The following is a 144,179-nucleotide window of genomic DNA, read 5'->3' on the forward strand; positions in this document are numbered from 1 at the left end:
CTAACCACTACAGTTGCTGAGTGTACTGGTAGATGCCAACCGTGTGGTGCTGTCGGGACATTTACACTACTACAGTGGTGATATCTGACTGATACAGTATTGCAATCTTCTGCCCTCAAGATTGACTGCAGTTGAGACCTCTTCATTAACTTCGGCTCCAGAATTTGAACCGAGGCGTTTGCACAAAGGCTTGATAGAATATTGGCCCCGAAATCTGCTTTCGTCTCAGAGGAATGGCCAAGGTCTAATAGAAGGTCACTTTTGTTCTTTTGTTGTGTTCTGCCGTAATTGTACAATTGTTCACCTCTATGATGTGCCCTCGTTAGAAAGTCGTACTGATTCACCCCATGCATGGCTATACTCCACGCCCTGCCTCCCCCCAAACCCAGGTCACCCCCAGACAAACAGTAGCCTCCAGAACTACTAACATACAGTAGCCTCGGCATTAGCTCTAGTTTTTTTGAGCGTTTTGATGACCCTCACCCCCTCTCTGGGGGTGGGATGACCCCCAGAACTCTTAAGGCTTCGCCTTTTGTCGTGTCTCACCAAGCACGTCAGCGTAGGTTTTTCCGCTTATCGGCTTGATTAGAAGAGCGTCAAGGTGTTTGCTTATAGGCTCTCTTCTTCTTGGGATTCTTTGCCGTCTCGTCCCCAGGCAGGACTGCTGAGGACGGTTCTTCTGCTTCCCCTTCCATTTCACATTTGTCACCCACCCTCCTGGTTTGTTTTCGATGACCTTCTTCTTCTCAGTAAAACAAGCTCAGCTAGGCTTGAGGTGCCTTAATTGGAGCGGGCCACAGTTGAGGACATGACATCTGTTGTCGTGGCGAGGTCTGCGTCGACGAAGAGATGCGGGTCCGTTCACATGACTTCCAAGACTTGCGGAGGTGGAGGATGTAGTTAAGATAGGATTCCAGCTTGGTAATCCCAGTCTTAACGTCCTGGTTCTTGTTCCTCTATCTGCGTGTCACTGATCTTATCTGTCTGAGAGTGTCAAAACACTTCGTCAGGAGCACCTCCTCCAACTGCCTGGCCAGCGTGATCACGGCTTCTTATGGCGAAGCCACAGTGGTGATATCTGGTGGCTAACCCCTAAATTTGCTGAGTGTAATGGTAGATGGCAGCAGTGTGGTGCTGTCGGGACATGTAGTGTACCACAGTGGTGATATCTGGTGGCTAACCACTACATTTGCTGAGTGTTCTGGTAGATGGCAGCAGTGTGGTGCTGTCGGGACATGTACTGTACCACAGTGGTGATATCTGGTGGCTAACCACTACATTTGCTGAGTGTACTGGTAGATGGCAGCAGTGTGGTGCTGTGGCGACATGTACTGGTACTGTACCACAGTGGTGATATCTGGTGGCTAACCACTACAGTTGCTGAGTGTTCTGGTAGATGGCAGCAGTGTGGTGCTGTCGGGACATGTACTGTACCACAGTGGTGATATCTGGTGGCTAACCACTACATTTGCTGAGTGTTCTGGTAGATGGCAGCAGTGTGGTGCTGTGGCGACATGTACTGGTACTGTACCACAGTGGTGATATCTGGTGGCTAACCACTAAAGTTGCTGAGTGTTCTGGTAGATGGCAGCAGTGAAGTGTCACTGTGTTTATGGGTGCCGCAGTTTTTACAGTTTAAATATCACGCAGTGCATCTATATCGGTGAGTGCATTAGTGAATATTAATACAACTTATAAAACTTGTCTGACTTAGTTGATAATAAAAATTATTAATTTAAATAACAATTATATGGATTTTTGTTTATAAAAAATGTGTATATTGCTTTATATGTCAATATCATATATGTCTCAAAGTTCGGGGATATTTGTTTTTACAGATATATACGTTTACAGTATTACACTCTCTTATTTTTATGAATAGTTTCATTGAACATAATCCGTTGAGATTATTGTATAAGATATACGAGTATTTTAATAAACATGACGTTTTTTCTTTAATATTTTTGAAGTGATTTGATAATATTCAGTTTACAGTAGGCCTATAAATTTTATTGTTTGGTTAATAATTCTAATGTTCGTATATTGTAGTAACAAAATCTCTTATATAATGTTATTCTTGTCAAATTCGATATCCCGTATTAACGTTGTCAATATATAGAACACTTCAACAGTAATATGTAACTTTCCTATAGAATAGCTTTGGTAGCTGCTGTTTCATAAAGTTAATTAGGGAAACGATTTAAATGTACTTAAATTATATGTTTTGGCTGGAAAAGCCAAATTTTCAGAGATTTTACTTTTCAAACGGACAGCAAACATTTGTGTTACGAAATTCTCTAAGGGGAAATGGCTGAAGAAAATTTCGTTTACACAACAGAATTTTGAATAATTCTAGGATTTACTTTTAACATTTTGGAGTAATCAGAATTTTAGCAGATAGGTAAAACAATTTACCATAAATTTCTATTTTTCACCATAATTTTATTATTTGTTTATTACTTTCAGCCAGTTAAGTATTTCTCCTGATTCACAAATGTGTTAAATAGTCACTGGTGTTAGTCATATGTAATAATTATTAATCCTTTGCATCACTACAACGTAGGCTATTTCAGATATTTTTGGTAAACTTTAATCCAATGCGATTGTTGTCAATTTAAATTATTGTCCATGCTTTGAACTCGATTAGAACTACGATTAGACTAACCACAATTATTATTTAGTTCATCGATTTCGTTTTATTTAACAAATCTATATAAATATAAAGCAAAATGAGTATAATTAGAACACTAAATTCAGAAATTCCGATAAAAAGTTTGACAGCAGACCATTTTCGAACAGTTTTTGTAGGTTACACGAGCTCCTTTAGGCTATTTATACGTAAATCCTCATAAATTTTCACCCTTTGAAAATACAGTATTAGAATAAGCTTATAAAGCGATAATTAGTAATGCGTATAATGCGCTTTTAAAGGTGGTTTTACTCGACTTGAAAAATCTGAAAAAACATGCTTTTTAACAGATTATTTTATACTCCAGCTAAAACTTCACAGCGTCAATTGTGTTAAGGGTTCTAGTAGTGAAAATACGTCCCAGTTTTGAAAACTACCTCGAGTCCAAATTAATAAGTATAACACATCTAGCAGGATAATTCCATTTTAATTGTTTGACACACAATATTTATTATAAAAATTGTGTGTTTGATTGTAGTAGCGCCAGTCAAGTGTGGTTTATGTTTACAACAACAGGCCAACTCGAGTTGAAACTGACAATTTAAATCTTCTTGAGCGTCAGCAGGAGCTTACAAATGACGGAACCTCGGATCCACAATAAACACAGTTCACAACACGGCTGGCCCAGCTTGGATCCCGTGGATTAAATGATTTAGAACTAACCTATTTATAATCAGAGACCACGTCACACGAGCCCACGCAACAGTCTGACGTTCTACGCAAATGGGCCAATTTGTGCCCCTCCGTCCCTCCTGTATAGTGTATAGTGTATAGTGGTACGGCAACGAGTCTAATTACAGAATACACATCGCGCTGTAAGTAATTGACTAAGCATACATCGATAAATTCCAATATTTGGACAACAAAAACACATTTTATGTAGTTTTGTTTTCATTGCCTAATATTGAAACACAGACAAATGATTTAACCACAAAATGTTTGTTATACTATTTTGTTGATATTAAGAGAGTTCAAATGTGTATGCTTGCTTCGTAACCAATAATTAATCTAAACGGTATTTTAAAGCCCAAAAGTTTCTGTGGTCAAAAGTAATTTTTAATGCGAAACAATGATGAACTTTATTAAATATTTCATAGAGAAAGTAATAAATGTTCGTCTTTACAATGAAAATGAAAAAATGAAAAATGATTTATTTAGTCAGGCAAAGTTAGGGCCACATGGCCCTCTCTTACACTTAACCTGTTTATACAAATCTAAACATACAAATAAACAAAACTATGTACAATACAAATAAAATACTATGATCTATTTACAATATTTAATGTAAAAAGAAACAATACACTTTTAAAACATACCACCTTACATAAACACCCACACACACACACACGTACACGCACACACACAACACACACTCGCAAGAACTAGCACACACACACGCACACCTGTCAGTGATCAACCAAGCGAACGCCTAGGACATCTGAAAATTTTTAGAGAATATTTTTGTAGAAATCCAACCAGGTAAATTGTAAGGCCTGGTCTTCTTTTTCAAGACGTGCCCAATACTGTACTTCAGATATTTCATGAATTTCCATGGTTTTGGAATACGTTTATAAGAGTGTGAATGTACAAACAGATTTTAAATGTGGTTGAATGTGATAAATTTAAGTACCTATTTACAAGCGTTATTAAGCTACACTCAATCAGAGGACCTGGTTAAAAGGTGTTTGACTTTAACTGCCGTAGGTTATTTAAAAACCGCTGATTCCCCATAATCCATATTTCATATGCATTTTCATAACTTAGTGTACCTATATGGTTTCCATGGTTGTAGCCTATATGGTCATTGTTAAAGTCTAGTTTTCAGAGTACATAAATGACCTCTCTTTGCCAGGATATATATCAGCTGACTTTGACGGGAAACTGTCACAACCAGTCATGACTTCCGGTCATGTCGAATGTCACGGCAGTTGCAGTTCTCAGTTGTATGTGTTTTACATAACATTTGCTAAGTATCTTTATGAACATAGGAATCACAACGTACCGGTAATGTGTGAGCAGGGCTTCGGAGACCCTACAAGTGTCGGTCGATTTCTGCACTAGGGCCCAATCTTGTGTTAACCACGCCTGTTTATCAATAGACCGCTGAAACATGTTTACCATAATGTTCATTTACATTACAGATACTTGTGGTGTAGGAATGACTACAAGCTCTATTCATCAAGCTGCTTCAAGCTCAAACTCATATTTTAAAACACATCATAACTTCACAACATTTTAGTTAGAGTGAACTTTTCGAAGGCGGGTTTGTGGCACAGTTTTCCCAATATAGGAGCATATTGAATTATTGTACTACTCGAACTCGACCTATGCCCCGTTCGAGGTTCCCTTCCGACTATTTGTGGACCGTCCCGAGTGCGACTGAAAAATATTTGATTTTTAATAAAGGACATACGTATTTGCAAAGCTTTGTTGCACTATCTGCAATGGCAAAAAAAAAATGTCGCTCGCGGACTTTTTGAAGATCCTTTAGTTTATAGGCTTTTTTGGTTCTGTAAAACATAATTATTAGCAGGAGTGATTTGAGGTAGTTTTGGTTTCTTAATTTCTCTGTGTGCGAGTTTGATTAAAAGCCATAATTTTTACGAGATCTTAACAAAAATTTAAAACATAATCATTTTGCTTATATTCTTGTTGTTCTTGTTTTTAACATCTCAAGAACTGTGCACTTTTGTGTAAATAACAATATGTGGTAACTTAGCACATTGAACATTTCATCCACATGTATCGTAGTTCCATGGTATGTATCTATCAATGTATTCTTAATGGAAGTATCTGGGTCAAAGACCACGAATTTCAGAGTCTCCAGAATCCAAAACATCAAATAATGAGTACATCAAACTGTACATGTATCCTAAAAAAGGAGAATTGTGTCTTTACATTGTACTAGGTATTCATTAAAACATGTATTGAGGTCATTTTATGTTGGTCTGTTTTTTTGTAATGTAATTAATTATATCAATCAATTAATTAACTAATTTAATTGTGTACATTACCAGCCGACCCGTGCGAAACATTCGCACTGAACCCTTCTCAAATCACACTTATTGAGGTACACAACATACAGTTATTTCTGCGTAGTAAGTGTGTTGTTGATTGAACTATGGGTCACTTCAGGAATAGAGTCTACATTTTAGATAATTAACCTTTTAAAAATATGATGTTTTTATTAATTTAATTCACATGTTTCAGCTAATTGAATAACGTTGGCACATCTATCTATCTATATATATAATACGCTAAGCCGATTTTTGTAAACAGAACTCCTCCCACATTTTTGGACCGATTTTGATGATTAAAGTGTCAAAAAAATGGCCCTGATCTGTAGTTTTGCAAAGTGTTTTTGGTTTTTTGAAATCTTTATTAGTTTGGGCAGGATCTTCCATCAAAGTTGGGTTTTCTCCCATAAGATTAACATGGGGAAATCTAAATATTTAATTGGAAACTTTATCTTCACTAATTTGATAGAACGGCTGGATGTAGAAACTTGGTAGAGGTCTCCAATTAAAGAAAGGCCTTGGTCTGTAGATGAGTTATCAAAAGAAACACGAAGTAAATTCCCTTAGGGCTCTGCCCCAGAATCCTTTAAAGATACCTCGACAAATTTGTTTACCTTTTGGCCATGTGGATACTTTTTAGTGAAACAGCTGTTGATTTTTCAATTGTGTTTTAAACAACACACATTTATTGGGAGTTACTAAACTGTCCAAAAAATTATTTGCAATGCTATTTTCTGATTTTAAAATTTATTTTATTCTGTATCATGTCATGTTTTGCAATATAACATTCCATTACGAAATCAGTGGAAATTCCTTTTATCACAGAAATCTAACAATAATTTCTTATTGAACTATCTTATATCTGCTGGACGGGTTGTTGTCTGCCTTTTCCCCCACTTTTGCCTATATTTTATCATATTATTCTACAGATCATCATAGGTTCACGAGATTATTGTTATACAGTACATGTTTTCAATCATTGGAAAAATCTTCGATTGTGTAATACAATACAAAATTATACAAGTGCAGAAGGGCACGTTGCCCATTTGAGCAGTGTCCATATTTTGCTAAATTAATAGTAGTTTACAGCAACTGGATAAAACATTTTACGATATTTATGTAGAAATATGTGCATGATTTAGAAAGTCATTAAGCTGTAAAACTGCAGTTTACTACAGACTTTTCAGAGAGATTACTTTGATGTTGTTAATTCAGCTTAGTGAAAACATAATATAGATAAGTATACAAATATGAATTTGAACTTTTAGAGAGCCTTTAAATGTTATTAGAATAACGAAATGGGTTGTGCATGTTTACTAACGCTACTCAGCAACAAAAACCATTTAATTTAACTCTAAAAATATATTCTTAAAGTGCACTAAGCAGCAGCCTCAAAAATACTATGTAACTTACCCATATTGTTACAAAATGCTCAAACTCACATTGTGACATTTATAATTCGGCTTATATTTCTCCAGCAGATTATTTATCTGCAGAAGAAGTTTATTGTGCTCTTATCGTGTGTAATAACATCCAAACACAGAAACCTGACCTAAAATAGTAGCCTACCTATCTTGACAAATTATTTGAAGTGGTCTATATTATGACCGTGGCTCACTGGGTTGTTAATATGATTTAAAATAACACGATATTTTGGCTGTAAAAAAGGCACAAAGAGTAAATACTATTTAAGCAGTTACTGCCATGACAGAAAGGTCATATTCCTTTTAAACTAGATCACATCATCTTTTATAAGATACGTTGTTTAACAATGCATGTAAACGTCAATATTTACGTAACAGCCAATTTGGAGTATTTATTGCTTTTTGGAAATGCCGCATTGTTATGTAATTCGAATTATTTGTTGCCAATGAAGCCGCACAACCATATAAACGAGGAGCTCCCTAACAGTTCAAGAGTAAAAGTCAACTTCACTTCAAGTATATTCCACTACACCTAACTCTCCGTTCTCCGTAGATGAATAATTAGCGTAAGCCTTGACAGTGACCGTCGATTTCGACGGGTTTCACCTAGTAAACATTAAAAGTCTAAATAACTTACAAAATGATATATTAGATCGATTTAACAGAAAAATACAGAAAAGTGAGTAATTTGTATTTTTTCCTATGTAGATGGTAAAATTTTTTTTAAATAACACCTCAGTTATGAAAATTGATGAAGAAATAATGAAGTTATGGCCTACCGACAAAAATAGCTCTTTAGAAATTATAGTACATAGATATTTAATTTATATTAGTTACCCTACTTAATGTCGTGTATATGATCACAAAAAAATCCTTTTCTTGAGTTAAACTAGTAGTACAAATAGCTTATTTTTTGAATAGTTTAATTTAGTTTTTCTCATCACGCCTGTGTGTTGGTTTGGCCAGTTGTCAGTTGTTGGTACAGCGGCGTTTGACCCTGTCTATCAGACCAACCATCTATCCACCGACCGTGACATTGCTGACCACTACGTGAAATTCCCTCAAAGCAGGCAAGTATAAAGAATTGCATCTGCTAATCATGGATACATGCAGGATTATTTCTGCCTGAATTGCCAAATCTGGCTAAGATTGTAAAAATGCTGATTGTTCGAATTCAACAAGAACTGTTTACTAGTTGACATTACCAATACAAACAAACATAGAAAAAATACTGATACAAAGGATATGTATGTAATGTCCACATCTTATTTATGAAACTTGTTAAAGATGTTGATAATTCTGAAACAAACAGATGAATTAGTTGTATTATATCTATAAACAATGTTTTAATTTATTGCTTTATTTAAAACCATGAAACGTGATCTCTCCGCTCAACTGGTTTTCACTGCTATAAAAGCAATCCTAGCAATACATTCCTACATGTGTTGCCATTTTTATTTGTGTTGGTTGTAGTGATGCCTGGAAATGTCTTGCAGTTGTGTGCTGCTGTTGTGTGTTTATAAGAGATGTTTACATTGTGTTGGTTGTAGTGCTGCAGTGATGCCTGGAGATGCATCACCGTTGTGTGCTAATGCTGTGTTAATAAGAGATGTTTACATTCTGTTGGTTGTAGTGCTGCAGTGATGCCTGGAGATCCATCACCGTTGTGTGCTGCTGTTGTGTGTTTATAAGAGATGTTTACATTCTGTTGGTTGTAGTGAGTGATGCCTGGAGATGCATCACCGTTGTGTGCTAATGCTGTGTTTATAAGAGATGTTTACATTCTGTTGGTTGTAGTGCTGCAGTGATGCCTGGAGATGCATCACCGTTGTGTGCTGCTGCTGTGTTTATAACAGATGTTTACATTGTGTTGGTTGTAGTGCTGCAGTGATGCCTGGAGATGCATCACCGTTGTGTGCTGCTGTTGTGTGTTTATAAGAGATGTTTACATTCTGTTGGTTGTAGTGAGTGATGCCTGGAGATGCATCACCGTTGTGTGCTAATGCTGTGTTTATAAGAGATGTTTACATTCTGTTGGTTGTAGTGCTGCAGTGATGCCTGGAGATCCATCACCTTTGTGTGCTGCTGTTGTGTGTTTATAAGAGATGTTTACATTCTGTTGGTTGTAGTGCTGCAGTGATGCCTGGAGATGCATCACCGTTGTGTGCTGCTGCTGTGTTTATAACAGATGTTTACATTGTGTTGGTTGTAGTGCTGCAGTGATGCCTGGAGATGCATCACCGTTGTGTGCTGCTGTTGTGTGTTTATAAGAGATGTTTACATTCTGTTGGTTGTAGTGAGTGATGCCTGGAGATGCATCACCGTTGTGTGCTGCTGCTGTGTTTATAAGAGATGTTTACATTGTGTTGGTTGTAGTGCTGCAGTGATGCCTGGAGATGCATCACCGTTGTATGCTGCTGTTGTGTGTTTATAAGAGATGTTTACATTGTGTTGGTTGTAGTGCTGCAGTGATGCCTGGAGATGCATCACCGTTGTGTGCTGCTGTTGTGTGTTTATAAGAGATGTTTACATTGTGTTGGTTGTAGTGCTGCAGTGATGCCTGGAGATGCATCACCGTTGTGTGCTGTTGTTGTGTGTTTATAAGAGATGTTTACATTGTGTTGGTTGTAGTGCTGCAGTGATGCCTGGAGATGCATCACCGTTGTGTGCTGCTGCTGTGTTTATAAGAGATGTTTACATTGTGTTGGTTGTAGTGCTGCAGTGATGCCTGGAGATGCATTACCGTTGTGTGCTGCTGTTGTGTGTTTATAAGAGATGTTTACATTGTGTTGGTTGTAGTGCTGCAGTCGTGATGCCTGGAGATGCATCACCGTTGTGTGCTGCTGTTGTGTGTTTATAAGAGATGTTTACATTGTGTTGGTTGTAGTGCTGCAGTGATGCCTGGAGATGCATCACCGTTGTGTGCTGCTGTTGTGTGTTTATAAGAGATGTTTACATTGTGTTGGTTGTAGTGCTGCAGTGATGCCTGGAGATGCATTACCGTTGTGTGCTGCTGTTGTGTGTTTATAAGAGATGTTTACATTGTGTTGGTTGTAGTGCTGCAGTCGTGATGCCTGGAGATGCATCACCGTTGTGTGCTGCTGTTGTGTGTTTATAACAGATGTTTACATTGTGTTGGTTGTAGTGCTGCAGTGATGCCTGGAGATGCATCACCGTTGTGTGCTGCTGTTGTGTGTTTATAAGAGATGTTTACATTGTGTTGGTTGTAGTGCTGCAGTCGTGATGCCTGGAGATGCATCACCGTTGTGTGCTGCTGTTGTGTGTTTATAACAGATGTTTACATTGTGTTGGTTGTAGTGCTGCAGTGATGCCTGGAGATGCATCACCGTTGTGTGCTGCTGTTGTGTGTTTATAAGAGATGTTTACATTGTGTTGGTTGTAGTGCTGCAGTGATGCCTGGAGATGCATCACCGATGTGTGCTGCTGCTGTGTTTATAAGAGATGTTTACATTGTGTTGGTTGTAGTGCTGCAGTGATGCCTGGAGATGTATCACCGTTGTGTGCTGCTGTTGTGTGTTTATAAGAGATGTTTACATTGTGTTGGTTGTAGTGCTGCAGTGATGCCTGGAGATGCATCACCGTTGTGTACTGCTGTTGTGTGTTTATAAGAGATGTTTACATTGTGTTGGTTGTAGTGCTGCAGTTGTGATGCCTGGAGATGCATCACCGTTGTGTGCTGCTGCTGTGTTTATAAGAGATGTTTACATTGTGTTGGTTGTAGTGCTGCAGTCGTGATGCCTGGAGATGCATCACCGTTGTGTGCTGCTGCTGTGTTTATAAGAGATGAACCATCAATCTTAGAGATTTAGTCAATTGTGTTGGTTCTAGTGCTGCAGTGATGCCTGGAGATGCCTCGCCGTCGTGTGCTGCTGCTGTGTTTCCTCTCGCTCATGGTGCTGCTGTCTCTCCCTCTCTTACAAAGAGTACAAGATAATGAACTGTCTAAGAAGTGGCATCCTCCGACCACTCAGTCATCTGCCATCACTGCTGACAAGCCGACCGAGTATGGTAAAGACAAACTAGATAACAATTTGATTTCAAATTAGTTATGACTTTTGGGCCACTTAGCCCCCCCCCCCCCAACCCTTAATATTGTCATTAGAGTAATTTTTCTATGGTTATAATTACTACTTATTACTATACAACTCTTGTTTTTTTAGCGAATTTCCCTATAGGGAAGTAGCTATTACCCGAGAGTGGCCCTGTAAGTCCTGGGCCTGGGACCGATATACTTTTTCATTTTGATGTCCCTACAGGCCAAAAACTCTATTCGTTCAAAATTGTATAAATGTATATATTATTTCATCTCATTAACTATACAGCCCGATGTGTAACTCACTGACTCGCGATGGATACAAATGTTTAAACCACTTCTAGAATTAACAGCTAGAGATCTGAAATTTGGTTAGATTGTAGGTCTTGGTCCCAAACCCCAGGGAAAATGCTAAGAAGTTATAATAGCAGCATAGTTCGACTTTGGTATCAAATTAAAGGTATTTATTAGAAAAAATACATTGCCACAAACCCAAACTCAAACGGACAATGGAGAAAAAATGACAGCTGTTCAAAGATTCCTTGAATTTGCAATACAGTACTTATTGTATTGTGTATACCCGCTAGAGGGCTGAAGAAAATCATCATCTTAAGCATAGGTCGAATTTAAAGGTCTTTATTAGAATACCATGCCGCAAATTTGAACTCAAAATAAAAGCTGGTTAAAAAATGGCAGCCCTTAAATGATAAAAAATTGCAGATTCAAAAAATATTTGGAGGGCTGCCATTTTCGACTCGGTTGTCCGTTTGAATCTGGGTTTGAGGTATGTTCTTTACTAATTAAGATCTTTAATTTGATGCCAAACTTGACCTATGCTGCTATTTGAGAATTTTGTCTTGCTCCTCGTGGGCCACCCTTAAGAGGTAAGCAAGTAATAAAAAGCTTGAAAGAGTAGACATTTATGGTTATCATGGATATACCAATATATATATATGGATATGAACTGTGATAAAATTGAGTATTTTTTCAATTTGTTTTAAGATGTGTCTAACAACCTACTGTCCGACCATTTGCCTACGGTACCCTAAATAAACTAATTTGATTAGTTTGCTTTGATTGATGAAGATAAATTTCATATTAAGCTAATACAGTAATTTACTGGTAGGTTTGGGGAGTGGGTAATCTGTATTGTTGGTTTTGGCAGGCTTAACACACTCGACCCTGAGAGTGGTACACCTGGACCTGAAGGGAGCTCCACCAAAACTGTCATACCTGCGTCAGCTATTACCCCTACTTGCAGCCCAGGGGTGTACAGCACTACTGGTGGAGTATGAGGACATGTTCCCATACCAAGGGACCCTGGCCAACATCTCAGCCAGGAATGCTTATACACAAGAGCAAGTAGGTGTTTTGTTGTTTCAATTGAAAATTTAATTGTCCGGAAGTCCTTAGTTACTCACACAGCCACCATTTAGTTTTTTTCAGTTTCTATTTTTTTTTTTCTAAAGTTTTACGATTTTTCAAACTCATAAAACAAAATGGTAGCCATTTAAAATTTTGTTTCTTAAATAGCTCAAAAACCATTGATTTTACATAGATTTTACAAGAATAACTTTTTTAAGGAAATTTTAATACAAATCGACTGACACCTTATTTTTTTAGAATGGACGAGTATTAACTGAGATATGGCAATTAATTTTAGTGATACGTGACCGCTGGAGGTTAGTTGCAGCGCATGCTGAAAGCAGTCACGTATCACTAAAATTGCCATATCTCAGTTAATACTCGTCCAATCTTAAAAAATATAAGGTGTCAATCGATTTGAATTGAAATTTTCTTAAAAAAGTTATTCTTGTTTTTTTTTTATCAATGGTTTTCGAGCTATTTAAGAAACAAAATTTTTAATGGCCGCCATTTTGTTTTATGAATTAGAAAAATCTTCATAATTTTTTGATATCTTTGTCTAGTTGTCATAAATGTTTGTGCAAATTTTTCATTTCGTATAATTAACCATTATTTAGAAAGAAATTAAAAACTGAAAAAAAAACAAAATGGCGGCTGTGTGAGTAACTAAGGACTTCCAGACAATATAAATATGATATTTAGGTATGTTTCTTACCCAGGAGCAATGCCCTAAAATATTGGTAGAGTAGAGAGTTCCGGGACACCCTGTAGAATAACCTTGACGATATAGCATAAAAGTGATTAGGAACTAATCTGGCTGGGTTTCGAACTTTAAGGCATAAATGTTCTTTACATGTCTGTACCAAATTTCATCCGAATCAGACTATTGTTACGTGAAGTAAAAGCTTTATTTCCTGTAGGATAAACTCGCTACATGCCGTTAGAACATTTCACAAAGATTGTGAAATTCCTGCACACACAATATTGAGGAACTCTACATTTTTTGGCATTAAGATAAAGTAAAACCATTCCTGAAATAAAAAACCAGACTTTAATTTTTTCCTAGTCAAATCCTACATTTCCTGGACAAATGGTTTTGATTGTTGATTGTAGTTGTTAACATCTATCTTCTATATATATAAAATCCAATGTATGTTTGTATATTTGTATGTTTGTATATTTGTATGTTTGTCCTTTATGGACTCCAAAACCGCTCAACAGATTGTAATGAAACTTTCAGGCATTATTAAGTATTATTCAAGGATGGTTTGTGTGAAGTTTGGTGCAGATCCGTCAATAGGGCTCCGCCCCAGTGGCTCTGGAGTTTCCCATGTTAACCTTATGAGTACTCATATTTAAATGGAATTAAAGAATCTTAACAGCTGGTGCAACTAAACAATTTGATTCTGTGATGTTCAATAGCATTAAAAAGTTAATAGGTTTACCAACAGGGTGCAGCACTATATTTATTTTTAATTTATGAGAACAGCTAATTTGCAACCAAAAGGTGAGTGAGCGTAGTGAACGAACTTCAACCTGGAGGCGAGTTAGCGTAGCGAACGAGCTAACCTGAAGGCAAGTGAGCGCAGCGAACGAGCTCCAACCTAAAGGTGAGTGAGCGTAGCGAACGAACTTCAACCAGGACGTGATTGAGCCATGCGAACGAGCTCATCTTGAAAATGAACGAGCGTGTGACATAAAACCACAATAGGACAGGACGACGTCTGTCGGGCCAGCTATTTTTAATATAATTTAGAAGGTAGATGGGGTAGCAAAGAAAATTCTGATCATATTTAGTAGACCAATTGTCTTTTCAGTTTGGCTTTGTTCTAAAAGTTGGCGTTTTCAACAGAAATCTCGAAATCTGTGATTTACATCAGCGCAATGTATCAGTGTGGCTCAACTAAGTCAACCTTCATTCTATAACTGGCAACAGTTTTAACATGAGAAAGGAATAACACATTCACTACCTCGTGTGAAGTCTGGTAGACAACGTTTTATTGCTATAGATATAGTCAAAGACTTGACTTTTTGCAGGTGCTTGAACTCATGTCCTGGGCTGGCCACCTAGGTATGGAGGTCATTCCCCTTGTGCAGACATTTGGTCATTTGGAGTTTGTACTCAAATTAGAAGAGTTCCGGCACATTCGAGAGTTAGACACGTTCCCTCAGGAGGTTTGTCCACGAGCTCCAGGAACTCTGGGACTCCTCAAGGAGATGATCCAACAGGTGTGAATAAATTACTGAAGTAAGAATATGAAACCAAAATAATATCTGTGATAAGTAAAGGAGACAGTTTATAGAGACCCATGTGAAATTATGTTTTACTATAGTAGTACCGTACTAGACATAAGACGTTTATACGTAAAAATAAAACGTTTAACTGGTGTTTAGCAACCTCGCAATTAAACCAGTTTTGCAAACATAACAAACCTCAGCAGAGCAATGCTATCATACTTTGTTATTACGGAATGTTTTTTTTTATTATCATTTTAAATCAATATCAACTACATATAGGCCTATACTTGTTTTGCAAGTAAAATGATTAGCTTAGTAAGTTACTACAAAAACTGCTTTGGATTTTGTATAATTTTAGTGGAATACACATTGGTGCTACTATTCTAATTCTTATATAACATCCATTCTTTTCAAAACAAACACATTGAAAATCCCCACCCCCAAATCCTTTCCAGTATTATTTTTCCACACAAATTCCTTGATTTAAAGGCAAAACAGGACCTTAGAGTAACATTATACATTGATATCGGGTGATGAGCCTACCACCCTAGTTCCTACACATTGGTTGTGACGAGGTGTACCACTTAGCAGCATGTCCTAGGTGCACTCACAGTGCGAAAGGGCAAAACAGGGCCTTTAAGTAACTAAAATATACTTTGATGTTAACAGGTGATGAGCCTACATCCCTCAGCCAAGTTCCTACACATTGGTTGTGATGAGGTGTACCACTTAGCAGCATGCCCTAGGTGTACTCACAGTGGGAAAGCGCAAAACAGGGCCTTTGAGTAACTATACATTGATGTTAACAGGTGATGAGCCTACATCCCTCAACCAAGTTCCTACACATTGGTTGTGATGAGGTGTACCACTTAGCAGCATGCCCTAGGTGTACTCACAGTGGGAAAGCGCAAAACAGGGCCTTTGAGTAACATATACATTGATGTTAACAGGTGATGAGCCTACAACCCTCAGCCAAGTTCCTACACATTGGTTGTGATGAGGTGTACCACTTAGCAGCATGCCCTAGGTGTACTCACAGTGGGAAAGCGCAAAACAGGGCCTTTGAGTAACTATACATTGATGTTAACAGGTGATGAGCCTACATCCCTCAGCCAAGTTCCTACACATTGGTTGTGATGAGGTGTACCACTTAGCAGCATGCCCTAGGTGTACTCACAGTGGGAAAGGCAGCAGGTATAACTATTTAGCTATCTAAGACAATTAAGTCAGAATTTTCTTTTAACTGCGGGCAAAAACATTACTTCACACTTACAGTATAGCCTACATAAAGGCAAATTATGTTCAGTTTTAAACAACAAACACCTAGCAAACAAAATTTGCATGGCAACTTATTTTTTAACTAACTACTGTACAGTATATAAATTTTAAAATCCAATGAGAGTTTACTATAAAACAACATTTTCGTCAATCTGTAGGAAAGTTTTTAAACACACTAGTTATTAGTAGCTACACACATTACATCCCATTGGATATTATTACTTACCTGTTAACGTTACCTCACTTTTCCTTCCGTCTTTTCACAGAAGGTTTTTGGTCTTGTAAAAAATTTACCTTCATTCTCTTCAAACACCTACCTTTTATACAGACCCCATGTCTGGATGCTTACTTATAGTCTTTCCACCTCATTCTTTTTTTTCCAAGTTATCGTCTACCTTGTGTTAATCATTAGGATACAATTTTAAGGATTGAAGTATCCTCTCTCTTTCAGACTTGGTCTGTCAACATGAGCCTTTACTTTTGGTCAGCGCTACTATACCTGGGTGTCTTTTATATTTTTTCTTAGCTCTTTGCCGTTCCTCTTTCGTATTCTGTAACCTTAGATATCTTGAACTGATTCATATATTTCCTCATCACATTATTCTAAGACAAAATAAGCTTTTTTCTGATTGACTGGTCAGCGCCCACCTATGTTTCTGAACCGTACGGTAGTACTGGGTTAATTATGTTGTGGTAAAAATTGATTTTGGCTTCTCTTGACTGCCGTTTGGACCTCAACAGTTCTTTGAGATATATAAAATGTAATGACGATCAACATTTTTGTAAACAACTTGTAACATACAGGGTGGGGCAGCATAACTTCCTTTTTTTAAAGCTTAATAAAACGCACTGTATGAGTCAGACAAACTTTATTTGGTTTTAGCGAATTTCCCATATAGGGAATAAGCTATTACCGTAGTACTCACGGTAAGACCTGGACCCGGGACCGATTTTTTTTTTCGTTTTGAGGTCCCTAGAGGTCAAAAACACCATCCGTTCAAATTCATATATATATATATATATATTTATATATATATATATATGTGTCCGTTAGCGCGATAACTCGAGCAAAAATGATCCAATTTTGATGAAATTTGGTACAAACGTGTAAACCTAGGTTTATTCGAACGAGTTCGCGAACCAGCATGATCGGACCATGGGAACGGGGGTTTATGGGGGCTTTTATGGGGTAAAAATGGGTTTTTCCCATTTTTGACCCAAAAAACATAAAATTTTGCAATTTCTTTCGAAACTATTTTGTAGAGCTCAAAAAAACAAATAATTTAGTATATTGAAGCGTTATAATGCGCCTAATGGTTACGGAGAAAATTCCAAAAAATTGTAAATTTAAAATTCCCATGTTATTCTTATGGAGAATAAGTAAACTGTTGTGGTTTGCTTGTTTATAAACATATTTTGCCCAAATTTGGAAAATGTTTTTATTTCTTACTCACTATTAACATTTTACATAAAAAACTCTTTTACCCTCCCTGTTGCAGCAAACCTAAGTATGTTTTAAACTGATTCTATTTAAATAGGGAATAAACGTGATATTTTTAAGGAGACATTTTAGTGTAAATCCATTCAGGGAAATGGAAATTCGCTTAGTCTGCAGGTTTGCTGCGGCGGGGGTATTTGCAATGTAAGAACATTCTTAAAGTTTTGTTTTACGTACCGGTAGTTTTTTGAAGAGTAAATCATGCAGGTGACATCCCCCATTCTAGATACATTGAGTATACCGATTTCTGGTGTTTGTCATTACCCTTCCAAGCATAGGAGGCGTTATGTTAGCAATTTCTTCCGGGATATTGTTTTTTTTATCTTGAAGGGTCATTGGGAGGTCAACATAAACGCGAGACTCCAAAAATCCCATGGAAAAAAAATTGCATTCTAGATACATTGAGTATACCGATTTATGGTGTTTGTCATTACCCTTCCAAGCATAGCAGGCGTTATGTTAGCAATTTCTTCCGGGATATTGTTTTTTTTATCTTGAAGGGTCATTGGGAGGTAAACATAAACGCGGGACTCCAAAAATCCCATGGAAAAAAAATCGCAAGGGGACAAATCGGGAGATTGAGCCGGTCATTGCAAATCGCCCCTGATTGAAATAAGGCGTTTTGACAGTTCCTGCACGATCGCCATCTTGTATGGATGGTAATGTATGATGGTAATGGTAATGTAACATCATGGAAAACTCTCGTTACAGAACGATTGGAAAGTCCAAAAAAAGTCCCAAGGGCAGACGTTTGTTTGAGCGCTGGACGCCTTGGTGATCGATCGATCGCAACATTGAAGCTCTCACTGCATAAATGTTCACAGGTGATCTAATGGGCCATGGGACTCCAGTTTTTCGTTTTGTTGCACTTTGATGCAGTCCGTCTAAACATATTGAACCACAAAACAATTGATTTCCGTTCCGGATAAGGGGCTAACAGGGCTAAATTAAACCCATTCCGTTAGGCACGCTGGGCTGCAATCACTGAACATCCACTGGAAAAGTAGGCCTCAATGGCAAACGTATGCTTTTTGCTGTTCCAACGCATAATGGCGCCTAAACTGTGCAAGGACAAAACTTTATAGCCTCACCTCTCGAACGAGACTGCTAGCTCTTCGCTATGACATGAACAAACAAAATGGCGCACATTTAAAAAAAGGAAGTTATGCTGCCCCACCCTGTATTACTGACAGTTTGAAACAAACTGTTAGGTAAACAAAATTACATTAAAACAAACTTAAAATGATAGCATCAGCTGCTATGCTTTAAAAAATTAAACTAGATAAATAATAAAAAAAAACTGAAACACAAAACTAAAATATGGCTTCGACATTCGTTTCCTTGCAAAGATTGTCCTTCTTTCAACAGAAGAATCAGTGGCGATCCTAGGACCTTGTCAAGGGTGGGACTACCGGGGGTCCTCCCACCAGAAAATTTACCTTTTTAAAGCTGCTTGGTAAATTTTAAAGCCATTTTTAAAGTCTATAGCTTTCCAAAACACCATGACGTAGTGTATGTTTAATTTATATTTACAATGAGGGGGGCTTTATCACCTATACTCTCCCCTTGGAACCCCCACTGAGAAGAATCATGAAAATCTGTCAAGTGGTTATTTCAGAATCTGTGGATGTATAAGATTAAGGGCTAAAAAACTGAGTAAAAAGTATTGCAGATCATTTTTATTTTGATGTGAATCAAAGAGAATTGATATCTTGAAGTTGTTTGAATAAAGCAATCTTACATTTTCAAGATGATTAATTTTTCAATCACTTTGATATAAATTAACCAATTTTTTACTGCCTTAAACTATAACCTTTGGTGTCTGTATAGGTAACTTATTTTTAGTAGTTCTTACAATATAGTCATCGAAATACTTTGCATAGTTTCTAAAGGGGATCCGCCACCTCTAAACCTAATTTTCTTATTTAAGCTAATATTTTCATTTTTTCTCTCATTTTTAGTTATTTAGCGTTTATATATTAGGAATATGACAAAATTTTTTTTATATATACCTACATATATATTATATATACATATATAAATATCGGAGTGGGGGGAAGAAAAGCTTAAATAACTTTTTTGTTTATTAATATATTTCAAAAAAGTAAGTATTTTCATGTTCCTTACAACCTACTGTAACTTTAATGGTATAATAACCATAGTAACGCAATTGTTACAAAAATTATAGCAATTTTCATAGTGTAAATAATTTGACCGTAGTTTTTACCAAAAATGTTTCAAAATATATTTATTTTTGATTGTATAAGGCTTATTATACCATTAAATATAGTTCATAGTATGGGGATGATGTGGTAAAAATTTGAATTGGCTAGCTCAAATACTTTTTATTTTATTTAACAAAATGTTAAAAAAAACACGACTTTTGGGAAATTGCGTCCAAAGTCCGCGAACACCTGGTTTGCCCAAACCAGCTGTTTTCTCAAACAGCTAGTTACATATTATATTCATATAGCTCAGGTGCATTATAGCATTCAAACTGTTAAGTGTTTATATGGATGTGATAAATATGCCATTTTTATAAATACAAATTATTCTTTACTATATTATAGGGAATATATAGATGATTAAAAAAATAAAACTAAAAATCCGAAAATTCTCACTTTTGTTTTGTGGTCAAGGTACCAATAGTAAATATGGTTAGATATGCATGAAACTTTACATGGATATTGTCAAAAGCATACCCAATAAGAAAATGACATTTTTGGAAAATTGTAAAAAATCAAAAAACACCCATTTTAGTGGTGTCGGATCCCCTGGTGAAAATGAGTGATTTCAGTTAAAATTAATTTGCAACAGTATTAATTACATACAATTGTATCTTTTTTTAAATGCAGAGACATATTCACAGAACATGTGGCACAAGTGGCTGAGTTTGTCAGATCCATGTATCCTGGGGTGATTCCTCTGGTCTGGGACGACATGCTGCGCCGCTGGGACCCCGTGTATCTATCCAAGAGTCCCCTGGCATCGCTGGTAGAGCCGGTGGTCTGGGCCTATACAGACAACATCACTAGACTGGTGCCGCACTATGTCTGGTACTGGTACTCAAAGACATTCCCCAGAATCTGGGTGGCTGGTGCCTTCAAGGGGGCCTCCTTGCCCACCTCTGTACTGCCCGATGTCAAGATGCACTTTCACAATCAGAAGTCTTGGCTGAAACTTCTCTCACATTCCAACACCAAGATTGGTGGATACGTCCTCACAGGTTGGTCCAGATTCGATCACTTCGCCGTCCTCTGCGAGATACTCCCTCCGTCGATTCCTTCTCTGTTACTAAACCTAATATTGATCTCAACCAAAGAAGATGACAAAGTAGTTATTGACATATGGAGAAAAGCCTTGAAATGCTCATCAAAGTCTACACTTTCCATTGACTTCTCGTCTAGAAATCACAGACCGTTGACTTTATGTTCCTTTCCTGGTCTTAAAACGTTCCTTATAATTTCAAAGTATTTGACTTTGAAATCCAGAGTTGACAGCTATTATGAGTCTGTAACAGAAAAAACCGCGTGGATGACGCCTTACAACGTTAAACATAATTTTACAAGTCCATATCGAGTTTTAGAAGAATTTAGACTGAAAGAAGGTTATACACTGATCAAAGAGGTTAAAAACTTTGTAAATGAAACTATTATTGCTTTATCGGAACATTTCGATGAGTTTACTGTGAATGAATGGATAGAGCAAAGAATTCAACCTATGGATGAACAGCTGACATACTTAGAAACTGTAAGTAATCAACTCATCACAAGAAGATCGTGGCCTAGGCGGCCAATTGGTTCTGTGTGGACTTAAAATTAGTTACTTTTAGTTAGAGTAATTATTGGGACCATTGTATGCGAGTTTTAATTATTATAAATAGTTTTACAGATATATTTCCTTCATAAGGAACGTTTTGAATATTGTATACTGAAATAGCAAACCATAGATTTATTTCAATGAGGTTTTTTTACCCTTAGATCACAAATACACTTAACATCAACCCTTTTTGTGCAGTGCAATAAAAAAAATAGCCTAACCTCAACATCCAAAGTTAAGGGTAACTGTATTGACTCGAAATTGTTCAATATAGTCCCCTTTATTGTATGGTTAAAAGTTACTTCATTTTGAGCATCGGGTTTGGGATGGAGGAGGGGTAAAAGTTTAACAAATTGATTGTAGGTTTTTTGTTGTTATTAAATATCTTGAAAACCATGTAGCTTAGTACAAAATACATTATTTACAAACATGCTCTATGATTAATTTCAAACCAGAATGGTTCTCTTCATAATCTTGTTAAAGTGAATGGTTGAAGAGTTACAAAAGCTTTAACATGGGAATTTGACAATTTTTAACGCATGAAAAATTATGGGGGTAGCTAAATATATTTAAAATAGTATATTTCATCACTATGGTGAGGGTGAAAAAGTCACTTTTTGCCCGTGTGGTGTGGTAAACTATATTTTTTGTCATATTGCATCATTAATAATCAACAAACAAAGCTAGAAAACGAAATAACTTTTATGTAAAAATAAACTCTCAAAACCACTTCCAGCTTGTTTTCAATCCTGCTATCCAAATAATAAGCAGCTATTTAGTAAGTGATTCAATAATTTTGTCTATTACGATTGTGGTACAGTACATTATACCATCGATATGTGTCAAGCAATATACAAAAATATGCTAAAACCTTACCTAATAAATCATTTGATAAATAATTTAGGTCAATACAATTGACACAATTTAAAATTACAAATGTTTACAATAGCTGATTTGTACTCCCTAGAGACCAAAAATGATTTTTACTCCCTAGAGTAAAAATGCTACTTTAGACCCGCAACTCATGTATTAAAAACGGCTGTTTTTGCTGCAGTATGACGAAAAAGTAATAGAGATAGAGCTACAAAACATGGAACATAGTCACTGGACATAAACATTTAAAACATTATTTAATGATACGCTACCTTCTCAATGGGACAGTCCGCTAGGAGCCAGAAGAAAATCTTTTAAGGTAAGCATTGGTTGATATTTACATCATATTAAAGGCTATGTTAACAGTGCCGCAAACACAAACTCCAACGAATGATTGTGTCAAAAATGGCAGCCGTTAAACGATTTCATTCTCTTCATCAAGATTATGAAGAGGATCATGATCATTCTTGGACGAAATTAATTTATCTTAGATCATTTTTGTAAATAACGTATTTTACGCTAAATTACATGGTTTTTGGAATACTTAATAAAAACTACAATTTGTTCAAATTTAACTTCCCCTCCCCTCCAAACAAGACCCTTAAAACTTGTTACTATACAATAAGGAGACTTTATTGAACAGTTTTGAGTAAAAAATAACCTTCTTTGGATGTTGAGGTTTAGGTCTAATTGCACCGTACTATTTCTGCACTTGCTATACGCAGCCATTGACTATGCAAGTATTAGAGTAGACACTCAATGGGGGCTACCGTTACCTGAACAGCGTTGTTGCAGAGTAGCGTCAGCTGCCTGAACTACACAATCTCGGGCAAGTCGGTATTACAGTTTAGTTGTTTTCTAAGATTGTGTTTGTTGTAGGTAGTAAAATGTTGTTTTGTTGATGAAATTTGTTTGATTGTTCGTGATCTCGTTGTTTTATAATGCTAAATAATTTAAAGGTGCTCAGAGGCACTTTGCACTGAGTGCACTACTACCGTCTACCGCGACCAAAGCGTCAGCAGCCCAATCTATGTCGCCAAAATCAGTAAAAGAGTGAACATTTTGAAACGTACGTTTTAATGTCCTTGGCCTTTTACTTCTTAGATACTGTATTTGTAGTATATGTGTTCTAATATTTTTTGGGACGGGGGCAACATGTTACAAGGATTTATTTGGTTTTAAGTGTTTTAACTTTTAAGTAGGTTCTAGGTATTTTTCTTCGTATTTTTAAAGTCTCGAAATTCACAACCATCACGTGTCCCTAGGGTACATTTTTCAACTTTCACTCTGTTTTTAGACTAACTATTCATGCCGAAACATATAAAGCCACATTTATGTCATCAATAGTTATTAAACTTACAAAAAAGCAAAAAAGGAGCATATAATAATTTTGATTTCATTGCAAACTGACTACCATGACAAAATAGGTCTGTCCTTCAATTTGACGTCCCGACCATAATGGCAAAATTTTCAACTTTGGAACACGGCAGTGGCAATCCTGGCAGCGATAATGTCAGTTGGTTTTAGAGACTGGTTCGGAATATGCGTTAGTTTTGTTGTGCCGGTAGTTTTGCATTAAAAAAATGAAGTACAAGGTTAATATAGGTAACTTTGTGCTTTTTATAATTTTGGTGTGTCCACGACCGTACGTAGTCATGTAATAAAGTAGACATGGTGTTAATTTTTGTTGATATGATATTTTAATTGTTTTTTTAACCTAGAAATCCACTTTGCCTCCTCAAACATGAGGTGTACGGCTGCCACAAGAACAGAGCGAAATAATACGTGATTTCACGACCAGGGCATCATGACCATCACGGGTTTTTTCATGACCAAAATAGCTTTATCAATTGTACTGTGTTACGGTCGTGAAAATAAATTTTAATATCATTGTAAATTGCACAGTTTAGTTTAATTGCAACACAAATCTTTCTTATAACGGTACAGTTAATTGAAGGATGTAAAAAAATTATATTTTTAACTATTTTTACATAGACAAGTATCTTTATTGCCTCATATAAGTTAATATGTGTAAAACTATTACATTTTAAAAATTAATTATGGTTTATCAAGTCTTGTGGATATTATAATAATAAGAATAGTGGAAGGAAAACCTAAATAAACAATATAGTGATTCTCGTTAATCACTAATTCCAGACCGTAACACTTGTCCCTGACCACAACGTTGATGATTTGGGTCATAAAAAATTCAAAAATTGATATATCATCATATTCCAATATTTTATACTCACAAGAAGGACGCCTCTTTAAAGAGATAAAGGTTTTTCATATATTGGGAAGGTTTGTTCGGACCTATACAATTAAAGAGATTTTTTCAGCTTTCTTCATCTCCTACCCACCTTTTTTTTAGTCCTATCCACCTCCAAAGAGAAAAAGGTTTTTCATATATTGGGAAGGTTTGTTCGGACCTATACAATTAAAGAGATTTTTTTCAGCTTTTTTCATCTCCTACCCACCTTTTTTTTAGTCCTACCCACCTCCTTGTCTTCCAAAATCAACAGCTTATCCAGCGATTATCCAACAGTCCTAAATTGAATTTGAAATCTTCAGGCGGCTGTTGGAGAGCTCACTTAAATCCAAAACGGAAGGGTGCTTGCTGTATTCGGCTATCAACGACAATAGTATTATTTGTATTGCGTTTGCATCTACCAGTTAAAGTTCGTCGCCCTCCTTCTTTTTGGCTGTCCTGGTTGACGTCTTATAGTCTCCATTATGTCGAACGTTCCTTTGGTTATGTTTTTATTTTGTGCAAATAAAAACTGGTTTAAAACAGTGAAACATCAATCTTTTCAACTAATCTAATAAATCCTTATAGCACATGTCTCTAATTTTAGTATAACCAGTTGTTTCAAATATTAGTGTCAAATTCAAAGTATTCATCTGTTCAAATAAACAAACATTTTCTCCCTTTTCATTTTACATAATTAACACCGTTTTTTTTTTTTTTTTTAGGTAGTAAAGTAGTGAACAATAAAAGTAAATTGTAATTATTTTTTTATTTGAGACCATATATTCAAAGTGCAAGCATTTTTAATATTGTTGAGAATAGATTATCCACTTTCTTGTGTTTCGAACGCTATTTTTCGCTACACTACAAAGGCTAATAAATTATATATAAAAAAAACATACATTAAAATATGTCTTTAATCCAGTTACAAACGTTTCTAAACTAATGGCAGTTTTTTGATTGACCATCTATTAAAAGTTCAAATTTATATTGGTTGTACAGTTTTGGTTGTTGCAAATTGAAACACTTGATAAAAAAAAACAAATGTTTGTTTGTTCACATTGACAATACCGTACAAAAAAAATATAGGAAACATTAAATTTGCACCATCAATTTTCTTTTGCATGGTCATCAATCATGAATTTTTGCTGGTTATAAACATTATGAAAACATCGATTACATAGTAGTGAAGCGAAAATACAAAACAACATACCTTACATCAACAAACAAAAGAAACGTGTTAAATTTAATTTTAAGCTATATTACTTTTAATCTTTAAAATGGCTTAGCCATTCGAGATGCACCTTTGCCCATGCGCTAGACAAAACTACCTCCTCGGTAGTATCAAAAAATCACTCAGCAAGCAGTCATGGCGGTCACTACTGTACGCCCGCGGGAGCGAGGTAGTGCTGTGTGACTTGGCCCATTTGATAACATGGTGAGTGATTTTTTAAAGTTTGTTCCTGCCGCGGTAGCGAGTTCGGTGTGGCCAGGCCTTAAGACTTCATTAAGCAATAAATGGAGTAAAACCGGTAGAGTATGTGTAGATAAACTAAAACTATGGTTTAAAGGTGTAAATGAGTAAGGATTTATATGAAACAATGTTAATATATTTAAATTGATAATAATAATAATTCAGTTATATAAGAAATATGTAGCCTAGGCCAAAAAGGTTAGTATATTGAAATTAATAATATTTACATTTAAATGCCATTAAATTAGAAATATTCAACAAGCTTTGGCAGTTGAAATCAATCAAACTATTATAAACAAACACTGGAGTAATTAGCCGGTGACTTGTTTTATTAAGTGCTAAGGTGAAAGGCAAAACAAGTTAACGGTTAACCCTACTGTAGTAAGAATCATAGTAATATGCTATTGTCACAGCCTTAAATCATCTTCTTTTGTAATATTAATTAATTGATTTTAAACAACATCTTGAGATCATCAAGTGTCAGTTTGGATGATGCTTTCTTGGCTCCGGTGAGTACAGAGTCTGAGATTGACAGCTTCTTGTTTTGCAAACCCAACACATTTTCTTCAACCGTATCACTTGTAACAAACCTAAAAAGCAGTTGTTATCATTAGTATTTATTTGTTTTAAATGTAGAAAAAGAAGAATCTTAATAGCCTATTACTACATTCTAACAAAAATAAAATGCTTCAAGGAATTTAAGAATGGATTTAATTTGTATTCATCTATGGTTAATTTATGGCGTCATTCTTATATGATGTCCAGGTACAACTATTAACGATATCTGAAAATGTTAATAGCAGAAAAATAAATTGTGCATAGTAATAAATTTGTATAATAATAAATTTGTGGGGTAGCGAATTGGTTTATTGAAACAAATTTTGACTTAAATCTTCTGAAGGACAAATAGATGTTCTAAAACAGTAGAAAAAAACTCTGCCCCATCCGATAATGTCAACTTTGTCTTAATGAAAGTGACGACTGAACATAGGCGTAATATGCTAGTTTGATTTCCTGAGTACCTAAATATATCTCACAGATCCCCAAATACAAAAATGTATTTTCTTAATTTAGAGGTTAATCAATTTATATGATCAGACCATTTCATGCAGTAAATTGTTAAAATCACACAAAAATATTTATAAGAACTTACTCCTTCAATGGGCTCACAAGAAAAATTAGTATTTGAAAAGTTGCCACAAGAGTGAATTAACCCTCCGAGTGTCCATAGTTTAGCCTATTTTTGGCGCATTTGCAAGGTTTTATTAAAACGGATCTGAAAAGCTTAAAACAATGTTAATTCTACTGTTCTATATACCATTTTGTTTGGAAAATCATGGGCTTCAATATCATACATAAAACCTAAGGAATAATTGTTTAAAAAAAATTGTCTAGGTAAAAATACAAATTATTTTGGAAAAATTGAAGAAAAAAATAAGTTCGCGCTCAATAAAATTGTATAAATTATAGGCCTATAAATATTTGAAAATAGCCACTTTGTTCTAAATTTTATGAGGATTACAAATATATAATAATATAAGGAAGTAGATCTGCAAATAAATAAGTTATGGGCAAAAAACAGATTTCAGTACATAGCGTTTAGCTAAGAATGCATAGCCTAACCATAGCTAGGAATCTGGCTGATAATTTACATCAATATCACTACCTACTTCTTCAGGATCATCAACCAGCCCTTCAAAATCACTTAAATCTTCTTATAATGCACCACGTATATCACTACTTTTGATTTTTAACACTAAAACAATGATAAACATAATAAAACACATCAGTCATCGGTCCGAGGTTAACTAACCTGTTTACAAATACGCACGTCAGCTGTCTGCTACAATTACGATCGGCTCGGAGAACATAAAGCGCTTAGAGACAGACCTCTGGAGAAAGCTTAGAATATAACGAAAAGAACGATACCTAACTCGATCCAGTTCAATCCGATTTTGTCAGTCATAGAGCCTTCGCCGTAAACAGTGTTCGTGAGTCGCTGCAGCGACGCATGACACTCGGAGGGTTAAAATATTTGTAAGCCATAGTCAGTGCTATCTTTTGAAATGGCAAGAGTATGCCTATGGTTTTTCAAACATTAAAGAAAGAACATTTTGTTTGAGTGATGTCTGAGTATGGCCAACAAGACCAAAAAATGTATTTTAATCATTGGCAATTGGCTTTAAGCTTTCATCATTAATAATATGTGATTGAGGTAAAAACTTCTGTACATGACATGCATCAATGACTTTTAATCTTAACTCTGGGACTATTTCGGCTACCTATTAAGAATATAAGTACCAGGGGACTGAGCCACGGCTCGGTATAGTTTATTTTTATTGTAAAAGCAATATAAAATAAAGGAAACTCACGTTTTATTTACAATTAATTTTGGTTATTATTATTTAAGTTTCAGTGGAATTTAGTTTTATTATGATGGAAATATTAACATTGATAGAGAGAGCCAAGTAAAATAATCAGTATTTGATCGGAACTATTTTCCCCTATATCGAGTAATCTTCAATAATCATTGCTCAATCAATAGTGTACTGTAAATTGTAATTTGCTACTATTCTGTGGATGGCTTATTATAAACACATGTTACAAGTCTTTTGTTTAATAATTTGTCCTCGTTTTGTTTCAACCTCGTTATTTGGCAACCCATAAGGCCATAGTTAAATTTTTTAATTTTCAAATGAGTTGTATAGCGAAATATGAATTTTCCTGAGGTAGTAGCTGTTGTCAGTCATGTTTTAGACCAGAAATAAATTATTTACTACAACATTTTAAGGAAATCGTCAAAGCCGTTTTTAAGATCTTTGTGCAAGCAAACATACAAGCAAACATTGCTCATATAAGAGTATAGGATAGATGTAAACATGTATTATAACTGTAAATTATTACTTACACTACAAAACTCCTACAAAAAAATAACAAAGGGAAATAGATCCCTAACATATACCTACACCATTCATGACATTAAAACACATAATTATGACTGTCTGGACGTTATGAAGACAGCAGAAAATCCTATTCAGAATCTACGAGAGCCATGATTGCGTATAAAGACCAAAGGCTACTGACTTGACAATATTGGGAATTTTTAGTATAGACTGGTTAAAAAATCAACAAAATCGATTCGATGAATTGAGACTAGAATCTTTAAACCAGAATATAAAATTTTAATATTTGTATGTGTATGTTTTACAATACAAAGATAATAGCTTACTTGTAGATCTGTACATCTTTCTCTTGGCCAACTCTGTAGATACGATCAAACGCTTGACTCTCAAGCTGGGGGTTCCAATGAAGGTCTAGAAGCAACAGATGATTTGCTCCAATCAGATTCAAACCAACCCCTCCAGCAGTGAGTGACAATAGAAGAACCTAATCACAAGCAAATTAATAAACTGGTCTAGCTGTATATATTCAAATTCATTAAAGAATCAGCATGATTTTGTAAGATTGGCAGCAACCATCAGGAATGTTTACACCTTGTAAGAACAGTATAGGCTCAATTATAAAAAAAATAAACTACTAGGACTATATCTAAAATTTTTATCCCACAAAATGCAAATTAAGTCTACAAAATTATAACTCAAAGCTAATCATTAAAGTAGATTTGCAATAGGATTTAAACTTTGAATTTAAAGCAACACCTATACTTACTCTTGGCCCATGATCTTTTCTGTTGAACTTATCTACAACCTCAGCCCGATCTTTGACAGGAATCTGCCCGGTGAGTCTTAAGCATTTGACACTTTTCTCTTTCAACACTGAATGAATTAAATCAAGGTGTGTAACCCACTGAGATACGATCAATAGTTTGTCATTGCTGGTCAAAATGGCTTCTATTGTCTCAACCACTTTCCTCATCTGTAATCAAATAATCAATAAAGAAAATATCATCATTCTAAATTTGTATAAAACATAATTTAGAGTGATAGATTTCTTATTAAATACAAGTAATGGCAGAGATGCATTATTAGAAATTAAACATGAGGAAAAAAGTAGAAAACTCAGTTAATTGATCTATGTTGGAAAAATAAAAGCATAACTTATTAGCATCGCCCAATGTAGTCACCATTGTTGTCAGTTGTCATGTTAGTTTTTCTCTTATTTCACATAAAAATCAATCCACAATAATATATTGGACTAGCTGCTGTACCCGTGCTCCACAATGGGAAGAAAATTTGACAATTTCGACAAACAGGTGTCCCCTTAACATCATAGCATAGGTATTTTGATAGTGTAAACTATCTCTTGGTTGATGCAGCAACAGTTATAGAATCTTTTTTTATTCCCATAACCAACAAGATGGCTTTAAAATAAATAATCAATGACCAAGTATGATAAATAGAGGTGTGCGGATATCCGAAAAATCGGGTCGGATTCGGTTCGGTTCGGATATCCGTATCCGAACCGGGCCCAAATTCGATATCTGACACTATCCGTTATATATCCGACTTTTTCGGATAGACAATATATTTTGACGTTTTGGACAGAAAACTAAATCTCCATAGCCACCATTAGTTTCCCAGGACAAAATTACAGCAATACGTTTCCAACAACCTAACAGCAAAGAAGCCGAATGATGCAATACTGATAACTAGTTTAGTCGTTATCGGCTGTTTTGCTTTACGATTAGATTCGTCTGGAACGAACAGACATAAAGCAGAAAAGAACTACCATGGTCAAATGAAAGTCAACTCGTGCTTGTCTCGCTCCTGATACTAGGGGCGCTGCGTAATAGTTTTTTTTACAGTACTGTTTCAAAGTAGAAAAATCTAGCCTACTACTGTGATGTTACGTAAACAATAGATTTAATGTTTCCCGAAAAAAAGTCAGAATAGAAACAATAGAAAGGCAACACAATAGAAGGGTGGGAGGGGTTGGGCAATGACCTCGAAAGGAGTGCGGGTGAATGAAGTCAAGTAGGACCGGAGGGGGAAGGGGTGGGTAAGACCTTGAAGCTATATATAGACTTGCATTTCCTAAACCTAAAGGACTGGCCGGCGAGTGGTATTTCAATCACAGGACAAGATACGTTGTTTTTTGGGTATTCATTGCCCGGTTTGACTTTGGATTGTCTTACTGTGTAGAAACTTTGAATAATAAAAAATAAAGTTAGAACTAACCACAATTATTTAGCATTGATTGTGTTCATATTAAATTATTAAACTATAGGGACCATGGATATATACAAACTTGTGTCGTGATTTTAATTTCAACATCAAAATACAATATTGCACAATCGTGATATTTTAGGTCATTGACCTTTATTATGCATCCGGTATTGCTGTTTCAGAAGAGAAGCACGTTGATAAATTATAAATTGATATTCCCGTAGTCAAACAGAATTATTTTATAAACCTATTAAACAAAATCATAAAATCTTACATAAAGATAACAATAACGGAAATTGTAAAAAGGGTATAAAGATAACAACGTTGTTATTCTTTCTCTTTGTTCTTCTATTTCTTGGGTTTCCCTTCATCACGCATTCAACAAGTTGCCATGGTTACTAATCACCCATGTCGTTATCAGCTTTGGTGACATAGCAGCTTTGGTGACATAGCAGCTTTGGTGACATAGCGCACAGCAGGGGGGTAAAGCTTGACGAAAATCGGTTAATTTTTACCTATTATTTAATTACCAATGAATGTACTACTTTATTGGTATTTGGTACTGTATTAATAATCGGTCAAAATGGCAGATTTTTGTCAAATTTTACACCAAATTTATTGAAATTTTAAGGTGAATATTAATAAAACAATTATTACCAAATATTTGTATTAATTTAAAAGATTGATTTGTGGTATTGGGTTCCCCACTGAGTGCAGCCGAGCGGCACTAATGAGGGTCGGACCTTCTTGGGGGTGAACAATAGACGGCTTATCAGACCCTCCCCTCCCCCGTGGTCTGGAGAAAGCTTGTAAACAAACTATTGCACAAGCGTGACATTGGGCTGCTTCCACTATAATTTTGTCAAATGAACTGTGATGTTTCAAAATCAAAAACAATAATTTGGGACCATACTGCATAACAATAATGGACTGCAATTATTGTTGAACATACAATCCATTTTTAACAAACTAAGATTGTACGATTAAAATACAATTATAAAAATTATCTTGGTATTTTACTTGGGGTAATGAAGTTATGTAGGCTAGTGTAATTCTCGGTTCATCAAGGTTCTACTGAATTATGTTTGGCAGTGAATAAGTGTAGAATGCAATTTATAAATTCAGGGATACAGACCTTTTACACAGTTATAAAGTCTAATTTAATTGCCCAACATCAAATCGTGAGCTAGAGCCCATCTTAGTGCATTAGTGATGTTTTCTAAACTTGGCAAACCCGCAAAATGCCACTTAAGGCCAATAATCCGTTCCAAAAACGTAAGGAAATACAATGTGAAAATAAACTTGAGATCGAACTCCTTTGCTTGTGAGAACCAGGAAACAAGATAAAACATAACCTCAAGTAAACAAGCCCAAACGTTTGACATCAGTCCTGCTGAGCTAAGGTGTTGTGTGAAGATTTCGGCTGCTAGTGTACTTAATTCATGCAACCAACTTTTGAAAATAAATGTTGTGAATTGTGATTTTCAAGAGAGAGAAAACTGTGGACTAGGCTAATTTGAAATTCTATAGTTCAAAATCGTCATTTAAGTTTATTTACACAGCTTGACATTGTTTTATAGGTTAAAAATACATATGAAGCTTATTATCAACCGCGCCGAACTATCCGAATCCGAACCTCCCAATATCCGATCCGATCCGAACCGAGCCTCAACTATCCGATCCAAATCCGATCCGAAATGAAATTTCACTATCCGCACACCTCTAAGATAAACAAACCTACCACATAGTTGTGTAAAATATTATATTTAATTTGTTTGGATCATCCGTCTGAAATTGTGAAATTGGCATTTGGCAGTTCTCATTGTTTACATTGAAATACCAACACAAAGGTTAACTTTGTGAATTTTCTCATGTTTCCACAAAGACCAATTATTTATATTTACTTTTGAAAACCTCACCTCAAACCTTTGGACATCAAGACCCTAGCCCGAGAGGAACTCAGGGAAGTGAAAAGGCCTAAGACATTCCAAGATATGTGGATTATCTTTGTGCTTAATTTTGGCTGTATCGGTTTAGTATTATAGTTGTGACAGCCGCACAGACAGACATACACCACCTCAAAGTTAATAGTATATAGTAGTTATGGTCGGATCCGGATATCGGACTACCGGATCCGAGCTAGAACCGGCACCCGATCGGATCCAAAAAATTCCGGATCTTGGGCTGGATCCGGTTTTTGATGGATCCGATTTTTTCCGATTTTTTTACTAACACAAAGCTGTCTGTATCCATGTAAAAGACCGTTTTTTCCCGATTTTTTAATCAATGTCACAGTGCTGTATATTACGACGCCAAGAACCTCTATGGTTGTGCAATGTCACAGTAGTGTATATTACGACATCAATAACCGGTATGGCTGGGCAATGTCACAGTATTGTATATTACAACGTCAATAACCTCTATGGTTGGGCAATGTCACAGTACTGTATATTACGACATCAATAACCACTATGGTTGTGCAATGTCACAGTACTGTATATTACAACATCAATAACCTGTATGGCTGGGCAATGTCAAAGTACTGTATATTACGACGTCAATAACCTGTATGGTTGGGCGATGTCACAGTACTGTATATTACGACGTCAATAACCTGTATGGTTAGGCAATATTACGACTAGGGATGTGTCAAATCCGGATCTCGAATCCACCGAATCTTAAGAAAAGATTGGGATTGAGAATATATTTCTTTAGAATAGAATTATGAGGCATATACTGTGACATTGACTAACCATAGAGGTTATTGACGTCGTAATATACAGTACTGTGACATTGCCCAACCATAGAAGTTATTGACGTCGTAATATACAATACTGTGACATTGCCCAGCCAAACCGGTTATAATAACCGGTAACAATAACCTGTATGGTTGGGCAATGTCACAGTACTGTATATTACGTCGTCAATAACCTGTATGGTTAGGCAATATTACGACTAGGGATGTGTCGAATCCGGATCTCGAATCCACCGAATCTTAAGAAAAGATCGGGATTGAGAATATATTTCTTTAGAATAGAATTATGAGGCATATACTGTGACATTGACTAACCATAGAGGTTATTGACGTCGTAATATACAGTACTGTGACATTGCCCAACCATAGAAGTTATTGACGTCGTAATATACAGCACTGTGACATTGCCCAGCCATACAGGTTATTGATGTCGTAATATACAGTACTGTGACATAGCCCAACCATAGAAGTTATTGACGTCCTAATATACAGTACTGTGACATTGACTAACCATAGAAGTTATTGACGTCGTAATATACAGTACTGTGACATAGCCCAACCATAGAAGTTATTGACGTCGTAATATACAGTACTGTGACATTGACTAACCATAGAAGTTATTGACATCGTAATATACAGTACTGTGACATTGACTAACCATAGAGGTTATTGACGTCGTAATATACAGTACTGTGACATTGCCCAGCCATACAGGTTATTGATGTCGTAATATACAGTTTACTGTGACATTGCCCAACCATAGAAGTTATTGATGTTGTAATATACAGTACTGTGACATTGACTAACCATAGAAGTTATTGACGTCGTAATATACAGTACTGTGACATAGCCCAACCATAGAAGTTATTGACGTCGTAATATACAGTACTGTGACATTGCCCAACCATAGAAGTTATTGACGTCGTAATATACAGTACTGTGACATTGCCCAACCATAGAGGTTATTGACATCGTAATATACAGTACTGTGACATTGCCTAACCATACAGGTTATTGACGTGGTAATATACAGTACTGTGACATTGCCTAACCATACAGGTTATTGACGTCGTAATATACAGTACTGTGACATTGCCCAACTAATATCATCAACTAATAGTTTCATTTTAAGATTTGGAAAAGTTAAGTGTCCCCAAAAAATGAGGGATTATGGGCTCAACTGGAGATTACTCTATATATAAGATATATTAACCTTTAAACATTACCAATTTAATTTTAAACAGTATGATTTAAATTGGCATTCTGTTAATAACGTTTTTTTAACAAGTCCTTATGACAATGTGTATCTGGATCCAGATCCGAATTTTTCAAGATCCGGATCTGGATCCGGTACCGACATTTTCTTGGATCCGCCCATCACTAGTATATAGATATAGTATAGATAAAAATAAATAAGAATATTCTAGGCTATAAATAGCACTAACCTTAGAACTCAAGCGATCCTTGGCAAACAATGGATTATCTTTGTCCATGGCTGTTAGATCTGTGTCATTATCATCCACATGATGCTGGTTATGATTAGTAATAGACATCCGTGTCATCTGTTCCACCAGATCAATATCAAGACCATCTGAATCTTCTATTCCACCATTAGAAATGTCTTCATTATCCAACATCTAAACAAAATTACAACATTTTCAACCAGGTAACATATGGACAGCTAGAACCAAACATGTAACAACTTGTTTAGCTTTATATATATTTTTAAGATGGATTCCTAGTAAACAAATATTAAATTTGTAAACCTGAACTACTATGTTTAGTGACACTGCTAGGCACATTTTATGCAGAAATATGAAAGATCAATGGGGAATGTGATATGTCCAATGTAGTTTTGCAACTAATATTTCAAACAGAACTTTGTAGGTACAGTATAGCCATAGATAAAACATACTCCTTTAGTAGATTTCTCATCCTTATGGAACAGCTGAAGACAATTTTATTATTAGTTCTTTACTGTGTACTGTAGAGGTTTGTTTGGTTTACAATTTGTTTCTGGTTATTTCAGTCATTTAAAATCTCGATTAACCAAATAAATAATAACTCGTCCCTAAGTTATGTAACCAAACAGTAAAGCACAAATCAAGAAATTAACCCTAAAATAATAGAAACAAAATTTTGTCGGCACTAGTGCCCAGTGTCACCATTCATGAACTACACACGAAAAACAAGCTTCAAAATTTACAATGGGATGAGAAGTCTACTTGGTGTTGGTTAGTCTATGGTATAGCTTTTTTAGAATTTCCCAATAGATAAACAGGTGTCCTCGCTTAAGAGACATTGACATGATTTGACCTTTACCAATTGTCTTAAACTTGCTAGAAGAACTTGCAGCTTAAGGTTACTCAGAAACTATTAAGTCACAGTGGCCTATTACACAGAGATCATACTCATCTCATTGGTTTCATGGTGATTGCCGAGTTTGATTACAGGCCTTCAGGACAAAATGTCAGAGCCTTAGTCACCAGATCCCATATAGAAGGCTGTCTTTACAGCAGTAACAGTATGTAGAGTATGCACAGGAGTATAACACAAAGAGTAACTGACAGATAGGTGTCTTATCACTATCAGCTTACAGTCTGGACGAGTGATGGATGACAGCAAAACTGCCGCAGCCTCAGCAGTAGCACTAGGATGTGGTGAGATTTTACATCAGAGATTTGGTTCATCTTTTTCTGTAGCCGTGCCAGCTCCGGGTGGTCTTTGAATGCGTCCTGAGCGTGCTCTGAACACCGTCAACAATCGAATCAGGAGTATAGCAGATTTGAGGGAACTTATCAGTGTACAAGAGGTAGCACTGAGCAATGACAGTACTCATGATTAGCCTACTCTTATGTATATGTTACGCACTAGGCCCTACATAAAGCTCACAGCTCACATTAAATATCATTAGTTATAGTTTATGACAATCTCCTGTTTTTTTTTTTAGTTTTTTTACCAAATGACACAACACAGTTTGTTGGAGCAGAAGCTTGAATTATTTTATAACTTTTTGTATATTTTTTTTATAAAATATCAAAAATTCCACAAGAGTTAGGAGCTTTGATGTATTATAACTACACTGTACAAATTATTGAGGATAAAGGAAGGATACACAACTAACTCACCTGAAGAGTCCCAGTACACATAAAACTGATATTTTGCCCCTTTCAGGGGCTTCTTCAGAGGTAAAAGTTTCACTCAGTTCTGCTAATCATGAGTGCCAGAACTGTAACTGCCATTCTACCTAAGCCCCTGAAAGGGACGAAATATCTGTTTAATGTGTACTTTTTTGTGTTCTATTGACCTCCTGGGACTCTTTATTCAGGTGAATTAGTTGTGTATCCTTCCTTTCTCCTCAATAATTATTCCAAAGCCAAGTTGCTTTTGTCCCTTAAAATAACTAAACTGTACAATGAATTTTATTTTATTTTAGATAACTACAGTGATAAATTTTACAAACATAATCTTTACTACAGTAGAACTGTAATAATATTATCTTTTATATGTAAGGTTTCTTTTATGTTATTTTTATGCAAATATTTTCATTAAACAATCTTTAGAAAACTTGCAATAAATATAACAAATAAGGTGATTTAAAAATTTAAAATTATGCTTATCATTTCACAAACCTCGACCTGCAATCCATATAACAAGAACCCCTCATATCCAACCTTGACGAGACCAGACCATGGTCGGAACGGCCAAAAGGTGGGATATTGAAGGAGGCAGTCGAATATCGGATATCTACTTGCAGTCTCGGCAATATCGTTCATCGTCTCCCGCGATCAGGGCAAAACCCATAAGCTTTTAAGTTTTAATTGCCGTTTAATTAAAATTAGGGGTGTGCGAGTACTCGAATCTTCGAGCTTTTTGGTCGAGCTTTTCATTATTCGGCTCGGCTCGAGGCATTTTGAAAAAGGCTTGAAGTTCGAGCCGAGCTTTTAATACTAAGTCAAAACTAAAAAAACACTTAATTTAGGTCGTAATTGAAAACAATGTTATCACAATTCTACGTTGTTCATGCATTCGAGGTTTGATAAGCACGAACCTCAGCTCAGTCAAGACGCAATGATTATCGATCGTAATTTTGAGGAGATACGAAAGAGACAAACTATTACTTAGAGATCGATGACTACCACCTATCGCGTTGTCTTTCTAACACAGCTATTCGTATCGTAATATACAACGCAGTGCGAGTGCGTGATTGGCTCGTCGCTATGACGACACATGGTTGCCGTGACAACCTACAGTGCGCACTGCGCCTTGTGTGGGAGGGGAGATTATACCAACAAACTATTTCAGGAATTCTATTTTGGGACCGATGAAAGATAAGGAAGAAACAAAAAGTGGTCACGTGTGCAAATGTAGTGGGCGACACAATAAGGCTGTAAACGAGTATCGTCATGCCGTTGTTCCTTGTTTGTTTACTTTTTCAGATTCCTTATCAAACGCCCCTATCTGCTATCTCTCTTTCTCTCTCTCTCTCTCTCTAACAATGTACTGATTAAACAGATTGTGGTTGACGACTTTTCTACTTATAAGATTCCCTGCGGTTATTTTAGTTCAATCAAACCCATAACCTTTCTAATGTTTATCAAAATAATTATTTAATCTGTTTTGTATTTTATTCCCTTTAAACCAACCCCTATTTACCATCTAGATTTTATAGAATAAAATGTTTGTTTATAAAGTTTGACTGGTCACACAATTTTGTACCTATTTTATTTTGTTTAAAAGTAGGGGTGTGCGGATATCTGAAAAATCGGGTAACCGGGCCCAAATTCGATATCCGACACTATCCGTTATATATCCGGCTTTTTCGGATAGACAATATATTTTGACGTTTTGGACAGAAAACTAAATCTCCATAGCCACCATTAGTTTCCCAGGACAAAATTACAGCAATACGTTTCCAACAACCTAACAGCAAACGGCAAAGAAGCCGAATGATGCAATACTGATAACTAGTTTAGTCGTTATCGGCTGTTTTGCTTTACGATTAGATTCGTCCGGAACGAACAGACATAAAGCAGAAAAGAACTACCATGGTCAAATGAAAGTCAACTCGTGCTTGTCTCGCTCCTGATACTAGGGGCGCTGCGTAATAGTTTTTTTTACAGTACTGTTTCAAAGTAGAAAAATCTAGCCTACTACTGTGATGTTACGTAAACAATAGATTTAATGTTTCCCGAAAAAAAGTCAGAATAGAAACAATAGAAAGGCAACACAATAGAAGGGTGGGAGGGGTTGGGCAATGACCTCGAAAGGAGTGCGGGTGAATGAAGTCAAGTAGGACCGGAGGGGGAAGGGGTGGGTAAGACCTTGAAGCTGAAGCTATATATAGACTTGCACTACTTCCCTAAACCTAAAGGACCGGCCGGCGAGTGGTATTCCAATCACAGGACAAGATACGTTGTGTTTTAGGTATTCATTGCCCGGTTTGACTTTGGATTGTCTTACTCTGTAGAAACTTTGAATAATAAAAAATAAAGTTAGAACTAACCACGATTATTTAGCATTGATTGTGTACATATTAAATGATTAAACTATAGGGACCATGGATATATACAAACTTTTGTCGTGATTTTAATTTCAACATCGAAATACAATATTGCACAATCGTGATATTTTAGGTCATCGACCTTTATTATGCATCCGGTATTGCTGTTTCGGAAGAGAAGCACGTTGATAAATTATAAATTGATATTCCCGTAGTTAAAAAGAATTATTTTATAAACCTATAAAACAAAATCATAAAATCTTACATAAAGATAACAATAACGGAAATTGTAAAAAAGGTATAAAGATAACACGTTATTCTTTCTCTTTGTTCTTCTATTTCTTGGGTTTCCCTTCATCACGCATTCAACAAGTTGCCATGGTTACTAATCACCCATGTCGTTATCAGCTTTGGTGACATAGCGAACAGCAGGGGGGTAAAACTTGACGAAAATCGGTTAATTTTTACCTATTATTTAATTACCAATGAATGTACTACTTTATTGGTATTTGGTACTGTATTAATAATCGGTCAAAATGGCCGATTTTTGTCAAATTTTACACCAAATTTATTGAAATTTCAAGGTGAATATTAATAAAACAATTATTACCAAATATTTGTATTCATTTAAAAGATTGATTTGTGGTATTGGGTTCCCCACTGAGTGCAGCCGAGAGGCACTAATGAGGGTCGGACCTTCTTGGGGGTGAACAATAGACGGCTTATCAGACCCTCCCCTCCCCAGTGGTCTGGAGAAAGCTTGTAAACAAACTATTGCACAAGCGACTTGACATTGGGCTGCTCCAACTATAATTTTGTCAAATGAACTGTGATGTTTCAAAATCAAAAACAATAATTTGGGACCATACTGCTTAACAATAATGGACTGCAATAATTGTTGAACATACATTATACGATTCAAATACAATTATAAAAATTATCTTGGTATTATACTTGGGGTAATGAAGTTATGTAGGCTAGTGTAATTCTCAGTTCATCAAGGTTCTACTGAATTATGTTTGGCAGTGAATAAGTGTAGAATGTAATTTATAAATTCAGGGATACACACCTTTTATTTTACACAGTTATAAAGTCGTTAATTAATAGAAATAGTCAATTCTGGAAAATTAAAAATAGTGATCGCATTCATAAACCTGTTGTCAAAACAGCAACACGGGTGTAAGGGTTTATTGTTTTAGATGCAAGGGTGTTTCAAGGACAAAGTACAGTGTTGGGCCTCCCGGCTTAGGGGGGGAGGGGGGCGGTGAGACTGTGTGAAGGGGAGGAAACTGGTTTTGGCTATTTATTGATTAGTTCCCTGACCCTTCTAGATAACAAAATTGAGTGACAGTATTAAATCATCGTGTACTTTATTTCATTTCTTGTTTACTTTGTGTGTTATTCTATTAATTTTAGTGTTTTGGTCTATTTCCTCTATGTCAATTATATCTTTTTTAATATATAAGTTTACTTTTTACTTGTCTCTCCACCTTTTTGGATCCAAACCAACCATGTTCTTTTTTTGATTAATAAGATTCATAAAACAAAAATATTTTGTGCATGGAAAACAAAAAGAATAATCACGTGTTTTAAAATTTATTTTGTATTTATTTATACAAAATAGAATTAAATATTCATAGTAGTTACAATATACATTATGTAATCGAGTTGCTAGTTGTTTTGTCGTCATTCAATGTCGCGTTGCTGTTCTGTTCAAGAATCAAGAAGAATCAAGAATATTTATTTGCCATTAAATAACAGAACGTTACTGTTATAAAAGACAATCTGATTGTCTCAGTCTGCACTGCATATCTCGTCAGGCCTTCAATCGATATCCTTTTATTTCTTGCATCTTAATTTAGTTCAGCTCAGTTCTTATCGTGATTATCTACTATTTGATGTCTTGACAATTATCAATGTTTTTAAACATATTAAAATAACATTGTGTTTATTTAAAAATTGACAGAACATCTATCTATATATATAATACGCTAAGCCGATTTTTGTAAACAGAACTCCTCCCTCATTTTTGGACCGATTTTGATGATTAAAGTGTCAAATGAATGGCCCTGATATGTAGTTTTGCAAAGTCTTTTTCGTTTTTTGAAATCTTTATTAGTTTGGGCAGGATCTTCCACCAAAGTTGGATTTTCTCCCATAAGATTAACATGGGGGAATCTAAATATTTAATTGGAAACTTTGTCTCCATTAATTTGAGAGAACGACTGGGCGTAGAAACTTGGTAGAGGTGTCCAAAGAAAGGTCCTGGTCCCTAGATGAGTTACCAAAAGAAAAAACTAAGTGAATCCCGTTAGGGCTTTGCCCCAGAAGCCCTTAAAGATCCCTCCACAGATTTGTTTACATTTTGTCCATGTGGATAATACTTTTTATTGAAACAGCTGTTAATTTAAAATTGTATTTTAAACAACACACATTTATTGGGAGTTACTGAATTGTCCAAAAGAAGTATTTGCAATGTTATTTTCTAAATTTAAAATTGATTTTCTTCTGTATCATGTCATATTTTGCAATATAACGTTCCATTACGAAATCAGTAGAAAATCCTTTTATATCAGTAACTGTTATTTAACAATTATTTCTTATTGAACTATCTTATATTTATTGTACGGGTTGGTGTCTGCCTTTTTCATCACTTTTGGCTATATTTTATCATACTATGAGATTATTGCCATACATGTTTTAAATCATTGGAAAAATCTTCGATTGTGTAATACAATGCAAAATAATACAAGTGCAGAAGTGTCTTATTAGCTTCAACATCCCCACAACCAATTTCCCAAAACTATGCTAGAGGGTTATTTATTGGCACAGAAGTACGATATGAACTGAAGCGATGTGACGAAGGAAAAATCAAACTTACACTGTAACGGATGGACCTCCATTTTAAGTTAGAACGTGTCTTTTCAATAAACAGATATTTTTTTTAATAAAATCATAGATTAATCTTTATTAGACGGACGAAATCGCGGAAGTTTTAACTACAAAAGATCCTCCAATATGATTTTAATACTATCTAAAGGTTCTTCTAAAAGAAGAGGTACCAGTTAACATACTAATAATAACTCTGATGACGTACGGTATGGGAAATATTTTATTCATTGAATGATCAACCATATTTTGTAACTAACGCAATTAATATCATTATTGTTTTTACACTTATTACTCTTTAAGCAATGCTAAATGCTCAAAATATGTATAATTTCACTCAATTTGTCGCAGTTAGATAATTTAGCGCAAGCCTTGAAAGTAACCGTCGATTTCGACGGGTTTCACCTAGTTATTATTATTATGCACTTTTTTAAGAAAAAAAGTTTAATAACTTAGATAAGGTGACGCTAGGAAAAGCTCGGCTCGAAAAAGCTCGAGCTCGAAAATTTATTAAAAAGCTCGGCTCGGCTCGGCTCGAGGTTGAAAATCACTATTCGCACACCCCTAATTAAAATCCATATAAAAGTGAAAATTAATTTACTAAATGTCAAACAGTTGTTTATTACCAAGTCACATAAGATTAAAGTGCCATGAGATACTTACGTAGGTTTTTAGGCTTCAATGGAATTCCTTGCAAAGCATTCTCTTTTTCAGCCTTTTGATGAAGATATGTTGCAAACAAAGTCCTAAAATAATTATAGACAATAAAAACATTAAATAAATCCCAACAAATTTCACTTGACAAAAAGTAAACAGAAAACATTAGGCTATATAATAAAAAAAAACGGTCAAAAGAAAGACACCTTTCAGAGGTACAGGTTGTAATAGCTTGTATTATATTTTGAAGTACCTTATCATTAAAAAAAAAAAATTATCATAAAAAAATTATCTATACAGTTTTCAGCTAGAGGTCACTAAAATTGATTAAAAGTTTTTCTTAATGGGCCTATTGATTGATTCAACTAAATGTATCAATGGATATCTTGCAAATATTTTCATTAAACAATCTTAAGAAAACTTGCAATATATAACAAATAAGGTGATTTAAAAATTAGCTGGAGATTTCAGCTTTAGTATTTTATATTAAAATAAAAATCAAAGTTCACAATACGTTTGGTGATGAAATAAAACCAAACCTTTATGTTCTTTCTTAATATTTTTGGATAAATTTCTAATGAGAACGTCTTTATGTACAGCCAACATAAAGAGACAGGCTATAATAAAATAGGGTCTCAATAAATTTAAGTTTAGGAAAAAACTAGTTTACAAATAGTGTTCCACAATCTGATCATATTATTTTAATCAACTTCATTAAAACCTCAACATAATTGTTACAGAGTCCTTGTATTAAGTAGTAACCTTACTTGGAAAAGTATAGGAGTTTCTCGTATATTATCTTTTCCTCTTTGTCCATAACAATCATGACTGTATTGAGCTTTTTCTCAGGCAGACTTTTTAGTTCGCCCACTTCCTGAAGGCCCTTCTTGGTCCTCCGCAGCATGATGGACTTGATGATGGTGTTGAGACGCTGCCCTCCAGCCGCATCTCTATTGTCTACCCATGTTTTCCACACCTAAACACACCGTATGTCACTTCCACTGTATTGGTAGTGGTAACAACTAGGGGTGTGCGATGCAGCATATTTTTTTCGATTCGATGCATCGATGCGATTCAAAGAATTTCGATTCGATTCGATGCAGCACGGCATAATTTTCTTCAAAAATTAAATACAACATGTGTTTCTGTAATGGATCCCTTACCTTAAAAAAGTTAAAGTAAAAAATGTACTAAATAAAATTATGAACAATAGGATAGTTGCTGACCTAACCTCATTAATGGACACTGCTAATTTCATTTTATTTTGTTGCCTAAGGAAATTCACCCTTCACTAACAATTAGAATAAGCCTATATCAATAAAGCAATCGTTAAGTTTATTATTATTGACCTGTATTAAATAAAATAGAGTTTATTTTATGATGTAAAGGTAGTATTGTTACTTAGTTTTCACATTTATATTTGTTGGCTTTCAATACTTTTGGTTCATTCTTAAATCAGCATGAACCAAAAAAGTTGATAATCAGTGTTTACTACTACAATCGGATCTTAGGCTGGATCCGGTTTTAATGGATCCGATTTTATTTATACTAGGGATGGACGAGATTGGATTTTTAGTTCGAGACGAGACGAGACGAGATTTTTTATTTCTCATAAAATTTCGAGACGGGATTTCCCTTCTCATACACAACGGGAAACGCACGTTCAAAATTTTTACCTGATTTTGTAACATTGTTAGATGACTGTTTAAATAAAAAAAATAATGATAATAGGCAAGAATATTTACAATCTTTTATTAAAAAACATCAGAATAACATTTTTTTATTAATCACGCCTAAGTTATTAAAAATGCCTACGATTAGGAAACATAGTGATATCAGTTAGGATAGAGTTAACCTTATCCTAAAATAAAATAAATCACAAAATAAAAGCAATATTAATTTTTATAAAATAGTTGGTACTTGTTTTGACTTTTTATAGTAATAAAACATTCCTCACACTGCTTACACTTAACAAAACTTCTCAAATGTTATTAAAGTAATATTATTAAAATAATTAAAGCAATATTTACATTTAAAGAATTAATTCAATAAGAACGCCTTCGCAAAGGAAACGCAACTACAACACGCTCCTGTATTGCGGGTATTGCATTGACTTTCTGCAGGCGTTTTTAATTTTTTTTTTCTCGTCTTGATAAAAATCTCGGCCGAAAAGAAATCTCATCTCGTGTAACGAGATTTAAAATTTCCCGAAATTTCGAGACTTGACCATCCCTAATTTATACTATTAACACTAAATGGGCGAGGATTCGAGATTTTGAGTTTGAGTAGAGTACGGCCTTGAAACTCGAGCTTATCTTTGAACTCGCTAGTTTGGTATAAAATTGTAAGATCAATATTTGTTGAAATGTAACTTGTGTTTACATAAAATTATGGATAATTTGTATTACTGTAGATTCTACAGTCATACAAATATAGAAATAAGCAAGAGGTAGTTGTCCTAACCTATTTTTATAGCTGTCACGACAGAATAGGTCAACTCAAAGCAGTCGCCGGCGACTGACTGGCAATGGTATACTGACTTGACACAGAATAGAATGACATGATCGGTAGTGATTTTGTTTTAAAGTAGGCCTAGTGTTTCACAATAGAAAATTTCACTACTGAACTGTTACGTAAGCAATAAATTTATGTTTATAAAAGTCAGAATAGAAACACTATAAAGGCAAAAACAATAGAAGGGAGGCAGGCGTTGTGCAATGACCTCGAAATGAGCGGAATAGTAACATTGAGTAGGGGGTTGGAAGGGGGGGAAGGGAATGGTGAGACCTTTGAGCTATATTTAGACTAGACTTTCACCACTTCCCAAATGGCTGGGTATGGGGATTACAATAGCAGGTTTTTTCCTTGCCTGGTTTGACTTTTGTCTTTTTGTGTAGGAGATTTGAATAATCAAAAATATAATTGAATTGACCACAATTATTTAGCATTGATAATACAATTTGCAAGGGACCAGGAGGAAATAGATACAAAACACTTAAATTAATAGAATAACACACAAAGTAAACAAGAAATTAAATACAGAACATGGTGATTTAACACTGTCACTGTCACTCAATTTTGTTGTCTAGAAGGGACGGTGAACTAATCAATAAATAGCCAAAACCAGTTTCCTCCCCCTCTTCTCTCTCAGTCTCACCACCACCCCTCCCCCCCTGAGCCGGGAGGCCCAACACTTTGTCCATGAAACACCCTAGCCTCTGAAACAATAAACCCTTACACCTGCGTTGCTGTTTTGACAACAGGGTTATGAATGCGTTCACTATTTTTCATTTTCCAGAATTAACTATCAATTATTATTATTTGCAAGTTACAAATAGGAAACTACATGACATTATGGTATTCAATTACCCATGTATTATCAAAAATGTATAATTCATTACTTATTTTGATAATAAAAAGCATTCATTACAGCACGCAGCACTTATTGATATATATATATAGTCATCAAAGTATCTGTTACTTTATACAAAATAAAATAGGTACAAAATTGTGTGGCCAGTCAAACTTTATAAACAAACATTTTATTCTATAAAATACAGATGGTAAATAGGGGTTGGTTTAAAGGAAATAAAATACAAAACAGATTAATTAATTATTTTGATAAACGATAGAAAGGTTATGGGATTGATTTAACTAAAATAACCACAGGGAATCTTAATTAGAAAAGTCGTCAACCACAATCTGTTTAATCAGTACATCGCTAGAGAGAGAGAGGGGGAGAGAGAGATAGCAGATAACGGCGTTTGATAGGGAATATGAAAAAGTAAACAAACAAGGAACAACGACGCGACAATACTCGTTTATAGCCTTATTGTCTCGACCACTACATTTGCACACGTGACCATTTTTGTTTCTTCCTTATCTTTCATCCGTCCCAAAATGGAATTCCTGAAATAGTTTGTTGGTATAATCTTCCCTCACACACAAGGCGCAGAGCTCAGTGCGCACTGTAGGTTGCCACGGCAACCGTGTGTCGTCATAGCGACTTAGCCAATCACGCATGCGCACTGCGTTGTAGATTACGATACGAATAACCCTCTGACTTCGATGTTGTAATTGAATCGAATTTTTCTAATGATGCGTAATGCAGGGATGAAACTGAACATTTAGACAAGTTTAGGTTATTTATTTTGTTCTAAAAATAAAAATAATACATTTAAAGGTCTGACTTATTGATACAGACATTTTTTAGTATAATTTTGTGTTGAGGACACTCGCACGCCGGTTGTCTGAGACTGAAATCTGACTGTCTGACATCTTGAAAATGTAGATTGTATTGTGTTGTGCAATATCATCTGCCTGCAGAGAGAACAGCTGAAAATAACCTTTAGCTGTTTTGAACTAAATAGTGTACTAAGTTGGTTACTAAAGTTGTTAGCGTGATTACTAAACCAATAGATATCAAATAAATAAATGTTAAATAAAATATCTATCCATCCCTGTCGGCTGTCGGTATCGGCGGAATCGGGCGAAATCGATGTTTGGCAATCGATTCTTGATACCGATATTCCTAGTATCGGCAATGTCCGAGTATCGGTGGTAGCGATAATTGACACTTCCCTATCTAAAACTCATCCTAAATTAGTTTTAAATATGCATCGGGACGTAATCGTTGCATCGGGAGTTAACCGCTGCATCGGTCTTTTTCGATGCATCGAGGCATGCTGAATCGAATCGCGATTCGATGCATCGAATCGAATCGAAATTTCGATGCATTTTCGATGCATCGCATACCCCTAGTAACAACCAATCCTCATCAGACAGTTTCAATGTATATCTTAAACAACCTTATCGTCATCCTAAATGTTTCTATTTTATCACATATATTTTTCTTAGCTTCTTTAAAAATTAAAATAATTTAACCAAATAACACAATTTAAAAACAAGTTTTGTATTATATCCAAAAAGAATCCACACACACCAAACAAAATTTACCAACAAATTTGAGAAACCCCATTTACTCAACACACTCTAAAACTTAACAGCAATACAAATTATAAAATTATACTTGCAGCCCCAAAGTCCAGGAATCTATTAGGCCTAATTTGTTTGGTCTTAACCCTGAATGCTATGTGATTTATAAGAATATTTAGAGAATACAGTGGACTCTCGCTTGTCAGGCCCTATTTCATAACTAGGTAGGCCTAGTACCAAATTAATGACAGTACCAAACTAACAGATGATCAATGAGGGAGTGGGAAATACTGCGGCCGCAGAAACAGAAAACCTGCAAACCAAGCCAATTTGGCAATTTCCTTCTCTGATTGGAGTTCATCCAGTCCTATACCTTCATGCCAGATTTAATCAAAATTGGACCTAAATTGCTCAAGTTTTCTTTTCTGTGGCGTATACACTGTATCCCAAAAAGAATGGATCACATCTTCAGCTTCAAACAGCTCAAAGATCAAATTAATTATATATTGTTAGTTGTTACCAAGGGTAATAGAAAGGTTTACTATGGCTCATTTTAAATTAAGTTTTGTTTAGTGTCATTAAACAGTAATCAGCTGTTCCATTGTTGCTTGCACATTTGAATTTTTAAAAACATACAGTTACCCTAAAATGGAGTTTTAGTTGAAAGCACAGTGTATTTAGACGAAATTTATTGAGCACAGTTTATCAAGACCAAATCTGTGGAGTGATTTTTTTTGGTCTGGGGTTTTGTGAAAGATAAAGTGTATCGCTGTTTGATCTCAAATATAGATGAACTTACAGCAATGTTAAGGGAAGCCTTTGTAAAACTGTACAGTATGATGAAATACACCATAATGTATGGTCAGAGCTGGAACACAGACTTTACATTCCAGACTTGAGAACATGTAGATGTTGGGCGGTGAAACCATGGTAGGAAAAACTAAATAAAAAAAATTAAGGAAAAAATTTGTATAATGTTAATTTTTTTCATCAATAATAAAGTTTGTAGATATTAGCCTAGACACCTATTTATTATGAGTATTTTTACCTTTTTGGTAAAAGGGCCTAATGGGTCTTTTTTTTAGGCCTACAACCTTGTGCGGTATCGCGTGTCTTCTCCCGCTCGCTTGATGTACAGTACGTGTGTGACCATGGTTGTAAAACTGTATATACATATGTGTTTCGTGAACTGTGTTATATGTTTTGTAAATTGTGACAACCACTTCTGTGGACAATGTTGAGACCTGACAATGACAGCGACTGAAGATGCATTGTAATTAATGCGAAACGCGTCTTGCAGGAGATAAGAATTTTGGACACCTTAGGCTACCAAAAAGGTAAAAATACTCAAAATAATAAAGTGTTTATTCCAGTTTACTTTTAATCCATTCTTTTTGTGACACTCTATATATTTTTTTAAATATTTATAAATGTCAAAAAGAAATTTTGCTTTTGCCCTACAGGCAAATCAAGAATAAACCCCCAAACAATAAAGGTTTTGAGTGCTGGTGGTTGAGCAGGGGTATATTTTTAATGATGTAGTTTTCTAGCTTCAATCTATAGTCCAGGACCTGACTAGGGTTCTGTGTGCATGTCGTGTATAGAGAATTTTGCTTTTGCATTTCAATATAGGTGTCTTAGGAAGTGTTTTCCACTCGGGTGTCAAGTTCGCACCTGGTACGTTTTCGAGCTATGACGTCATCAAAATGGCGGCCATTGATTTTTTTAAATCGTATATTTCGCAAACTATTTGTCGGATCGGAATGAACTTTTTTTTGTTTGAAAGATAATTTTAAATGCTACCTGTTTTACATTTACATATTTGTTGTATGTTTAGTACATTCTTCGTAATTTTGCAAAAACCTGTATTTTTAAATATTTTTGAGTTATTTTTGTTTGTAACGTTTTATTGATACAATTTATTAGGGATGGACGAGATTGGATTGTTTGAGTTAATACAATGTTAATTTAATAGATTAATTGAAAATCAATCCAGGCAAGTGGAAATTCGCTTAGTCAACAGGATTGCTGCACCGGGGGTATTTATATAGTGGAAACATTCCTATGGACTAATTACATTGATTTGTTGTGCTTTTATTTGCATAAAAGAGGGTAATGGTCTTATTTTAAGTAAAATAGCTGGTGAAATCGTAACATGTAGCAATTTTAAAGACATCATAACCGGAAACTTCAGTGGGTCCAGACGTGACACCTGAGTTAAAAACACTTCTTTAGACACATACATTAACATTGAATGGTAAAACTGTCTATATATGACTCGTACACAGCCATCGATGTCGGATTTATATGCGTTTTTGCGCAAAATTAGGTTGTTTTGTACGATTTTCTAGTTTCTTGACGTGATCTTTTGAGTAAAGCATATCGAATTTGGTACTTTTGTAAAGCTCTTTTAACGTGCTACAACTTTGTCCTTGAGTTATTTCTGATATATTGTATCAATAAAACGTTATCGAAAAAAATTACACAAAAATGTTTAAAAATATAGGTTTTTGCAAAATTACGAAATATGTACTAAACATAAAACAAATGTGTAAATGTAAGAAATATAGCATGTAAACTTATCTTTCAAACAAAAAAAGTTCATTCCGATCCGATACATGGTATTTAAAATATCGTTATTTTTAATATAGCCCTTTCCGCCATTTTAATGATGTCATAACCGGAAACTGCAATGGGTGCAGACGTGACACCCGAGTTGAAAACACTTATTTAGACACATACATCAACATTGAATGGCGAAACTGTCTTTATAAGACTTGCGAACTGCCCTAGATGCCGGACTAATAGGCGTTTTTGCGCCAAAATAGGTGTTTTTATGAGATTTATCTAGTTTCTTGGCGTAATCTTTTGAGTAAAACATATCGAATTTGGTATTTTTGTAAAGCTTTTTAAATGTTCTACAACTTTTTTCATTGGTGGTTTTTGATAAATTGTATCAATAAAACGTTACAAACAAAAATAACTCAAAAATATTTAAAAATACAGGTTTTTGCAAAATTACGAAGAATGTACTAAACATACAACAAATGTGTAAATGTAAAACAGGTAGCATTTAAAATTATCTTTCAAACAAAAAAAAAATTCATTCCGATCCGACAAATAGTTTGCGAAATATACGATTTAAAAAAATCAATGGCCGCCATTTTGATGACGTCATATCTCGAAAACGTACCAGGTGCGAACTTGACACCCGAGTGGAAAACACTTCCTAAGACACCTATATTGAAATGCAAAAGCAAAATTCTCTATACACGACATGCACACAGAACCCTAGTCAGGTCCTGGACTACTAGTTTTATTTTAGTTTTTAGCCGCTGTGTTTATTACCCATTAGATGAACATGCTAATAAAAAGAAACATTAAGCACATACTCCTAAATCATCGAATGGAGAGCAGCGTAGGAACTTCAGCAAGGCATACAAATCAAGTTCCTTGTTCTGCACAGGAGTGCCGGTAAGTACCCATCGAGCTCGTGCTTTTAGCCTGAATACTGCCTGAGCAGTCTTGGTCTTGTGATTCCTAATCTGATGGGCCTCGTCCAAAATTATACGATCCCATTTAATTTGGAACAGCGGGCTCTGAAACATATGCAAACAACAAATAAAAATCGTGACACCCACCTAATTACCACTTACCTGGTTTACAGTTGCTGTCCCTTGCAAAACTATTTGTACTAACAATGCACTGTGACTTTTAAGATATGCTTTTGTATTAGAGAGATACACTGCAATGCCATCCTGGACATTTGACAGATTACAAATACATTTTTAGTACTAGGTAACATTGACATCTCTATTACATGGATACTGTGACCATGGAGAAGTTTCTCTCTAATTCCTCTTTTACTTCTTTATCTATGTTGTAGGTGTCAAAAAATTATCCTAACTTGGATAATTCATAGAAATTGGACTTTTCTATACAGTTTTACATTTTATATCTAGGAGGGGGTTAAAAAGACACTAAAAATCTGTTTTGAATTTAACTAAAATTTTAATTTCAAAGCACAAACACCTGATACAAATGTCCAATTAACTACTTTCTGAATGATTTTCTTATTTTTGAAAGTCTAATACATTGTAAGTTGTATACCTAGGCTTGATTTAGGTATGTCATAAAGATTGTATGTATAAAATAAAATGGGTAAAGGTGAAGCAATTACTTCCTGCTTATTTTACTACATACTATTAAGGTAAAAATTGATTACTTACTTCTACTTGATCAGCATCCCGGCTAATTATGTTGTATGTAGTTATCACAAAATCTGTTTTGGCTAGACTGAAAAATAAAGTTGTTATGTATTAAACCCATGAAAATAAGAATTTATCACAATAGAATAGTTTAAGTAAAAATCTTTCATTAGTACAAACAAGAAGTAAACAATAACAATAAAAACATGATAATATAAAACTAGAATGATAATAGTTGGTCGAGCCAACCATTACAAGTTAGCACTGTACAAGATTACCTCCTGGCTCTCTTCTCCCTGTTCTGGCCATGATGGACCACCGTGTCCAGGACTCCACGCTTAACTCTGCGTTGAACCTCCCCCTCCCACTGGCCTAGGAGAGAGGCAGGACACACTACCAGGGTCTTGCCACGTATTGCTGCCAACATTACACCAGTAAAAAAATAAATATTTCTGTTTAAAGAATAATTTGTTTATTTTGGAAATTTATTTATTTACTTTAAGTCAAGGTTAAGTAAAACAATTGAATTAGGTTTGTTCATAGTAGGTTTAACTAATTTTTTTCCGTGTGGTACTTATAACTAGGGTGTAGTTTGTCAAATAACACCTTATTGGTACAAATAAATGGTACAAAAGTTGAATAGATACAATACTGATGGATTGATTAATCATATAATTAGTACTGCAAATTGTTGAACTGACATACAATCAATTGTGTCATCAATGATGTCTCACTAAGGTTCTTTAGCATTAAAAATATATTTTTATGGATTTCTTTTAGTGATGGGTTGATTCCAGAAATGTTCAGTTCCGATTTTGATTCTTTGAAGAATCGATCCATCAATTCCTTATTATGTTGACAAAATTTTCCAAGGTCGTGTAATCAGCGTCATTGTTTCCCTTGATCACGGAAAAACCCTGAATAACCCCTCCGGTAACAAAACATTAAAATCGTCTTACTATACACTATCGCGGCAAGATTTTGTTCATTTCCCGCGGTTGTGTAGACATCGTCATTGCCTCCCGCGGTCATGGCAAAAGTCCGAATAACCCCCATAGTAACGGATAATCAACATTGTTGTCTTCCGCAATTGCAGCTGAATTCTGACCGTCTCCCGCAGCCATGTGGACATCATCATCGTCTCCCACTGTCACAGAAACGTCATCGCGGTAATTTTCAGATCGCGTGGATCTTCCGCAATCTTCCATATTGCTGGGACTCAAGAATTGCCTGTGCATAATTATACAAGGGTAAAACATAATTTTTTTGAACTTTTCATTTATTTTATTGAACTTTCATATATACACCATTTTATATTGGAAACTATTTTTTAGAAAACTTCCTAACTTTTAAAAAACGAAAAAGACGAATCTAAATATATTAAAAAACTTAAGGCATTCTTACTTGAACTTGCACCTTACAGTATAGAAGATTTTAGTAATTTCAATTTTGAATAGTAGGCTATTGTTTTGTAATGTAGTAACTGTTTCTTATTGCTAATGTAGGTAGTAAGTAAGAATGGACCTGACCTGACACTATTCATGTACATCAATTGTGTACTGTAGGATGAATAAAGACTTTTTGAATCTTCGCATACGAGTCGGGTATCGGAATCGGAATCGTCTTTGAGCGGTCGATTTTCGCTTTCGATTCCAAAGCTGAGAATCGGTGGAATCGAGAATCGAGTTTTGCAATCGACCCATCCCTAATTACATTATCTTTAAAAGATTGTACAACAATGATCAAGTTCACCTGATTTTGTGCATGATTTATAGGCTATTTCATAGTAGGAATGGATAGGATTGTATTTTTAATTTGTGACAAGGACGGGATTTTTCTCCCCAGGCAAAAAAGGTTTTGTTTAAAAATCTTCAGTAAACATTCATGCAGATGGCAATACTGTACTAAGTCCTTATACATTTAGTAATTCTTTAACTTTATGAACAAATAAACTTAAGGCTTGATCTTAACAAGTATAGTTATGAATGAGTTTAATGAAGCCTGCCTCTGATTGGGCACGGAAAGGTAGGTGTTTTTATAACGGAAAGGTAGGTGTTTTTATAATAGTATGAATTTGTAAAATATTAATTATTCTAGCCTGTTATGTTTGTTTAATGTATGTTTGCCTAACCCATCTAGTGTATTACAACACCCAACAGATACTTACACTTAGCTCGATGTGTAGACAACCAGTTGGAGCTTGAACTTTCCTCATTTTCTGATTCATCAGATTTGCCCTCTTCATGTTTGACTTCATTTGATTTTAATATAAGTGATATCATTGTAAGAGTTTTGCCTAAACCCATGTCGTCAGCTAAAACAAAAATCACAAGAAATGTCAAAGCGAGAAAAATGATATAACACATAAGCTCAGTTATAATGTATATTTGATGTAATTATAAAATGTAGAAAATAAGAAATTCCATATTAGGTATCGGTCAAGATTTTGAACCTAATTAAGTTATTGTGATGATAACGTTTGTGGAGTTTACTATGAAATTCATAAAGTTCACATTCTAATTACTTTTCATTAACTGAGGTCGTTGGGACAAAATTAATTGTTTGTTAAATAAATAGTTTAAAATAAGAAATTAAATTAAATTAAATAAAGGAAAGGAAATATAAAGACATAGAATGAAGGGAAGGAATAGAAAGGATATTTATACGGAATAATTTACAAAAGTAGGTTTCTTGTTCTTGTAATTGACTTTTGCCAAATAGAATGGAACCGTTTCAGTTGGTGGGTATAGTGGTTAGTCATAGCGTACACTTGCACACTTATCTAATCCATCACTTCCAACCAAAAGGATTTAACCTAAAACTCACTGGCAAATCTAAAACCAAAATAATGCATGTGTCTATTGAGTACTTACCAAGAATACCCCCTGATGGTTTTTCACTCTCTCTCCACATTAGCCAAGACAATGCGTACTGCTGATGAGGCATCAGTTCAACTTTCAGGCCTTGTGGATCTGAGGTAAGCATATCTTCTGAAGGACAGTTCTTCAATGAATTGTGAAGTGCTCTGAGTGCATCTACTGTCAGAGCTTGCTGGGTTCTATGAGTCTCCAATGCTAAATTACAACATTTATACTATATAAAGTTATATCTTAATGAAACTTGGTGAGCAGAAAGCTTGGAATGTTTTGTATGTTGTCATATTTTTTTATTCAAAATTATAAAACTTTTTATTATAAATTATATTATAAACTGATGTCCACTTGCCCCTGAAATTGGGGTAAGTGCACGCACCCCTCCCCCCCCCCTCAATATATTCATTTAAACTCACATTAACTCACATCTGGGGCAAGTGGAGTAGGCCTACAGCTAAGAATTTGCCGATTAAAATGGTTTTTTATTTATTAAAAATATAAATTAATTAAATGCCGTAAAAACTTATTTAACATCACACAAGTAATGGTAGGCTAGTTATAATAAAATAAAATAAAAACACTTTTTTAAATATGCGTATTCAAATCTTACCTGGAGGTAAACTGTTCAATATTACTTAAGTAATATTTATAATTAAACAAGATTAACTTGGATAATATTAATACACCATGCTTAAGCATTGAAGTACATTTATTACATCATCATAAGTTAGTTCTTCTTACATTGAGTTACAAAAATAGTACACCCGACACCACAGCCTAATGTATCATAGAGTCCTTTAATAACATAGGTAGGCTACTATATATAAAGTTATTATAGGCTATACTATTATGTAACATCCTCCTTTTTTAATCAAAATGATTTAAATCCATAAAGACAAATGTTGATTAAACAAATGAACAGACAGACTTAAACATATTCCTTCAAATGGTTAGGCTTTCTGATGGTTCGACCGAATCTAGTGGTTTGGTTTGTTACTGGCCTATTAGGTAAAACATTAGGTACTGGTACGTTAACATTATCCTCAAACTCATTCTGATTAGGCCTTTCAATATTTTCTAACCCAAAATTAGTTTGTGCGATTAGATCAGAATAATCAGACTGAATAACCTTAGAATAACACTTTCTTAACATAATTCTATTTCTACGATACACTTGACCATATCTATCCTGAACAACATAACTTCTGGGGGGGAAGTTTAACTTTTCAATGACTTTACCACTTATCCACTCTTTACCTTTTTGAATCAAAACATTATCACCTTTATCAAAATGACATAGTGACTTTGATGTCCTATCGTAATACAACTTAGATTTTTCATCTAACCTATCTCTGTTGACATGAACTATTTTTGGATTTAATGCCTTTGTATTTATAGGCATTTTTGACTTCAATACTCTATTTAAAAATAACTGTGCTGGACTAACATTAACATTGTTAAGGGGAGTGTTTCTATAATCCAATAGCAACAATTCGATATCTTTACCACTGTCCTTTGCCCTTCTCAACAGATTTTTGCATATCGCCACTGCTTTCTCAGATCTACCATTACTTCTTGGATAAAAAGGACTACTGGTCACACTTTCAAAATTATATTCATTTGCAAACGATTTAAACATGTGAGAACTAAAAGGAACATTATCTGAAACAAAACGATCTGGTACGCCAAACTGCGAAAAAATATGTTTTAGAACTCTTATGACACTGTTAGCTGATTTGTCAAATAGCTCTCTTAATTCTACCCAGTTAGAATAAGCATCATTTACAACCAAATAATTTTTTCCACCATACTCTAGTATGTCACTATATACAAACTGCCAAGGCCTAGTAGCCTTTTCATGATTTAACAATGGTTCTTTGCCATTTGCAAACCTATATTTTTCACATATTTGACAACTTAAAACTAGGTTTTCAATGTCCCTGTTTATGTTAGGCCAAAACAAAATTTGTCTTGCTCTAGCTTTGCATTTAACTACACCAAGATGTGATTCATGAATTAGGTTTAGCATACTTTGTCGCAATACAGAAGGAACAATGATCTTGTTACCAAAAAATAGCAAACCATTTTCATGGGAAATTTCATCCTTAATCTTATGATAGGGTTTCAATGCATTATCCAATACTTTATAACCAGGCCACCCTTCATTAACGTATTTGATAACCTTGTTCAAAACTTCATCATTTTCAGTAGCAATTTTAAACTGTAGCTTTTTACTCTCAGACATACTTAACTGATTACTTAGACTATGTACCATTACAGATTTTTCAAGTTCACTGTTTAAATAACTATCATTCTTATCATTCATGTTCTTATCAACTTTCCTTGACAATAAGTCTGCTAGTACATTAGATTTACCAGGTAAGTATTTTACTTCAATGTTATACTTGAGTAGTTCTAGTTTAAACTTCTGTAACCTATTGGAAACTTTATGCATGTTCTTGGAAACAATCGAAACTAGAGGCTTATGGTCAGTATACACAGTAACCTTTTGACCATAAATGAATTTATGATACTTAGACAACGCAAAACACATAGCTGCCATTTCTTTATCTATTATTGGATACCTTAACTCTGTATCGGTTAGTGCTTTAGACGCAAACGCTATCGGACAGCCTTGCTGTAAAAGACATGCTCCATACCCATAATTGGATGAATCAACAAAAATTTCACAATCTATTTTAGGATCAAATATTTTAAGCGATGTCGCTTCAGCAATCTTAGACTTAAGTGTCTCAAATGCTTTTGTATGATCTTTTGTCCAAACAAAATCAACATTTTTCTTTAAAAGTTGTCTTAAAGGTTCAGTTAACTGACTCATGTTATGAACAAACTTAGATAAATAGTTAGTTACACCTAAAACACTTTGTAGCTCTTTTTTACTTTTAGGCTCTTCTAATGCAATAATGCTTTTTACACGTTCTGGTTCTGGAGTTACACCTTCTTTTGAAAATATCATGCCTAGATACTTAACACTACTTACTTTAAACTGTAACTTTTTAGCATTGAACTTAACATTGTTTTTTAACGCTCTTTCCATTACATGATTTAAGACTGTGTTATGTTCTGTTTCTGTTTCCGTAGCAATTATAAAATCATCAAAATAGATTCCTACATTAGGAATGTCACCAAACATTTGAACATTATATCTTTGAAAAATTTCTGGACTTACTCGTAACCCGAATGGTAGTTTATTGTACTTAAACTTTCCAAAAGGAGTTATGAATGTAGTTAGCAAGCTACTTTCATTATCTAATTCTATTTGATGAAAACCATCTTTCATGTCTAGTACTGTAAAATAAGACTTTCCTCGCAACAATAGTTCTAACTCATCTGACGATGGAATTGGATATGGATCTAACTTTACACATTCATTAAGCTGAATTGGATCCAAACATATTCGTAAGGACTTGTCTGGTTTTTCTACTATTACAATATTATTTACCCAATCAGTTGGATAATCAACTGGTTCAATTACATTATATTCTGTTAGCCTATCAAGGGCCTCTTTAAGCTTAGGCTTGACTGATTCAGGAATTCTTCGGACTGAATTTACAACAGGTTTAGCACCATCTTTGAGCTCGAGATGTAATTTCTTAGGAAATTTACCTATACCAGTAAAAACTTCTTTATGCTTGTCTACAAACTTCATTTTAGACGCTAAACTCTCTGAATCTAACTCTAAATTATTAATTCTTTGAAGTAAATTTAACTTTATGCAAGCATTTAACCCTAGTATTGGAACACTTTTAGTTTTGACCACTACATATTTAATTTTGTATTTGACTCCATTGACCTCCGAATCAAGAATTACATTTCCTAAACATTTTAACTCCTGATTATCATAGCTTAGGATTTTGCTATAATTAGGCTCTAAACTGACCTTGGATAGCTGCAACTGATCCATTACATGTTCAGGTAACACATTGCACTCAGCACCACTATCTAGTTTAAAACTAACACTTTGATTATTAATTTTAACTTGTTGCATCCACGATGACACTTTCACTTTATTGTTCTCCATGCTGTTGATCTTCTCGACGACCTCTCTGGACACATCTTTGAACTGGACTCCTCCTTGGGCTGTATGCTGCGGACTGGACTGTGAACTTGTGTCTTCTTGGAATAGGGCACTTATAAAAATATCTTCCATGTCCTCTAACCCTAGCTTAGCTTCATGAACAGTTTTATTATGATTTGGCTTACTTTTATTGGCACTTCTTTGACAACCAATGGCATAATGATTCTTAAGTCCACATTTTTTACACGTTCTTCCGTACGCTGGACAGTTAGCCTTTGAATGTTCAGTTCCACACTTATAACACTTGTATGTTTGAGCTGTCTTTTTATCTTCACGTACTGTAGAAGACTGGTAGCTTTGTTTTTGATTAGGCCTAGTATTACTAGCTTTATTCTGAGAACTAAAACTTCTTCCATTATTGTACGACTTAGGTCTTGTATTATTAATGGCATGTAAGCCTATGCTATTATATGAACTTAGGCCTACCTTACCTTGCATTATTTGCGCTTGCTGTCTACTTAGTTCAGCGGCTCGACACTGATTTAAAGCTTTAGTCAAGGTTAGGTCACTTTCTCGAAGAAGTAAAGGGTGTCCCAGTAAGAACGCCGGATTTGAGGAGCGTCTGATCCTTATCTGTATTTCGATAGAAATTCCCAAATTATCAGCAATGTTATCAGTATTAGGTCCCATTTGTAGTCATGAATCGCTACACGACGGAACAACGCGTGGTCATAGATAAAGTGCACTACAAGTACGGAAGCTGCGCGCTATTTACGGCCGGGACAGTGCACCAAATGATCCATCTGTCCGAAGATTGATTTCTAAGTTCGAATAAATTGGCTCGGTTCCATTCTGGGGATATTTAAAGTCGCTTGTTTTCGCCAATAATCCTCAACCAATCCAAGACTTGAAGGAGGAAATGATTCGTGCCATTAATGGAATTCAACAGGAAGTGTGTGAAAAAGTGATGGAAAACTTTGTCAAGAGATGTCGGGCCTGTCAGTATTCAGCAGGTTGGCACTTACAAGACATAATACTCAATTACTAATCGGAGATACTATGCTTTAAGATTCATGTTTCATATTGTAAATTTAGCATGAAAATATATGGTTTGTTAACATTTCAAATCCGGCGTTCTTATTGGGACACCCTTTACTTCTTGAAGCTGTTTATCCACTATACCAATCACTACACGATCACGAATTAGACTCTCCTCGTCTTCTTTAAACTCACACGGCTTTGCTAGACTCTTCAGAGCAGTTACAAAATGTTCAATTGATTCATTTTCTTGCTGAATTCTTGTAAAAAATTTATACCTGTTATATACAACATTCTTCTTGGGCATGAAATAATTATCAAACTGTTCATTTACCTTCTGCAGTGTATCAGCTTCTTCGGGTTTAAATGTGTTGTAGATTTCTATCCCTTCATCACCTATGCAATTTAGCAGCATAGCTATTTTCACCTTGTCTTCTTTGCTTTCATTCCCTGAGGCGAGCAGAAAGTTTTTGAACTTTTGTTTAAATAATGTCCAATTGTTAGCAACATTATCGTCAATTACTAACCCACGCGGCGGCTTGAAATCCATGTTAGGTTAGTTTCCAATTCATTTACTTCTATTTCTATAACAAAAGTCTTTCACATCGATGTTATGTAGATAAAAAAATAACACCTACGCCACACCTACACCATGTTCAATATTACTTAAGTAATATTTATAATTAAACAAGATTAACTTGGATAATATTAATACACCATGCTTAAGCATTGAAGTACATTTATTACATCATCATAAGTTAGTTCTTCTTACATTGAGTTACAAAAATAGTACACCCGACACCACAGCCTTATGTATCATAGAGTCCTTTAATAACATAGGTAGGCTACTATATATAAAGTTATTATAGGCTATACTATTATGTAACATAAACTCTGCACTCTAAATGACTTTTTCCCTAATTCCACCAAATAATTATTAAATAGTTCATATCTTCATTATTTAAGTGTTGCCTTCCGGATTATTTAACAATATTATTCTAGAGGTTAAATACCTTATTGTTGCCACTGTAATCCTCTGTCGTCTGGATGGCGACAGAGGATTGCAGTGGCAACAATAAGGTATTTATTTAACCTCTAGAATAAGTTCGTATCTGGCTAACATAACTATTTCACTAATTCTATAAACATTTAGGTACTGTTCACTTGCTTTGAAAATAGATGGTAAACTATTTACATATTTACAGCTCGTTTCTCTGTTTTTTATTGAACAATAACAGAAAAGAAAGAAGCGTCAACTCCCCCTTCTGCCTAGTGTAGGTTAGGTATAAGGTCCAAAGGTTTAAAATCAAGTAGAGATATTAACTTAGGAAATGGAGTAAAACTTGTCTAAACCTGATAAGCTAATTTACATTGCATGTACATAGCTGGCTGGTTCTCCATACCATTTGTCCCATTTTAGGGCCATATACACTTACCCCGTAGCTGAAAGTACACTTACCCCAAACACTGTTTGGCCCGGGGAAAGTGTATGCCCCCTTTTTTTACAATACATTTTAGAAATAAATAATCCACATTTTTGGATTTCTACAAAATGCATGAGTGTATCAATTTTCTAATTTCTTTTTCCATCGGTTGATTTCAGACGATTTTTCAACATTTGAAAGCAGTACTTTCAAAGTAAGTAAAAATGCAAAAGTTTAAAACTTAATTTTCATGTATAAATGTTTTTGTGTTATAAATGCTGGTTTCTAACTTCAGATTCGCTAGATGGCCACTAATCTCTTAGTGCTTGATCGTCTGAACACTATACTGTAGTATCTACTGAATTTGAGAATAGCGCAAACTAAAAAAAAAATACTCAAAAAATATTAGGAAAATGTAGTCAACATCAGCACATTCTAATGTAGTCTAATGAAACATAAAACAGGCTACACATTTTACAATAGTATGGAACACATTCCAAATTATTGGGCACTTTAATAATTATTCATAATTATTGGCTACTTATTCCAAAGTTCATATATTAATTACGTTTAACCAACCTTTTTTCCCCATTTCATTGATGTTTGTGGTACTTGTAGGCAACTTGAATATCTTCGGCTGAGGGTATGGTTGTTGGATGGGTTTAGGAACAGCTCCTTTATTTGGCATTACTGAAAATAACAGTAATTTGTATATAAACAGGTGGCCTCCAGAATTATATACTATGTGTGATACATCCATAGACAAACCAACACAAGTATACTTCTCATCCCATTGTAAATTTTGAAGCATGTTTTTCGTGTCTATTTTTTTTTTTAAGTATGGTAGTTCACTATCAACACCAACAACATTTTGCTATTCGTAATTAAGATTACTTCTAAGAATGGTAAAAACGCACCTTGTTAGACAATCCTTAACATGTACGGTAGGGTCAAATTTGACTTGCTAAATATGTTTTGGCGGTTCTTTAACCCCACGATCGTTCTGCTTTAAAAAATATCCACTTCTGGAGGTGTCGCCAGAGTACGTTACAAACATTTAACGCAAAACGATTATAGATAGGCCCATCAATTCACGCGTGCAAATTGCTGTCGGCAAGACTGGAAGTAAATTGAATCAGGTTAAGGTTATGATGGACCGACATGGTCTCTGGATTGTCGTCTGCGTTTTCAACAGCTGATATTGGACTATTGTATTGACTGAGAAGAGTGTTGAAAATATATTTGGATTCGTAATTAATCGAGTGTTTTCATTCAAAATTTGTGTGCTGTCCCTAGTATTATGTATTTAAATATTTCAAACTCTTCCAAAGTATTTAATAAATTTCCTTTCCTGCAGTAATGTAGAATTTCGAGACCATCATTTATATCCAGCATATAAATTGGTTATTATTGTCAATAATCTTGAATGGAAAACCTAATTATGAATATTTTCAACACTCTCCTCCATCACTACACTACAATTAGTCCAATATAAGCTGTAGATAACACAGACGACAATCCAGAGACTACGTCAGTCCGCCATAACCTAATTCAGTTTACTTCCAGTTCTGCCCGCGGCAATGTACAAGCGTGAATTGATAGGTGAGTGAAAATTTAAAAACATACGTTTTCATGTCCCTGGCCTTTTACTTCGTAGATACTGGATTTGTAGTTTATTATTATGTGTTTTAATATTTTTTGGGACGGGGGCAACATGTTACACACATTTATTTGGTTTTAAATAGGTTCTAGGTATTTTTTTCGTATTTTTTAAGTCTCTAAATTCACGACCATGACGTGTCCCTAGGGTACATTTTCCAACTTTCACGCTGTTTTTAGACTAATTATTCATGCCAAAATATATAAAGCCATATTTTTATGTCATCAATGGTTATTAAACTTACAAAAAAGGAGCATATTATAATTTTATTGTCATTACAAACTGACTACCATGACAAAATAAGTCTGTCCCTCGATTTGGCGTCACTACCATTTGGGGAAATTTTTCAACTTTGGAGCACGACAGTGGCAAGCCTGGCATCGATGGAGTCAGTTGGTTTTAGAGACTAGTTCGGGGGGTACGTCAGGATTGTAGTGCCGGTCGTTTCGAGTTGAAAGGAGGAATTACAAGATTAATAAAGGAAAGATTGTGTTTTTTGTAATTTTGGTGTGTCCATGACCGTACGTATTCATTCGATGAAGTACACATGGTGTTAATTTTTGTTTATAAGATATTTCAATTGCTAGATTAACCTAGAAGTCCACTTTGTATCCTCGAACATGAGGTGCAGGGCTACCGCCAGAACAGAGCCAAATAACTCGTAATTTCACGACCAAAGTTTCACGACCATCGCGGGTTTTTTCACGACCAATCTAGCCTTTTGGATTATAGAATAGAATAGAATAGATTTATTGGCCATTCATTAATTACACTATAATTACAATAGACTTCGTCAAGTTTAAACAATAAGTAGTCATAATACACAAGAGTCATAAATAATAATCTCTACCTAATTTAAAAATCACAGCCTCTTATATCTAAATCAAAAAATTCATTGATGTGGTATAATGGCCTACTTTGAAGCCAAACATATACTTTACTGTTAAATGCATTGTCAGAAATACTTTGATGTTCCAAGGGCAGTTTGTTGAACAATTTGATTCCCAATGAGTCATGATAGTTATTAGTTAGACTTAACCTATTTTTTGGAATTTCCAGTTTGCATTTATTTCTAGTGTTGTGTTTATGAATTTCATTTCTTTTGACCAATAAATTAACATTCTTTTTTATCAAAATCAGAACCTCATAGATGTATAAATTTATTACTGTCAGAATCCCAGTTTGTAAAAATAATGGTCTACAGTGATCTAGGCTATCTGCACCTGATAAAATTCGGATAGCTTTTTCCTGTACTAAAAGAACATGTTCGATTCCAACACCATTACCCCACACTATAAGACCATACCTAAGCAAACTTTAAAAAAAAGGCATAATATGACATTATTAAGTACTTATCTGATACAAGTTTTTTTTTAGGTTTATCAGAAGGTAAATTACTCTGGACAATTGTTTACATACATTTTCAATAAGAACTTTCCAAGAGAGCCTACTATCAATAGTAATACCTAGTAACTTAACAGGTGAACAGTTTTCTAAATCTACATCCCTAAAAGAAATTTGCAAATTACATGTTTTACTTTCATTTAAATACAAGCTATTTGAATTAAACCAATTGACAGTATCAGTAATTGAGGTAGTTACCACATGTTTACGTTCTAAATTGGCATCATTAACATTTAGTAATGTAGTGTCATCTGCATAAATAATAGTCTTACAAGTTAATTTATCAGGCAAGTCATTCATTGAAACTAAAAAAAATAGAATAGGCCCTAATACTGAGCCTTGGGGCACACCTTGGTTCACACAAGCAACATCAGAACGTATGCCATCCACTTCTACTATCTGTTTGCGGTCCAGCAAATATGACTTTAATATTGCAAGCTCTCTGTTATATAAACCATAAAATCTAAGTTTATCTAGTAAAATGTCATGTTTAACACGATCAAATGCTTTGCTCAGATCCCATAAGGTGATCTGAGCTAAAGATCCCATTTCCAGAGCAGAAATTACCTCACTAACTAGAGTATCTATGGCTTTTACCGTTGATTGACCAGATCGATAACCAAACTGACTGTTACTGAATAGGTTTGATGATTCAAAATGAGCATTTATTTGGACTTTCAAAACCTTTTCCAAAATCTTTGAGAAAATAGGTACACAAGAAATCGGCCTATAGCTACTTGGACATGCCACTGGACCTTTCTTATAAATTGGAACAACTCTTGATAATTTTAGTGGGCTCGGAAAAATACCTTCATTTAGACAACAATTTATACAAAAAGTTAATGGTTCCAAAATACAATCTATTATAGACTTAACTAAGCTACTACTTAAACCATAAACGTCTTTGCTATTGGTGCTTTTTAAAGACATTACAATTTTACGAACTTCAGTGCAAGTTACCTTAGAAAATTCACACTTTTTTGCTGGTGGGATTAGCACATTTAACAACTGATTGGCATCACTCACTGAACCTTTCACTTTAGAACTTATTTCCTTTACTGATGACAAGAAGTAATTATTGTGCTCATCTGGAGAGATGCTACTTGAAACTGTGAGTGATGATTGACCCGTTGCCCTCTTGATCACGGACCAGGCTGCTCGACATCTGTTGGTTGACCCGTCGATGAATTCTTCGTTCTTGGCCTTTTTGCATCACTCAAGGCCCGTTTGTACTGTTTTTTGAGGTACTTTACTTTATTTAATAGCTGTTCACTTCGTGATTTTGCATACACACTTTTGCAGAATAAAATCTGATTTTTCATTTTCTCAAGTCTCGGGTGTGTACCAATTAGCACATATACGGGGCTTGCTTTTGATTTTAATTTCTTGTGAGGGAAAGCATAATTCAAAAATTGACATAAAATTATTAAAAAACTGACAAAACAAATCTTTGGCCGATATATTATTAGGCTCTTTCAATATGTAATCCCAATCCAGACTGCATAGATGATGTTGGAATTTGATAATATTGTCCAAGGAAAATTTCCTATCTAATTTCATTTTGGGTCTATCAATATTTTCAGCTAGGCCTATTTTAAATTCCAATTGGAGTGCTTTATGGTCAGATAAATTTGGTTGTAGTACCCTGGTGTCACAGTCACTTTGTTGCAAGTCCGTCATGATGTTGTCTAAACAGGCTGAGCCTCGTGTGGGTTGAAAATTGGTACAGTATAAATTATATTGTCTTAAGAGATTCATTAGCTTAAGGGTGTTTGGTCAAAAATTTGATGTCTTATTTTTTGTTATTGTTCAATTGTACTAAAAATTAGAGATACAAATATATAAGAAAAAATTTTTTATTTTGAATATTAAGCGAGATATGGAGCTTGAAAGTAGTAAATTTTTAATCTTTGGTACCAGTTCACAGGGAGAATGGGTAATGCGATTCTCACCAAAATTTGCATTCAGGTGTGGAAAAATAAGATAATAATCACTAGCTATTTAAAATTAAAAAATTTAAAAAAAAATTATTTTTTATTTTTTATAAATTTTTTAAAAAATTAAAAAAAATTTTTAAAAAAATTTAAAAATAGCTCTTTGTTTTTGGGAAAAATGTATCTGTATGTTGGAATAAAAAGAAATGTGATATGTTAACTCGTTTGGGCTGTGAATTCGTACCTTTGATGCCTTGCGCTGTCGGAGCACTACTCGTTGAGAGTGTGTACACTAACACCGGGGCTTTAGAATACAACGATAAACGTATTCTTTCAATGTTAAAGGATGTTAATAATTACGTGATGTTAAAGTATTCTAAAGCCCCGGTGTTAGTGTACAAACTCTCAACGAGTAGTGCTCCGACAGCGCAAGGCATCAAAGGTACGAATTCACAGCCCAAACGAGTTAACATATCACATTTTTTTTTATTCCAACATACAGATACATTTTTCCCAAAAACAAAGAGCTATTTTTAAATTTTTTAAAAATTTTTTTTTAATTTTTTAAAAAATTTATAAAAAATAAAAAATAATTTTTTTTTTAAATTTTTAAATTTTAAATAGCTAGTGATTATTATCTTATTTTTCCACACCTGAATGCAAATTTTGGTGAGAATCGCATTACCCATTCTCCCTGTGAACTGGTACCAAAGATTAAAAATTTACTACTTTCAAGCTCCATATCTCGCTTAATATTCAAAATAAAAAATTTTTTCTTATATATTTGTATCTCTAATTTTTAGTACAATTAAACAATAACAAAAAATCAGACATGAAAATTTGCGACCAAACACCCTTAATAACACTAGTCTTTTTTGTGGTTACATCAAAATCTGCGTTTACATCTCCACATATAATTATTCTGCATTTAAAAATAGTTAGAAATCTCAATAAGTCATCTAACATTTTCAAGAATAAATTCACTTTACCATTGGGAGATCTGTATAATGCCAAAATTATGACATTATACTTCAACAACTTAACAGCCGACACCTCAAAGTTTATCTCGTCGCAATACTTCTTGACATCAATCTCTTCAGTCAATAATGTTTTGGCTACAAACACACAAACTCCCCCTCTGATATGTTCCCTTCTACAAAAATTAGTTGCTAAGTAGTAGCCTTCTGGAGCATGAAAGCTTATTTCATCAGCACCACACCAATGTTCACTAAAACATAAAACTGAGAAAGATTTGTCTTTCAATAAAACTTCTATTTCCATTACCTTTTCTCTTAAGCCTTGTATATTCATATAAAAAATACTTCTAGTGTCTAGGCCTACAGGTGGTTTAGTATTATTTACAAAACTTAGCCTATTTAAGTCCTCCTGTACTAACCCTGATGATCTGATTTTGCTTTCCAACTCCAAGTTTCCAAGTTTTTTGACCCGGTAGCTTCTGATGATTTAGCTTTGTCTATTTCAGGCGTAGAAAATCCCTTAAAATCAGTGACACTTGTATTCACGTCCAGGCTAGTGTTTCTTTCTTCTTCATTTACCAATGTGGGACATTCATTTTGCTCCTCAATAGGCCTATTTACAGTATTTACAGTTGCCTTGAGTTGGTTGAGGTGGTGAAATATTGACTGAGCAAACATTCTGGACAATTTTTTCTTGCCCGTATGGTTAAAGTGTAGTCCATGATTGGTATGGTCCATCTTATTGAAAAGAGTTTTCTTAGCAGTCACGATATTTGTGCACCCAGATTTTTTTAGGCTTTCTAACTTTACATTTAGGCTGTGGTTCATTTCTTTTATTTCTTTGTTCATGTTCATGCTACCTTTGTCAAATCTTAGGGGTATTCCACTAATGAGAATGTTAGTAGTCTTGGCAGTTTGAACAAGCTCGTCGATTCCAAATTGTGTTATATCAGGTTTAATTGACTTTACTGTATGGTTAATAGGGTTACTACAGAAATCATTTGACCCAGCCTGAATTATTAAGACATCTCTGTCAGATAATTGTTGGCAATGGTTACTGACCTCTTTGACGACTTCATTGAATCCTGCATTTGGTTTGAAGATGGTTGTTACATTAAACTGAACGCCCAGTTCCTCTTGAAGTTGACTACTACACCCCCTTCCATGACTATCTGCCAGTAACAGAACTTTTCTTTTTTCACTTTTCGAAACACTTTAATTGAGCATTTGTTTAAAAGTCCTGTGATTTCCCCTCACCGTTTGTTGGTTGGTTAGGTTAGGTCCCTGTCTCGAGACTGTTGTACCCGTTACTACAGAATTAGTTTCTTCCAAGTTTGTTAGGGCATTAAAGTGGTTAGTTAGAGGCAGGTTCCACTCTGCGGCGGTCCAATTTCTACTGTTTTTAGTAGTAGCCTTAGACTTCTTCCGATCCGAGGACAACATGGGAAAACAGTTAAAACAAGAGATCTTGTTTGAGGTTGATTCTGCGTTCTGAAGTTTAATTAGTTCTTCTTTGTCCCCTTGTAGAGTATCAATCACAACTTTCAAACTACTGATTTCTTCTTTGGCCGCCTTGAGTTCACTGTTTAAAATTTGAGTTTGAAAGTCCGGGTTTTTCTGATTTTTTAAGAGACTTTCTTGAATCGCTACTTGTTTTACCAGACTCTCATTTAACACGAGGATATCTTCCAGTTGTGTTTTCAGCCTTTGATTCTCTTCAATGACAATATTTACAGTAGATATTGTGTGATTTAGATATAGTGTGTTTGGTCGTGACAATAACTTTAATATAATTGTAAATTGAACAGTTTAGTGCAATTGAAACACATATTTTTATTATAACTAACAGGATAATTGAAGGATTGTTTAGAAAGATTTAGATTATTCCAGACAATTCACGACCGTACCGCTTGTCCCTGACCATCACGTTTATGATTTCTATCATACAAATTTCAAAAATTAAAATATCGTCATATTTCAATTTTTAGGTGTTTAGATCTCTTATGTTTTGAAAAATAAATGCTATTAATGATCTTTCAAGTAACATTAAAAAAAAACCTAGGCTACTTTGTGATTGGAGCGAACTATTTAGTAGTATTTAAACAAATAACCTTATTTCTAAAATGATTACGACATAACCGATTAATAAACTTTTTAACTAAGAATACTTCATCATAATGAATTAGAATTTAATTTATTGTAAACCTGCCGCTACAAGCAACCTTCTTGCATCATTCTATACTGCCCATTTGCTGTTCATGATAAAATGCTTGTAAATCTTCCAATCAAAAATTGGATAGTCCTTATTTTTGGCAACACTACGCAAGTCAGGCCAAGAGAAAAAATATTTTTTCCCAGGTCCACCATAGCCTGATCTAAAGTGCATACTTAGAAATCTGTACATATATTTATATCTCCTCTACCACTTCCTCTAGACTAAAAAATACACCCAAAGCAAATACATAACAGTTAGCGGTAAAAATTACATTGCAGTAAGTTATATTGTCAGATAATTATCTACTTACACTGTAATCTAATGATTTCATTGGCAAGTGTGCCTTGTTGGTAGCGCAGGTCTCTTAGGTTGGTTTCACATTTTTTCAGGTTCATTTGCAGTCGCACACCCTTGTCAGGTAGGGCTGCTAAGTTTGCAGTTTTCAATGTGGTCTAAGAACGAACATAGGCAAATCAAAGTTAAAATTTATTTTAATCTGCACTAAATATCAGTATAACTTCAACAATGCTTTTACTGTATGTTGAACATGTTGCTTCTTTGATAGTAAAAAGGTTGTGGAGACAAAGTTGAACTATTCATAGATTACCACTAATAATAGAAACTACAAAGGTAAGGAATGATGAACAAACTAATGAAACACGAACATAAACTGTAATATAGTATGAGAAAAGTGAAAGTACTTAGATGGATCAGAAAATAGTGTATTTAACCAAACTTAGCCTGATTTACTAATTGCCTAACTTGGCCAAATGGTTTTGTAGTCCAATACCTCATGTTCATTGTAAAATGTTCTGGGGAAGATGCGGTGGCTTTGTCTTAGGTTTATGTAAAGGACAAAAGAATGTTAAATCTTAGATTTAGAATTGGTAAGAAGACTATTTCTCTCATAATTTTGAAAAATTTAAACAATTCTTATGTTTCATACAATGTAATAGGAAGTCTGTTGTTGCTTTTGTTGATGACAGAGAAAGACAAACTTATAGAAAACATTTTATTAGCTTTAGTTTTTTTTATTCAGAGAGAATATAATGGGGGCCTGGACCCTCTCCCCAAAGTGATGAATATGAAGAAAAAATAAGTATGGTACCTAATAGATAGTTAATATTTATAATGATTTATTGTCAACAATAAAGAAGCATGATCTCTGTAAACTAAAAGTGGTATTTAGCACAAATTAACCTCAGAATATGAGCAGCTAAATTTAGATAAAGTATTGGTGTCTATTACTTAACATAATCTCCCCCCAAATATATATTCCATATTCGTCACTGTTTTGATTGGTTGATTATTTAGGCTGTTAGTTACACTTTGTCCAAAGACTAACAGAAAAAACAAAAACAACACCAAGGGACTAAACAAGAGCAGGCGGAGTTCTGACAGCATGTAATAATTCTAAGGATTCTAAACTAATTCAAACTTGGCCTTGGTAGATAATGAATTTCCAAGGGCTTGAATGTTCCTCTGGGTTTATTCAAAATAGCCTATGAAAACTTAAACTCTGCTTGAAAGTGAATTGCAAGACTTGGGAATGTAATTTTATAATACATACCTTAATGGTTTCGATGTTCCTAACTACTTCTTTAACTTGAACTTCTAATTTTGTTTGCTCTGCCTTCAAACTTTCCAATCTGGATGAGTAATCATTTTCTGAAGAATTCTTGGGGACAGTAGGTAGGTCTATATTTATATTTTTATTCTCTTGAGGTTGTTTTTTATCATTGTTGTAAGATAAGTTTAGTTTTGTTAAATGGAAATTGAGCTCTTTTTCTAATGATAGTTTACCATCAGAGTTGGGGATTTTATCATCTTCTGAGTCTGAACTAATAGTTATAACTCCTTTACGGTTGGAGATGTTCTCAACATCACTCTTTACTCGACCAGAAAGGTCAATAGCATTGTTTTTATTGGACTTCCTTTGGTCCCCATCATCAATTGGAAGAGTAAGATCTATCATAGGTAGTTTTGACCTTGATGTTGCTGAAACATCTTTTATTTTTGGCAGAGACAAGTCATTATCACGAGGTGCAAAACTGTCGTTGCTGCTGTGGTCATCGATCAGACTTTTGTTGTTCATTGTAGAAGTTGAGGAGTTCACATCCTCATCACTAAGTACATCGGAAATATTGAAATTTGAATCTTGTAATGAGCTATTATCTTCATCACTTGAAATGACAAATTTTTTGTTTTTACGTTTTGCTGATTTAGTTATTTCTGGACTTGATTCTTCGTCGTCTGATATTTCTGGTGTTCTATCTGCCAACAGATTATTGGCAGAAAATAATGAACTTTTCTTCCTTCGCCCATTTGTCTGTTTCAAGCCAGACCCAGACAGGGAAGAGAAATTATTGCTGTTGTCTTCATCAGAAGAATCTTGCTCATCTGAATCTGGTACAATAACTGACTGTTTTTTTCTCTCGTTAAGAGATCTTCCTAGTTCATTAACATTAAATGATTCATCAGAATCAGGAACATAATCGTTACTTGGTGAAGAAGCTACTACTTCAGTTTCACTATCACTAGCCGACTCTTCAACTAAAACATTTTGTTTTGGCTCACAGTTTGAATTTTCACTGTTGTCTAAATCCTTATCAATATCGAGCAAGCTTTTGGGCTCTCTCCATGATGAAAATGATTTTTCCATTGTGGACTAACTGAAATCAAAATTACATGTTAGTACATTGTACTAGAGTTTAGTAAGTACAGTTAAGTTAGTGTTTTTAAATAAGAACAGTATTTTATATAACACAGTGGCAGCGATAGCGGGAGCTAGGGGGGCCCTCGACCGTTGACCGTGATTTTTCAGGAAATTTTACCGGGCCTGCGACGGTGCTACACGCTCTGTTACACTATAATAACAATATTTATATGAGACTTACCATGAATTTTTTGTTCGAAAATTTGTTAAAACCAGTAAGAGCGCTAGGACAAGTAGTAAACAACAACTAAACTGACGCTACACTTGACCGATCAATAGAAATTCTATACTAACCTAAGTAAAAGAATTGTCATCAGTCATGCAGGTTGCATTAACTGACCTCGTGGACTGCGTTAAGGCGCTATAATAGGGCCGTATTTAGATCCGATGTGGCCCCTGGCGGGTCACACCCACTACATACCCACACTTCTATACTGATTCAACTAAATGAACTTGACCATTTTTACTTTCTCCCCATACATAGTATATAGAGAAAGTATTGTTTTTGTCAAAACTTTTGAGTAAAAACCCATAAAATAAGGGAACAATCGGATTTTTTTGTTTACATACAAGCTTATGGGAGAAAGTATGTGTCAGTTTGCTGATACTGTTTATATACGATCAAATCAGCAAATAAACCTAAGAGGCTAGGGCACTAGCTAATAAATAATTCCATTCTTTCATTGCTCCTACGGTAGAACCTAACTAATTTAAACCTCGATAATTCGAAAACCTCTATAATTAGTAATGTTTGTTACCCTCAGAAAACCTCTAAAATTAAAAAATATATACCAATAATTCAATGTGATTTTTTCGATTATTGCAGCCTCTACGATTTGAATTTGTACATACTTGAGCCTCTACAATTTGAATTAAATTTATTGCCATAATTCAAATTGTTACCCCCAAAATTCAAACTCATCCTCTACAATTCGAACAGCGTCACCGTAAGCCTCTGTAATTTGAATTTAGAACAAAAAATATGCCTGTTGAAACATGAACTGACGCTCTTATTGATGTTCCACGATGTGTTCATTAGTCTCCGTTCTCTCAAACTCTCTACACTTAAAACTGGGACCTCCATAATTCAAATTTTATTCATTCTGACCTCTATAATTCAAACTCTCTATATTTCAAACTTCCTATACCGTAATTCCAAATATATTGTCTTTCCTCTGAAATTTGAATTAGCGAGGAAATTTGAATTAGCGAGGTTCTACTGTATTGGGAGGCTGCACACTAGGTTTCTTTGTTTACTTCGAGTTAGGTAAAATACCCCCGCCGCAGCAAATCTGTAGACTAAGAGAATTTCCATCTACCTAACTGGAATCCACTATTAAATTATTCCCTTAAAATTGTCAGATTTATTTCCTATTTAAATATCATAATTTTTAATGAGTAGGCCTACTTAGGTTTGTTGTGATAGGGAAGACAATGAGGTTTGATTTTTATTGAAATATTGATAGCTTAGTATGAAGTTTAAACAAAATTCCCAACTTCATTAAAATATATCCATAGACAAGCAAGCTACAACAGTTTATATATTCTCCTTAAGAATAACATGGTAATTTTAAATTTAGACCTTTTTGGGATTTTTTCCATAACTGTTAGGCATACAACAACGCTTCAATATACTAAATTATTTGGTTTTTTAGCTCTGCAAAATGGTTTGGAAAGAAATTTCAAAATTTTATGTTTTCAGGGTGAAAAATGGGAAATACCCACAATCCCATAAAACCCTGTTTCTATAGTCCGATCGTGCTGGTTTGCAAACTCGTTAGAATAAATGTAAGTTTAAACGTTTATACCAATATCATTTAAATCGGATAATTTTTGCTTGAGTTATCGTGCTAACGGACACATATACTGTAAATGAATTCGAACGGATGGTGTTTTTGGCCTCTGGGGACCTCAAAACGAAAAAGTAAATCGGTCCCGGGTCCAGGTCTTGAGCAGAGCCTAGCCTACAAGTTTGAAAGATCAAGTACAAAAGCAGATAATCGAGCTCTAGCCGATTTTCTCAATCTTGGGGAATAGGTAGAGCCTTGATGCTAGAGTCCATTACAAAAACATCAATTCTAGGATTTTTTTATTTTAAACTTAATGTGTTGTATTTTTGTGGTATTCCTTCGTTGCTAAAACCACGTGTTAATGAAACTCCACAACTCTCAATAATACAACAACTTCACATCAAATATTTATTTTTTAAACATTTCTTGAACTTTGAAATAAACTGGGAAGTTTAGACATTTAAGATAGGTCAATTTAATTCTGTATGTCTCAAAATAGCTTTAAAATAGCTCATTTAAGCACACCATTTTCAATTTTTTTCCGGGGGATGACCCACGGCCCCTCTCCTTTGGGGGGGGGGGGGTATTCCATACACTGTAAATGAATTAGAACGGATGGTGATTTTGGCCTCTGGGGACCTCAAAATGAAAAAGTAAATCGGTCCCGGGTCCAGGTCTTGAGCAGAGCCTAGCCTACAAGTTTGAAAGATCAAGCACAAAAGCAGAAAATCGAGCTCGAGCCGATTTTCTCAATCTTGGGGAATAGGTAGAGCCTTGATGCTAGAGTCCATTACAAAAACATCAATTCTATGATTTTTTAATTTTAAACTTAATGTGTTGTATTTTTGTGGTGTTCCTTCGTTGCTAAAACCACGTGTTAATGAAACTCCACAACTCTCAATAATACAACAACTTCACATTAAATGTTTATTTTTTAAACATTTCTTGAACTTTGAAATAAACTGGGAAGCTTAGACATTTAAGATAGGTCAATTTAATTTTGTATGTCTCAAAATAGCTTAAAAATAGCTCATTTAAGCACATCATTTTCAAATTTTTCCGGGGGATGACCCACGGCCCCTCTCCTTTGGTGGGGGGTATTGCGTATAGATCTCCAGAAACAATGTAAAGAAGCAATAATCAACTGTTTTCTTTAGTTTGAGACTCTACCTAGCAACAACACCAATCACCTATGATTCTCCATTCATGAAATGTTCACTAATAAATCCTAAGTTACAACCCTGATTAAAGTTCACTGGGGTCTTATGCAGTTTTGTCGGGTCCGCGGAATTGGCTAACTCTGGAACCTGCTAACCCCATGTTAAACGCCCTATCTTCAAATTTGGTCGATGAGAGGAACTCGCTAACTTGTTCGGTTTCGGAATTGGCTAACTCCGGAACCCGCTAACCCGCTCTAGAGCCGGGTTAGCGAATTCCGTCCTCGCACGGAAGTCGCTAACTCGGTCCCTCGGCGGAACTCGCTAACTCCCAATCAGAAGCCACGCGAGCCGTCCAATGGGAGCCAAACACGAATATTTTTGGCCAGTGTTGCCGAAAGTGTAGTACCTATCGTATCGGTACCATAATGTCGTATCCTACGATTATTAGGAGTAAGAGCAACGTAGTCGATAAAATAAATATATTTAGAAGTATGTTTAACATTATTCCTATGATTATTATTGTGGAAAATGCATTATAGTCTTACCATAGACTAACCAACACAACTAAACTTTACATCCCATTGTAAACTTTGAAGCTCGTTTTTCGTGTCTAGTTCATGTCCGGTGACACTGATCGCTAGTGTTGACAAAAGTGTGTTTCTATTATTTTATAGTTAACTTCATGATTTGTTTTTTAATGTTTGGTTATATAACTAGGGGACGTGTTATTAGTTGTGATTAGAACGTTTTATTTGGTTAAACGAGGTTTTAAATTACTGAAAACAAGAAACAATTGTAAACAAAACACGACCTCTAAAGACAGTGCACCGGACAGAACTAACAATAAAACTGTCTTCAGCTGATCCATTAGGATGAGAAATCTACTAAGGGAGTATGTTTTATCTATGATAGTAGCTTATTGGTATGCAAAAAGATAAAAATGCACATTTAATTTGGATCTATTACATGTTATGAAATATCTATTTTCGTAGTCCGCCATTTGTTTCTTTTATTCGAATAAATACCATTTTGTAAATTTCTGCAAATAAAATTATTGAGTTCGTATTTTATATACTGGGCTTGTAACCTTGAATCATAAATCATAATAAAATTTACACGTTAAACGTAATTAAAGAATTACATTGTAGTGGTAATGTATTTTTAAATAGAGCTATTGAATTTAAATAAATATTTATCAATACATTATAAAGTGGTAGGCCTAATGTATTCATGGATTGCATTAAAAGTTAGTCTATGCATAAATACAACTTGTAAATTTCTTTTATCGTAGGCTATTAGTGTAGACCCGGGGTCATCCTCTTAATTTTGTTGAATTAATATTAATTTTACGTCTTTCAGTAGGCCTACTTTTTAAATGTCTGGAGTGTTTCTCTAGGCTGATTCTAAATGGATGCAGGCGTTCTTGTTTGTTACAATTCTATGAATTGGTGGTCATAGCTAAAATTACTTAACTTATCCAAAAACAAAGCTATTGTCTATTGTGAAGCTCAGTACTGGGCAACGGTGAACCGAGCAATGGCTTGGTATAGTTTATATCTATTGTGAAAGCAATATAAAGGAAACCCAACACTCAAATCAGGAAAATCCGTCAATTCGTTTATTAAGAATCGTGAATTAAAATTACCGTGTCACGTTTTATTATATGAATATTATATCTTTTACTATTTTTTACTAGTGGTGTTTAGGCGTACAATCTAAAAACGGTTTTATAACATGTAACATAAATCTGTTTTCCGTGTTTAAGAACTTGCGTGTATTTTAGCTTAGTTTCGTAGAGGTTTAATTATTTAGTACCAATTAAACTGAAATTTCAATATTTTTCATATTCTATTATTTTCTTTTATACTGATGGCATTTATATTTAAGATCGAAATCATAAACATTTATCTGGCCATTGTAGAGTTTAATAAAAAAAACACTTTTTCATGATTTTTTAATTGTCTTTGAATTGCTTTGGGCTAGTTATCTGTTAAAAGTGGAATTGATAACAAAAAACAATAAATTTACTGTATCTTTATTGACACTGACATTTTGAAATACGGCAGTGTACGATTATTTTGTCGTACAAGGTTGGCAACGCTCCGTGCAGTGGGCGCGGCCGGGTTAGCGACTTCCAGAGTTAGCGAATTCCGCCGCGAGACAAAATCGAGTTAGCGGGTTCCGGAGTTAGCCAATTCCTGACTGAGACGGTTAGCCAGTTCCAGAGTTAGCCAGTTCCTACGTCTCGTTTTGTCTACCTACTTGTGCAGTTGGGTCTAATAAGTTATTGGGAAGTCATTCGTACAAAGAAAATAAATAAATAGTGTCTCTGATGAAAATGGCTGCGTTTACATAGGAAGCATGCTTGGGCAAGAAAAATGGTAGAGTCCTACGCTTGCACATGCGTGCCTGAAGGTGTGGTTACACTAAGAGGAACCAAAAGCGCAAGTGGTCGCCGCCATTAGTCTCAGTGGGGTAGTTCAGTCAAAATGGAGATGTCAGATGATGAGGATATTGTGCTTGAGAATGGAGTTATGAAGTTTTTATTATTAGACTCCAAACGAGTTAGGGGGAATGGGTAAATGATTAATTATGGATCGAGAAGGAGGGGAGTACGCTCAGATTTTTGCTGATCTTCTGCAACCAGCCAGATAAGCCAGATAACTGCAGGAAATGTATCTCTCCCGAAGAAAAGCTTATGGTTACGTTAAGGTAATTGATATGAGCATTATGTATTATTGTAGTAGTTATATATAAAGCCCAAAGTACACCCATAAACCATATACTTAATATGTTCGTCATGACGAGAAACCTTGCGCAAAACTATCCATTTTTTCATAAATTGCCCTTTAAGGTCATAATTAATTGCTTTCCAAAGGGAACTTTCCATATACTTAATGTTAAAAATACCACAGCTGTTCTTATTTGTATGTTATTCTTTCAATTTATTACGTTATTAAAATCTGGTGTGATTATTTGTTTGTATGCTGCATTCTGTTTTGTTTATTTCAGCTTAACTTAACCAATCAATAGTTTTATTAATACTTATGAAGTGAAACACGGGTCGAAGCCCCGTGTTTCGAACCCACTGGAAGCCCGTGGGTAACAGCTAGTTGCTAATAATTCAAATAGGCCTACGACTTACATAATTTTATAAAATATATTTACACATGTACTACCATTATTGTTAATGAATTTACCTTTTTGGAAGGGTCTATTGTACGAGAGCAATCCAGAAAGTAGCCTAGATTAAGTTTTTGTCTCTATCTGCTAAGGACGGGGCTAGCACGACCATCTGCGAACTGTGAAGTGTGTGCAGTTATAAGGTTTTTGACTGCAAACAACTAGAAACCGATAGAAATGTATCGGCAACTTTGCGAAGTTTATGGGGAAAATATTATTACTGAAGGTGGAGTTCGTCAGTGAGTCATCAAATTTTAAAATGGCCGAACTAACGTTTACGACAAAGAGCGAAGTGGAAGACCCAGCATTGTAAATGCCGAGCTTGTCGAAAAAGTCGATGCCAATGTCCGTAAAACTCTTAAGTTCACAATAACAGAACTCTCTATGGGTTTTTCACAAATTTCACGTAGTTTGTTGCAGATCATAACCGAAAAGCTTGGTTACCAAACTGTAACCAAAGAGTCCATTCATTTATTTGCACGCACTTCACAGTTTGTGGCATTTTCAATTAACAAAGACATTTTTAACTGTCACAGTAACTCAACAGAGTACAGCAGAAACCTATTACTAGCACGGCTAGATGCCGACTGAGCTGCATAACAAACTAACACCAAGATGGTCACGCTAGCCCCGCCCCTAGCGGATAGTCAAAAACGTAATCTACTTTCTGGATAGCCCTTATCGTAAATAATGAAGGCAATTAATTTTAGTAGAAAAAAATTTTATTTTGATTTGACAGATAATTGCATTGCAAGTCATAAAGTAATTGAAATTCCTTTTCTTTATGATGAAAACAAGGGCGTGTCTATAGGACTATATATTACATTATGTTGTGAATAAAAACCAATTATATCTGGGTTATTTTCCACAGTCCAAGAAATAAAATTAATCACTCAAAACTGTCAACGATTGTTCATTTTGTTCCGTTAAGATAAAAAAATACATGAAATACAATAATTAATTAGGCGATGGGAACTCGTGGCTGTAGCCTGGAACTAATTTTAGAGTATCATCATTATATGGGGTCATCCCTTCAGTAGCCATCTTAACCGAATGCTGACCAGGTGATGATACCACTGTGGAATATGAGTCTGTACTTGTTGGACACTGAGTATTTCCAAGCTGGAATAAGTTCATTTGAGTATTGAAATTCTCTTCATGGAAAAACACGTCTTCTATCTTCCGTCTGATGTAAAGTTTCCTGTGAGCTGGTATGGCTCTGAGTGATGGAAGGAGGCTCATGAGAAAGTGGTAGTCTGCATCCTGTACTTCTGCTTGATTAGCCTGCTGTCGTTGTACATACTCAGCGACCTTTTTTTCCTGAAGCTGTACCATCTTGTGCAACAGTGTTTTTTTTAAAGCGCCAGGACATTGCGGTCGTTTGTCTGTGCTGAAAGCAGGGGATGCGGAACGTTTTTTAGTAGAGTCTGTAAGACCAGCAGTTTGGTTTGAAGAGGAGGCTGACCTCATATCCTGGTTAACTGGCTGATTCTTCTCTGTTCCTGTAATTTCTTCTGCAGCCGGTTCTTCCACTAGCTTAATATTTGTGTTATCGTCAGGCGTTGGAGAATCCACCTGTGACTCAGAAAGTTGAATACCTGGGCCAATGATTCCAGAAATAACACGAGGGACGAACTGCTCTTGAAGGAACGACATGTTATTGTAATATGCCCACTTACTCTTCCACTCACTTCCTGCTGCTTGCCCAGTAGTAATTCGTGTTTTCTTAGCTTCTTTCCTATAATTCTCACGAAGGGTTTTCCATTTTTTCTTAGCAGCTCCACCTATAAAAAAATGTATTTTGTTAAATCGTTTGAATACAGTATAATAAAAAAAGTCTGTCTGAAAAATGTATACTAATCAAAACCAAGAAATATTTAACTTATTTAATCACTCACTCCCAAATACTATATACATATCGATTCCTCCCCGTGTACCGATAACTAACTATCGATATAAAAATGTGCATCAGTGCTTATGTCGTTCTTTTTGCCATTAGCCATCACCCTGACAAAAACATGTTTAGAACAAAATGTAGCATATCTGTAAAAAGGCAGTCTTTCAGGAGATATTCCAGAATTTGTTCATAATTCCCTGAGTGACTTTTCCAGACCAACAAAATTCCCTGACTTTTTCAGTTTTGGCCTCCTTTAAAATATCCCACAGTACCAATTAAAAGATTATTTACGAGCTTTGGGAAGCTATCTAGGAAAACTTGTGAGGATCACATGCCGCCTACCAAAGAATCCTTAGAATCAGCGGCGGATGACTTTCACAGAATGTGGAAGTTTCCCAACTGTGTTGGTTGCGTAGATGGAAAGCATATCAGAATTAAATATCCATCTAATTCAGGATTGATGTTCTATAATTACAAGACATTTTTCTCAATAATTTTGCAATGCGTAGCTGATTCTCACTGCAGATTTATATGCATTGATGTTGGTCCTAAAGTCTATCCTAAAAGCTGGTTTCAAAAAGTGTAAAAGATACCCCTCAGATTTACTATTTCATGAAACTGGAATATTCCCCATTGCAAAATTGTTTATTAAAGATCTTCTAATTTTTATATTTAAAAACTTCAATTCAATTTTTACTTCCATAACCCACACTCATAATACAAGATATGCAAATAGAATTGGAATTTCTACTATTCAGCAGCATAAATCCTTTTCAAAAACAAATTGTTTCTACATAGCACATATTTTGTTCCGGAATTATTCCACTATGTATAAAGCAACTCAGTTATTTCATTCACCTACATTAGGTGTATTCAAAAATCTAGTTAATAGATGGTTATTGGATATCAGCGATGAAGAGGCCGAGGCTCTTATCACTACTGATAACAGGAGACCTGCCACTGTCTGACAGCACTGAACGGACAGGGCCTCTGCAAACTCTTGCAACCAACAAAATTCTTTTCCATTTTTATTTATTGGCTTCTCCTTAAACAATTCTGTTCATAAAAATTTAAACTAATATTTACTCCAATTTTTTATATAATCTTTAAACTTATCTTTATCTTTACACGTTCCCATAGCACATAGTAAATTTTTATTTAATCTTAAACTTTTTCTTCTATTTCAAATTAGCTCAAAAATATATATAATTTTTAACAACTCGAGTCTACGCACAGACCACTGAGGTCCATGTAGACTCATTTCCTTATCTATTACATTAGTTATTATTCAAGCCGGAGCAAACATTCAACTAGTATTTAAGTTTTTACTATTATTCATTATTCATTATTCATTAGCCTTCGTCGTTGACCCTCTGATGAGGGAATAGACTGCGTCGTTGATTAATACGAAAAAAAAAGACACAAAAACAAAGACTACACGCACATATAAAATAAAACTTATTTAACATGGCGGGCAGGCAGTAGGCGGTACAAAAAATTAATTGTCCCGCTCCAAATTGTCCTTAAAGAATTCCTCTACTTTGTAGTATGGTCTATTGATCATCAAGTCTTTCACAGCACTCTTGAACTTCCGGTCGTCCAGACATCGAATGCTGGAAGGGAGTCTGTTGAAGAACTTGATGGCTGACGTAGGGAAGGAATTGAGCGTCCTGCTCAATCTCGCACGGGGAACATCAAGATCCTGCCTAGCTCTGGTATTATGGGCGTGGATGTGGCTTCTGGTGTTGAGAAGAGGAACACTGCATTTCATTTCAACCAGGCAGGCGTAGATGTAGTGGCTGCAGACGGTTAGAATTCCAAGTCTCTTGAATATCGGTTTGCAGTGTTCTCTAAAAGGGCTCCTTGAGATTATACGGACTGCCGCTTTTTGAAGCTTTAAGACTTCCTCCACTTCCGACGCATGACCCCAAAGGTGTAGTCCATACGCAATGTGCGAATGAAACAGGGCATGGTATACCATGAGCAGGTACTGCTCCGTGACACATTTCCGGAGGCGCCTGAGGAGACAGTTGACTCTCGCAAGCCGTGTGGCAACATGGGCAGCATGGTCATTCCAGTCGAGTCGGCTGTCCAGCTGGAAACCGAGAAGTTTTACTACAGCCATGTCGTCCGAGGAGTCTCTTGAGAGGGTACAAAGGAGTCTCTGGGTTTTGTCTCCATTCAGTTGCAGCTTATTCATCTGGAACCATGCTTTTGCTTCTTGGACCTGGATTATGGCTAAATCCCTAGTGTGGTGTAGGTTTGGCCCTTTAGTGAGAAGCGTGGTATCATCCGCAAATAGTATAGAGCTGCTGGTCTCGTCGATGTCGTTGATGAGGACCAGGAATAGAAGAGGGCCCAGCACAGATCCTTGGGGAACCCCCTGGTTCACCTCCAGTTCTAGAGAGCTTGCACCTTCGAGTATTACCCTCTGGGTTCTGTTGGCTAGGTAGTTCTTGAAGGTGGAGAGAACCACACTACCAACGCCATATCTGCTGAGTTTTTTGAGCAGGATATCATGGGATACACAGTCAAAGGCTCTGCTGAGGTCACAGAGTGTTAGCATTACCGACTCCCCAGCTTCAAAGGCCTCGCCAACCTCTCTTGCAATCCTGGCAATCGCAGACGAAGTAGATCTCCCTGCGCGGAAACCGTGCTGTGAGTCTGAAAACAGCTGGTGTGTTTCAAAGTATGTATACAACTGATTCTTCATCACCGTCTCTATCACCTTACTAATCACAGGTAGTATCGAGATAGGTCTGTAACTCGAGATACTGGCATGATCACCTTTTTTGTATATTGGAATGGTCTTGGCTCTCTTTAGCTTGTCCGGAAAAACACCTGTCAACAAGCACCTGTTGATAACTGTAGTCAGGGGGGCAGAGATGTCATCAGCTACATCCTTCAGTAATTGGGATGACCAGCCAAAACAGTCACATGCTCTGGAACTTTTGAGTCCAGAGATTAGAGTCCGTATCTGCTTTTCTGAGATGGGATTCCATCTGTCAAGGGAACAGTGGAGCTCTTCCACATGCCTTCCGACATAAGCCAACGGGTCTTGGGGGCTATCTGGGATGTTGTAGATAATTTCTTCAACAGACGAGACAAAGAAGGTGTTGAAATCATCTGGACTCGCCATGCAGGACATTTTAGGCTTTTGGGGTTTCACACTATTTACCACACTCCAGGCTGCTTTGCATCGGTTTTGCGAGCTTTCAATGAAACGGACATTGGCCAACCGTTTGGCTTCCTCAACTTTTTTATTATAAAATCTTTTCAGGGCCAGGTAATTATGAACATCCCCTCTGTCTCGAAGGGCCATCATCAGGTTTTTCAAGTCGGTTAGGTTAGGTGAGTACCAGTCTCTCACTTTGTGTCTTGTCTTAGATGAATTTGTATCCTTGAGTTTACCTGTAGGTCTACCTTTTTTGGTTGACGCAGGGAAGCATTCGTCAAAGAGATCCTGTAAGGTATCAAAAAACACATCGAACCATGCATCAGGGTTTTGTAAGTCAAAAATGCAATCCCATCTTACTGCCCTGAGACGACCCTTAAAGCTAAGCAGAGCCTCAGGTTTTGAGAGATTTCGTCTATGCGAGAAAACATAATTTGCATGCCAGGGGAAAACAGTGGGTGTACTCACCGATGAAGTGTTGACATTTAATACCACGGCATCATGATCGGAGATGTGTGGGACAAGAACTTTCGAACTGTACCTCTCCTGCGGAAGCGATGTAAGGATGATGTCGAGGCATGAGTTCCCTCTGGTTGGGATTTCGTTGGTAATAAATAAGCCACACTGTCTTGTCAGAAGCTTGAAAGTTTTCTCCTCACTGGAGCTGGACAATATGTCAACATTAAAATCACCACACACAACAAGATTACAAGACAAAGAAGACAAATAAATAATACATTTCTCAAAGATCTCGCAAAAGCTATCAAATAGAGCATTGATAGGAGACCTATAAACAGATGCGACCACAAGGTCGAAGTCCGCAACTCGGATGGCAGCTACTTCACAGACTTTTTCTTCACAGAAATTTTCCAAATTAATCGTAGTGAAAGTCAGTTCTTTATTTATATAAAGTGCAACACCACCGTTTTTTGCAGTAATCCTACAGAAACTTGTGGCCATTGTCATGTTACTAATACTATGGTAGTACATAACCTCATCATGTACCAGCCAATGCTCAGACACACAGAGAATATCCAAGTTTTCGTCATCAGCAAAGATTTCAACACTGTCAAATTTGGTTCTCAAACATTGGACATTCAAGTGACCAATAATTAGGGAGCTTGGATCATTTGGTATGACTACCCCACTGAGGCTAGTGGATGCTTCTGTTTCCCTAAAAAAATCCGGGACTCAATTTGTGCAGGCCTAGGCCTATGGTGTCTGCTAGGTCTGGCTGGTAAAAATTTCCTTACAAATATGTTTGTTGGCCAAAACTCTGAGGTTAGAACCCTGTCAAAATCGTTTTTACACACACCTACTTTAAAGGATTTGTAAGAATTGTACTTACTCTTCAGTTCTGTACATTCAACATTTTGGATACCTTCACTTGTGAGGAAGTTGGAAACATCCATAGTCGTTGTAGATGGTTGGAGTCTAGAGATAAATAGCCACTCCTGTTTTCCAACTGATTTTAGAGTTGTCTTGACGTTGGTACCAATCACACCAGGGATATCACGACCCAATTTGGGCTTCTGAGGATTTTTAAGTGCACTCGCATACGTTATATCACCATTCATCTCAGGTTTCCTAACCTCACCAGCGCTAAATACATCGCAGTTTGCAGTATTTTTGTTTTTACAAGTGTCTTCCACTTCCACTCTCGAACAGACAGGAGTGCCAACGCCAACATGCGCTAAACTGAAGTTGGTCGTCATCGTCAGATCAGATGATGGGGCAGGGCTATATGGTTCCATCACTGCCATACTAACGTCGTTGGCGATGGTAGCAGACGACTGGAGGTCGTTGTCAGAAAATGAGGCCGTGCAGTTGTCATCACTGACTGGGAGTGGGAGATTATTTTCGTTTTTCTTCTCCATGACGTTTGAAGGCGAAGTGTCGTCTGCATCGTCTGCTCGTGACGTTGCTTCCGCTTTTAAACCACATTGTTTGGCAATAAGGTTAATATTTGTACTAAGTTTGACATGATGTGTAACGATATTACTTAGCTTCTTTTTGGTGTTTTCTTGAACCTTACACACAGAATTCACAGCCTCTTTAAGTTCATTGAAGCCTGTTACTAATAAATTCTTTAAGTCACAATCACTTGAAATGACGGTTTGCATACGGGCATCACAGGGACCACAGAACCATCGAATTTTCTCCCCGAGTCGGCTAATCTGGTCGTAATCCTTCTTACTTATCTTGACACATTTATGGTGGAACCACGAAGAGCAAAATCCTTCACACTCAAGAGCGTAGTCCTCTTCAGATACACTATTAGAACACACACCACACGTAAACCGCTGCTGCGTGACCGCCATGTTGACCGGAAATCCCAAATATAATTTTATAAATTTAATTTTACTAGAATTAATTTACGTAATCAATTTACTCTATAATGCTTCAAGACTATATATATTTGTATTTTATTTTTTTGAAAAATTGTAAATTTTTATATATTGTGGAAATAAAATTGATTTGATTTGATTTGATTTGGTGGTTGTGGTCGCCAAAGTGACGGGTGGTGTATAACAATCCATGGTATTGTACCAAAAGTTACAAGAAAAATCACTAATGCCTAATAATAAAACCCTCCCATACTCAGTTAATGCACCAACAGATCCCGTGCCTTATGTCCTCCTAGGGGACCAAGGTTACCTCTTAAAAACGTACCTTTTGAAGCAATACAACCGCCAAAATGCTACTGAAAATTGTTTAACAAGAAACTGTCATCTGTTTGTAGTGTGGCTTCGGGCTTACAGTGGCTCTAAAAACTAAAATACAGTGCACGCCAGAAAAAACAGAGTTAATTGTTAAATGCGCTTGCATCCTACATAGCATCGGGATCAACAGAGAACCGAGTGCAGAGATTAATAGATAAATGTTCGTAGAGTGATGGAGTGTGACTTCGGGCTTACAGTGGTGAAATGGAGAGCTCTAAAAACTGAAATACAGAGCATGCCAGAAAAAACAGAGTTAATTGTTAAATGTGCTTGCATACTACATAACATCGGGATCAACAAAGAAGGGAGTACAGGGATTGATAGATATACATCTAAAGGTTGCACAGACAGGCTACTGAAACTCACTAGGTACATCCCAAAAGTTCCGAAGATACAATAGGGCTACTGAGAGGGTGATGAGAATTTGTGACGCCTTTAAGCACTACTTCTAGACTTTGCTATTTTTTCAGTTTCCTTGTTTTTAGAGACATTTATTTCTACCCCATAAACTTTGTATGTCGTTCTAATAACATGGTCCATTGATTTATGATTTTAATTAAATAAATTGTCGCTTATATCAGTTGATTGATTATTATTATAAAAAACTGTAGGAGTCAATGTTATGTCCATACAGGTTTTTTTTTCTTCAAAAAAACATAACAATGCTTTTAAAACAGTACAATTAATTTAAATGATCCTAGGCAAGCCTAAGATTTGCAACATAACAAAACCTTATTATTATAGGTAGGCCTACCTTATTGTAGGTCTGTTTTGTTTGATAAACACAAATTATTTAATCAAAAAACCTGTTTAACAATAGGGTTACTTTAAAAATGGTATAATAAATTAATTGAACCTTGGAGAGCCTAAGATTTCCAACATAACATAATTAATTATTAGGTTTTGATAAACAAAAATAAAATTCCATATATGCTATATATAATATTGTTTGATAAGTTAAAATCTATATGCAACTAGCCACCCTACAATAATAAAAATCCTTATGAGTAGAAGGCCTACGGTACAAGAAATCTGGATTAATTTTTTGTACTTACATTCAATACCCAGTTCAACAGAGATTTCATCCCAGAGTTTTTTCACACAATCTCTGTTGCTGTGCAACTTCAAGGACGCGTCCCAAATTGGTCTTCTTGCACGAACTGCATCAATCAACTCCTCCGTATCCATGCTGAACAACTAAACTTTATAAAACACTTTACCAACAGTTACACAACCGATGCTACTGTGTAAGTGAACCACAACAAACTGAGGCACGCTTGCTTCTAGAATAAATTTATTTTTGTTTCCTGATTGGAAAAGCGCAAGCTTGTCCCAGCGTGCGCGCTTGCTAGTGGCGAGCACTGTAACCATGACTGGACAAGTTGCCACAGGTTTCCAGAAATCTACAATGTTGTTTCAAATGGCAAGCTTGGCCAAGCTTGCCCCACCATTTAACTTGCCCAAGTGTGCTTCCAATGTAAACGCAGCCTAAGAAGTCAAGGATGTGACATTGAATTACACTACAGTGTCACTTGAAATTTAAGGTTCTTTGTTTTGTGGGAAATAAAGATTTGCAAAGATTGGTGTGTAAAGATTTTATGATCATAAAAAAATACTAGCTAGGCTACATAAAATATAAAAAATTATTAACAATTAAAAATTTTGTTTAGAAATGTACCTAGGCTATGAATTTAATATTATTGAGATTCAGAAAAAATATAGAAAGAAGTCTCCTTCATTCAATAAAAAATATACATAAATTAAATAGCCTACTTTTTATAAGGAAGCACTAAGGTTTGTTTACCTTGGCTGTTACATATATATAGGCCTATATATATGTACCGGTATATACCTTTCCATCTTAGAACGCTAGTCTCTAGTCTGGAACAGTTTAACACGTTCGCTACTGCAATAGTACGAAATTTGTCATTCACATGGACCAGCGACGCACATATGCAACGGCCGGTTTCCACCCATAGACTGCCGTCGCATATTTGCGTCGGGGTTCTAATGTTATTAAAATGCTTATATCTTTGTAACAGTCTATTTGAAGGCACTGAATTCCCTGCAATGGTCTACAGAGATGTCTGACGCACAACTGCGTCGCTTGGTCTGTGGATATATAGGCTAATGATTGGTGACGTCATATGATAGTTGAAAAAAATGGTCTTTACTTTTCTACATCACTGTATGTAGGCTATGTATGCAGTATGTATGCTACATTATCATGTAGCTTTTATATTTGTTCAGTCATAAACTGTTCTTGAATAATCTGTTTTTTTTTTTTTTTTTTACTTACTTTTTCTTAATAACACAAACAAAAATTAACTGTTGCATATATGATATTGTAGCGCATTACAATGTAAATGATCACTGTTTTACAGGTTTTCGCCCGTGGTCTGTGTGTACTGTTAACCAAGTGACAGCCAGTCTATGGGTAGGATTCAAATGTATACCTTGGTCTGTGGCAATACTGAACGTGTTGACACATTACTTCAGGCAAGTCCTTGAGGGTTGTGGCATTCACATTTAGATAAAACCCACATTATTAACTTAAAGGGAGTTTGGAGTTGATTGTACCTAACTTATACATTTGCACAATGTTAATGTTTTGCAAGTGTAGCCTATGCCATCTTCGACCATTGATCATTCTAGTTTAGTGCTAGGCCTAGTGGCCAAATTTTTGATAATTTTGAATGTGGATTGTGGTGTGACTGAATGAAAGATCCCAATTAAACAGTTGTTATGTATCAAGAAATAAGTCCATATGTTTTATTTATAACATCTGTCAGATGACTGTTTATATTATTATGTTTGTTTACTTTTTAGTTTAGTCTGATTTGTGAGTTCAATAAATTTGGTTTTTGTTAATTATGTTTCAATATACTAAAACAGTAAAACCTGGTAGTCTGATAAACGTTGCAGCAAACAAAGTTTCCTCAACTTTAACCACTGTCTCAATAGAAACTGATAAACTCGTTCTGAGCCTTCTACAAACTCCCTTGAAGTCACTTTAACAACACTTTTCTGCATACTGTACACAATTAATGTTGTTACGTAACCGATTTCAATAAGGGTTGACCTATATCCCAAAGAAACCTAATCACATGAATGGTCCAGGGAAAAGTGCCTCCGTCGTTAGCAGAATTACAATGCACACAATCACTTAAGTTAGTAAAAAGCTTGTGACCTGGATCTTGCTCACTGTTGGTTTGGTCACTCATTCTTCACACCTCTTCGCTAGCATTTAAAACTGTTTGATAGGCCTACCCTACAGACAAGTGTCCTTGCCTAGAACCATAACATTTTAAATGTGTAGGTACTTTGCCAGAGCCTTCTTAAGGCCCCTATGTTCCATCATTAGACGAACCACTTGCTTTCTCTAAAATCAGAGTCACATCCTTCAGTTAGGATGAAATTGTATTAACCCTCCAAGTGTCCATAGTTTAGGCCTTAATGTCCACCTATTTTTGGCGCATTTGCAAGGTTTTATTAAAACGGATCTGAGAAGCTTAAAACAATGTTAATTCTAATGTTCTATATACCATTTTGTTTGGAAAATCATGGGCTTCAATATTATATATAAAACATAAGGAACATTTTTTCAAAAAAAAAAATTTTTAGGTAAAAAAAATATAATTTCGAAAATTTTCAAAAAAAAAAAGTTCGCGCTCAATGAAATTGTATAAATTATAGGCCTATAAATATTTGAAAATAGCCACTTTGTTCTAAATTTTATGAGGATTACAAATATATAATAATATAAGGAAGTATATTTGCAAATAAATAAGTTATGGGCAAAAAACTGATTTCAGTACATAGCGTTTAGCTAAGAATGCATAGCCTAACCATAGCTAGGAATCTGACTGATAATTTACATCGATATCACTACCTAACTTACTTCTTCAGGATCATCAACCAGCACTTCAAAACCACTTAAATCTTCTTATAATGCACCACGTAACTTATATCACTACTTTTGATTTTTAACACTAAAACAATGATAAACGTAATAAAACACATCAGTAATCGGTCCGGGGGAACCTAGCTGTTTACAAATACACGCACGTCAGCTGTCTGCTACAATATTTTCGGAACTAAAATGAATAGCGCTTAGAGACAGACCTCTGGAGAAAGCTTAGAATATTACGGAAAGAACGATACCTAACTCGATCCAGTTCAATCCGATTCAGTCAGTCATAGAGCCTTCGCCGTAAACGATGTCTGCGTGTCGAAAAATCGACAAGTAACACTACACAATGTGTGCTGCTTGTCGAATTTTCGTCAAGTAACACTGGGAGGGTTAACTTAACTTATGCTATGTTTATAGTGATTTTGAAAATATATACTTAGCCTAGGCCTACCTCTAACTAAGATAAGTGTAGGGGTACAGTTTCTTAACTTGGCTATGCTAATATCGATTGAAACTATCGAATTGAAAATATTGATTAGCCTAATAATCGATATTTTTAAATATATTTATTATCAAATTAAACTATCCCTAACCTAACCAACCAAACTTGCTGATGGTGAAAAAATCGCATGAAGGTTTAAGTTACTAATCGAATAGGTCTTATAGATCAGGTCTAGGTCAGGTTATAGGTCTTATTGATAGGTTTCAATCAATATTAGCATAACCCAGTTAAGAAACTGTACCCAAGTGTAGTCCTATTAATTACACAATCCATCCAACATTTGTTGGTCAAAGAGACATTACAATTAGCCTAAGTAACTTACTTATTGCATCAAAATAGAGTATGCTAGGCCTAGAGCCTAGCTTATAACAAGTTATGTTGGGGTTACTTTATTTACCTTTTTGAGTTGATCCTCGATTAAGTTAGGCTAATGTAGACCTATTCATATCCACAAATTATTAAACCACTTAGCCCTTAGGAAATTAGTTATGTTTAGTAGGATAAGTTAGGATTTGGAAGGACCCAAGGACGAAGGAACACTTTCAGTTGTTTCAGTTTCAGTTCAGTTTAGCTTCAAAAGCTTCAAGCAAGTTTCAAATTCAAATCAAATCAAAGGTAGTAAAAAAAGTGTAATCAGAACTTACAACACAACAGATCAGAACAACAGACAGTTGTTAGACTAGAGCTAGAGCGGAGCGAGAAAGGAGCCAAGCACTAAGCAGTCATTTCCACTTCCAGCAAAGGCGGCCGTCGAGACCCCAGAGATCAGAACTCCATCCTTTCTCATTAAAAAATATGTATCTATACTACAGTATTATAAAACGTGGTGGTGAGAGTCAGTCTGTCTCCACTATATCACATCCATTTTTTGCAACCGCTAAAAATGTTAAACCGATGTAGTCAATATGAAGACCTATGAACGTTTTAGGTTTACCCTTACTTTTTACTTAGGTTTTTTTACCCTTACTTGGACAAATGTCGTACTTGGAAAGTCTATTAAAACTGTGTAGTGGGGAAAATATCATAATTAATTTGGTTATAAAACATGTTACTATTATTAAAAAAATACTGCAAGCAAAATGTTAATTATTATTACTTTAAACGGTAGGAGTTGATCCAACTCCAGAAACGTTGAGTATCCCAAAACACAAGAAACATTGATGAAGTTCAAATAATAATAATGGTGTAACAATAGTCTTGTGAATATTTGTTTACGAAACCAGTAGGGACCTGTACAAAGTTTCTGTGTTTTGGACGATTTTGATATTGTGATATCAAATTTACACTGCTTAACGTATAATTGAAATAGCGCCTTCAAAATACACAGTCTTTTATAATACTATATGTTTATAAATGTTCACAAATCAATGGGAAAAAATAACCAAAATGGATATTTGAATTTTTTACCAGCGGGAATATATTACAAACAATTAAAAATCCGAAACGACTTTCACCCCAACATGGTGATTTATTATATCACAAGTGTGTTTCATACATAATTGAAGTTCATTACCTAAACAATATCCTTTGTTTGGTGATTTCAGAGATAGAATTATGTTATGTGATATGAATATATGTTATGTGATTGTGGCCAATTAACAATACTTGTGTTGATAATGTTACTTCTTGTAATATTATATTGAAATACAACTTATATCGTACTATATCTCAATGAATGCACTTTGAAAAACTACGCTATTAAGTAAAATTTGTTTACTTTTAAAGTTTTAGTAACACACATCTAAATACATCTAATAATTTGTACTTTACGTTTTCTTACCGCGGCAAGACCTGTATTTGTTTTTTTTTTCGTTTTTTATAAGTCTCAGTTATCTTTCAGAGGTGTTACAGTATAAGTATTAAACTTTATGGGCTTTATTTAAAAAATGATTCACATATTTCATTTTAGGTAACACATTTAATTTCATTAAATAAACACAAATGCATAGTATTTTTAATATAATTATTTAAAAATTATAAGCCAATTCAACTAACCTCCTCAGTGCCTAAAATATAAAAAATCGTCTACAATATAAACTATATTCGCGATTTAAATTATTCAATCGTTGATTCACTATTTTTTTGCTTTTATTAACTGTAGATATGTGCTTTGTTCTTTGTGCATGTTATTATTTATACTTTTTCATTACTATTTACACTAATTATATTCATGGTTATACGTAATAAATATTATTTTTACACAATGTTTTTTTAATTTCATTTACCACTATTTCAATTTAAGTATCACATCACTTTGTAAAAAGTGTAATGCAAAATGCCTGAATTATTTTGCAATGCAGATTTGTCACATTATTTTTCAAACCAGATAACGAGAACCCCAGCGTATGCAGGAGTATATTTTCTTTTAACGCATTAAAAAAACATTTATTTGTATACAGCAGAACCAAATTTTTGACCAGGGTGTTTTATATTGTTATACATTGGGTTGTCTGTAGCTGCCGATGTGGGGTCTTCATTTGCTAAATCATAGGGTCATAAACGAGTGATCGTAAACTTTCACCGTACCCCAGCTTACAAAAGCCGAGATATCCTCGCGGTCACGTCCCTGTGGGCATTGACTAATCAGCGGGGGTGTTTTTACAGTCTGGGAGATCCAAACAACAGTTTGGACTCAACAAGTTTTCTTTGTACTGTACATAAGCAAATAAGAAATCATTTTTCTGTTAATTAAATTTATCTTTCGATTATGTGTTTGGAGTAAAGAAATTACTAACCTTCACTAAGCGTTGTTAATGTTAAAGATTTTTACGATGATAATTTTTAGAATGAATACATTTTGCACTATTTGCTTTAGAATTATAAGGACCATCACAGAAGAATTTCAATCAGAATTGATTTTTTTTTCAAAAATCCATTTCTCGGTTTTGTCATAGTTTTATGGGAAAATAACATAAGTTTCAAGAACTTTTGAACCGTAGTTTTTACCGGAATATGGGGCTGCACTAGATTTTGTTAAGAATAAAAAGAATTATCACATACTTAATTCAATCAAAACAGGGGTTTTCTTTAGAAATTAAAATTTTTTCTTGTATTAAGCTATATTTTGTTGAAATACCATAATTTACAATGGAATTTTAACCGTATTTTTTACAGAAATTGGAGTTATACTATTTTGCTCTGAGTTACAACATACTACAGTAGTATTTTTTTCAAAATCGTTCGGTGATTTCAGACATCAATTTAGTGGATATATCCACTCAAAACTCATACTCGAAAATTTTGGGGTAAACAATACTTTATCCATGTACTAACTAATATGGGGAGAAATTAAAAATAAGTTGTCAAAGATTTGCTATACCCTCCTGAATAAACTCGTACCGTACCAAGCATACGGACGGTACGTGCAAATGAGTAAACAAAACGCGGTATCGCGCGCGCAGCAGTAGCCTCATCAGGAGCAATGACCTACATAGCATTCACACAGCTGCGCCGCCGCCGCCGAGTACTGTACATCGCGAGCGCGGGCAATCGTTCACTCCGCATCGCCGAGTCTAGTCAGTTTAGTCTAGTCTAGTCCGCCGCTAAGCTCAGTCCAGTCCAGTTGGCAGCAACTGCAGCGCGCCAGGCGACGGTTCCATGAACTTCGTGGTGACGGTGCTGCGATCTAAGTAGAGGGGTCAGTACTACGTGCATCCACCGTGCACAACACAGTACATTGTAGAAATTTCCTGTTCACGCGTCCTCCCGCATAGTCTTCAATCTAGTAGTGTTATATAGTCAATGGTAGTAGCAAACTACAAGTAGCAACGCTACTGTAGTTTGCTACATTTTTTGTAGCAGTAAATGTAGCATTGCTACTTTTGTAAAACTGTAGCAAAGGCAGTAGCATGCTATATTTGTAGTAGCAGTAAATGTAGCATTCACTACTTTTTTATGCTACTTTTTACAACAATATGTTTTTCTTTATCAGTACTTAGTAAATCACAGTATGCTTTAATTCATGATTTCAAGTTCGTAACCTGTTTTCTTAATGCTATATTTTCAACATGTGTTTTTAACAACCAGCTCATGTCTCTTGATGGACTACTGAATAAAATGTTTGTCTGTAAAGTTTGGTTTAATATATTTTATATTTTATTTTTAATATTAAGTTACCAGTACGGTAGAGGAGTTGCTTTTTTATAGGAGGTTAAGGATCACAGCTAAGGGGTCGTCCACATATTATGTAACACATTTTTGCCATTTTTAAACCCCTCCCTCCCTCCCTGAGGTTGCACAATGCAAGCCTAAATCCCTCCTCCCACCTCTGTAAGAAATTTTCTTAAACGAGGGTGTGGGGTATGAAATCTAAAATCTATGAAATTTTCTCTTATACAGTAGTAAACATTTTTTAATTGGTTTTAATGTTATCAATAAAAACAAATTAATTACAACAAACTTAACAGTTTATATGAACACGATATCTAAACAGATGAATTTTTGTGAAATTTGGTACTAATCCATTAAATCTCCAGGCGTGTTTTTTTAAATATTTTTTTAAACTTATTGTTAATGATGATTTTCTCATAAAATAACGGAAAAATCAGATTTTCTCAAAAACAGCCAGAACGATTTTGATAAAAATTTAGAAGGCCTATGTTATAGCACAGACAATGGAAACATTAAAGTATTATATTGTCTGTGGTTATAGTCTTTTAAATTCTAAACAAAATGGCACAAATACCATTTCTGTAAAAATTATGGTTCCAAAGTTATTGTAACTTATGTTATTTCCCCATAAAACAAAAAATGGATTTTATAAAAAAGGCCGGTTTGATTAAAATTAATACCATTATTATAGTCCTTAAAATTTTGAACCAAATGGTACAGATCCTATTTCTGTAAAAAGTATGGATCAAAAGTTATGTCTTATTTTTTATTACCGTATGTTATTTCTCATAAAAACTCTAAAAAATTTAAAAAATATCATATTTTAGGAAAAAGCCGGGTTTATTTGAAATTAATGTGTTATGGTCCTTATAATTCTAAACAAAAATATAGTTCAAGCCCCCATTGCTGTAAGAATTACGGTCAAAAGTTATTGCAACTTTTGTGATTCATCCCCATAGAATAATATCATAGTTAGCCCCACTGGCTTACCCGTGATAAAGGTTTTTTTATGAAAATATGAAAGGCTATTTATTATAAATATTACAAGAAAAATAAATCTAAATTACAGATATTACAAAAAATTTTGATTCTTTCAATATGTTGGATGCCTGCTCCATCTTCGAATTCTCGAGCAGATCTCCATTTTTTTCGAGATCTTCTCAGACACATGCTTGTTGCCCTTAAAATTGAGCAAGTCAGTCTCGTTCTTATCCAATTAACTACTAGGCTGTAAGGCTAAACACATTTTTCTGACAATCTTTCAGCGAATGCTCTTATTAGTGTTTGAAAATCATTGCCTAGGATTCCGCAAACTATAATAAAGGAGTCAAAGAGGCATTACGGCTCTCACAGGCTGAAATACAAGCCTACAAGCTTATGGGAGAAAGTATGTGTCAGTTTGCTGATACCGTTTATTTTAATGATTCATTACAAAAAAAGTAGTTTGCTACAATTTGATTGTAGTTGTAGCTATAGCAAGCTACATTTTGTAAAAATGTAGAAGTAACAAAAGCAAGCTACATTTAGAGAATTGTAGTTGTAGCAGTAGCAAGCTACATTTAAAAAGTAGTTTACCCAACACTGCCTATTGGCATGGACATGGTCATTAGAATATTAACTTTTCAAGCAAATTCAAATTAGTTTCTGGTAGCCTTTAGAATAAATTGGGTGTACAGTTTCCTGGGCTTCGCTAATATCGATTAAAACTATCAAATTAAAAATATTGATCAATAATAAATATTTAAAATATATCTATTTTAAAATTAAACTGCACTTTAGGCCTTAGGTCCTACACTATAATTCGAATAAATATATCGATCGATAAATCGATTATTTCATTCAATATACCAAGTTTGGTTAGTAAAGTTAACCTAACCTAACTTAGCTAACCGAATGAATCGATACATCAAATAGGCCTAGTCTATCCATTAGTTGCATACTACGCTTTTAGTTGGGTTTTTTAACTCATAGAAAATTATGACTATTAGTTTTAATATAACTTCCGGTACTAGACTATTGATCGATTTCGAGCAACAAGTGTACTAGTTTTTTATTTTTTTTTATTTTTTATAAGATGCTGACAAAGTAGGCCTATAAAGTTTTTCGTATGACAGTTTTAGTTTGAGTTTTTAGCATTTTATAACATAGCCTATACATATTTGATACTCTCAGCAGCTGGAGTAATGTGATTTTTTCTTTGATTATTGTGGCTTTACGTGACAGGTGGAGGTGGATGGCTATATAACTTACAAGGTTACATGGTACACATTAAATTCATAATGATTTGCCTATTTCGGTAGACTGGTTTTTTTGTAGGCCTACGCTTCATTGCTCTTTACACAGGGTGTCCACATTCTGGAAAGTCATGGAAAAAAATGCTGGTCATTGAAAGTCATGGATAGGCAAAAAGTCATGGAAAGTCATGGGAATCCCCAATGATGGATGGATTTGACGGGACTTAATACTCTAGTCGGCTGTAACGCCGACTATTGTAGCTTCAGAATTTTTCATAAATTCACAACACTTCACAGCAATTTATTACAGTGTTCGTATTAGTTGATGAGAGTTTTGAGTTTGTAATAGTTCAATACAATCTGTACCTACTTTATCTTATAATTTAATTTGATATTTGTAGGATATTGTTGCAACAGTATAGTGTACAGTATATTAAAATGTTACAACTTGATTATTACAACTCAAATTGCAATACAAATATTGTTGTAATGTTTTGATTTGTCTTAAGTTATATCTTTTTTGTTAAGCTAATTTTTGGAAAAACTGGGTAGACTGGAAAAAGTACGTAAGGAAAAAATAAAGTGGAGAGTGAACTTGGCCAGCTATGGGGATGGAGTCACAGAAAACATACTACTATAACCCAGAATGCCAACCGCATGGTAAAAAGCATTAAGTGTTTTTAGAGAGCTTTGCCTGTCAATCGTAGGCAGCGCCACCAGCGTTGCTATGCTGAGTGCATGGCTGAGTGCTATGGTAGTGCCATGCACTCAGCATAGCAACGCTGGTGGCGCTGCCTACGATTGACAGGCAAAGCTCTCTCAAAACACTTAATGCTTTTTACCATGCGGTTGGCATTCTGGGTTATAGTAGTATGTTTTCTGTGATGGAGTAGACTGGGTATTCTTTTTTCCTTCAATATTTTGAATACCATATTTTTACAAAATGTATTACTCCATTGTTATCTGTTAATACATATTTCAGTATTTTCTGTGAAATAACGTGTCTAGGCAGTATTTTGTGTGTGTATGTTACATTATAATTTTCGAGTAAAGTTCGTGAGTCATGGAAATCAACGGTAAATGGTCATGGATAGTCATGGAAAGTCATGGAAATCAATGACAAATTTTCTGTGGACACCCTGTTACAATTTCAAGAGATCTATTGTTCAAGGCGTCAATGGGCAACTAACCTAAGTTTATCGCCATTCTACCGCATTATAACCCACCCTACAGGGCCCGAATTTTGTAGGTAGCAAATGCGCAACCAACCTACTGCCAGGGCAACGGCCATCAAAACATTTTTATGTGTGATAATAAACCTTGTAGGTTAGTCTAAACTTAGTTGATACTAACTAACAAAATAACTTAGCCATCTTAAAGACATCAAGTAAATAAGTAGGCCCATTTTATTAGTTGTTGAATAATCACTGATTACTATAGACTTCGTCTGAGACACATTAGCTCACGGTATATAGGCTACTTGATCAATAGCGATATAGGCCTATTATCACAGTCACATTTTTTTGCATAGCCATTCAAATATATAGGCTCTATCACAGACGTTAAAATAAATAATAAGTATAGTTGTGCAGTTAAATAGATCAGGGGTAATAGTACTTGTTGTAATATGTAGTTCTACTTCATCAAATCCATTTCAATGCATCAATCAAAAGAGCTGTAACCCCATGAATAGCCTAGGCTAGTCTAATAATATCTTAAGACATTTTTATTTTATGATATAAGAAACATTAGGCTAACAACTCGTTTGCAAAAGCCAGTGTATGAAAGATTACGTGTAATTTGTTTTGTAAAGATAATCGGATCAATTTGTTTAGAAACTCTTTTACTGTGTTCATCTCTTCGAATAATACGTATAAGTTTTTATATTCTATATTGTAAATGACACCATGTGTAGTTTTACATCAAGTCATATTGATGACACCTTTTACACACAACACCAATATGCGTCGGCTAGTCACATTCAAATAGACTGCCGTTTTATATTTGCGTCAGGGTTCTAGTGTTATTAAAATGCTTTAATATCTTTGTAACGGCCTATTTGAAGACACTGAATTCCCTGCAGTGGTCTACAGAGATGTATCGCTTGGTCTGTGGATATGATGATTGGTGACGTCAAATGATAGTTGGAAAAACTGGTCTTTACTTTTCTGCATCACTGTATGCATTATTTATGCTGTATTATCCTAAAGTAGCTTTTATATTTGTTCAGTTATAAACTGTTTTTGAATAATCTGTTTTTTTACTTACTTTCACCTCAAAACACAAACAAAAAATGAACTGTTGTATTTATGCGACGTTTGGTCTATTTCTAGAAAATTGTGATTATTTTTACTATAGCCTTCGATGTAGAACGGGCGTCGCAAATATGTGACATTACTAATGGTTATAAAAATAACAATAATAAATTATTTACAAACAGAATTGTAGCATATTACAATGTAAATTATCACTATTTTACAGGGTTTTGCCCGTGGTCTATGTGTACTGTTAACCAAGTGAAAGCCGGTCTATGTGTATATTTAGAATATCGACCCCCTCTAGCCCCCCCCCCCCCACCCTACCGACTAAGATGCCTTAAATATGGAGCATTCAAGCCATTTCCATCAGTTGTCAGTCAGCAGTCAGTTTGATCAGTGCGGGTCAGTCATTTTCATTCCTTTTTAATTTAAAATGTTTAGTTACATTTAATATTATTATCTATTTCTTCATTTAAATAGCGTCTACATCATCAGCTGCAGCTATCTACAAGGATGAGGGTCCTTTTCCCGGCACCGCCACCGCCCCGAAGAAGCTATGTGCTATATGTTGGAGGCCTATTTTTATAAGAAGTATGTTGGCATGCGGCATGCGGGAATGAATTCTGCTTGGGGAGTATCCCCAAATGAGAAAGCGAACGTGGACCTGCTGCCTCATGTGCCAGAGGCCATTATTGGTGTTTTGAACTTCGTCGACAGGTAGTTTGTATTTGTGTGTTAAATTAGAAATTTATCTTTCATTCTATCAGTCTTTCATTACTTGAGGTTATAGTTTAACATTTTGCATTTTCCATTACCGTATTTAGCTTTTATCTATATCTATATCTATACTATTATATAAAAATCTAGTGGTGTCTGTCTGTATGTGTATTACTAATAGGCGCATAAACTACTGAACTGACTGGGCTTACATTTTACAAAAATATAGCTACCATATCAAGGACCATTATAGGACTATTCACACTTCGATACTGACTGTGGGCTTTGCCCCTTTGGCTTTAAAAGTTCTGAGTTGAGGATTTTAAAAGTAAATATTGATTGGTCTCCATGGCTGCCATGAAAACACATACAATGTTTGCAGTTTGCTATGCCACCCAAATGTAAACAAGCTGAACTTTCAAACCACATTAATTCACAATTCCACAGCTGGTTTATAAATAGGCATATAATATTCTCTACAATCATGTGACATGTTTATTTATTCTTATATTTGATGGTTCATTGATTATTGATTTTATGAAATAAGTGAGATTGTATATCTGTTAATGTATCTAACCCTAATTAATTATTTAAAATTTTGCTAATGTGAATGATTGTATTGAAAGATTTTGGTGTAAAAAATAGTGAAATTATAAAGTTCACATTAACTTGAATCATTTTAACATTTTGAACACTTGTGTTTGGAGTAGGGCTGCTGGTTTGAAAAGCTACTGGTATAACTTTTGACACTTTCTGTAGATTTCACATTCTATTCTAATAATAAATAACTTTTTACGAGCGTTCCATGGTCATTACATGTATATATTCAACCAAGTTCCTCTTAACTTAACCGACCCAGGGTATATTGTATATTGCAGGGGATATTGTTCGATTAAACCCAATTAACCACAACCGAGCAAGGCTCGGTCCCCTGGTACTATATTTTACGACCCTTGACATAAACATTGTTTGAATGACGTTACATTTCCTAATTCTAAGCTAGGCTATATACAAATATTTCAATTTAAAAAGAACAATAAAAAACTTAGTTTTATATGCACTTGCCTTTGGTACATGAATGATAGGAGTTATAAAGGGACCGCGCCGAACTTGGACAACGACACACGCGGACAACGTTAAAGTTGGACAGATTAAGTTTTCAGGGTTGTCGTTTGCGTGCAACGTTACCCTTGGACACATTTGAATGTGTCCAGATTCGTCGTGTCGTGCAACGCCACCCCTGGACAACTTAAAAACTTGTCCAGGTTCGTCGTTTGCATGCAACGTTAAACTTGGACACATTTGAATGTGTCCAGTTTCGTCGTGTCGTGCAGCGCCACCCATGGACAACTTAAAAACTTGTCCAGGTTCGTCGTTTGCATGCAACGTTAAACTTGGACACATTTGAATGTGTCCAGATTCGTCGTGTCGTGCAACGCCACCCCTGGACAACTTATAAATGTGTCCAGGTTCGTCGTTTGCGTGCAACGTTAAGCTTGGACACATTTAAAAGTGTCCAGTTTCGTCGTGTCGTGCAACGACGAATGTGGAGATTTGTCTTAATCTTGTTTTGGGACCTGACTGTACATTCTACCTGTCAAAGTCCATTGTTTGGGATTTCGACCAAGGCCCCACTAGAAAAACACGCCATGCTGAAGGTTCATGACGTCACACTAGTGGATAGATTTACTGCAATATCCCATATGTTTTAGGTAATAAAGCTGGCTGTTTTCAGATTTTACGGTTACATTTTCGTACAACTATCCACCACTGTGACGTAGTGTTGCACATAGTCGGTATTTTTGCATACATAAAAGTAAACGAATATTTTCTATTCCCTACGGACGGAAAAACTAACACTTGCTCGGAAAACAACACATGTGTGTAGTATAAGTCTACTTTTTAATCGGTGAATAGCAAGACAACTAAATCGCTGAACGTTAATATTTCGTGCTTGGTGACTGGCGCATGTCTGGAACCGCCTTTAGGATAAAGAAAATGTATCCCTCAGGCTTTTTAGCCCAAAAGCCCATGACTGCCAGACCTTCGTCATTTTATAAAAGCTGAAAGTTTCTCAGCAAATGCTCCCAGTTCAGTTAAGAAAGATCTGCAACTATGACATTTGGATTTTGGTTACTTTGGCAACAAAAAGGTAACAATAAAGGTCTGAAATTTGCAAATAATCATCGTTATACTATAAAGCTTGGTTCTTTCATATTTTCTTTAGAGGAATGTTAGAAATCATTTCCCCCATTGCCAGACACTTTGTGCGGTTTAAACCCTCTGCCAGACACCCTTAAAAACTAGGTATGACGAAGATTAATTTTCGTCATTTTATAAAAGCTGAAATTGATATATGTATTTGGGGAGCCATCAAAAGACGTTTTCTCAAAAGCCAGACACTTTCGTTGGTAACTTCATCTAGCCAGACACTTTTAAAGTCTGCCGTAATAAGCTTAACTGTTACCTGCAAACAGTGAATTCAGTTCCAGTTTGGAACAGGTTTCTGTGCCAAATGTAAACGGTTAAATTACTTACTTTCTTCCTCACAGTCTGTTTTTATAATAAACCATATGTTTGATGTAGGTAATTATAATGTTATATTTGCATTTAATTGTTTGTTTAATCCAGCAGTGTTTTGAAAATATGTAATTATGTTCTAAAACCATTGGGCACAGAAAACTATTCCAAACTGTAACAGAAGTCACTGTTCGTATGTAGCAGTTAAGCCCACAACTACCTATTATATTACAACAGACTTTAAAAGAGTCTGGCCGGATGAAATAACCAACGAAAGTGTCTGGCTCTTGATGAAATGTCTCTTCATAGCTTCCCAAGTAACATATATCAAATTCAGCTTTTATACTATTATGTAAATTAACGCAATTACGATTTGAAATAAAGTGTGATTTCACCCTGTTACATTTGGCGAAGAAACCAGTTAGTTCTATACTGGAACTGAAGTCACTGCTTGTAACTACTGTACCTATTATACTACTACAGTCTTATAAAGTGTCTGGCAAGATAAAATAACCAACGAAAGTGTCTGGCTCTTGAGGAAATGTCTCTTCATAGCTTCCCAAGTAACGTATATCAAATTCAGCTTTTATACTATGATATAAATTAACGCAATTACGATTAGAAATAAGTTGTGATTTCACCGTTTACATTTGGCACAGAAACCTGTTCCAAACTGGAACTGAATTCACTGTTTGCAGGTAACAGTTAAGCTTATTACGGCAGACTTTAAAGTGTCTGGCTAGATGAAGTTACCAACGAAAGTGTCTGGCTTTTGAGAAAACGTCTTTTGATAGCTCCCCAAATAACATATATCAATTTCAGCTTTTATAAAATGACGAAAATTAATCTTCGTCATACCTAGTTTTTAAGGGTGTCTGGCAGAGGGTTTAAACCGCATAAAGTGTCTGTCAATGGGGGAAATGATTTCTAACATTCCTCTGAAGAAAATATGAAAGAACCAAGCTTTATAGTATAACGATGCTTATTTGTAAATTTCAGACCTTTATTGTTACCTTTTTGTTGCCAAAGTAACCAAAATCCAAATGTCATAGTTGCAGATCTTTCTTAACTGAACTGGGAGCATTTGCTGAGAAACTTTCAGCTTTTATAAAATGACGAAGGTCTGGCAGTCATGGGCTCTTGCTCTATTTGTTTTGCGTTGTCCATGTTCGTCGCCAATCTTTCAGATCAGTTGAACTATACTTTTTCTGTTTTCATAGCTAAGTATTATTTTTAATTTTCCGGATATTATGGATTAAATATGAATGAAATAATCATGACAGTATTAATAAGATTACATATACGTCTAACGTTGCCAATCGTAATATAGTTTCGGGCGACTATTTCAAAATGTTTGTTTGGTTTTCAAGCCTCTTCATTTCACATAAAATTATTTTTGATTGGAATGTGTGTATTAAGACCAGACTTTCTATTTATTAGCATGTAAATATTGCATATGTAGTCCATACATAACTAATATGAAACGTAGCTTCTATCTTCAAAGGTGACTAATAAAAAATAAATAGTAGTTCAGGTTTATTTAAAAAGTATCGGTGCTATTTGCACATTTTCACACATTTTGTGTGACTGCACAAAAACGAGTCATTCGTATTTCGTTCATCTCAAGTAATTGAAAACCATTGTAGGCCTAAATAAACTCGCATTATTGACACAGTAAAAATTACCAACATAAAAATTCTGCATTTTAAAATGGTATCATTACATTATTATCATTTTTAAAGCTGCACCATATTATAGGCCTAAGACTTGATGTTATAACGGTTAATCACATATTATATAGTTTATTGGCCTATATTTAACATCGGATTTCCTCTACCAATTAGACGCATCATTCAGTTTTGTGTTAGGCCAAAAAAGGTTACGTTCATTCAAAATTAATGAATTCCACTCACTGATAATAAATCTACTGTTAGAAATAAGTATTTTTGTATACATAAAACTGCAAATAAACACTCCGAAGACTCTAAGATGTGATTTTCTGCTGTATAATGTATTTTCTAATTCTGATTTTAAGGACTTGCAAAAAAAAAATGTCATGGTCTTTACTTTATGCTCTTGAGTCTGGAGCATATTTATACAAGTGTTAAGAGGTTAGTTTTCTTACTGAATCAAATTAAAAATATGTCTAACGAAAATAAAACAATCATGTTTAAGGTAAACTAAACTATTAATCTGGAAACATGTAAATCATGTTTATTTAAAACTAGCTAAGTACCCGTTCTACGCATGGCGATGTGTAGTCCTCACCATTGAACACTTTATCCAATATTTGACATTTTTATTAACAAAAGTGCTCTTGACTTTTACGTGAAATACTGAGTAATAAAGACATTAATGCGTCACAAACAGACATACACACGAAAATGCAGAATTTAATTAGTTAGGGAATTTTCTACGGTTTAACCATAGCAACGTACATATAAAATCAGTAAGCGCCGTCAATGAGTGGAAACCTAATTTGTGTAAGCTAGTGACGACAATGATTTAAAAAAATGTAAGTTTCCCAGCCCTAAACAACACTGATTCAAGGTTTTTCCCGGTTATCAAAAATCAGGAACGTAAACAACATAATGTAAACATATCAGTGACAGCTATATTTACAAAGTAGTGAGGCCATATTTTAGTGGTTAAAGACACTCACGCCAATCCTGTGAATACATTTAAATGATTTGAATCTTGATTTTATGTACTCTCGTTTTTCCGGAGATGGCCGCGTAAAATGCCTTCTGGGCCGTGACAGACAGACAGAAATTGAGATAAGACTTGTTTCGGCTACATTAATGTATAACACGTAAAAGTAACCAAAAATATATATAATTCAGAGAAAACTATAATTTTATTTATATAGATTTGTCAGTATTATTTGATCTGTGATCATCAGACGAATGTCTGTCCTCTCTACTATGTTTATTTAGTATATTGGCTCGATTGTAAAGGTATGGTAGCCTACGATTAATAATTTTATTTACTTTTACGTCATTTTGTAACCATCATGGCTACCCACAAGGTCAATGTTACAATTTAAAAACTTTGAGTTACTTTTACATTATATAGGCATTATTAGAAATTGAGATTGTTTCGTTCAAAACTTTCCAAACATTTGTCGGAAAAGCTTGGTAAGTTTGGCAAAGATATCTTTAGCCGTTATTGAGTGTGGTAGTGTTACAAAGTTTTACATTGAAGCCGATCCCAAAGAGCTTTGCTTCGTCCGCTCAGTTATTAGAATCGAACTAGTAAACCTCTGGTTTACATGAATCCTGTATACAAAATAATAATTTCATCCTAATATTATCGGTTCACTTTATATAGATTATCAGGTTATTGTTTATTGACCAGAATCATCAAAATATATTACATTGTTAAGACTGACTGACTAATAATGCACTCTGATTCGGATTCTTTGACCCTTAACGAGTTATTTTTACCCACGAGTCTGTGACATGAGTTAGATATGTAGGCCTACCGATTGTACTGGTACCTTTAGATGAGACTACTATAGTTCGGCCGCGTAGAAAGCGACCTCCTCCAGCATTGGTTTAGCATTAGCGCGCAGGTCGTTTTCTAAGCGGCCGAACTATAGCATAGATGAAGTACTAGTATGTTTCAGAAATCTGTACTAACTAATATGTAAAATTGGCAACTAAATGAAGAAAAGAAACAACGAATAAATAAACACAATTTCGATAGATCAGCAGCCTGATCATTTTCAAATTACTTTTCGTATAAATTTATACGATATAATGAAATAAATTACATTATACATTTGAAAATTCCAATATTAAGCGTATTTATAAGAATAACGTAGAAACGTTAAAGGCAAGCAGGGCAGAGCCCTAGGAGAGTACTCTTATGGAGAATAAGTGAACTGTTGTTGTTTGCTTGTTTATAAACAAAATTTGATCAAATTTGGAAAATGTATTTATTTATACTATACTGTCAACATTGAACTATAAAAACACCTTGAGCCTTCCCTGTAGCAGCATACATAAAAACTCGTTAAACTAATGTTATAGTAATAGGGAATAAATATTTCATTTTTAAGGAGATATTTTATTGACAACACAGTCAGACTAAAGTAAAGTAGCTTTTAGCATAGATTAAACATGTTGTGGCGGGTGTAGTTATAGTTCCGTAACGGTTTTGCAAAGTATTACCCGTAGTGGATTCACTAACGATCTCAAATACACGCCTGATATGTTTTCATTGTGTATCACCGCTATTTTGCTGCTTTGTTCAAATAATCCTCAAACGAATCAGTTTTATTATTTCAACCTATGTAGGTACGATATGTGATCGTAGGATACGATAGACTGTACATTGTGAAACATGTTTAGTCGAGCAGGATCCATTTACACATACCGTAATTAAATAATCCATAACAATTTGACTGCTCTATTGCAGTTGTTTCGCCACGAAAACGTTAAAATCTAAGGCATCTGTTTGCTTCATTTTGTTAGTTTATCCATGTTAGAGGTTGACGACTGATACGTTCAATCATTGAAAAACCAAGGACAAACCCCCAGACAAAAACACTCCACATATTTCGTTTCTATAAACCATTAACAAATTTTGATTTCAGCCGCAGCTCCATATTGCAAATGTATGTTTTGAAGATTCAAATGTGCCAAAAACAATGGACAGCTAATTACTATTGAAGGGTACTAAAAATCACTTAAATATGGCAGTTTTAAAATGAGCCTAAATTAACTTTTATACGACACTTAGCAATACGTATATTGAACAAAAGCTGTAGATTTGAACCATCCATTTGGGACACGGTGTATCCAGGTCCCATAGGTTTTAATTTTATATTAATACCCAGCAAACATTTACAACGACCAAATAAACATGCAATTAAATTTCCGAATTTATAATGTACAATGTGTTTCGCGGACTATGAGTCACTACAACACAGTGTATTAGTAACAGTGTGTTAGAAAGAAGCCTTGTAACAATAAGGCGTATTCACGGCATTTCTGTTATTAGCCCAGTCAATAAAGGGAAAAAATAGTGCTTTGTCGGAATTAATTAGTGAAAGGCTGATTTTTTCATGGGTGTTAGTAGATTGTACCGTTTTACTTAAAATGTCTTTTAAACCAGTACAATTTTTTTAGTGTTCTTGGATAGTTGTATTCACACAGATATTTAACTATGCAGGTTTCGGTTCTTGTAAATAATCAATAGTCTTTTAGTTTTAATTCCCATTTATTGAATTTTTCCTCTCTATAGTTGAACCCTAAAAACAAAAGATATTTTTAATTGCCTGAAGGGCCAAAGTAAATTCTTACATGAAGCTGAAAATTATTAAATAAAAATACCACTGCCTGCCTGCACCATCCGTACTCACGACAATAAATAGAATAATATTGTAAAAAATTAAAGCTAAAACTTACCCACAAAGGAGACTATGTGCACTAAGCAATTCACATTATACATAACTACTACACTGACCAAATGAGACCGGGCCACGTGGTCCGACCCCTTTTATAAGCTCGGTTGTGACGTAGTAGTCCTGCAGCTAGCTATACTTTAGTGTGCAAACTTGCGTATACTCAATATTCTTGCATAACGTTTTAGTTTGATGTCTAGGGAGTTTTAAAAACCTGGGTGTTTACCTCCTACCCCCCACGTTTTCCGGCTATGACGTAATCAAAATGGCGGCCATTGATTTTTAAAAAGCGTATATTTCGCAAACTATTTGTCGGATCGGAATGAACTTTTTTTATTTGAAAGATAAGTGTAAATGCTATCTGTTTTGCGTTTACACATTTGTTGTATGTTTAGTAAATGTTTCGTAATTCTGCAAAAACCTGTATTTTTTAATATTTTTGTGTTATTTTTGTTTGTAACGTTTTATTGATACAGTATATAAAAAACCACCAATGGAAAAAGTTTTAGAACATTTAAAAAGCTTTACAAAAATACCAAATTCGATATGTTTTACTCAAAATATTACGTCAGGAAACTAGATAAATCTCATAAAAACACCTATTTTGGCGCAAAAACGCCTATTAGTCCGGCATCTAGGGCAGTGCACAAGTCTTATATAGACAGTTTTACCATTCAATGTTGATCTATGTGTCTAAATAAGTGTTTTAAACTCGGGTGTCACTTCTGCACCCACTGCAGTTTCCGGTTATGACGTCATCAAAATGGCGGAAAGGGCTATATTAAAAATAACTATATTTTACATACCATGTATCGGATCGGAATGAACTTTTTTTTGTTTGAAAGATAAGTTTACATGCTATCTTTCATACATTATAACACCCTTATAACACAAAATTTATCAATTTTTCTACGAACCTTTTGAAAGACCTTCAAAAAACAAATAATGTAGTATGTAAAAATGTTTTTGTACGGTTATTGGTTAAGGAGAAAATATAAACATTTTTCATTTAAAATTCCAATGTTATTTTTATGGACTATATTGTAAATGTAGTAGTTGGCTTGTTTATGGATATATTTTGATCAAACTTGGCAGATTTATTTATCTAACACTAAGCCATTAATATTTTAATAAAAAAAACACTTTATTAGTTTCTCTTTAGCATCAAACCTAGGCACTCTTAAACAATGTTAATTTAATAGATTAATTGAAAATCAACCCAGGCAAATGGAAATTCGCTTAGTCAACAGGATTGCTGCACCCGGGGTATTTATATAGTGGGAACATTCCTATGGACTAATTACATTGATTTGTTGTGCTTTTATTTGCATAAAAGGGGGTAATGGTCTTATTTTAAGTAAAATAGTTGGTGAAATCGTAACATGTAGCAATTTTAAAGACATCATAACCGGAAACTGCAGTGGGTCCAGACGTGACACCCGAGTTAAAAACACTTCTATAGACACATACATCAACATTGAATGGTAAAACTGTCTATATATGACTCATACACAGCCATCGGTGTCGGATTTATATGATTTTTTGCGCCAAATTAGGTTGTTTTGTACGATTTTTCTAGTTTCTTGACGTGATCCTTTGAGTAAAGCATATAGAATTTGGTATTTTTGTAAAGCCCTTTTAACGTGCTACAATCTTCTCTTTAAGTTATTTCTGATATATTGTATCAATAAAACGTAATCAACAAAAATAACACAAATATATTTAAAAATATAGGTTTTTGCAAAATTACGAAAAATGCACTAAACATACAACAAAAGTGTAAATGTATGAAAGATAGCATGTAAACTTATCTTTCAAACAAAAAAAAGTTCATTCCGATCCGATACATGGTATGTAAAATATAGTTATTTTTAATATAGCCCTTTCCGCCATTTTGATGACGTCATAACCGGAAACTGCAGTGGGTGCAGAAGTGACACCCGAGTTTAAAACACTTATTTAGACACATAGATCAACATTGAATGGTAAAACTGTCTATATAAGACTTGTGCACTGCCCTAGATGCCGGACTAATAGGCGTTTTTGCGCCAAAATAGGTGTTTTTATGAGATTTATCTAGTTTCCTGACGTAATATTTTGAGTAAAACATATCGAATTTGGTATTTTTGTAAAGCTTTTTAAATGTTCTAAAACTTTTTCCATTGGTGGTTTTTTATATACTGTATCAATAAAACGTTACAAACAAAAATAACACAAAAATATTAAAAAATACAGGTTTTTGCAGAATTACGAAAAATTTACTAAACATACAACAAATGTGTAAACGCAAAACAGATAGCATTTACACTTATCTTTCAAATAAAAAAAAGTTCATTCCGATCCGACAAATAGTTTGTGAAATATACGCTTTTTAAAAATCAATGGCCGCCATTTTGATTACGTCATAGCCGGAAAACGTGGGGGGTAGGAGGTAAACACCCAGGTTTTTTAAACTCCCTAGACATCAAACTAAAACGTTATGCAAGAATATTGAGTATACGCAAGTTTGCACACTAAAGTATAGCTAGCTGCTGGACTATAGGCACTCTGACTATCTTTACATAGGATCGAACTACTGTATGAACAGCCAATCAGAGAGCTCACGGTGGTTGCAGGCTTACAACAAGTTTTGACAAAACTAATAAGTTTACTGCTTTACTAAATGACAAAATTTTAAAATATTAAATTCATAAAATTGTTACAAATTTCCTCCCAAAAAACAAAATTTTGGCATTTCTTTACAAGTTTAACATTTCAAATTCAAACTCACATACCAAGAAATTAAATTACATATCAAAATAAATCAAAAAACTTTTACATCATAAGTAATAAAATGTTAACAATAACAATGTGAACAATTGCTCATTCTTCGCCAGACTTGGTTTAGGACACGGGATCATCCTTCAGTGTGCAGTCTTTACTCTTGGCGATAACAGAGATAAGCGGTCAAGATTAGAGAGAACTGGAACGGTCCTTGCAAACCCTGACCCGGCTGTTATTGAACTGCCACGATTTTTATGGCCGTCCCGAGATACTTGAACCGCCACGATCATTAGAGCGGATTATAAGGGTCAGTTTCGTAGGGCTGTAAAACAATTGAACCGCCACGCGGGTTCTGCCAGTTAGCGAGGGAACTTCTCGAAACATCCCTCCGATTTCCCTCTTTGATATAGGATGGACTAAGAAATAAGATTCAAGGCTACTGCCAGAAAAAAACTATGTAGTTCTTAGTACACCCAATGTAAGTATGGAGGATATTCGTTTTCTCACATTACTTCCTAGATTTTTTAGAAACATACGTATATTATATTTAATTTTTGTATCAAAATTTAAAAAAATACTTCAGATATGTTTGTTTATGACAATATATAGCTTTTGAAGCTCATTATGGTACTGGAGGGTTGACAGATCTACTCCTTCCTAGATTTTTTAAACCCTAACTTATATCCTCTATAGAAAGAAAGCTAACTACGATCAGGAACGTATGAGAAACCAACCGCATACTTGAATGAATTGTTTTGATATGAAACTTTCCCGAAAAATGTCAGTTTTTTAATAAACCCCTTCATAAGGGTAGAAACCTCTAAAGTTATGTATTTAATCGCATTTAAAATATTGAAGATACATAAGCTGTTATATTTGTTTTGGTTTTGGGTTGTTTGTTGATTTTTCCTTGAGTTAACATTTTTATTCTACCATAGATTTCTTAATTGCATCAAGAGAAATTACAGTACAATTGAAAAATTATCAAATTCATTACACATTAAGTTACAAATAAGCTACTGTAATAACTCTTAGAAATAGCAAATTTGATAAAACTACATGGAGACAGGGGAAATTATGCCCAACATGATATTAAATAGTTGGTACCAATATTGTATATTTGCCTGTCTACTCACTCTGAATGCGTACATTTTTCTATAAGAAACAAACATAAAATTAATTTGTTATTGACTTTACTCGTTCAATCGCTTATACTTAACATAATCCACCAAAAGCGTGAGCTGCGATTATACAGCTATACATACTCAACTGCAATGCATGATTGTGACATTTTGATTAGCCTATACTGCAGTATGTAGGAAAGGACGAGATTGTACTGATCAAAAACTCTGAGAAATCATAGATTTCCTCATACCCATAAAGAGAACAATTTAAACAAAAAAAAACCAAACACTCACATAATTCATTCCAATCCTTGGGTTCTTCATCCATGGGTCTCCTTTTCGGGATAGAATTGCTTGACAGCCCTTAAGCGAGAAGACTCTAACCCAACCCCTCTCCCAACTATCCCATCAAGGCCTTAGAATCCTACTAAATCCCATCTATTATCTTGACACAAAAACCAAAATGAAATTAGCCACCAAACTAAAACAATATCCTCAACAATTCCTTGTCAATACTAACAAAAACTTACCAAATTCTAATGAAAACCACAGAATCGTCAAATAAATTAGTGCACAACGAGGCTGCATATAATATAAGCCTGCTTTCGAGCAAATAAAATAGAAAAAATCCATTTCTTTTGGCAGTGGCTATTCGCACGTCAGACGTGCGCCGCTACCACGCACGTCTGCTCCAAATGACGTCACATTACGTTCCTAATCTAGTAACTGTTATAGCTGTTTGGGAACAGGTTGGACACAAATATATCCTAGTATTAGGAACGGTAACAAACGGTAATACCTCATAGCCGAAATCGAAATGGATCGGATGGGATAAACTTCGTAAAGAGAAAGGCAAAAGAGTTGAACAGAGCCAAAGAGGTTATAAGCAGTCGAAAATATAGGTGCTGTCCAATAATAAAATGTGTATTAGAAATACACATTAGAAGATTCAATACCGTATAGGAATCGTAAAAAACTTAAGCCTAGGCCAGGTCTGATGTTAGCCTAAACTTTTTGAGCGCCTAAAGCGCTCAATGTGTCATACAATTTTAGTTCAGATGTACCAAAATCTTTGAAGGTTAGTTATACTTATTGAAGTAAAATACCTCATGACACATGAGATTAACACCTAGATGTGAGTTGGATTATATATTTACATTAATTCATGCCACCAACATCAATATTTTAAACTAAATAGAAGCCTATATTGAGGTAAAAATATGCCTATATTTTAGTCGGGAATGTAAGCTATCATTATGCTAAATTACAGCCAAATCCATCGAGAAGTTAATGCGTGATTGAACTTCAAACAAACTTTCACATTTATAATATTAGTAAGATTTGGCAAATTAGCAGTCCAAATTTGTATACAAAACTTTTACATTATATATCTCGATATTTTAGGTAGACTATGGTCACTCCTTTTTATAGCTCACATTTTTTGCAATAAAGGGACAACATAATGTTGTAACAAACAAAAAAAAACAAACAAAAACTAATCAACAAGGAAAGAAAAATTGAGGCTAAGATAAATCCTACAATTAATTGGAAATATGGTGGGATAAATTGAAAATTTAAGAAATGTTGCTATCTAATCTTCTTCTAATATATAAAATTCTCGTGTCACAGTGTTTGTCTGCAAACTCCTCCAGAACGACTTCACCGATCGTTATGAAATTTGGTGTGTAAATTCTGTAGGTATGCGAATCGGACGTAAACTATTTCCCGTTTCGAAATTCTTAAAAGGGCTCCGCCCCAGTGGCTCTGGAGTTTCCCATGTTAACCTTATGAGAAATGGAATTAATGAATCTTAACAGCTGTTTCAATTAAACAAGTTGGTTCTGTTCTATGATGTTCAATAGCATTAAAGTTACAAGGATTACCAACAGGGTGCAGCACTATTATTTCTTTTACATTTATGACAACAGCTAATTTGCAACCAAAAGGTGAGTGAGCGTAGCGAACGAACTTCAACCTGGAGGCGAGTTAGCGTAGCGAACGAGCTAACCTGAAGGCAAGTGAGCGCAGCGAACGAGCTCCAACCTAAAGGTGAGTGAGCGTAGCGAACGAGCTCCAACCCAAAGGTGAGTGAGCGTAGCGAACGAACTTCAACCTGGAGGCGAGTTAGCGTAGCGAACGAGCTAACCTGAAGGCAAGTGAGCGCAGCGAACGAGCTCCAACCTAAAGGTGAGTGAGCGTAGCGAACGAGCTCCAACCCAAAGGTGAGTGAGCGTAGCGAACGAACTTCAACCAGGACGTGATTGAGCGATGCGAACGAGATCATCTTGAAAATTAAACGTAACGGTACTTAAATTATAAATAGTCAAAGGCAAGACAACGTCTGCCGGGTCGGTCTGTCTTAGGGGAAACCTATAACTTAGGCGATACGAAGTTCGCCGGGTCAGCTAGTCTATATATATAATAGGCTAAGCCGATTTTTGTAAACAGAACTCCTCCCTCATTTTTGGACCGATTTTAATGATTAAGTGTAAAAAAAATGGCCCTGATCTGTAGTTTTGCAATGTGTTTTAATTTTTGGAAATCATCATTAGTTTGGGCAGGATCTTCCATCAAAGTTGAGTTTTCTCCCATAAGATTAACATGGGGGGATCTAAACATTTAATTGGAAACTTTGTCTCCACTAATTTGACAGAACGGCTGGGCATAGAAACTTGGTAGAGGTGTCCAAAGAAAGGTCTTGGTCTGTAGATGATTTATCAAAAGAAAAACGAAGTAAATTCCCTTAGGGCTCTGCCCCAGAAGCCTTTAAAGATGCCTCCACAGATTTGTTTACATTTACTTATGCTTTTTAATGAAACAGCTGTTAATTTTTAAATTGTAAATCAAACAACACACATAATTGGTAGTTACTGAATTGTCTAAAAGAAGTATTTGCAATGTTATTTTATGATTTTAAAATTGATTTCCTACTGTATCATGTCATGTTTTGCAATATAAAATATAACGTTCCATTACGAAATCAGTGAAAAATCCTTTTATCACAGAAACTCTTGCAATTATTTCTTATAGAACTATCTTATATCTATTTTACGGGTTGGTGTCTTCCTACCACTTTTGCTTATCATATAATATGTTATAATATGTTAATATACAGACTGTCCCAAAAGTCCCGGACCGGTTTAATATTTTCTAAACGACAACAGATAAATCAACAAGATTTGGTACATCAACATCACACCTAAAAATCTACTTTTTTATGGAAATATAAATTTTCTGTCACATCATGGGGACGTCCAGCAAGGAGTCAGAAGGAAATCTTAAATAGAAGCATAGGTTGACATGTACATCAGATTAAAGGTCTTTACTAGCAGAATATAATGCTGCAAATTTAAACTCAAACGGACAACCAAGTCAAGAGTAACAGTGGTTCAAAGATTCATTTAATTTGCATTTGGGGGCAGAGCCCTAGGAGTCAGAACATTTTTGTTAGCGTAAGCATAGGTCGATATGCACATCAAATTAAAGGTCTTCACTAGTAGATTACAATGCCGTAAATTCAAGCTCAAAAGAACGCCTGAGTAAAAAATGGCAGTCGTTCAAAGATTCAAAATGGCAGGTTCAAGAAATCTTTGAACGGCCGCCATTTTGTAACGGGTGATCCTTTCGAGGCGCAGTTTCCGGCATTGAACTCTGCTAGCTAAGCCCTTTAAACTGATGTGCATATTGACCTATGCTCCTATTTAAGATTTCCTTCTGACTCCTCGTGGGACGTCCCCATGATATGACAGAAAACTGATAGTTCCTTAAAAAAGTAGATTTTTTAGTGTGGTGTTAATGTGCAAAATTTTATTGATTTATCTGTTGTCGTTTAGGAAATATTAAACCGGTCCGGGACTTTTGGGACAGTCTGTATATTATGTTATCATAATATGTTAGCTTAACTTATAATATGTTATCATATTATTTTAGACATATCATATTATTTAGAAATTATTGTCATACATGTTTTCAATCACTAGAAAAATCTTCGATAATTGATAAGGCTGAGACAACTAACTGACATCCCCCATGTCAAGGAATTCCAGCTTTAACAGTAATCCCACAACCAATTTGTCAAACCTATGATAGAGGGTTATTCATTGGCACAGAAGTACGATATGAACTGACGCGACGTGACGAAGGAAAAATCAAACTTACACTGTAACGGATATACCTCCCTTTGAAGTTAGAACGTGTCTTCCCAACAATGCTAAATGCTCAAAATATGTATAATTTCACTCAATTTATCGCAGTTAGATGAATTAGTGTAAGCCTTGAAAGTAACCGTCGATTTTGACAGGTTTCGCCTAGTAATGTTATAAATCAAACATTACTGGGATAAATTAACCACAACTGTTTAAGTTAAAATATTTTGACCCCTCTATTCCCTTGGTTGTGGGGGGGGGGGCACTGTTGCACAGTGGAGTTGGGATGGTGTAGTTTTACTCCATAACTAGATGAGTAGGCTATACCTGACCTGAAAGAGAGGCACACTGCTCCTATCAGCTCATCAGTTGTTATCATTAAATTTAAAAACGATTTTGTGAAACTAGTTTGCATGAAAGTGTTGACTTTGACTATTGTATACTGAGTTAAGTCATCCCTTCTTTAATGGGCCTACTTTATTGTACCGTAAGTCCATTTTTTATCCAACAAAAACAAATTATTACATTAGTTCAATAATGTGCCCACTTACATGCAGAAATGTGCTAAAATCTAAAAAAATTCTCCATTAGTTTTTGTTGTTGTGATAGTCTTTGTAAGAGATTAAAGATGCTATATTACGGTATACAAAATAGTAGCCTAATTATTTCTCCTCAGTTTGGCTTGGTTGAAGATATTGAGTATTCTAATTCAACAGAAATCAGTTATCATCTCACTCTGCTGTGGAGGCTTTAATTCATCTAATCTATTTTTTCCAACTTTAACATGCAAGATTGAAAATATCTAGCCCTACTAGATCAAAGGAGAAGTGCTTATGACCATTTTAGTAGGTTTTTAGCGAATTTCCCATATAGGGAATAAGCTATTACCGTAGGTCTCATGGTAAGACCTGGACCCGGGACCGATTTAGTTTTTCGTTTTGAGGTCCCCAGAGGCCAAAAACACCATCCCTTCAAATTCATATATATATATATTTATATTGCAAAATTTTATGTTTTCAGGGTGAACAATTAGAAAAACCCATTTTTACCCCATAAAACCCCCCATAAACCCCTGTTCCCATAGTCCGATCATGCTGGTTTGTGAACTCGTTTGAATAAATGTAGGTTTACACGTTTATACCAAATTTCATCAAAGTCGGATCATTTTTGCTCGAGTTATCGCGCTAACGGACACATATATTAATATATTTATATATGTGTCCATTAGCGCAATAACTCGAGCAAAAATGATCCCACTTTGATGAAATTTGGTATAAACGTGTAAACCTACATTTATTCGAACGGGTTCGCAAACCAGCATGATCGGACTATGAGAACAGGGGTTTATGGGGGGTTTTATGGGGTAAAAATGGGTTTTTCTAATTTTTCACCCTGAAAACATAACACTTTGCAATTTCTTTCTAAACCATTTTATAGAGCTCAAAACAACAAATAATTTATTATATTGAAGCATTGGCTGCATACCTAACGGTTACGGAAAAATCGCAAAATAATGTAAACTAGGGGAAACCCGTCGAAATCGACGGTTACTTTCAAGGCTTACGTTAATTCATCTAACTGCGATGAATTGGGTGAAATATACATATTTTGAGCATTTAACATTGTTCAAAGAGTAAGTGTAAAAACAATAACAATATTGCGTTAGTTGCCAAATTTGGTTGTTCATTCAATGATTAAAATATTTCCTATCCTGTACGTCATCGGAGTTATTATTAGTATGTTATATGGTATCTCTTCCTTTGGTAGAACCTTTAAATAGTATTTAAATCGTATTGGTGGATCTTGTAGTTAAACACTTCCGCGACTTCATCAGTGTTTGAGAAAAAATATATGTTTGTTGAGAAGACACGTTTTAACTTCAAAGGGAGGTATATCCGTTACAGTGTAAGTTTGATTTTCCTTCGTCACGTCGCGTCAGTTCATATCGTACTTCTGTGCCAATGAATGAACCCTCTAGCATAGTTTTGAGAAATTGACTGTGGGGTTACTGATAAAGCTGGAATTCCTTGACATGGGGGATGTCAGTTAGTTGTCTCGCTCGGCCTTATCAATAACATAAAGTTGTCAATATAATCTCTCTACGGAATGTTAGGTGTAGTGGAATACATGAAGTAAAGTTGGCTTTTATTCTTGAACTGTTAGGGGCCTCCTAGTTCATATGATCTTGGCGGCTTCATTGGCAATAAATAATGCAAATGACATAGCAATTGAACATTTCCAAAAAGCAAAAATACTGTAAAACGGCTGTTACGTATATATTGACGTTTACATATTGTTAATCAACGTATATGATAAATACTTTAATCCTTTAATACGTTTTTTTTTATGGCGACCATTCATAGTAGGTAAGCCAAGTATGAATGGAGATGAGTGTAGGATGAGTGGCGCGATCTTGAAGTCTTGTTAGTTACTAAGGCCGACATTCCTTAGATACAGCTGTTAATAAATAGCCCATACAGCGAATGGCAACCAAGGAATCTACAGTTTATAGTTGAATTGGAACCAAATTTTTTTGCATTGGTATTTATGAATTGGTATATTTATCAGGATAGCACTGCTGGTAGTCGTAGTACTCACTCGTGCGAACGTTAATCCACACCAGGGAGTATCACATCCACAGTGCATTCCTATAAATATCCACAATTCATGACCTCCTAGTAGCTGGATTACAGGACGATGCCACCCGTCCCAGTCAAAGGATTATGTGATCTAGTTTAAAAGGAATATGACCTTTCTGTCATGACAGTAGCTGCTTAAATAGTATTTTCTCTTTGTACCATATTTTACAGCCAAAATGTCGTGTTATTTTCAATAATGTTACTAATTCAGTGCGCCAAAGTCCGTAATATAGGCAGGTGCAAATTATTTGTCAAGATAGGTACCATTTTAGGCAATGTTTCTAAGTTTGGATTTTATTAGACACAATAAGAGCAGATATTTCTACATAAATGTTTGATATTTTGTAGAATAATATGATAAAATGTAGTCAAAAGTGGCGAAAAAGGCACACACCAACCCGTGCAATAGATATAAGATAGTTCAATAAGAAATAATTTAAGAATTGCTGTGATAAAAGGATTTTCCACTGATTTCGTAATGGAACGTTATATTGCAAAACATGGCATGATAAAGAAGAAAATCAATTTTAAAATCAGAAAATAACATTGCAAATACTTATTTGGTAGAATTCAACTCCCAATAAATATGTGTTGTTTGAAATACAATTTAAAAAACAGCTGTTTCATTAAAAAGTATTATTCTCATGGCCAAAATGTAAACAACTCTGTGGAGGGATCTTTAAAGGCTTCTGGGGCAGAGTCCTAAGGGATTTTGCTTAGGTTTTCTTTTGATAACTCATCTACAGACCAAGACCTTTCTTTGGACACCTCTACCAAGTTTCTACGCCCAACCGTTCTCTCAAATTAGTGGGGACAAAGTTTCCAATCAAATATTTAGATTCCCCCATGTTAATCTTATGGGAGAAACTCCAACTTTGATGGCCTGTGGGGCAAAGCCCGAGGATTTTTACTACATAAATTGGTGAAAGGGGGTGTCTACCCAAAAAATATTTTATTTTGACACGTCGTTTGTAAAAATCCGTCCATTATTAACAGAGGAGTAGTGTTTTCAAGAAATCGCCTTAAATATTTGTTGTCCCAAAGATTAAAAACAAATCAAGTGCGGTACAGTATCTCAATTATAGAGAACTGACACCAATTAACTTATAAGAGAGAAACTGGCAATAGATAGGCTTTATTATCTCAATTTCAGGCATAATATATTTTTTGTCACATTACATTTTATATAGTCCAGATTTAGTGTTACACACATACACAATTTTGTGATTAGTTGGTTTGTGAAGTTAAATTGTTGCTTTCATCAAATATATGTTTATCACATGTTTCCAGCACCATTAATAATATTGTTAAGAGCTCATATACTATTTTGTTTAGTCAGTATAGTATTGTTTAGTCCTTAACTAAAATTGAATCTCCAATGATGTTCTTGAATACAAAACTTCCTTGCCTGCAATTCAAAATTTTGTGTAAGTTAAATATTTACTTTAAATTAGAAAATTCGCTATCAAATGTATGTAAGCTAGAAATCACTAAAGTCATTATCATCGCTAGAAATCATCTTACCTCTGGTCAACAAAACCTTAAAGATTAAAATAGGCTAGGATGTAACGGTTGTAAATTTTGACCGGCTCTAAGTTGATATTTACAACCGTTAGCAAGCAAAAGGTCCTACGGCAAGTAGGATTTTATTTTATTTTATTAAATTGTTGTAGGTTAGAAAGACCGGCGTGTTAGCCTGGCCAGTAGGGAATTATTTTAGTTTATTTTATTAATTTTACTTTAGAAAGACCGGCGAGTTAGCCTGGCAAGTAGGATTTTATTTTATTTTATTAAATTGTTGTAGGTTAGAAAGACCGGCGTGTTAGCCTGGCCAGTAGGGAATTATTTTAGTTTATTTTATTATTTTTACTTTAGAAAGACCGGCGAGTTAGCCTGGCAAGTAGGGAATTATTCTATTTATTGGAATTGTGGTAGGTTAGAAAGACCGGCGAGTTAGCCTGGCCAGTAGGTAATTAGTTCAGTTTATTTAATCATTGCTTACTTTAGAAAGACCGGCGTGTTAGCCTGGCAGTTAGGGTGACATTTTAACATACTGCGTCGGGTGATTTGATTAAGACCGGCGAATTAGCCTGGCACGAGACACGCGAGAACACCCAGCGTTGGCAATTGTTTTAAAGGTGATCATTAAAGCGATGATGAGTGTGATGATACTGTTGACCCCCTGTGGTGAGGTGTCACTCTGAGCTTTAACAGACAATAAAGACGTTTTATTCAAAATTGAGTAGCGGAAGGACCTTGGAGGTTCCCAGCTCGACTCGAGCGATTCCGAGCATTTTATTTGTAAGGCGATACGGTAGAGGAGCGTAGTACGGGAGAGACCTCAGATAGGAAGGCCGCGACCCCGGCGCGCCGTAGCACCTTACAAGGTGAATCATTCAGATCCATCTAAAATAATATCAACCAACTCTATTTTTGTGATTATTATTCAGAGGAGTTATTTTCAAGCTAATCGTATTACTTTGTACATACTAACCTATGTTATTTCAATTTTAGGGATATTTTTGAGTGTCGTCATCCTTAAAGAAGTTGTGGCTTTTCCGCTGGGTCGAAGTAATATACAAGCAGAACAAAACACAACAACAGTTGAGAAGTTAGAAAAGCTAAATAAGATGACCCCTGAAGATGAAATTGATCTGAGGTTGGTAGCAAAATACTCACTCAGAACTTGAGAACTTGATTTATCCTAAAATAGTATATTACGTTACTAGTCCTGAAAATAAGTGTTTACCGGACGAGTGTGGTCGTTCCCGTGCGAGACGAAGTCGAGTACGGGATTACCATACGAGTCAGGTACACACATTTTGGACGAGTTAGGTACGATAGTTTACGCCATACTACTAAATCTGTACAAATCCTAATATATTTTCACCAACCAAAGGACTAAAAATCACTAGTCATAACCTCTAAGAGAGGTTATGTTTTTGTTTATAACCACTCATAGCCACCTAAATATAGTATAATCAGCTGATTGGTGTCCGGCAAAACTCATTACAGTACAGTAGTACGCAATGAAACCCTATTTGAATAAGCTGGCGGCAAACAACTGTTTTCTGGACTAAATCCTTGCGTGGAAAGTTCGTCAAAATAATGTAGTGTGGCGTAAACATTTTCACGAATCACAGCAATAAGAATATAAGAAGAATAAGAATCATTTATTCCATTGATCTTTTTACAAAGAAATAGGACAAGTCATATAGGTACCGTACATTACAAAATAATCATCAAAATACAATAAATACAATCAAGTTTCTAATACATCTAAATATTATAAAAAATACAATTAATTAGACATAATAGCTTATTTTAATTAAAATTTAACATCAAAATGATAACTTGATAACTTTTTGCAGGAAGGATTATTGGGTCAAAAAATCAACGAACGAAAAAGAAATAAAATTACTTGAAGAAATCCTTCAAAAGGCCAACACTCAAAATGAGACCCAAGGAAGAGCTGTAGAAAGACTAACAATGATAACAGCGTTATTGGGCTTATTGTGTTTGTTGGCACTTTATGGTAAGTAAATATTTTTCTCATTATAACCCTAGTAGTATATTAAATAAATATTAATTAAAAATTTACTTCAATTAAATACCTTTTTTCTCTAAGTTTACTAATAAACTATCCTATACTCTAATACGAGCAATGTTTGCTTGCTTGCTTGCACAAAGATCTCGAAAACGGCTCCGACGATTTTCTTCAAATGTAAATAGTTCATTTCTGGCCTAAAAACGAGTTTCATGCAGTTAGAACTGCCAACAAAAATCTAATTACGTAAAAAAATGAAACTGAAAATCACATTTTTTTAACATTAGTCTTATGGGTTGCTAGGTAACCATGTTGGCTAAATTAAATAACAAGGAAAAAGTAAACAAAAGACTTGAAGTTGTAGCATGTGTTCATAATAAGCCAACTACCCACAGTATACTAGCAAATTACAAATACAGTACAAAAGGAAAAACATCACTTGTTAATATTGAGCAAAGATTATACTTAAGATTACTCGATACATTGTAGTCAAGGGTAGCAGTGCGAAGTCTAGGATCTGTTCTAGGATGTGAATCTAGGATGTGTGACGAATACATTAAGGTATCTGCAATCCTAAAATGCTATGGGAAGGGAAGGAAACAGGTCCGTGACGTAGGAAGTAGTGAAGGAAGTAGTAAAGGCAATCATAAAATGCTATGGGAATAGAGGGAAACAGGTCCGTGACGTAGGAAGCGATTAAGGAAGTAGTAAATGCGAGCAGTCCGGAGTGTGAGGACTGTTTATGACGATTTCTGCAATCTTTAAATGCAATGGGAAGGGAGGGAAACAGGTCCGCGACGTAGGAAGTGGTGAAGGAAGTAGTCAAGGCGAGCTGACTGGAGTGTTGGAACTATTATGACGATTAGATAAGGGTATGGGCAATCCTAAAATGCTATGGGAAAGGGAGGGATACAGGCCCGTGACGTAGGAAGTGGTGAAGGAAGTAGTCAAAGCGAGCTGTCCGGAGTGTGGGAACTGTTTATGACGATAAGATAAGGGTATGGGCAATCGTAAAATGCTATGGGAAGGGAGGGAAACAGGTCCGCGACGTAGGAAGTGGTGAAGGAAGTAGTCAAGGCGAGCTGTCCGGAGTGAGGGAACTGTTTATGGCGATTAGATAAATAAACAGCCCGGTCAACTATAACCTATACTTTAACTTCACTAATCTAACCTACCTTCAAAGGACTTAGTGCAGCCAAGAACCCGCATAATGTCCGGCCCCCTTCACCACATGTCTTTTCATATTTTTTGTATAATGAGTTTATACGGCAAGTTTGGTTAGGGTTGGTTAGTTTAGAATAGTTTCAATACAAAATACAAATATGAATACTATTACAGCAAGTCTGCATAAGTTTAGTTACTTAACGACAGTTCTGTCATGGCCGCCTTAGAGGCGGCCGTAAAGGCGGCCGGGGTTCTGCTGTATAGTTTCACTTTAACCAGCGCTTGTCACTTCAGCTAAGTGGTTCGGGACGGTTGTGCTACATGGTGAAAGTTTTTGCACTGCAATTTGGTGTACTAATAGGGAGTTTGCAGGATCACATAGGGGACCGCGCCGAACTTGGACAACGACACACGCGGACAACGTTAAAGTTGGACAGATTAAGTTTCCAGGGTTGTCGTTTGCGTGCAACGTTACCCTTGGACACTTTTGAATGTGTCCAGATTCGTCGTGTCGTGCAACGCCACCCCTGGACAACTTAAAAACTTGTCCAGGTTCGTCGTTTGCATGCAACGTTAAACTTGGACACATTTGAATGTGTCCAAGGGTAACGTTGCACGCAAACGACAACCCTGGACAACTTAAAAACTTGTCCAGGTTTGTCGTTTGCATGCAACGTTAAACTTGGACACATTTGAATGTGTCCAAGGGTAACGTTGCACGCAAACGACAACCCTGGACAACTTATAAATGTGTCCAGGTTCGTCGTTTGCGTGCAACGTTAAGCTTGGACACATTTGAATGTGTCCATGTTCGTCGTTGTCTGCTTTTATCGTTGTCTGATGGAGGCGGTGTCTGCTTTTAACGTAGTCCACGTTTAACGTTGTCCAACTTCGACATCGTCCCGTTATAAATAGTAGGGCTAAGTATGTTTCTGTTTGTTTTAATAGTAAGAGTGTTAATGTTTTTGTTTGTTCACATAGTATATAATGATATATTTTATAATCAATGCTTAGTGAGCAATGCTTTTTAGAAACAAGATCACATGTTTAATTTAATTCAACCCATAATATTAACCAGATGTTGTAAATTATTGTTTGTCTTTACTTTGTTTGATTTTATCATTTTAAAGTAAGTAAAAGCTTTGAGTTTTTCATTTGTTTTATTATTTGAATTTTTTTTATCTAATTAGTAAGTTAATAGTTTTTTATAGGTAAATTTATTGGAATATAATCTCATTTTAATCTTTTTTCATGTCAGATTTCAAAAAGCACCATTTAAACATTCATCAACCCCGGACGAAGGACGGGTCCTCTGCTAGTCTTTGTATATATTTGTTATTGTGTATTATAAAAACAACTGTATTCAAAACAACTAACTATTTGTCTTCTTACAAAAACGTATGAGAGGTAGTTTGTATTTGTGTATTAAATTATTTCCTTGAAGTATGTAATTTCATATTTTATGTTGAATTAACTGTTTTCTGATTTTGTTTATAACAAACTGTAAATTCCTTGTACTGATTGTAAATAGTTCTACATCACTAGAAGCCTTTTTGTAGTAATTGTTAATTTAAACACTGCAGTTGCAAGTGTAATTTTAATATTTTGTTGTACCAATACACCAGACTGTTAATTAATATATAGGATTAAATTTTAAACGCATTTTTATAACATACTTGTCTCTTGTTACATTGGTTTAGTTTTTAATTTCGTATTTTATACGTGTTTATCTGACTTTTACATAGCAAATTGTTATTTATTTTCATTTTGCATTTGCAGGTAAATAGGACACCACCAGAAGTTTTATTAAGTAAACATTATTTTAAACATTGCAGTTTTTTTACCTTACACCAGACTGTCATTTAATTAAAGCAGGCCTATCATTATTTTTATACTACGTCTCTTGTTTAAATTATCTGAATGAATACACTATGAATGTACATTCAGCTGTTAAACTACGATTCACATTTTAAACTGAAATTGTTGTATGGATAATATTGTTGTACTATTGAATGGATGGACTCTTGTGTAAACATGCCTTGAAATCATATTAAGTAAGACTAATTGGTCAACGTTTATAATCTATGAAAGCTAAAGCGACAATAGGTAGACGGTGGCCCACCTTCTGCAGTAGCCTATCTATAAAAGCTATAATGTATATATAACACTATAATATCTAGAACTAATATGATGGTCAATTTATACAGTACATAATCCACTGTTTTGGTATCTTGAACTTTTTGAGGTGACACATATGTCGTCAAATCGTAGTTAAAATTGGTTAAAAACTGTCAAAACTTAGATAGAAACTCTGACAATTTTGCCCATAGCAGATGGCTATTCTGTATATATTAAAAGGTTCAGTTTTATTTTTACTTACCTTAATTATCAGGAACATAATAAGTGGATTTATACTAGGTTCATATATAAAAATTATAATAATCATCTTTCAATTTAAAACTAAACACAATGTTGTTTGGAATGATAAATTTAAAATTTAAAACATTTAATTGGTGAATTAAATACAGTCACAGAGTTTCTAGTAGAACTCATACTAATATCTATAGAGAAAGCACATGTGATATTTCACTCATTGGTATTAGCAAACGAGTTGTTAAAAAGAAGGATGGACAAATTTCAAACCAAGTTTTATAACTTTATTCATAATGGTAACAAATATATATGACACCGTTCCAGGACTTTTCAATTGCACTGTATAAAAAAACACAATATACAAAATAAAAGATTGTTTAAACTTCTTTATAACACTACATTATACAGGGTGAGTTTTAAATGAGTTCCCCCCCTACTTTTTTCTACATTTCTTAAGATATCAACTTCGGACCACGTCAGATCATTGTAGTGTAGTAAGTACTTCGTTTTGACTGGGTATACATTTTTGGCCGCCATCTTGGATCCGCCATGTTGGATACAAAGTTTTTTTTTCAAATGTAAAGGTAGGGTTGTGACCCATTGTTTCAAACTAGAATTTTACGCTGATTACAATGCCGCAAATAGTTTTTAAAAATCTTGATCCGTTCTTAAGTTATGAGGACTTTTTATAACTTTATTTTTAGCCCATTTTAACATTGTGCATTTACAAATTAAGACCATAATCCCAAAATAGTGCTAGATAAAGATAAGTATACACCACCATTCTTGGTCGACCTATTATCACTTGGTTATGACGGATTTATTTTTTTCGGCCGCCATCTTGGATCTGCCATTTTGAAATGTGATAAATTAATTTAAATATGAAGGTGGTGTTGTGACCCATCATTTTGGACTACTTTTTTATGCTGAACTCAATGCCGCAATCCGTTTTTGTTTCTCAGGCTTTCTTGATGAGATATTAAAATTATCTTACTTGAATTTCCAATATTTTAAAAAACAAATATGAAAATTCAAAACGGATTGCGGAATTAAATTCAGCATAAAAAATTAGTCTAAAATTATGGGTCACAACACCACCTTCATATTTAAATTAATTTATCACATTTCAAAATGGCAGATCCAAGATGGCGGCCGAAAAAATAAATCCGTCATAACCAAGTGATAATAGGTCGAGAATGAATGGTGGTGTATACTTATCTTTATCTAGCACTATTTTGGGATTATGGTCTTAATTTGTAAATGCACAATGTTAAAATGGGCTAAAATAAAGTTATAAAAAGTCCTCATAACTTTAGAACGGATCAAGATTTTTAAAAACTAATTGCGGCATTGTAATCAGCGTAAAATTTTAGTTTGAAACAATGGGTCACAACCCTACCTTTACTTTTGAAAAAAAAAATGTTGTATCCAATATGGCGGATCCAAGATGATGGCCAAAAATGTTTACCCAATCAAAATGAAGTACTTACTACACTACAATGATCTGACGTAGTCCGAAGTTGATATCTTAAGAAATGTAGGAAAAAGTAGGGGGGGAACTCATTTAAAATTCATCCTGTATACTAAGATGTATATAAAGTATATAATGTATCCCCCCTAAGGGGCTGGCGCTTACCAGACGTCCATGACTATGGCCTACTTGAAAAGCCGATACCAACACCGTGCAGTTACCTCCCCTTTGGAGGCTAGGTTTTTCACCTCCCAGGACGAGGCTACTTAGAGCCGAGGATATGCCTCGCAAAATGTCAGTCGAACACAACAGGCAGGACCAGCCCGAAGAACTCAAGTCACACAGTTACAGGTAGATGAGGGGAGGCGGCAAAAGCGGCATCACTGAGAGCTAAACACCCCACCACCCTGAATTGAGGGAATGTCACTGGAGGACACCTTCCACGTTCCGGCATACCTCATGCATATCATAGAGGATTATCTCCGGTTCCGCCTCTGGTGCCTAAGGGGCTGGCGCTTACCAGTCGTCCATAACTGTGGCCTACCTGAAGTGCCGGTTCAGACACCGGGCAATTACCTCCCCTCCGGGAGAGCTAGGGTCCGCGTGGTCGCTACGCCACGTACCCACGCAAGCATGGGCCCCTGCGGGTTCTACGGCTGGACCGAGGCCCTCCGACATTGGCCATCAACCGGCTAAGAGAGGAGACCACCCTAGCTGCCTTGTCCGCCCTACGGAAAATCTGATCCCGCCAACTAAGCTTGCTGGCCACCACAACCCCAATTAAGGTACTTGGCAGAACGAACGGTCTGGACTTCGACGGCCCCTACTCTCAAGGGCACGGAGATGGTGTCAATCCGTTTTTTCGTTAATATCACGATCTCAGTTTTGCTCAAAGCAAGTGAGAGACCATGGTCTGTCATCCATGCGTTCATGGTACGCATAACTCGGTTAAGCTTTAGTTGAGTCAGCTCAACGCTACGTGCAGCTATCAAAACTGCAACGTCGTCTGCGTACCCAACCAAAACAGTTTCCTCAGGCATTTCAGACCTCAGGAGGCTGTCATATGCGACATTCCAGAGGTCTGGAGTATGGAACCTTGGGCAGCATCGGAAGTGACACTCATCGTCCGTGGGCCCTCTGTAGTGTCATACATGAGGAGGCGGAACCGGAGATAATTCTCTATGATACGCATGAGGTATGCTGGAACGTGGAAGGTGTTCTCCAGAGCATCCAGCATATCTCACCACCTCGCGGAATTAAATGCGTTTCGCACATCGAAAGTTACGAGCAGCACAACCCTACGAGAGTAGTGGTTAAAATTCTCAACTCTCATCACGGCTTGCTTCACCTCCTCAACAGCGTCAACCATAGATCGCCCCATCCTGAATCCATACTGGCGAGGGGACAAGTCCCCCGCAGCGACCACGGCTGAATTCAGTCGGGAACGGACCAACTTCTCGAGGACTTTGCCAGCCGTATCCAACAAACACAGATAGGTCTGTAAGAGGATGGCAGGTCTGGGTCTCCCTTCCCCTTCCCAACAAGCACAAGCCTAGCTGTTTTCCAGCACGAGGGAAAACTCCTTCGACTAGGCAGGCGTTGTACTGTACATGCGCAAAAGGATCAAGGGGTTGATAGTCAAAACCTTCTTGAGGACTTCGCCGGGTACCCCATCGGGTCCAGGAGCCTTATTGTTTTTATTTTATTTTATTTACATGCTTCAATACAGTATACACAATTTACATTGAAGCAGTTCATGCACTTATAATAATTTCTTCAGTGGGTTTCTTCTTGTCCATTCACTTCAATCTAACTTACAATTTCATACCATGCAATAACAACATAAAAAATAAAATTTTCAATTACTATAACAACAATATATAAATATTTAAAAAAGACTAACAATGATAAATTATATAAATACATAAATACTGAATAGTAAAATAAATACAACAATGAATAGAAATATATTAATGATTGGTGAATAATTCTGTTTTAATTTTAATTTGAAATGTTGCATGTTGACAGAGAAAATATCAATACTATTGCATTTTTCTATTGCCAAATTGTATTCTTTCATTAATCGATAGAGGGGGGAGGAGGCATGAGCAGTGGTGCGGCTGTAGGGCAACGAGAAGAGACGTTCGTTTCTACTATTGAAGCAGGGTACACCAAGGCCACACTAAAAAAACCTTGGGGTACGCGATAAGACAGGCCGGCCAGGCTAGCAGCGTCGTCAACCTCTCCACGCGCCAGTTTGTACAGGAACACCTGACCTATGATCTTTCTCCTCATGTCTAGACTCTGCAGCCCAAACAGTTGTAACAAATCATAATATGGAATTTCGTACGTATAAATATTGAAACATTTGTAATATAGAAATCTTAAACACTTTTTCTGGACTTTCTCCAAAGCATCTTTGAACTGTAAATGATATGGATTCCAAATTATGGAACAGGTTTCTAATCCCGATCTGACCAACGAATGATAAAGCATAATTTAAGTTTCAATGTTTCTAAAATTTTTACTTTGTCTAACTATAAATCCTATCATTTTACTTGCAGCAGCAATGCATGTTTCAATATGAAAATTAAAAGATAGTGCAGAATTCATGTGAACACCTAAATCTTTAATTTTGTTTACTCTACTAATTAAAATGCCATTTAAGAAATAGTTATTTTGTAAAAAATTTTGAGTCCTAGTAAAAGTCATTAGTTGGCATTTGGAAACATTAAAAGTCATTTTGTTTGAAACACTCCATCTGTAAAAGGATTCTTCAGGGGTTCATCAATCTGTTCTTCAGGGATAGGACGGCCGCGCCTCCATCTCTCCCAGACTGAAAAGTGGTACGTCATCCACCCTTCCGAAGTCCTGCAGTGGGCGCAACGTGTGAGCCGGGAAAAGGGACTCGACTATCCTCTCCATAGTGGCCCCATCCATGACGGAAGGTGGAGAGCGGGTGCCAAGTTTCTTGATTACAAGTTTGTAACGTATTGGAATCGACATCGTCCCTTAATGTCTCCCAGCAACTGCGTTTACTCCGGTTGATGGCTCGACGAAGAGACCTCCTAGCCACTCTGTGAGTGAATATTTAAAAACGTACGTTTTCAGGAAAAGCACTTTGCAAATTTTTCCCCTTTTTTCAAAACTTTTATTATTATTTTTATTTCATTAACATTTTAAGTTTCATAAAATGTCCATGGTAACGCAATATCTTTGGTAGTTTTCTTTTTAAAGAGCATCTTTAGTAAAAAAACACAAAATCCTGTCACGACCATAACGGACGTTTAAATGGATATTAAAAATAGTTAATATTATTTTTATAACTATGTTTTGCTATAAACTAATTTACTTTTATGACCATTATACAATAAAAAGGTCACTGAGCTTTTGGTATATTTGGTCTTTCTAGAAAAAAATTTAAAAAACTCAAAAAATAGAAAAAAGCCAATAAAATCTTTTTAAGTTCGTATAACTCCGAAAAAACTTACCTGAGACCCGAAAAATCGTTATGTTTGTATAGAGGTGTGCTTCTTTTGTGTATAAAACATTGAAATATGACGATATTTTAATTTTTGAAATTTTTATGATAGAAATCATAAACGTGATGGTCAGGGACAAGCGGTACGGTCGTGAATTGTCTGGAATAATCAAAAACTTTCCAAACAATCCTTCAATTATACTGTTAGTTATAATAAAACTGAAACACAAACTAAACTGTTCAATTTACAATTATATTAAAGTTATTGTCACGACCAAACACACTATAATCCATAAGGCTGGATTGGTCGTGAAAAAAGCCGCGATGGTCGTGAAACTTTGGTCGTGAAATTACGTGTTATTTGGCTCTGTTCTGGTGGTAGCCCTGCACCTCATGTTCGAGGATATAAAGTGGACTTCTAGGTTGATCTAGCAATTGAAATATCTTATAAACAAAAATTAACACCATGTCTACTTCATCGAATGACTACGTACGGTCATGGACACACCAAAATTACAAAAAACACAATCTTTCCTTTATTAATCTTGTAATTCCTCCTTTCAACTCAAAACGACCGGCACTACAATCCTGACGTACACCCCAAACTAGTCTCTAAAACCAACTGACTCCATCGACGCCAGACTTGCCACTGTCGTGCTCCAAAGTTGAAAATTTTTCCCAAATGGTCGTGACGCCAAATCGAGGGACAGACTTATTTTGTCATGGTAGTCAGTCTGCAATGACAATAAAATTATAATATACTCCTTTTTTGTAAGTTTAATAACCATTGATGACATAAAAATATGGCTTTATATATTTCGGCATGAATAATTAGTCTAAAAACAGCGTGAAAGTTGGAAAATGTACCCTAGGGACACGTCATGGTCGTGAATTTCGAGACTTTAAAAATCAGAAAAAAATACCTAGAACCTATTTAAAACTAAATAAATGTGTGTAACATGTTGCCCCCGTCCCAAAAAATATTAAAACACATAATAATAAACTACAAATCCAGTATCTACGAAGTAAAAGGCCAGGGACATGAAAACGTACGTTTTTAAATTTTCACTCAGGTAAGTATCCGACTTACGACGTCTGTTTACGGTTCTCTGGCCCTGGTAGCAAGTCTTCTGGCTCTCAATGCTGACCGACGCAATTCCGCAATCTCGGCAGTCCACTAGTACACAGGTCGCTTATTGCACCGGGATCTGCTGCGAGGCATAGACTCATCGCAAGCCGAGACGATCAGTCCTATCATGGATGTAACTAACGCCTCTGCGTGAGCCACGCTAGTTGCGGGGGAACCACCGGCGTTCCTCGTAATATGGCTTCATTGGATTTTGCCACGTCCAATTTTTTAATATTCCATCAAACGGGCACTTGACGAAACGCGGCTACTTGTCTCTGATGACCATCCAGGACATCAAAAATAATGTACTGGGTGTCACTGGCCGTGTAATGCTCCAGGACTCTCCAGGCTCTGATCCTTGGCAAAAGGGACTCAGGTGCAAGGGTTATGTCTGGGATCGTTCCCCGCATCCCAGGGCGCCGAAAAGTGGGCGTGTTTCCCTCGTTGACGACAACGAGTCCGGCTCTGGCAGCAAAGTCCAGAATGTACTTGCCCCGGGAATTGGTGTGGGCCATTCCCCACTCGACAGCCCTAGCATTAAAATCCCCACCCACGACGACGTGTCCTTAGGTATTGGGCACGCTCTCTTCTAGGCGGTCTATCTTCTTACGAAAGTCACGGATGGCCTCGTTGAGAGTAAGGTAGACACTAAAGTAAGTGACATCCCGGCACCAAACCCAAACGAAACCTCGGCCCTTCGCGTGACCCCCGTACTTGTACTTTAGCTGCATTACGTGCCCAGAAAGCAGCACTACCAAGACTATCAGGGAACCAAAAAGATGGGTCTCTATCACGGTACTGGGTACTGGTACTGTTCGCTGACTAAGAGCGCGTCGACATCGTGTTCTAGGGCAAGCTGACATAGAAGTGCGTCAGCCGTCCTGGATCGCTCAAGATTGCACTGAAGGATTCTTATCTTCGTGGGATGGCTTTCGCTTGCTGTAGTGCAGATTTGAATACACTAAACTGTCCAGACCCAGCTATATGCTTCAAGTGTTTGTCAGCGAGCCCATTTTCTTTGCAAAGGAAACAGTACTCGACTTGGCAGTCCTTACGGATGTGACCGACCTTCCCGCACCGAAGGCAGTTCTTGCTTCGGTCGGGTCCCTTGCAGTTACGGGAGGAACGGCCGTAACAGAGGCATTTAAAACACCACTTCCACTCTCCATCTGAGCCTGCAGTTAACCCAGCCGACTCTCAGATGCTGGAGTGCCAGCACCTTATTGGCATGTGCGTCTGCCATTTCGGTTTTTATTTATTTCCGATTACTTTTTGTGAGAAAATCCAAAACCAAGGGAGATTAATAACCTCAGGACTTGATTAACGCATTTAATTGGTCTGTACTGGAGTTCTCAACTGTTAACGATGGTTATTGGTACTGGTTCTTTTCCTTAGAACAACAAGCAGCAAGAATCATTTTTACGTACCAACACATCACTATTTACAAATTAGTCATCGTTGGTGTTGCGCCTTGCAGTCATATTCAATCTTACTGTATAGGTTTTGTTTTTTCTGTCTGGATTCCAAAATGTTAGTATATGCCACGAATACTAGAAAAAACCTAGTATTCGTGGTATATACTAAGAAAATGATAACGCATTTGAGTAAATCATGTGTTGAGCAAACTATCATGAATTGTTTACGCTTTACGTTTTTTATGCATGTATTAATAGTTCGGGGCCTATGTGTAATAAATTACCAATGTAAATCGTAATTAGTACTTCATTTCATATAGTAAGCCGTCATTTCGACAGTATTTCGGGTCATCTTCGTACTAGGCAAATATGAATTGTTATGAAAAAGTTTGACTAGTCCGAAATTGTTATGACACACACACAGACATCACTTCGAAAACCACTTCCAGGGGTCCAGGGGAACCCAAAACAAAAATTATTACGCTCATAACTGAAACTCGAAAATTTTGACGAAAACAATAATTTCTCCATATAGGTACTCTATGTGAGTAGTAAGTAAAAGCGTTGACTATATAACACTATATAGTCAATGGTAAAAGTAAAGATTCAACAAAAATACGTATATTTGTATTTTTTAAACAGTTTATCTATCCATTTTGTAACAAACTTAATTATTCACAGTACAATGCTTGATGAACATCAGTTACCAGATGATGTTTGTCTTATCTGGATCATACAAGTGTGTATTATCATTGAGTCAATGGCATTATATAATCTGATATTACTCATAATGTGTTTTATTCTATAACGTTTCATTAAATTTAACATAAAAATCACGCTCCCTCCATTTTTAAAAGTATTCAGTACAATAATGTAATAAATTTGTTTGCGCGTACATATTTTTTTCGTGATGATAAATAACTGAGGTGATGCAATACACTTATGTAGGCAGTCGCAGAAGTCAAAGCCGAGCATAGCGGCAGCGCGTAGAGTTTCACGAACGCAAACCGCGCAACGTTGCAACGTTGTACGAATCGAGCTGTAGTGTAAGTGAGCCATCTAATATTTTACCGTAGGCTCGTATAGTATGCCGCGGCCTGGAAGAATTGGCAACGTCGTAAGTGGTGTTGTTGTTTAATGACAGACGTCCAATAAGATAACATGGCAGACAGGTGACATCAGCTCATTATAATTCGCACTTTATTGATTTAAATTTATGAACATAAATGTATTAAAATAATCAAAATAAAACATACAAAATTGAAAACCGAAACAATATATTTTTTTTCAACTTCATTTTATTTTACAATCTGTTCAGTACTGTGAACAATTAGTAAAAGGGATAATATAAATAAGTGTCTTGACCAAGAATCTCCCGAGTGAAAGATCTTGCAAAATTAAATAGTCATGTCATAATTAAAACTATACAAATCGGTGGTATGGGAGTTCAAGAACTTTCACAATTTTCAGTCTGTTGGGAAAATTACTATTGTCCAGCAAATTAACGGCTATATTGTTCGGGTGGGTTTCGAGTTTTTCTTGATAGTTCTTGATAATTCTTGTCATTTCTTCAATTACTGTATTCTTAAATCTTCATGGATTGTTCGATTCGAAACAAAAACCAAGGGGTATCAACTATTCTTCGTAGCGCCTTTGACTGAAATCTTTGAATAATTGATAAGTTGGATTTACTTGCCGTTCCCCAAGCTGTATCCCGTACGTCCAAATAGGTTTGATCATAACTTTGTAAAGTGTGAGTTTATTGGTCAACGAAAGCTTTGATTTTTTGCCTAGAAGCCAGTTGAGTTTACGAACCTTCGAACCGAAACAATATTAATTAAAATCGATATCTGTACATTTTAAGCGGAGTAAATATTGTCATAGTCCAGTAACCAATCTTTCGTAAATACAAAATTAACGACCATTAGCTGCTTCCAAACAAAACAGATGTTACAACACCACTTGCGACGTTGCCACTTCGAAGGCCGTGGCCTATACGAGCCTATTCCTATAATCATAGATAGTACTTACTTGATGTTTTATCTATGCTATAATTAATATTTATATTGACGAGGTGTTAGCCCGTCCTACGTACGGGAATTCAGTAGTCAGTTAAAACCGTGTACAATTCAGATCAGCTAGTTTACACATATAAAGACAAAGATTCTTGCAGTTTTAATACATACATACATACATGATACATGATCTCTCCGTCCGTAGTCCTTTGCCTTAAGGAATTGGACAGGTCAGGGTTAATACAAAGAATAACCAGCTTAATACTAATTTTTGTCACCGTCTAGGTAACTGTCTATGTCCTCTAAACTTAACTCTACTAGATATTTTTTTAATTCTGATTTGAATTTTGTTAAGCTCTGAATTTCAAGTAATTTTTTCGGTAGGGCCTGGTACAATTTCATTCCCATGTAATCTGGTTTGTGTTCAAATTTTGTGAGTTTATGTTGGACTGCATGTGTGCCCTTTGTCCGTGTGTTGTAAGTGTGATTTGTAAAAGTTGTTTTAATGTTCTGTGATTTTATATAGCAAACTGATTCATAGATATAAAGTGAAGGGACTGTGAGAAAGCCAAGTTCTTTATAAACATTTTTGCAGCTGGTCCGAGGCGGCATGCCCAAGATTGCTCTTACTGCCATATTCTGCCAAACAAAGATCTGGTCAATATTCTTCTTAACAGCTCCCCATAGAATGATTGAATACAAAATGTGCTGTTCTATTAGGCCAAAATACACAAGTTTAGAGAGAGCCAGGTTTCCGAAGGTTCTTATTCTTCGAAGTACAAAGACCCCTCGAGCCATAGACCCCTCCAGTTTTTTTATTTGTGCATCCCAGCTCAATTTATCGTCCAATCTCACCCCCAAAAAGTCGGCAGTTTTTGAAATTTGAATTTGATCCTCTCCAATTAATAGGTTCGGAGTCCTATTATTTTTTAAATTTTGTCTTTTTGCAGTTTGGATACACATGTATCCTGTTTTTTGTGAATTTAATTTGAGTTTGTTTGAGGAAAAAAAGTCAGCCAAATCATTTGCTCTTTGATTAGATTCTGCCTCCAGGGCCGCGTCGTCAGTTCCCCTTACGAACAACGTTGTATCATCCGCAAAGAGGTAGACGCTGTCCTGCGGAACAGTATCTGTGATGTTGTTGATGTAGACCAAGAAAAGAAGAGGTCCAAGGACAGATCCCTGGGGGACGCCATTGGAGATCAGTTTTTTTGTTGATGAAATTCTTTCAGTTTTTGAATTTGAGTTTTTTTGAATCTCAGTGACTTGGAATCGGTTGCTCATATAGGATGTGAGCCACTTCAGCGCAAGTCCTGAGATTCCAATTGATGCCAATTTTTCCAATAGAATCGCAGGTTCGACACAATCGAAGGCTTTAGAGAGATCAGTAAAACAACCAATTACCGTCTCTCCAGCCTCCATTGCGTCTATACTGCTGTTGATGAAATCAATGAGTGCCAATTTTGTTGATTTGTTGCGTCTAAAACCATATTGTCTGTCACACAATATGTTATTTTTTTCCAAGAAGTTGCTAAGTTGCTCCGAAACAACTTTCTCAATCAATTTTGAAACGACTGGTAGGAGAGAGATTGGGCGATAATTCCCCGGATCAGTTCTGTCTGACTTTTTAAAAATTGGGTTTATTTTTGCAATTTTGCAATTCTGAGGGAAAATTCCAGATGTCAGTGAAAAATTGACTATGTGGGTAAGAGGAACTGCCACTTCCTCCCTACAATATTTTAGGACATGCATACTGATTCCATCTACACCACTAGAGTGTTTAGATGGTAGCTTTGAGAACAAATCCAGAAGGTAAGCAGATGTAATCAAATGAAATTGTCCAAGTTCAGCAGTGCCATTCCTCTTAAAACCAGTTAAGGCATGGGTTTCCTGATCCTTGTTAACAAGCTTTGAAACATTAACAAAATAGTCATTTAGGGTTTCACACACTTCTATAGGATTTTCTATTTTGTTACCGTCAATATTCAGTATAATATTATTACAGTCTGAATTTTCTTTTGGCCTAATGCTGTTTATAATCTTCCAATTATTTTTTGAGCTGGATATGCAATCGTGTGCCCATTTTATTTTACTTTCCTGTATTTTGTTTTTATATTTATCTTTAAGCTTTAGGTATAATTCTTTGTCAGATATCATTCCTGTCAGCCTCCATACAGAGTATTGTTGGAACATTTTTTCCTTTGCAGCTATTATCTCATTGTTCATCCATTTGTTTTTTCCTTTGCAACTGAGATTAAGTTTTGTTTTTTTATTCGGGCAGCTGATATCAAAATAATATTTGAATGTTTCTATAAAGCTATCATATTTGGTATTAATATCAGGAGCATCATATACTGAGTTCCAGTCCTCTGACTGTAGCCTTATTTTAAGTTCATGAAGATTTTCATCAGTAATTATTCTTTTTTCTAAGGTTTTATTTTGGTTTGAGATACTATTTTGGTTTGAGATACTATTTTGGTTTGAGATAATTTCAGGTAGGCTTATTTCTATTGAGATAGCACAGTGGTCTGAAATATGGGGTTCTTTTACTGCTGCTGATAATATTTCAAAGTTGGTTAAAAAATTGTCTATGCATGTGCTGGTTGTGTCTGTAATTCTAGTTGGTTCAAAAATGTTTGGTTTCATATCAAAACTTTTAATCAGAGTTGCAAATCTGTGGTAAGTGTTGTCATCCTTGATCAAGTCGATATTGAAATCTGAGCCTATTACTATATATTTATTCTTAATGTTCAGTTTAAGTAGATATTCATTTAATTTGCTAAAGTATTCATCAAGGTTGCTGCTGTATGGAGACCTGTACATGGAAGCTACTACAAACTGTTTATTTCTCACAGAAAAACTTATTTCAGCACACTCAAAAATTGTTTCTTTTGAAAAAGTTATTCCTATGTCTGTGGACTTAATGCTATCGAGTTTTATGGAATTTTTATTTTTGAAAATTGCTACACCACCCATATTTTTATACTCTCTGCCATAACCAGCAATAAATTCAAAGTTTTCTATTCTTAATTCTGATAGGCTATTTTGGTCTAGACCATGTTCATTAATAAGAAATAAATCTGTTTCTGATTCTAAAAAATGTTCGATTTGTTCAGTTTTATTTGTGATTCCCCTTACATTCAAATGAGTTATCTTAAAATTGTTTTTCTGTGTGAACCTTATTCTGTTCTTACGATCTAAGTGTTTTCTGTTTCGGTTGCCGGTTGCAAGTTTTTTGTTACCGGTATGTTTTTAGAGGTTTCGATTGCCGATTGTGAGATTTTTTTAATTTCAGAAGTGTTGGCTGTCAATTGCAAGTCATTTGTGATTGGAGAGGTTTCAGTAGTAGATTGTAAGTTTTTTGTAGTTTCAGAAGGCTTAGGTAAATCAAGCTTCCTCATTAGAGTTTTTGATTTCAAATTCAAATCAATTGAAGTCAGGTAGGCTAGTATTATACTGCACATAGTTTCTTTCCCAAGCTTGTTTAGGTGCATTCCGCTCTTTGTGTAGCAATTGCGATCAATCATTGAGTTTAGGCTTAGGTAGGCTACCTTGTTCCTGACACAAATTTCTCTAATCAGGGTATTTTGTTTCTTTATATTTTCATTTGGGACAGTTTTTGATATCAAGGTGGGCGTTTCAACGAGGATCAGGTTTTTTGGTTGGATCAGAGTTTGTTCTATTTCAGCAAGCACCTGTTTTACATTATTAATGGACTGAGCCGTTACATTGTTAGTACTACCAACCACAACACAGGTGTCCTTCGGTGTCATATCCTTAAGCTCCTTTTTAGCTGTAACCAACACCGTCGGCCATGGGTGCTCCGGGCAGCACGATAGCCTGAGCTTGGCTACCGCACCCCCCTTTGCAGCCCATGTGTCTCAACTCTTCCCCACAGTGTCTCGCATGGCTGTCTCCAACAATTACTAACCGTGGCTTTTTTTTTGCCTACTAAGTTTAATAGGCTTCTTAACTAGGGCCATGGGTTTTTTAGGCCTAACACTAGTTGGAGACTTTTTGTTGTGTGCTCCTGCAGCCGTCTGCAACCCCTCCCCGCCCATCTCCGCCAACACCTCAAATTAATTTGGGGTAGTCAGAGAGGGACCAGGAGCAGCCACAGCCGGTTCCCTACATCCCTTCCTCCTACTCACCACATCCGACCAGCTATTTTCACTTGGTTTAGTATTCAGAATGTGAAAAATCATCTTGTAAACAAATGTTGTGTGACTAAATATGTTTTTATTCCATTATAGGCATATACGATATGCATTTTAAATCCGATAATTTTACAATAAAACCGCAATTTTGTAATTTTTACGATGTGAAAAGCGTTAAAGTGAGATTTGCAGGCGATTCGCACAGACGCACACTGATTATAAGTAGCCTACAGTAGAGAGAGTAATATAGTCAATTGAGAAGTGTATAGACAGTCAACGATACCACCTTCCATAGCATACCTGCCTCTTCCATGATTATTATCACCAAAATACAACTACTATACACAATTTCAAGTAGGTCTGAATAGAAACGACCTAAAATAAAACGATAATATCCAATAAAATTCAAAGTACACATAAGGTAAATGCACCAGTAGCTGACAGTGCTCCAGAAGCTGACAGTTTGAGTTTCTTAACATTATAATGTGGTCTCTTAAAAATATTTACACATGATTGCATTGTTAGAAGAACATATGTTTATTCTTGATTTGTTTACAAACAAATCAGTTAAATTTAGCCCATACTTGCGTAATGGTGGTGGTTTGAAAGCGACCCTGTCCGTACACATCACATTTAGTCGATTCCCTTAATGAAATTGTTAAGAAAGTTAGTTTGGTTTTTTGTCATTTCGCTAAATTTCTTAAATAGTATTAATGATTAGGCTCATTATTTTTATCAATTATACCTTTGTTGACAATTTCATGAAAAAATTGGGGCGTTAGGGGTTTTGGATTTAAAATTATATCAATGTCAGGCTTTGGTACACAAAAGCCATACAAGTTCCACTAGCTGACTGGGGATATTTGCTACTTCCACAATATTAAATTGGTTTCACCCATCGAAATTTGCATGCTATTTATAATTTATGTGATCTCACATTTTTATAAAATGATTTTAATTTTTTAATTTTTAGGCCAAATTATCTTAAAAAATGTATATTTTTTAAAAAAATATATAAAATATATACAGGGTGACAAACAAGTCTGGAAACGGTTTAATATCTTTTTAAATAAATCCGTTAGAAAATTCAAACTTTTCACATCAACTTACATGTATGAAAACTACTTTTTCCAAGCATTATCATTTTTTTACCTCTACCAGGGGACGGCCCACGAGGAGTAGGTACATAATCTTTAATGTAAGCATATGTTGATATGCACATCATTTTAAAGGTCTGGTCAAGTGGAGTTCATTGCCGGAAACTGCGTCAAAAAAGGTTTATCCGTTACAAAATGGCGGCTGTCCAAAGTTCTTGTGGAATATACCCACACGGCGCACAGGCCTTAGTATTGGTAAATACTCGTATTAAACATTAGCTTGAGAGCTGAAACTGTATTTTAAAGTCAACTAGCTCATAGATTAATATTATAAAATCTTCAAAACAAATTTAACCGAGTTTCAGATTTTCCGGCTATGTTGAATATGAGTATTTACCAATACTAAGGCCTCTGCAGGTATATTCCGCAAGAACTTTGGACAGCCGCCATTTTGTAACGGATGAACCTTTTTTGACACGGTTTCCGGCAATGAACTCCACTGAACCAAACCTTTAAAATGATGTGCATATCAACCTATGCTTACATTAAAGATTATGTACCTACTCCTCATGGGTCGTCCCCTGGTAGAGGTAAAAAAAATGGTAATGCTTGCAAAAAGTAGTTATCATACATATAAGTTGATGTGAAAAGTTTGAATTTTCAAACGAATTTAGTTAAAAAGATATCAAGCCGTTTCCAGACTTTTTTGTCACCCTGTATATATATTTTAATGTAAATATTATTTATTTTAAAATATGTAAAATAAATTTTCCTAATAACGTTTTATGTGATTTTATAATTTAATTATTAAGTTAGATTTTATTCGTCTTATAAATTATAAAACCTTTAGGTTTAGCAGCTAGTACATTTAAGTTCCAGTGTCAGCCAGCTACTGGGACAACTGACAGTCAGCTACTGGTACAAGCACTTTTTTCACTGTCAGCCACTGGAACACGTACAAAGGTTGAACTAAGTTTAAAAATGTTATAAAATATATTTAAAAACCCCTTTTTGTATGACAAATTTGAAAACTACACTAAATTTAGAATCACATAAAATCCGTAATATCTCTTTAGTTCCTATTTATTCAAAACCACGGATTATTAAGTGCGTATAGTTTCTTATACTGTCAGCTACTGGTGCGTTTACCTTAATTTAACTTTAATGTCCTAACATCAAAACTAATCGTCACACCTATCCTTTATATCAATTTCACTGCATTAATTTCTAAATCAATAAGTGTAAACAAAGAATACCCCCGCCGCAGCAAACCTGCAGACTTAGCGAATTTCCATTTGCCTGATTGGATTTAAACTAAAATGTCTCCTTAGAAATACCTATCACATTTTTATTCCCTATTTAAACAGAATTAGTTTAATGAGTACTTAGGTTTGCTGCAACAGGGAGGGTAAAAAAGTTTTTTTTATGTAAAATATTAAAAGGTACTGCGGTTTAGTAAGAAATTAATGTATTTTCCAAATTTGATCAAAATATGTTCATAAACAAGCAAACTACAACAGTTGACTTATTCTCCATAAGAATAACATGGGAATTTTAAAATTACAATTTTTTGTGAATTTTCTCCGTAACAATTAGGCGCATAATAACGCTTCAATATACTAAATTATTTGTTTTTTTAAGCTCTACAAAATGGTTTCAAAAGAAATTGTGAAATTTTGTGTTTTTAGGGTCAAAAATGGGAAAAACCTATTTTTACCCCATAAAACCCCCCATAAACCCCCGTTCCCATAGTCCGATCATGCTGGTTCGCGAACTCATTCAAGTTTATCCCGCCTTACACCTTCAAACCAAATTTTATCAAAATCGGACAAAAATTACTCAAGTTATCGTGCGGATGGACATATATATATATATATATAGATATATAAAAATTTGAACGAATGGTGTTTTTGGCCTCTGGGGACATCAAAATGAAGAAGTTAATCGGTCCCGGGCTTAGGTCTTACCATGAGACCTACGGTAATAGCTACTTCCCTATAGGGAAATTCGCTAAAAGTAAAAACAATAACAGTTTGTTTTGAAACAGCTGTTTGGTTCAAATATCATTAATTTGGAAAAAAAGGACTGGTCACATGTAGCAGGAATATAAAAAGTAAACACGCTAGTAAAGCTAATGACATAATTGTCAATGTTTATTAGCCATACCGTTATCAGTTCTATCTTTGATAATTACCCACCCTCATTGAATAAATGTACATCGTAATTTCCCATAATAGTTCATTAAAACTACAATATATTCATAGTTGAAATAAAAAAAAGTGATATTTTCACGTTTGGGGGCGCTGATATAGGCACCCCCAAACGTAACCACAACTGAACACGATTTCATAAAAGGATGGTTTGTCTAATATTGCAGTATCCTAGGTCAATGTTGACGTTGTGTTCAATCTATATCATCCATCTGTTTATCTTTGTATAAAACCCAGCTGAGGTTGTGGTGGTAATTTAAAATCGTGATTCCTGATTATTCTTGATCTTCTTTTTATGACATCAATAATATTTCCGGGCCTAATCCAAACAATGTTAAAGCAGACAAACATTAATTGTAAACAAAAAGCTACCATGAAGAATTAAAACATGTAAACATTGTTATTTTTCTATTCTTTACTTGAAAAGTGGAGTGGTAAAATAATTTGCATTTATCCTTTTTTATTAAGACTCGTGTACAGAGCCTCGATTTGTACTGTGGTTTAATTAATTTTGGTCTAAAATATTTTAAACTGTGGTCTAATTATCTCTACTAATCTTACCTATTTCCTATAATCAATAACTAAATAACCTCATAGTTCCATAGTTTATATTTAACCAGCTGTTAGTTAAAACAAATTATATTGCTCCAAAACAAATCGAAGATTACAAAGATTGCTTTAAAAAATAATTTGAACATCCTGGTAATTTACTATGTATATTTAATTAATCTGTCATTCTCTTACAGAAGAATTGAATGTATCAATGATTAGCATTACACATAGTATAAATAAGTCAACCCTAAGTATGTCTTTAAATTTTTATCCAAATGCTGAATTTGTGACACAAAAGCTGAATGTTTACAGCTGTTATGTTAAACAAATTATTTTATGCCAAAATCTAGTTAAAAATCTTAGCGTCGGCTGCTAGACTTTTTAAAAATTAAAACTCAATTTCTAAAAAACTGGACCATAAACTAAAATTATGGCTTCGACATTCCCTAGTTCTCAAAATTATCTTTCTTTCAACACAAAAATCATGAAAATCCGTCGAGTGGATGATTCAGAATCGTGAAATAAAAAAACACAGTTTCGTTTTAATATTATAGATAGATTCAGAATTTCGGCTCGTAAACTATACGAGCCGATTCCTGAATTATAAAATAATTCGTACGCTTGGCTCACTTATAGATCGGTAGAGTAAGTGAGGTTGAACCCTCTTCATTTATTTTATAATTTCGATAGGCTCGTATAGTACAGGGTGTTTCAAAAAAGAATCATCCGATTTTGTAGGCTTATAATTTGAAAGCTAATAATCATATGGACACGAGGTTAATTTTATATTAAAGAGTAACTAATAAAGTTTTTTTACATACCATTTACAGGTGATTCATATGGCTCCCTTTAGATGCACAGCATTTGTGCAACTTAACTTAAAAATTTACTTAGGTAGAAAAAAATTGTGAAAACAATTGAAAATTTAAAAATAAATGCCAATTTTTGAAAGTAGGGAGTTTTTTGGGGTATTGA

General features: G+C 35.2%; 3 protein-coding genes across 3 annotated transcripts; 1 reads left to right on the plus strand and 2 right to left on the minus strand.

Annotated features, from left to right (window-relative positions):
- Positions 1-1,579: 1,579 nt before the first annotated feature.
- On the plus strand, positions 1,580-22,746 carry LOC128983563 (hexosaminidase D-like). The gene is made up of 7 exons (XM_054402882.1): positions 1,580-1,663; positions 8,097-8,200; positions 10,980-11,159; positions 12,350-12,546; positions 14,587-14,778; positions 15,878-15,981; positions 20,419-22,746. The coding sequence occupies exons 3-7, from the start codon at positions 11,000-11,002 to the stop codon at positions 21,377-21,379; spliced, it is 1,614 nt and encodes a 537-aa protein (XP_054258857.1). The 5' UTR covers positions 1,580-1,663; positions 8,097-8,200; positions 10,980-10,999; the 3' UTR covers positions 21,380-22,746.
- A 3,105-nt stretch (positions 22,747-25,851) lies between these two features.
- LOC128983570 (transcription termination factor 2) lies at positions 25,852-91,233 on the minus strand. The gene is made up of 16 exons (XM_054402895.1): positions 91,071-91,233; positions 71,185-72,286; positions 69,925-70,066; positions 62,004-62,114; positions 54,924-55,124; positions 54,218-54,364; positions 52,329-52,467; positions 52,072-52,138; positions 51,235-51,441; positions 43,675-43,883; positions 42,914-42,996; positions 36,456-36,604; positions 35,304-35,495; positions 29,647-29,853; positions 29,207-29,364; positions 25,852-26,567 (listed from the first exon to the last, which is right to left on the minus strand). Exons 2-16 carry the CDS (start codon positions 72,274-72,276, stop codon positions 26,420-26,422), a joined length of 3,252 nt encoding a protein of 1,083 aa, XP_054258870.1. The 5' UTR covers positions 72,277-72,286; positions 91,071-91,233; the 3' UTR covers positions 25,852-26,419.
- Positions 79,332-89,469, minus strand: LOC128983575 (uncharacterized). Its single transcript, XM_054402909.1, has 3 exons — positions 89,449-89,469; positions 87,314-87,447; positions 79,332-80,247 (listed from the first exon to the last, which is right to left on the minus strand). The coding sequence occupies exons 2-3, from the start codon at positions 87,444-87,446 to the stop codon at positions 79,421-79,423; spliced, it is 960 nt and encodes a 319-aa protein (XP_054258884.1). The 5' UTR covers position 87,447; positions 89,449-89,469; the 3' UTR covers positions 79,332-79,420.
- Positions 91,234-144,179: the final 52,946 nt, after the last annotated feature.

The sequence above is a fragment of the Macrosteles quadrilineatus genome, unplaced genomic scaffold (assembly GCF_028750875.1).
Source record: "Macrosteles quadrilineatus isolate MER2022 unplaced genomic scaffold, UCM_ALF_1.0 Scaffold_1__1_contigs__length_201487025, whole genome shotgun sequence".
NCBI classification, from domain to species: domain Eukaryota; kingdom Metazoa; phylum Arthropoda; class Insecta; order Hemiptera; family Cicadellidae; genus Macrosteles; species Macrosteles quadrilineatus.

What these genes read in the sequence shown, in the direction of transcription:
- LOC128983563 (XM_054402882.1), top strand. Translation starts at nt 11,000, where the DNA reads ATGCCTCGCCGTCGTGTGCTGCTGCTGTGTTTCCTCTCGCTCATGGTG. An exon ending in ATGCTTATACACAAGAGCAA is followed by an intron (nt 12,547 to 14,586) that starts GTAGGTGTTTTG and finishes GACTTTTTGCAG; the next exon opens with GTGCTTGAACTCATGTCCTG. An exon ending in TCAAGGAGATGATCCAACAG is followed by an intron (nt 14,779 to 15,877) that starts GTGTGAATAAAT and finishes TGATGTTAACAG; the next exon opens with GTGATGAGCCTACATCCCTC.
- LOC128983570 (XM_054402895.1), bottom strand. Translation starts at nt 72,276, where the DNA reads ATGGAAAAATCATTTTCATCATGGAGAGAGCCCAAAAGCTTGCTCGAT. An exon ending in AAACTCCTATACTTTTCCAA is followed by an intron (nt 42,997 to 43,674) that starts GTAAGGTTACTA and finishes TAATTATTTTAG; the next exon opens with GACTTTGTTTGCAACATATC. An exon ending in GAAAAGATCATGGGCCAAGA is followed by an intron (nt 29,365 to 29,646) that starts GTAAGTATAGGT and finishes GCTTGTGATTAG; the next exon opens with GTTCTTCTATTGTCACTCAC.
- LOC128983575 (XM_054402909.1), bottom strand. Translation starts at nt 87,446, where the DNA reads ATGGATACGGAGGAGTTGATTGATGCAGTTCGTGCAAGAAGACCAATT. An exon ending in TGTTGAACTGGGTATTGAAT is followed by an intron (nt 80,248 to 87,313) that starts GTAAGTACAAAA and finishes ATTTTTTTATAG; the next exon opens with GTGGAGCTGCTAAGAAAAAA.